This window comes from Cricetulus griseus (genome assembly GCF_003668045.3).
Source record: "Cricetulus griseus strain 17A/GY chromosome 1 unlocalized genomic scaffold, alternate assembly CriGri-PICRH-1.0 chr1_1, whole genome shotgun sequence".
In the NCBI taxonomy this organism is placed as follows: domain Eukaryota; kingdom Metazoa; phylum Chordata; class Mammalia; order Rodentia; family Cricetidae; genus Cricetulus; species Cricetulus griseus.
Window position 1 is genome coordinate 132,368,913 of NW_023276807.1, and position 123,230 is coordinate 132,492,142.

Below are 123,230 nucleotides of genomic sequence, written 5' to 3' on the forward strand. Positions count from 1 at the left end.
TGCATACCTCTCACCACAAATTATCAAAGGGAATTGCACCTAAACATAAGAACTACTGTACTATACCACAATTTATATATAGATGTTTAAAAAACACTCATTAAATAGAACTTTATTCTGGGGTTCTATTAGGCTTTTTTTTGTGCTAACAGCTGGAGGAATAAATTAAAATCAATACATAATTTTTAACATTTGCTTTATGTATATGTTGTTTTTGCCTGTATATATGAATGTGTACCACATACATGTCTGGTGCCCTTGAAGGTCAGAAGGCGGCTCTGAATTGCCCTCAGACTGGAGTTACAAATGGTTGTGAGCCGCCATATGGATGCCAAGAATCAAACCTAGGTCCGCTATAAGAGCAACAAGTTCTGAGTCTGGATCCCCAGCACCCACATAAAAAACTGGGTGTATGGTGTCATATACCTGTAATCCTAGCACTGGTGACACAGAGAAAGACAAGATCCCTGGGGTCTGCTGGCCAGCCAGCCAATTTAGGCAACTCCAAAAATAAGATGAGTCTATGGGAATGACTCAGTACAGGCATAAGGACCTGAGTTAGGACCCACAATGCCCCATAAAACTAGACAAGGCAGCCAGTCGTTGGTGGTGCATGCCTTTAGTCCAGCACTCAGGAGGCAGAAGCAGAGGCCTGCAAATCTCTGTGAATTTGAGGCCAGCCTGCTCTACAGAGCAAGTGCCAGGATAGGCTCCAAAGCTACACAGAGAAACCCTGTCTTGAAAAACAAAACAACAGCACTCGGGAGGCAGAGAGAAAGGCGGATCTCTGTGAGTTCAAGGCCAGCCTGGTCTCCAGAGCGAGTGCCAGGATAGGCTCCAAAACTACACAGAGAAACCCTATCTCCAAAAAAAAAAAAAAAAAAAAAAAAAAAAAAAAATCCTATGTAATTTTCTAGTATCTTTCCTGAAAAACAGATTATTGGCAATTGGCAATTGAAACAATTATATAATGTATACTACATTCCAAGCTCCAGAATCAAAGCTGTACACACACTGTTTGCCAGGAAATTTGTTGGGGGGGAGGGGACTTGTATGTCTGTATGTGTGTGGGGGGGTGTTTAACATGTGTATGAGGTTATATGTGGGTACATGTGCATATTGCAGGTAGAATCCAGAGGTTTCTTCACTAAGATATCTTCCTCAAATGTTCTCCTTTTTGGGGAGCAGTGGGTTCAAGACAGGGTTTCTCTGTGTAGCCTTGGCTCTCCTGGAACTCCCTAGGTAGACCAGGCTAGCCTCAAACTCACAGAGATCCACCTGCCTCTGCTTCCTGAGTGCTGGGATTAGCTCCCCTTAGTTTTTCAGGCAAGGTCTCTCATTGAACCTGCAGCAGATGATTTAGGGAATCTGGCTGACCATGAGCTCCAGGGATCCACCTAGCTCACTCCCTCAGTTTTGGGGTTAAAGATGCAGAAAACTGTATCTGCATTTTACCTGAGAGCTAGGGAACCAAACTCAAGTCCTCAAGCTTGTAGGGCAGACACTGTGCTAACTGAACCATCTCTCTGGCCCTTAACTTGTTTTAATTCTGCAAACAATCACTTAAAAGGGGCTTGTGAGATGGCTCAGCAGTTAACAGCACTTGCTGCTCTTGTAAAGGACCCAGGTTCAGTTCCTTAAAAGGGGCTTGTGAGATGGCTCAGCAGTTAACAGCACTTGCTGCTCTTGTAAAGGACCCAGGTTCAGTTCCTAGAACCCACATGGCAGCTCACAGAAACCTATAACTTCCATTTCAAGAAATTCAACACCCTCTTCTGGCCTCCTCTGACAACAGGCACACACATGGTGTGCATGCAAACATGCAGGCAAACACTTATACACATAAAATAATAATAAACATTTTTTAATTAATTTAAGAGGGTCAGGTTGTACAGCAGCTCATGAGCTGCCATGTGGTTACTGAGAACTGACTTGGGTCCTCTACAAGTATGCCATGACACATCCACACATATCCACAGAGAGTAAACTTTACAAACAATGTTAAATCACTCAAGACAGTCATTATGCACCCCATCCTTTCTGCAAGTAAGAGAATAGAAACCATCCAGATAGTGGTGGTGCACATCTTTAATTCCAGCACTCAGTAGGAAGATAGGCAGATCTCTGGGAGTTTAAGGCCATCCTGGTCTACACATCAAGTTCCAGGACAGCGAAGGCCACACAGAGAAATACTGTCTCAAAATTTGAAAGAAAAAAAAAAAGGAGGAGGAAAGAAAGAAAGAAAGAAAAAAAGAAAGAAGGAAGGAAGGAAGGAAGGAAGGAAGGAAGGAAGGAAGGAAGGAAGGAAAATAGAAACCAAGAAATTAATCTACTTGCTGGGTCCAGTGTTTCACACCAGTAATTCCAGCACTTGAAAGGCTGAGGCAAGAGTCACACAAGTTAATCTATTGTATAGGACCTGGTAACTACTAAGTATATTAACATACTAACTGTTATCTATTAAATCAAGACAAAAACCCCAAAATCTCATCAACTTTCCACAATACCAAGACACCTAAATTCCAAAATGCAACAATGATAATCATTTTAGGAGGCAGAATAATGTAGTGGTCAGAAATGTCTAGGTTCTAGTTCAAGCTCAGCTAGTATGACAATCTGTTTAAAAGGTATCTTCTGCAGGGCGTTGATGGCACTCACCTTTAATCCCAGCACTCAGGAGGCAGAGGCAGGCGGATCTCTGTGAGTTCAAGTCCAGCCTGGTCTACAAGAGCTAGTTCCAGGACAGCCTCCAAAGCCACTGGGAAACCCTGTCTCGAGAAAAAAAAAAAAAGTGTCTTCACTGTCTATAAAATTGAATTGTAGAGTACCTAGAAGCTGAGGCAGGATCTATATACTTATCATGTAAATAGATCAGACCAACTTGTTCTATATACACTGTAAGATCAAGGCCTGATATAAACCATTACCCAAAATCTTCCTTCAAAACAATAAACTTGGAGCTGAGCATGACATTAATCCCAGGACTCGGGAAGCAGAGTCAGGAGCATTTCTGTGAGTTCAAGGCCAGCCTGGTCTACATAATAAGCTCTGGAACATCCAGAACTATATAGAGAAAATCTGTCTCAAAAAACAAAAACAATAAACTTGAGAGGCTTGAGACATGATTCAGTGATTAACTTGCAACTCTTGCAGAGGACCTGGGTTCAGTTTCTAGCACCCACATGATGGTTCACAGTTATCTATGACTCCAGTTCCAACAGATCCAATTATCTCTTCTGATCCTTTTTTTTTTCTTTTTTGGGAGGGGGGTGGGGTTTGAGACAGGGTTTCTCTATGGCTTTGGAGACTCTCCTGCTCTTGTAGACCAGGCTGGTCTCGAACTCACAGAGATCTGCCAACCTCTGCCTCCCAAGTGCTGGGATTAAAGGCGTGTACCACCACGACTACTGGGTTCTTCTGATCTTGGGACCAGGGCTGCATGTGATGTACAGACACGCACACATAGCACTCATACACATAAAGTAAGTAATTTTCAAATGAACTGGAGGGCCGTGACTGGAGAGATGGCTCAGTAGTTAGAGTACTGGCTGCTCTTTCAGGAGACCTAAGTTTAATTCCTAACACCCACAACCACCTATAACTCCAGCTCCAGAGAATTAGACACCCTCTTCAGGCCTGGGACAGCACTAGGCATGCATGTTCACAGAAATCTATTTAGGCAAAACATACACATTACAAACTAAATAGAAAAATTAATGAACATGGAGCTTGGAGAGATGGCTCTGTGACCAAGAGGGTATACTGTTCTTGCAGAGGACCTGAATTCCATAACTAACACCCACAAGCAGCTCAAAACCAGCTGTAACTCCAGCTCCAGGGGACCCCACACCCTCTTCTGGATGTCATGGAACACGTGTGCATACACAAACACAGACACACATATATATAAATATACACTAAAATAGTCTTTTTTTTTTCAAAAAAGCACTTTAAATGAATTTTTAGAAGGTATTTAAAGCAAACAACTCACATATTAACCTGAAAAAAAGGCTTTGTGGCTTACTATCCTTTTTCCCATAAACAACAGAGAGCTGAAATTTTTCCCAATTTGGTGTAACACTTTTCCCCCTTGAATGCTGGCATTCTGAAGAATGCTCAATAACAAGCTGCTGAAGAATGCTGAAAAATAACAGAAAAATATACGTATATATGATTGTTAAATGTCTTCTAGATTAACTGAACATCTTCGGTTGTCCTTTAAAAGTTATTTCAAATATGCATCTGTCTCCTATGCCTGCTGCTATTTCACTTTCGAGCTGTTTGAATGTTCATTATACAGAATTATGTACTGAAGTTGGGACTGAGGGGGCTTTTTTTAAAAAACTTTTTTTAACAGGTGATAAGAAATGACAGCTGTCAAATACATAACATCCCTCTGTACCGGCTGTGTTTTTTTTTGTTTTTTTTTTTTTTTAATCCCTGGTAAACCAGATTATCTGTTCAGTTCCTATAAATTAGTCTAAACGAAGTTAAGGCAACTTCCTGTGTCATCAGCTCTCAAAACAGCTGAGACGCGCTTCAGGAGAAAGCTGATTAAAGCTGGAGGCCCGAGCAACTTCTCCCTAAGAAAGCAAAGTGTTACATTCTTCTCGCAAAGCTTGAAGTCGCGGCCTTAGGACACATTCCAACTGAGATTTGGGACAGTGCTGAACACGAAAGTAACTTTTAACACCGGGTCCAAATCGGCGTTCCTCTTCCTGCCTCCCTTCCCCCAAGAGTCGGGGTGGAGTGTGAAAGTGCCGCGTAGCAGCCACATCCCTTGCACGCTGCGTCCGCGGTGCGCCCCGCACCCTAAGCGGGCCCCTCGGAGCACCCTGCGCCGTCCTCCCCACCCCGCAACGCGGCGAAGCCCCCGTCCACACCCGGCCTGCAAAGCCTCTGGAGCTGCTCGGCCTCCCGGGCGGCTCACCATCGCAGCCCCAAGACCGAAGAGGAACAGGTGGGCAGGCCCGCGGCTGGGGGAATCCGTTATCAGGGCTCGGGATCCATTGGCGCCAACAACTTCTCCCGCGAAGTGGCAGAAGCGCAGGCGGCGGCGCGCGACGATGACGTCAGGAGGCGCGCGCTTCCCGCGGCCCCGCCCCGAGGCGGGAGTTGCGCGCTGGGTGCAGGACCGCCCCGGCGACAGGAGGATTGCTACCTCTCTAGGGTACAGTGTGCGCTTGCGATCGCGACCCGGACGCCCAATCTGGCTGGCTTCCTCTAAGGCAGGTTCCCAGGTGCCTTCCTTCCGTGTACACGTGCAGCAAGGGCAGTGCTCTGTAGGAATTTCCAAGTCTTACTCCCACCCTCAATAAAATGAAATGTATTCTACGCACTGCACACATCAACTGTTCCCATCAACCTTTACTCTGATCTGTTTTATTTTCCTTTTAATGTTTGACCTATTGATTTTGTGTCACACTAAGAGACCCATAGTTTAAAAACTCCCAGGATGAAGGACAAATATTTATTACTTTTTACACGTTTATTTATTGGCAGTGGAGTTCACCAGCGGCGGTCAAAGAAAAGCTTGCGAGAGCCTTTCCGCCACGAGAGTACATGTTTGTATTAAAGAGACTGTTCACATTAAAGGAATGCTTACATTAAGTTTTGTTGTTTTGAGGCTCTCGTGTGTCCCATCCAGGTCTCAAACTCCCTATGTAGTTGAATATGAGCTTGAACTAATGATTTTTCTGCGGCCTCCCAAGAACTGAGATTTCATATATATTCCAGGCTGGAGAAATGGCTCAGTGGTTAAGAGCACCGACTGCTCTTCCAGAGGTTCTGAGTTCAATTCCCAGCAACCACATGGTGGCTCACAACCATCCATTATAAGATCTGGTGCCCTCTTCTGGTGTACAGATGTACATGGAAGCAGAAAGTACATGGAAGCAGAATTATACATAATAAATAAAGTCCCTTAAAAAAAAGATTTCATATATATTCCAACATGCCTGGTTTATGCAGTGCAAGGGATCAAACTCAGAACTACTATGAAAGAATGTGAGCAACCCCCAGCCCCAACAGCTCTTTGACCTAAAACTACCATGCTACGAAAACTAGCCCCTTAATTCCTAAAGCTTCAATAAGTCGCTTAAAGAATAGTGAAGTAGGGCTGGAGAGATGAGGAGGCCTTTAAAGGCTAGGCTCACAACCAAAAATATAAGAATAGTGAAGTAGCCGGGCAGAGGTGGCACATGCCTTTAGTCCCAGCACGAGGCATTGGCAGGCAAATCTCTGAGTTTGAGGCCTGCCTGGTCTACAGTGTGAATTCCAGGACAGCTCACAAAGAGACGCTTTTTCTCAAAACAAAACAAAGAAAAGGAAAGAATAGTGAAGTCCACTGGGCAATAGTGAGGCATAACTTTGATCTGAGCACTGAGGAGGCAGAGGCAGGCAGATCTATGAGTTTGAGGCAGTTCCAGTCTACAAAGTGACTTCTAGGACAGCCAAAGCTTCATAGAGAAACTCTGTCAAGAAAAAAAAAAAAAAAAAAAGTGAAGTCTTTGAAGTGACACATACCAAGATATACACCCACAGAAAAACTAGAATCAAGAGAAATTTAGTATAAACAAGTCTCAGCAGGGAGTGAGGTAGTTTTCCTTTGTCACTTTGGGGAACTGGTTTTGGTAGGTGACTCAGGTGGGCCCAGAACTCATGATAATGCCTTTGCCTCCACAACCCCATTGCTGGATTACAGGAGTGATCCTGTAATCCACACCTGGCCAGCAGGTTTCCTATTAATAAATAAACAACTTGGTTGTGGGATAGAATGTAACATCTGCACACAATTTCAAGAGAAAACATGAGATTATCCAAGAGTTTAGTGAGGAGAGCAATACCAAACTTTGGCCTTAAACTTTCAAATCTTTTTCTAACCACTCCGGTTGAGTCTTGTGCTTTTATGACACCATATCTACCCAGAGAGGCCGTAAAGCCTTCAGGAATACAAGAGTTTGTATTTACTAGATATCGATTGCAATGCGATTTGGGTTTAGGTTTTTCTGGAACAGAACTCTCTCTGTAGCCCTGGCTAGCCTGGAACTCAGGGACTCATCTGCCTCTGCTTCTCCATTGTTGGGATTAAAAGTGATATTCACACCTTGCATCTTTTGTAATATGTACCCCACATGCAGTTTTGCACTGTTTTAGGTTAAAATTCACCACTAACAATAAAAATCCCCTATTTAGAAACAAATGAACTATTTCTCTTCACTGCCTGGATCCATCTGAAGCCAGTTGCTCTATTCCTGCTCCACTGTGTGACCATAGAGAAGTAATTGTGACTTGGTTTCCTCGTCTGTTAAAGATAGAACAGTTCCTGACATACATCAAGTAATGATAGTTTGGTGGTGGGTGGTAGTTATTTGACTTGGTTGGAGTTTAATTCAGACAGTCTCAGTATATAACCCAGGCTGGACTCAATCTTGAGATCCTCCTGCTTCAGCCTCTGAAGTGCTAGGATTACACACATACACCACTATACATGGATGATAAAATAGTGTTTTTAAGTCAACAATTATCATCATTATTATGGAGTTTTCACATGTGTGGCAGAAATGACCCAAGAGATCCTGCCTTTAAACAAGGTGGAAGCAAAGAACCAACTCTTGAAAATTGACCTTTGACCGCCACATACACACTCTGTGACATGAGTGTGCTCACACCCAGAAACACAAAATAAATAAATAAAAATAAATCTAAAAAATAAAATAGGGCTGGAGAGATGGCTCAGTGGTTAAAAGCACTGGCTGCTCTTCCAGAGGTACCAAGATTGATTCCCAGCACCCACATGGTGACTCACAACCATCTATTATGAGATCTGGCACCCTCTTCTGGCATGCAGGCACACACGCAGACAGAGCACTCATATACATTAAATAAATAAATCTTAAATATAAAATAAAATAGGAGAGCATTCCAAAATTAGACTTATCTATACTACAGTTTAGTTTAGGGAAATAATTGGTTTTGGAAGACTAGGTCTGTCTGATGCATTGAAAAATCAGAAAAAATCTGTGAGTCAAATCCATGGAAAGGTATATACAGCAGACATACAGCAGAACTTTGTTCACATAACCTAGAGGACCTAAACCAATGTGCAGTATTCATTGCATTATATATCAATGAGTAGGACACATAAAACTTTCACATTCCAACTGTGGTGGCACACACATTTAACCCCACCACTCAGGCTGAAGCAGGCAGCTCTCTGTGAGTATAGGGTAGCAAGCATAATGAGGCCCTGTCTCAAAAAAAAAAAAAAAACACCATGGGGGCTAGAGAGATGGCTTAGGAGTTAAGAGCACTTGCAGCTCTTACAGAGGACCCAAACTGGGTTCCATCACCCACATGGCAGCTCACAAATCCCTGTAACTCTAATTCCTAGAGATTTATTACTATCTTTCAGTTTTTTGGGGCACTGCATATATATGATACACATATCTACACACAAATACACATGTACACATAATTTAAAATGACTCTTTTTAAAAATAAAATAAATTCCTAACCATCAAGACAAAAAGAAAAATTAGCAGGTTCACACCTTTAACACCAGCATTTGAGAGACAGGGACAAGAGGATTTCTGTGAATTCCAGGCCAGACTGTTCTACACAGCAAGTCCAGGAAAAGCCAGGACTGCATAGAAAGAACTAATATCAAAAATGAAAGAAAAAGAAAACTTGTATTTTTTGTATTGTATTATTTTCAGCATTTTTCTCTTTTCCTTTTTGAGACAGGATATCATGTATCTTAGGTTGGCCTGAAACTTTCAACGAAGCTGAGGCTGATCTTGAACTTCTGATCCTCCAGCTTCTACTTCCCAAGTGCTGAATCAGATTATAGTCCTGCACCACCAACCCACTTTATGCTGTGCTGGAGATCAATGCTGGAGAGCCATTTGCAAGAGCAGCAGATGCTTTTAACTGCTGAGCCATCTCTCCAATCCCTTTGTTGTTGGTGGTTTGATTTTCTCTTAATGATTCAAGACCTAGCTTAGAAAAGACACTTTTGAATCCAAGTATCACATATTAGATCTGATTACACAATGCTCACTGGCTTTGTCTTAATCCTTAAAAGAAAGGCTGTGGGGAAAAAATTAACTTCATCAACAAAACCAATTTTGTGAAAGTCAAAGCTATTTTCCTTCTCACTTAAGAGCAGAACCCTGTGGGACTAGAGAGATGGCTAAGTGGTTAAGAGCACTGACTGTTCTTCCAGAGGATCCGGATTCAATTCCCAGCACCCACATGGCAGCTCACAACTGACTATAGCCCCTGTTCCAGGGGATCCAATACCTTCATGAAGGCAAAACACCAATCAATGTACATAAAATAAATAATTTTTTATAAAATTAAAAAAAAAGAGTAGAACCCTGATGGGAAAATTGTCTATATTCCATGAAAAATTCTTTGTCCCAAAAAGTTAGAATACTGACATTAGAATCTTTTTTTCTTTTGTTTTGTTTTTTGAGACAGGGTTTCACTGTATTGCTTTGGAGCCTGTCCTGGAACTCTCTCTGTAGACCAGGCTGGCCTCCAACTCACAAATATCCACCTGCTTTTGCCTCCTGAGTGCTGAAATTAATGGCATGTGCCACCACTGCCTAGCCTGGACCTAATAGTTCCTAATACATATACATGACCCTCATCCTCTAACACAGAGAGGTAAGGCAGTGCTCTGAAACATCTGAAAAGAGCATAGCAGCAAGCCATGTAAGCTGATTCTTGGCCCTCCTTTATATTCTAATTGCAGCCCTCTGTAAATTGCAAACAACTCAAGTGATTAAAATGGCTTCTGTTTCAATGCCTGTCCTCTGTTAACTTATCTAAGCCATAGGATGCACTCCTGACTCACTTTGGAAGCATCCTCAAGAGCACAATGGTCACATTGTCTTTCCCTAGACTTTGAAAACTCAACAGAAATCAATTGGGTTTTCACTGTGCTGCAACAAAATGACCTTCCACCCTCTGGATAAATATTAGCATATCCTACTTTGTCATGGTTTATTGGAACATTTTTCTTATAGACAACAATCTATCAGGCAGTGTCTCCGTGGCCACTGGAGGCCCACCCTGGCTGCGTTGACCTTAAAGCCATTTAGGAACACAACCATCAAAACCTGTCACCGTTAAAGTGCATATATTCTGATTTAGGAAATCAGGTATGAACTATGTCAATTATCTTAATTCTAAGGTGAAATCCAATTAACCTTAATATGTTAATGCTTGAGTGATCTAGATTTATGAAAACTTACCTGGTGGGTTTTTTTGTTTTTTATGGGGTTTTATTGTTTTGGTTTTTGGTTTGGTGTTTTTGTTTTTGTTTTTGTTTTTGTTTTTTTGAGACAGGATTTCTCTGTGGCTTTGGAGGCTGTCCTGGAACTGTAGACCAGGCTGGTCTCAAACTCACAGAGATCTGCCTGCCTCTGCCTCCCAAGTGCTGAGATTAAAGGTGTGCGCCACCACCGCCGGGCTACCTGGTGGTTTTATGTCCTATGAATGATAGGAAATTTCCACCAAACAAATCTGCATATTTACTTACTTGAAAAGGAACTTTTCCTTTTAAAATGATAAGATAGTAAAAAAAAAAAAAGCATATCATTTCACTGTTAACATACATATTCGATTATGTATATAACTCCAAACCATGATTTCCTAAAATATTCATTGGCCATTGTTTTTAATTTTGTTTCTTAAGTCCTGGGGATTGAACCCGTCAGGCTTCTCACATGCTAAGTATCGCTCCATCGCCGAACTATACTTCTGTCTCTTCTGTTTTATTTTGTGCTGGAAGGCCTTGAACTTGTCGAAGGCTTGTTTTGTTTTGTTGGTTTAGATGAGGGGTTGTTTATCTTCTAGCCCAGGTTAAGCTTGAATGTACTATGTAGGCAAGAATGACCTTGAACTTCTGATCCTGCAGGCTCTACCTTCCAAGTAGCTGGGATTATAGGCCAGCATCACCAGGCCCAGCTCTCATTGGCAAATTTAAGGGCATGTGTAAACAGAATAATAAATGTTCCAACAGTAGTTTGTAGTGATAGTAGCATTTGTGATTAGTGTGATCTTTTTCTCCATGTACTATAAGGTGATGCCGGGATTGCTGTTGATTCAGAGAAACAATGTGAGATTCAGCAAATGAAGGAAACTACTGCCACTTCCTTGCAAACTCCTGCTATAGGAAGACCAAGCACATGTGGGATAACAGGTCTCTTGAGCCTTCTTGGCTTTAGGCCTGTGTCTCTGTGTGTAGTACGCATGTCTATGTACATGAGTTTTGAAGTGTATGGGCATATGTGTGTGTGTAGGTTCACATACACATGTGCTCAGGATGTAGAGGCCCAAGACTGATATCAGTAGTTTCCAAGGATTGTTCAGTTGAACCCAGAGCTCAGTGATATAGCCAGTAGCCAGCCTGTTTGCTTCCGGGTCCCTCTGCCTCAGCCTTTGGAGAGATGAAATTACAGATGGGCCACCATGCCCGCTGGGCATACACATGGGTTTTGGGTATCTGAACTGTGGTCCTAATGATTGTGCAGCAAGCCCTTTACCTGCTGAGCCATTCTCCCAGACTGAAATTCTGTTGAGTATGGTGGCAAACACTCCCAATAACCAGAAGCAGAGATGAGAGAATCCCTTGAGTCCTAGAGTTGAAAGATACCTAACATAACAATAACATAACCGGCCCAGCGTTGGTGGCGCACACCTTTAATCCCAGCACTCTGGAGGCAGAGGCAGGAGGATCTCTGTGAGTTAAAGGCCAGCCTGGTCTCCAGAGCAAGTGCCAGGATAGGCTCCAAAAACTACACAGAGAAACCCTGTCTTGAAAAACCAAAAATAAAAAATAAAAAATAACATAACGTAATAATACTCCATTTCCAAAAGAAGGAGAGGAAGGAGAAAGAGGAAGAAGAGGAGGAGGAGGAGAGTAAGGAGTGGAACAATCAAAAATTCTTTGATAAAGCAAGCTCAGAATCCTCATTCATAGTTCAAAAGCTTTTCAATAAAAAGAATTTTGATTCCATAGACATCTCTCCAATCATCTTTCTTGACATGCAGTTGAAATAAAATTGAAAATATTACCAACTTTATTTATACAGAACAGTACTCTGTATACTTTTTTAAAGCAAAAAGGTCTTTCAGGGTCTGTCATGATGATAATCGGGCATGATGATGATGTGTGTAACAAGCATGATGATGTGTGTGTAAGAGGCATGATGATGTGTGTGTAAGAGGCATGATGATATGTGTGTATCAGGCATGATGATGTGTGCCTATCTCAGCCCTTAGTAGACTTGAGAGCTTGAGACTAGCCTAGGATACATAGCAAGATCCTGTCTCAAAAAGAAAATGTTACAAAAGAGCATAGGTCTGAATTTCTTAACTGATTAATCATCTGGACTGGATCTCACTGTGTAGCCCTGGTTGCCCTGGAACTCACAGAGCTAGAGTCCTGCCTCAGGAACTGCCTCCGCCTCCAGGGTTCTGGAATCAAAGGTGTATGCCACCATGCCCAGCCCTACAAGTCTGAATCTAAAAGCCTTAACAAAAGGAAGTCTAATAATGTCTTCCACAAAATAGGCATTAAAAATCTTGCCAGACATGGAGGCAGAGGCAGGTGGATCTTTATCAGTTGGAGGCCAGCCTGGTCTACATAGCAAGACCCTGCCTCAAAAGAAAATGTTGCAAATGAACACAGATCAGATCTGAATTAATTAATATATTACTTTTTACTTAAATATTTACGTATTTAGCAGGTTCCCGGACAGTCATGTAGGGACCAGGAAGATGACCAAACAGGTAAAGGTACTTGCTACCAAATGAGTTCCAGAACAGCCAGAGGTACATAGAGAGACCCTGCCTCTAAATAAATAAATAAACCTTTTTTTTTAAATGCCTTGCCCTCTAGATTGTAAAATATTACAGCTGATTTTATGCTTTCATATGAATCTCTCTTTTTTTATTTTTTTCCGAGATAGGGTTTCTCTGTAGCTTTGGAGCCTGTGCTGGAACTTGCTCTGTAGACCAGGCTGACCTCAAATTCACAAAGATCCACCTATCCCTGCCTCCAGAGTGTTGGGATTAAAGGCTTACACCACCACCACCACCACCACCACCACCACCTGGCTAATTTTTTTTTAATCTGTGTGTGTGTGTGTGTGTGTGTGTGTGTGTGTGTGTGTCTTTCACATGTTTGCTGGTGCCCTGGGATACCAGAAGAAGGCATTAGATTCCCTGGAACTGGAATTACAGACAGTTGTGAGCTGTCTGACAAGAGTGCTGGGAACTGAACTTGAATCTTCTGGAGAAGCAGCAAACCCTCTTAACTGCTGAGCCGTCTTGCCAGCCCCAAACAGTCCTAACGTTCATGAGTGGAGGAGTGGATAAATAAGATGTGTTGTACACCTACAATGTGACACTTAGTCATAAACAGGACAGGGAAATCAAGCACAGTTGTGCTCACCTGTAATCCCAGCCTTTGGGAGCTGAAGGCAAGCTGGTAAGAAATCAGAGGCCAGCTTGGACTGTATAGTGAGTTTGAAGCCAGCCTGGACAATATCATAACCTCATCTCCAAAACAAACTTAAACATGAAAGCTAAGCATAGTTTCCTGCCTTGATAGTCCCAGTTTCCCAGATACTCTTGGGAGTGCTGAGGCAGGAGGATTGCCTGAGTCTAGGAGTCTAGGAATTTGAGGCTTGTCTGGGCCTCAAAAACAGGAGCAGCAGTAACAAAAACAATAATCATGCATCAACCCTTTGGGACCATGCTAAATTAAATAAACTAGATACAAAGTGGAAGTGCCCCATTATCCTGCTAATATAAAGTTCATGGAGTGGTCAGATTTATACACAAAAACTAGAGTGATGGTTGCCACGGGCTGGAGTGGGGAGGGGCAGGGGTTACTCACTGGGTAAAGAGTGGAGCTGGGGATGATGAAGAGATTTGGGGGTAGATGTTGATATGGTTGGTTGGTTGATTTTTTGTTTGTTTTTGTTTTTTATATTTTTGGTTGTGAGCCTAGCCTTTAACGGCTGAGCTGTCCCTCCAGCCCATTTGTTTTTGTTTTTTGTTTTGCGAGACAGGGTTTCTCTGTAGCTTTGGAGGCTGTCCTGGAACTAGCTCTTGTAGACCAGGCTGGTCTTGAACTCACAGAGATCCGCCTGCCTCTGCCTCTGCCTCCCGAGTGCTGGGATTAAAGTCGTGCACCACCAACGCCCGGCTGGTTGGTTGGCTTTTAGAGACACAGTTTCTCTGTGTAGCTCTGGCTGTCCTGGAACTCACTCTGTGGACCAGACTGGCCTTGAACTCACAGAAATCCGCCTGCCTCTAGATGTTGGTGTTTTTTGGCAGGGTGTTTGCTGAGATTTTATTGAGTCTATAGATCAAATTCCATAGAAAATTAGCTATTTTATTTTGCTGCTATTTCATAATAAATGTTCTTTTTTATCTATGTAACTGGACTATCATTCCATTTATATAGATCTTATTGCTGGTGTTTTAGAAACAAGGTCTCACGTAGCTGACCGAGTGTCTGAGGGTGACCTTGAACTCCTGATCCTCCTGCGTTACCCGCCAATTTCTGGGTCTACAGGAATGCACCACCACATCTAGCTTGTAGCATCTTTAAAGTCTTTTCATTAGAGTTTTGTGGTCTCCCTTGTAGAGAAAGTACTTATCTTTCTCCACCTTAAAATTGAGTTAGGCCGGGAAGGTGGTGGTGCGTGCCTTTAATTCCAGCACTCGGGAGGCAGAGGCAGGCGGATCTCTGTGAGTTCAAGACCAGCCTGGTCTACAAGAGCTAGTTCCAGGACAGCCTCCAAAGCCACAGAGAAAGCCTGTCTCCAAAAACAAACAAACAACAACAACAAAAAAGAGTATAAATGTAGCTAGTCTCTTGATTAAATTCAAGCTCATCAATAGTGGTTCTCCCCAATCTCTACCTCCCATACACTGGAGTTTGGGGGGATGGGGCAGGGACTGCCATGCCCACCTGGCATTTATGTGAGTTCTAGGAATCCAAACTCTGGTCCTCATTCTTGCTGCCTACACAGCAAACACTCAGCTACTGAGCCACCTCCCTGGATTGATTTCTTTTTTTTTTTTTTTAAAGATTTTATTTATTTATTATGTATACAACATTCTGCTTCCATGTATATCTGCACACCACAAGAGGGCACCAGATCTCATAAGGGATGGTTGTGAGCCACCATGTGGTTGCTGGGGATTGAATTCAGGACCTCTGGAAGAGCAGTCAGTGCTCTTAACCTCTGAGCCATCTCTCCAGCCCTGGATTGGTTTCTTAAAGATTATTTTATTTAAGACAAAGCCTCATGTAACTAAATCTGGCCTCAAACACACTAGTAACAGAGAATGGCCTTGAACTTATTATTATTATTTTAAGATTTATTAATATAATTTATGTATGCTCTATCTGCATGTACACCTGAATGCCAGAAGAGGACATCAGATCCCATTATAGGTGGTTGTGAGCCACCATGTGGTTGTTGGGAACTGAACTCAGGTCCTTTGGAAGAGCAGCCAGTGTTCTTAACTGTTGAGCCATCTCTGCCTAGGATAGGCTTTTCAACTTTTTAAGTTTTATTGCTGGAGTACAAGAAAGCACTGGCCATAATGTCACATGGGCTACTTAGCAAAATCCTGTCTCAGAAAAAGAGAAAAACTGCTCTACTCATTAACTAACAGCAGTCATGGTTGCCTGCACAAGACCAGCACAAGAGCCAGGCATGGTGGTGTATGCCTTTAGTCCTAGCACTCAAGATGTAGGCATATCTCTGTGAGTTCCTAGCCAGTTTGATCTATGTCGTGAGTTCCGGGACATCCAGTGCTACATAGTGAGACCCTGTGTCAAAAATCAAGCACAGTGGTGCTGGAGAGATGGCTCTGCAATTAAGAGCACTGACTGCTCTTCCAGAAGATCCAGGTTCAATTGCCAACACTCACATGATAGCTCACAACTGTCTATAACTCCAGTTCTAGAGATCTGACACCTTCATGCAGACATACATGCACATAAAATACCAATGCACATAAAATAAAAACAAATAAATTATTTTTAAAAAAACAAGCAAAAAAGACCTACACAAGATCAATCCAGTCAATTTTCTAGCATGACAGGGGAGCTACTGACTGTTGGTGACTTCTGAGGTTGAATCAGTTTTCTTTAAGGCGTGGCCCTTCTAGGTTGACCACACTCCAGCGGATGGCCCAACACCCATACTCAAATTGGACTCAGTAGATACCTGGGAATTCAAAGTCAGCACCATCTATCTAATAAGTTCTGGGGTAGCCTGTCTCAAAAAGAAAAAAAAAAAAAGGCTCACAAAGTTGGAAAGGAGTGGGAAATTGGGTGATGGATCTGAGAGAAATTAGAGGGAGGGATGGGGGTGAATACATCAAAATACCTTTTATACATATGTGAAATTCTCAAAAAAAAGAGAAAAATAATTGAGTCATGGTTAACTTGAAGAATTATTGCACCCAGTGATGGTGGCACACACCTTTAATCCCAGCATTCGGAAAGCAGAGACAGGAGGATCTCTATGAGTTCAAGCCTAGCCTGGTCTACAGAGTTCCAGGACAGCCAGGGCTACACAGAGAAATCCTGTCTCCAAAAAACAAAACAAAACAAAAACCACAGACATGAGCTAGATAAAGGGAGAATCATAACCAATGGTGAGAGTGCACCTAGGAAAAACATGGAGGCTAAACTGGGTGTGGACAGCTAGCTCAGGTCAAGCCAAAGAGAAGTGTGCTTCAAGCAGTCTCAAATGATGGTAAGGGAAACCCAAACCAAGTCAGAGCAGATCTTTCAATACTGCCTCTGAGTATCACTTACTGGACTCATTCCCTTCCTCATAAAAATGTTTATTCCCTGGGGAGGCTGAGGCAGCACAAATAGATGACAAATGCTAGGTTAACATGGGCTACACAGCAAAACCCTGTCTGTAATCTCAGCACCTTGAGGCTGAGGCAGGAAGAGCTCCAGAGTCCTAGGTCAGCCTGGACTATAGAATAAGAACCTGTCTCAGGATAGTTTTTAATTTAAATTTATCGAGCATTTACTATGTGTCAATCTCTGGTCAAAGTGCCTTAGATGTGGTAGGTAACTCTACCCATGCTTCTTGGGCTTTTTGTTTTATTTGATTTTCTTGTTGTTTTCTAGTCAGGATCTCACTATGGAGACCAGGCTAGACTTGAACTCACTATGGAAACCACTTGCTTCTGCCTCTCAAGCACTTCGATTAAGGATGTGAACAACCACACCCAACTTATGCTACTTCTTACATAACAAGAAACTGTAGTTCAGAATTGAGTTCTAGAATAGCCAGGGCTATGTAGTGAGACCTTGTCTGAAAAAATGTTTTTTAATGAGGCAGCTTGCTAGGCCTGGTGATGTAGGCCTGAGGCAGGGGAATTGCCACAAGTTCAAGGAGGACACTACATATCAAGTTCTTAGGCAACATAATGAGCCCCTGCTGTAAAATAAAAGCAAAAAGAGGACTAGAGCTATAGCCCGGTGGTGGAGCATTTATTTAGCCTGCACACGTCCTGGGTTTGATCCCTAGTATTGCCAAAAGAAATTAAATCCAACAATCCTCAAACTCAAATTATCTCCCACTCTCAGTGTCATGTAGCCCTGGGCTGACTTCAAATTCCATTTGTAGCCAAGAAGGACCTTGAACTTCTGATCCTCTGGCCACCGCCTCCTCAGGGCTCCCTTCATACTGAACCTAGCTGCTTGGTTTTCAGTTCTTTGAGATGGAGTTTTGCTCTATAGCCAAAATGGCTTTGAATTATGTAGTCCTTAAACTCATAGCAATCCTCCTGCTCCAGCCTCCCAACTGCAGGAGATATAGGCATGAGCCACCATGTTCAACTAAATTTTCTTTTTTGTTTGTTTGTTTAGTTTTTGAGACAGGAATTCTTTGTGTAGCCCCGGCTGTCCTAGAACCAGCTCTGTAGACCAGGCAGGCCTCAAACTCACAGAGATCCACCTGCCTCTGCCTTCCAAGTGCTGGGATTAAAGGCGTGTACTACCAGTGCCTGGCTCAACTAAGTTTTCTTAAAATAGATGGCATTTACTAAGATTATTCTTAGGTGTGTATGTTTTGGGATAAAGTGTAACATCCTACCTTTAATTATTTATTTCTGGCTATTGATTTGTATGTAAAATTGCTTTTCCTAAAATTGGAGATAATAAAATTACCACTCCCAGACTCTAAAAATAGAAAAGAAGATTCTTTATTCAATAAAGTTCAAAACGTTCAGAAAAGATCTACGGCCATGTGAAAGGCTACACAGACAATGCCACTCTTGGGCATTGTTTCTGTATGTTTATTTAACACATTCAAATTAGTGTCAGATATGCATTTCCACCTATCTCATTTTCCTCATCCCAAGAAGATGACACGTGTTGTTGACTGCAACGAGGCCACCTCCCTCAAATTGCGTGGCTCTCATGACCCATCCTAAGTCTCCCAGTCCAGGCTAATCATTGACAGGGCTTTACAATCACAGGCTTTTTTGCTGGAGCGCTGATAAAGTCAGTCCAGCAGTTAGCAGCAAATGAAGGCAGGCAGGCAGTGCAGCCGGGTCTCCAGGGAATGAATGGATTTTCTTCAGCTCTGATGAAAGAAACACACGCTCTAAGAAAACAATGTCCAACAGGGCACTGCAAAGATCTGTCGTGCTGTCAGCGTTTGTTCTGCTGCGAGCTGTTACCGGATTGTCTGGAGACGGGAAAGCGATATGGGATAAAAAACAGTACGTGAGTCCGGTGAATGCAAGTCAGCTGTTTCTCTATGACACTTTCCCTAAAAACTTTTTCTGGGGTGTTGGAACTGGAGCATTTCAAGTGGAAGGGAATTGGCAGGCAGACGGAAGAGGACCCTCGATTTGGGATCGTTTCATCTACACACACCTGAGAGATGTCAGCATCACAGAGAAATCCGCCGACAGTTACATTTTTCTGGAAAAAGATTTGTTGGCTCTGGATTTTTTAGGAGTTTCTTTTTATCAGTTCTCAATCTCCTGGCCACGGTTGTTCCCCAATGGAACAGTAGCATCCGTGAATGCAAAAGGTCTCCAATACTACAACAAACTTCTGGACTCGCTGATACTTAGGAATATTGAGCCCGTTGTTACCTTATACCATTGGGATTTGCCTTTGGCGCTACAGGAAGACTATGGGGGTTGGAAAAATGCAACTATGATAGATCTCTTCAATGACTATGCCACATACTGCTTCCAGACCTTTGGAGACCGTGTCAAGTATTGGATTACAATTCACAACCCTTACCTGGTTGCTTGGCATGGGTTTGCCACAGGTATGCATGCGCCAGGAGAGACGGGAAATTTAACAGCTGTCTACATTGTGGGACACAACCTGATCAAGGTACTGTACAGCTGGCTTCTCACAAGAGCTTTAGAACACAGGAGTGGGGGTTAGAAGAAACACTCTGCTTAAGGAGTAGGGTAGTAAAAACCAACATCATTTTATGTTAACTCACAAATTCTGTCCTTGAATTTTGTTTAAAGTAGGATATGTTTCATCTTCCAAAGCTGGTATTAATATGTTAGTGTAGTCAGTTTCCTTCACAGCTGGAACTTAAGGCCATTTTTAAAAATCTATAGTTCTAGTATATAATGTAGCTCTAGTATATAGTATATTTATAGTATATAGTATAGCTAAAGTAATGTGAAAGTAAGAGCCTGGTTTTATCCTAGGGGAAAGCAGCTCTTTACACACTGAGAGATTGGGTTTCTTTTCTGACAATGCATCCTGATTCCAGAATAATGTTAATGCACAGTTATTCTCAATTCAGATGAGTTGCTTTTGTTCTTAGCAGTACTTATCAATAGTAAGGGGTAGCTAACCTGTGCATATTAAATACAGAAAATGAAATGATTTTCAGTCCACATTTGGCATGACTTGTGTCACATAACAAAACAGGTAGGAGCTAAATGAAACCAATAATACAGAAATTGGGAATACTAGGCCCTGCTGAGATATTTAAAACAATGTGTTTCAGAAGTCAAACTTTATGCTGGGAAATGTTCCTTGTATTAAAACAATAATGAAAGTGGAAGAAAAATAATAGCTCCTACTGGGTACCACAGGTATGGGAAGCACTTTTCGTGTAACACGTTTGACCCTCATAACAACCATGAAATGGGCCCTCATTTTTACTACTCCCATTTTAAAGATGGGGGAACTGAAACTCAATGAGATTCAATATCTTTGCCATTAAAAAAAAATCTTGCCATGTTTCAGAATAAAATTCAGCAGCCATGAACCTGAGCTGCATGATTGGCAACATAAATAAATGTTCTTTGCTTTAAATCATTTTATTAAGAGTAAGCTAGGGACGGCCTCATGGGAAGCTAACATCTGAAATCAGACACAACTTGTTGGATAAATAGTTCACTTGAGAAAAATAAATTACTCTAAATACTTGTTACATTTTTAAGATGAAAAAAATTATAAATAACATTTTATAATGTGCTCGGGGAAACATTTAACTTCTAAGGCATCAAAATTTCAAATATGTGAAAACAGAAAAAGTGCCCAGGAACATAAAACTTCTCCATCTAGCCCTTCTTTTCATTGGATTTTTTGAGTTCGTGTAAATATATATATCTTATATATTTAGTTCGATGGTTTTGGTCACACCTTCCCTTGGCAAGAAACAGATTGCATTATGCTTTCAAGGTCTTTTGTTGCATGCAAAATAGCTTTTTTAAAGTGATATTTGTGTGTTTTCCCTTTTCCTCTATTTCATCAACCAGACTTCTTGTTTTTTAAATTTTTTTCTATTGCATTTATGCCTGACTGAGTGTGTGTGTGTGTGCACGTGTGTGTGAAAATGTGTGCTCACACCAGTCCTGTGCACGTGCCCTAGTACACTTGTGGAGGTCAGAGGACAACTTACAGGAGTCAGTTCTCTCCTCCCACCATGTGGGTCCTGGGGAACAAACTCAGGTCATCAGGCTTGACTGTAAGTGCCCTGAGCCACTGAGCCACTGAGCCATCTCAGAAGGTTTTATTTTGAAATGATCATGTTTCCCCAAGTCTCTTCTCTGATGTCCTTATGATTTCTAAACCACTAGCCTAAATAAGGTCTAAGTAGTCCCCTGAAATCAATCAGACAGTGAAATTCGTGGCACAGCCCAATGACCTATTGCACCAAAGAGAAATCTGGCAAGGCTTTGGTAACCTGGAGTGAACTTATTCCCTGCGTCTCTCTCTGCCTTTTCTTTAACATAAAAGAGATTGTTTGACATTTTATGCTACAACAGAGCATTTTACCTTCTTTTTTCTCTTCTTGACCCAAAAGAAGCATTCTTTAGAGTTAGTTCAAAAACATATATTAAATTAAAGCTAACTTAAAACTCAAGTGTTATGTGATCTGAGGATGCTTTATTCTCTACTTCTCGGAGGTTTTGAAAAACCATGTAACTGCTAAGTCATTCTAGTTCTAGACTGATCTTGAAAAGTTTATCTTAATTTTAAATGTCCTGGTTTAGGGACTGCCCAGCTCACTACATACGAACCTGAAATTTGGGCTTTTGTTTGTTTGTTTGTTTTGTTTTTAAGATGAAGCCTCATACAGCCCAGTCTGGCCTTGAATTTGTTATATTTGCTATACATCTGGGGATGGCCTTGAAATTCTTACCCTTCTACCTCACCTCTGTGCCTTGGCTAGAGGCAGGAACTGCCATTCCTGGTTTATGTAGTTTTGGAGATCAAACCTAATATTTTGTGCATAACTAGAACTCCCAATTGAGTCACATCTCCAGCCATGATTTGGCTTAGACTCTGTTATTGAAGATAATTTACAGTTCCTTAAAGAAAGTTTATACCTCTGGCGTGAATTTCCCATAATCTCACCTACAAAGGATGTTCTGTTCTGAGTTGTTAATAGTGTTTGGAGCGGAATAAGGGTGAGTTTTGTGCTTATCCATTATTAAGCATCTAATTAGATTAAATCTTGAATGTAATTGTCACAACAGCTTTACAAGATAGCAATTATCATGCCCATTTGACAGAATAATATTTGAAATATGCATCATGTTGCTTTCCTGAATAAAATATATTGGTGACTTCCCAAAGCTTTTGGGCTAACATCTTAATTTGTCACCCAGCCCTTCAAACATAACCCCCGCCTTCACATCAGCCTACTTGCTGGCCACTCTCTCATCCTGCTATCATGTCACACAACATGATGTGTTGTTGGTAGTGGCCCAGGTTTACCTTGCTAGTCCTCTGCACCAAGCCCTCCTACCATGTTCTATCCAGATAAAATGCCTTCCAAAGCCCTGCTTTTCCCATCCAATGTTATGAAAAACTTCTTGCTTTAGACCGTTACCCAATCAGAGGTAACTGTCCCTTCTGCAGTCTCACAGCAGTCTTATCATCTGATCCTTTTTTTTTTTTTTATGTGCATTGGTGTTTTGTCTTCATGTGTCTCTGTGTGAGGGTGCTGAACTTACAGACAGTTGCAAGCTTCCATGGGTCAGGGAGGAGGGGGGACTGATCCCTGGTCCTCTGGAGGAGCAACCAGTGCTCTTAACCTATGACTGAGCCATCTCTCCAGCCCCTGATCAGTTAGACTAAGAGTTCCTACAGAGACTTTCTTTGTTGCTGCTGTTTTTGTTTGCTTGCTTCTTTTTTTTTTTTTTTTTTTTTTTTTTTTTTTTTTTTTTTTTTTTTTTTTTTCGAGACAGGGTTTTTCTGTGTAGCTTTTGGAGCCTATCCTGGCACTCACTCTGGAGACCAGGCTGGCCTTGAACTCACAGCGATCGGCCTGCCTCTGCCTCCCGAGTGCTGGGATTAAAGGCGTGCGCCACCAACGCCAGGCTGTTTGCTTGCTTCTTTAGTTTTGTGTTTTTAAATCGTGTTTATTTAGTTTGAGATGGAGAGGCATACTGAGGCACAGGTGTGTGGGTCTTAGGGATGGAACTCGGGTCCTCAGGCTTGGTGGGAAGTAGTTTTCCCTGATGAGCCATCTCACCTGCACTGTTTGCTTGCTTTTTGGTTTCATGTTTCCAGCACCTAACACAGAACGTTTGGCACGTGTTAGAGTATAGATGTCCATTGAGAGAATACTTCCGGGTTCTAACTTAATCTCTGTAATCAAAGAGCCAACTCCAAGCTCATTCTTCCTGCCTCATTGTGTTGTCACTTATTCTTGAAATATTGCCGATATTAATCTGGTGGTGTATTGGTGAGGATGTGTTGGCTGCAAGTAACAAATTGAATTTAAGTTGCCTTTAAGCAAAAAAGAGCAATTTCCTGGCTGACTAAGCAGGGATAATGGACCCAGCATCTAGGATGCCCTCAGAGGGTCCTTACCTCCCTCCCTCACCTCCGTTCCTTCTTATAGGTTGATGTTGGTTTCTCCTCTTTAGAAGAAGGATTTTTAGCTGGGCTTGAAGGCATGTACCTTTAATCCTAATGTTCAGGAAATCCATCTTTGTGAATTTGAGGTCTTCTCCTTCTACTCGAGTTCCAGGCCAACCAGGGCAACAGCAAAACCCTGTGGCAAAATTTAAAGTTCAGCAGTTCAATGGGCTTGGCAATACATGCCCAATGTACCAACCTCAGCACTCACAAACTGGAAGCAGGAAGATTTTGAGTTCTAGGCCAGCCTGCATTACATAGTAAGAACCTGTCTATAAATAAATAAATAAATAAATAAATAAATAGGACTAGTAGGATGGCTCAACTAATAAGGCACCTGCTGCCAAGCCTGGTGACCTGGTGGAAGGAGAGAAGCTCCCGTGAGGTCTGTGGCATGCACCCATCACCCCCAATACACACACATACATATGCCTACAAAATGAATAAGATAAAATTTTCAAAATAAGTAAGTTAAGTTTCATAGATAGTTGACCTGCTTAGGTGGTACCCTTCTTTCTTTGATCACCAGAGCTAAAAGAGTTCATATTAGTCAAGGCAATAATGGCATTCATTTTTCATTCTATTTTTTGTGGGGCAGGGTTAGGGACAGGGTTTCTCTGTGGCTTTGGAGGCTGTCCTGGAACTAGCTCTTGTAGACCCAGCTGGTCCCGAACCAAAGAGATATGCCTGCCTCTGCCTTCCGAGTGCTGGGATCAAAGGTGTGTGCCACCACTGCCAGGCAAAAATTATTTATTTTATGTGCATTGGTATTTTGCCTGCATGTGTATCTGTGTGAATGTATTGGATCCCCAGGGATTTGAGTTACAATTGTGAGCTGCGATATGGGTGCTCGGAATTGAACCCAGGTCCTCTGGAAGAGCAGCCAGTGCTCTTAACCTCTGAGCCATCTCTCTGGCTACTTTTAAATCCATAAATACGAATGATAATCTAAGTTTGTAAATTTGCCCCTGAAAGTGGAGCACCTGAGAGCCTCTGAGTAATAGTCCCAAGGGTTGGGAGTGTGAGTTTGCTTATGAAGCAGTCATCCATTCACTTCATTACTCCACAAAGCACTGAGGGCGTCCATGTTAGCTGTGACCATCGTGTGGCTTTGAAATGTTATCTTTCATAGACATACGCTGTTGACACAGTGTGAAGATTTCTCAACCTCAGAGCTGTTGACATTTGGGACTGGGCAACTTTCTGTTACAATAGACTATCCTGCATAGTCTACGATGTTCATCAACAGCCATGGATCTCCCTACTCAATCAAATTCCTCAGCTTGAACCCAGCCCTGCTTCTGGCTTGTGACAACCCAAGTGTCTTTAGACATTGCCAAATGTCCCACAGCAGTCAAGAGTCATTCCCTTTCCTCCAATTCTCAAAAGCCAGTGACTTCTATCTATACTGGACAAGTGGTCAGATGAAACATGGCTAAGTTGAAGGGTATAAAGACAACATTGCCTCCAGGAGATTTTCATTGGATCTCTAAGGTGCACGGATAACTTCAAAGTTAACTTGTATGCTAGGAAGACACAATACTTTAAGAGATATTTTTACGAGGGGACTGGAGAGGTGGGTTGGTGGTTGACAGCACATGTTGGTCTTGTAACGGACCTGAGTTCAATTCCTAGCACCCATGTTAGGTGATTCCCAATTGCCTGTAACTCCAACTCCAGGAGATCCAATGCCCTCTTCTGAACTGTGAGGGCACCTCCACTCATGCACTTAGACAAAAATACACATATACCAGAATTTAAAAAATAAATCTTAGAAAAAAGTTTATAGCCATGCAGTGGTGGTGCATGCCTTTAATCCCAGCACTTGGGAGGCAGAGGCAGGCAGATCTCTGTGAGTTCGAGACCAGCCTGGTCTATAAGAGCTAGTTCCAGGACAGCCTCCAAAGCCACAGAGAAACCCTGTCTCGAAAACAAAACAAAACAAAAAGTTTATAAAAGCTGCTATAAACCTGATGATGGTGACACACAACTTTTAACCCCAGAACTTAGCAGGCAGAGGCAGGAGGATCTCTGTGAGTTTGAGGCCAGCCTGGTCTACATAGTAGCCAAGACAGCCACGGCTACTTAGCAAGACCCAGGACATCTAGGACTACATAGAGAGGCCTTGTCTCAAAAAAAAAAAAGTATTATGTGTGTGTTTGAGATGGACTCACATGCTGGACTCAAGCGTAAAGGTCAGAGGTCTACTACTATGTGGGTCTCTAGCTCAAACTCATACCCTCAGTCTTCACAACAAGCCCCTTTGCCCACTGAGCCATCTGACCCTAAATTCATGTTAAATGAACTTTACACTACAGTCTTCAAAACATGGTTTTCTATAAAATGCAAGCAACCTATGTCAACACTTTTTTGTATGCCACACACAAATGCTGACACGCTTTCTGACATTCCTTAGGGATTCAAGAGATTGCCTCACGCTGTGAAAGAGGCACTTAGGGCACGATATGTTGGGAAACTCTACTCTAGGTCAAGCCTTTACTGTCTGGTTCCTGAGCTTGGGATAAGTCTGTTTTCCTCCTTGTTTTTCCACCTCTTTGAGGACTTAGCCGAACTATTTCTTTGCATCGCTAGTTAGAGAAGCTCACATAATGCTAGGCACATGTTCGGTGTATGACAGGGAAATAAATAGAATATTTTAATGAGTTTTTGTTTAAATTTTAGCACTTTTTATTTTATTTGCTTCTTTATTTTTATTTTACCTTAGTGAGGGAGAGGTTGAGACAGGGCTTTACTATGTAGCTCTGGCTATCCTGGAACTCAGTGCATAGACCAAGCTAGCCTTGAAATCCCAGAGACCACCTGTGTCTGCCTCCCCAGTGCTTGGATTAAAGGCAAGTACCACCATGCCTAGCTGTTAACTTTTTATTTTTGTGTGTGGTGGGATATGCCTGTAATGCCTCTGAAGTAGAGGCAGAAGAATCAAGAGTTCAGGGTTATCAACTGCATAGCTAGCCTGAGCTACATAAGACCCTGTCTCAAAAAGCCAAATAAATAAAAAACTAAAAAACAAAACAAACCGGGAGGTGGTGGCGCACACCTTTAATCCCAGCACTTGGGAGGCAGAGGCAGGCTGATCTCTGTGAGTTCGAGACCAGCGTGGTCTACAAGAGCTAGTTCCAGGACAGCCTCCAAAGCCACAGAGAAACCCTGTCTCGAAAAACCAAAAAACAAAACAAAACTCATCCTATGGAGAGCCTGAAGAGGTTGCTGAGTGGTTAAGAGCACTACAGCTCTTGCAGAGGACTGGGTTTAATAACTAACAACTCCCAGGAACTCCAACTGGATCCCATGGCTTCTTATGGCCTCCTCAGGCAGACTTATGGCATGTCCACATACACACAGACACATAAATACAAATAAGATAAACCTTAAAATGTTTAAGTGAACAAGGCTCTGGGTTTGATCCCCAGCATCCCCACACACACACACACACACACACACACACAAATTTTTTTAAACAGCCTGGGTTATAAAAGTTGAGTGGAGAGGGAGAGGGAGAGGGAGAGGGAAAGTACATGTGAAAATATTAATAATTTAATAAAAAAAAAGAAAAAAAATACATAACCAAAAAAAAAAAAAAAGTTGAGTGGAGTGTCAATGAGCATTCATCATGCTCTTTTTTGTTTTTTTTTTGTTGTTGTTTTTTTCAAGACAGGGTTTCTCTGTGTAGCTTTGTAGACCAGGCTGGCCTCAAATTCACAGAGACCCTTCTGTCTCTGCCTTGGAGTACTGTGGTTAAAGATTAGCCCTGGGACTAGAGAGATGGCTCAGAGGCTAAGAGCATTGGCCTGAGTTCAATTTCCATCAAACACATGGCAGCTCACAACCACCTATAATGAGATCTAATGCCCTCTTCTGGCAGGCAGATCAGGATGGAAGGTGAGAACAGAATCTGAAAGTTGTCCTCTGACCTCCTGCTTGTGCTGTGGCTTGTGGGCTCCCCTCCTTCAAATCATAACATCCAGAAAAGGAAGAGGAGGAGGGGAGGGAGGGAGGCAGGAAAGGAAGGAGGAAGAGAGGGAAAGGGAAGGGGGAGGGGAGGGGAGGGGAGGAGAGGGGAGGAGAGGGGAGGAATGAGTACAGTTTTTCCTTCCATCATATGGTTTCCAGGGATTGAACTCAGACATTCTCGCTACAAGCACTTTTACAAGTTTAGCCATCCCATCTCCCAACCTTTTTTATTTATTTTCTTTTGTTGCATTTATTGTTTCAAGCAGGGTTTCTCTATGAAGGTGAGGCTGGTTTCCAACCCCAAATCCTCCTGCCTCTGCCTCCCAAGTGCTGGAATCTCGGGTGTGTGTTTCCATGCCTGGCTTCATAGTTAGCATTACTCTGAGATGCTTTAAATCAAACTTAAATAACTGATAGAACTGCTTGTGGAAAATTGTCAAAGAAGGTTTCTACATCCACAATACCCTGTTATTTCTAAGAGTCACAGACTTGAAGGGTAAAAATGGCCCTCTAAAACCTTCAAGAGAATAATATTGACTTTTTCTAACCATTAGGTAGAAAAAGTTAAACTTCAGTGAATGATTAACAGGAGTTTCAATAAATGTAATTATAAATGATCATAGAATAACATTGCAGTCAGTTCTAAACAGCTTTGAACATGCATACGTGGAGAATACACTAGCCAGAAGTAAAAACTACTATAAGTAATGGAAATGGCAAAGAGTGGTTTGAAAACATGACTTGAGGGTAACGTTACTATGTTCCATGAAATCTTAGAGAAAAAAAAATCTACATTAGGCTAGGTGTAGTGCACACCTTTAATCCCAGCTCTAGGAAGGCAGAGACAGGAAGATCTCTGTGACTTAGAGGCCAGCCAGGACTTGGTAGTGATACCCTGTCTCAAAACAAACAGCAACAATAAAAAAGCCTATAGAACCTAAAGGTGATGATACACACCTTTAATCCCAGCACTCAGGAGGCAGAGACAGATAGCTGAGTTGGAGGCCAGCCTGGTCTATAGATCAAGTTCCCGGATGGCCAGAGAGAGCTGTTACACAGAAAAGCCCTGTCTCAAAAAGACAAACAAACAAATAAACAAACAAAATCCCCCCAAAATAGGGGCTTGCTAACCCAAGCTGGACTACAATGGGAGATTCTTCTGGGTCAGCCTGCTGGGATTACAGGTGTGTGCCACCAAACCTGCTTATCTGAGCTTTTGAACTATAAAAACAATGCATTTTATTGTTAAACCAAGCTGCACTGAAACACATTAAGTTAGAGGCAAAAGGTATCTTGTCTCTTTACCCCTTGATCCCATACACAAAACGTAGCAATGTGATCAATGTCCAAAAGTTTTTGCATGTAAACATAAATTTATCTACAGTATTCTGTTTTTTTACAAAAGCTAAATCATATTATTACATTTAATTTCAGTTATTTTTATTTGATTTTTTGAGACAAAGTCTCACACTATGTAGACCAGGCTGGCCTCAAACTCATGGAGACTCTGCTTCCAGAGTGCCACCACATTTTTTTTTCTTAATTTAAGACATGTCTCTGTTCCCCAGGCTATTGTCACTATGTAGCCAAGGCTGACCTTGAACTTCTAACTCCCTAACTCCTCAGTGCTGAGATTACACGTGGTTCTGTAGTACTAAGAGACCAACGCTAGAGCTGAGTAAGCTGGGCAAGCCGGGCAAGCCAGGCAAGCAATCTAACAACGGAGCAAATCCTCAACCCTAGGTTCTCTGTTTTGATTTGGTTCTTCAGATCATATTGGAAAGGTAGGAATATAGGCACATTCTTCTCTCATCTACTTATTTCTGTTAGCTACCAGAGCCCTCCAACCCCCAAAGGCTTATATGCTAGTCACTTTTTTCTAAATGTCTATCTACAATGGTGCCCTACATTTTAAAAATAAATATTTGTTGGCAGGCGTGATAGTACACTCCATTGGTCCCAGCACCAAGAAGCAGTAGATCTCTGTGAATTCATGGCCAGCCTGGTCTACATAGGGAATTCCAGGATAGTCTGGGCTACATAGTGAGACCCTGTCTCAAAGAAAAACATTTATATAAACTTACTTTTGCTGATGTATGTATAACTTTAAGGAAAAGCAAAACAGAAGGCAACCCTATGGGTTCTCCACATGATTGGGTCCTAAGGAGGTCCCCAGCTGGTAAAGCAGGATGAAGGTTCAGTCAAAGCTTTGATTCTTGGATGGATGGCTTTTGTGTTTCTTAGAGGCTCTCTTTGTGTGTCATTCCTCACGTTTATGCCATATCCATATGTTCCCCTTGCGTTTTCACAGCCTGTGCAATCACCTTCCTTTCTCAGAGACAAAAGTACATTTCAAAGACAATAAGTTTGCACGATACCCTGGTAATGACAGTGAACTAGAAACTGCAGGGCTTCTATCTGGCTCTAGCCTTATCACTGAGACTTGGTTAAGTTGTTTATCTTTTTTTTTCCAAGATACATAAAAAGGCTTTATTTGCAGGGGAACAGGAATTTAATCAAACAAGCCAAATCCCATGTCATCATCTGACTCTTTGGACTCTTCCTTCTTCTAGTCTTTCTTCTCCTTTGCTGCGGCGGGGGGAAGAACTAGCAGTAGGAGCTGCAGAGCCAGGGGCAGCAGAAACAGTCACAGAGCCACCAGCAGCAGGCACACTAGCAAGCTTGCCAACACCCTGGGTGATGACATCCTCAATGTTTTTTTCATTCAGCTCACTGATGACCTTGTTGAGCCGGTCATCATCCACCTCAATGCCCACGCTGTCTAGTATCTTCTTAATGTCTTTGGTGCTAGGAGAGGAGTTGCTCCCAAGAGCGTCAAGCAAGAAAGAGGCGATGTAGTGCATGTTGGCTGCTGCGGACAGGCCTCACGAGTGCGACAAGTTGTTTATCTGTTTTTGTTTGTTTGTTTGTTTTTCGAGACAGGGTTTCTCTGTGTAGCTTTGGAGCCTATCCTGGCACTGGCTCTGGAGACCAGGCTGGGCTCGAACTTACAGAGATCTGCCTGCCTCTGCCTCCTGAGTGCTGGGATTAAAGGCGTGTGCCACCAACGCCCGGCTGTTTATCTTTTTTTCTTTCAGCATCTTCATCGATAATGGGAAAAAATAATACTTACCAGGTATAGAACTGCATGCCTTTAGTCCAAGCTGATCTCTGTGAATTCCAGGCCAGCCTCATCTACATATCGAGTTCCAGCCAGCCAAAGCTATATAATGAAACCCTTTCTCAAAAAACAAAACAAAAATTTAATTAAGTAAAATATTTTCCAAATGTCAGGCAACAGCCAAGAGCTGAAGCAATATAACCTAGGCTCAATTCATTTGGTGAGTGAGACAGGGTATTTAGTTTCTCCACCCCCTTGGTTTCCCTGTCCTCTAAAATGGGGATGATTATGCCTGCTCCATAGGACTTAACTGAGTTTAAGTGAGAGAATAGGGGCAGGAAGATGGCGCAATGGTTAAAGCACTTGATAAACAGATGTCTCCATGGTTAACGCACTTGCCACAGAAGTAAAGACAGACACAGGGACTGTTAGAGCAAGCTGGCCAGCAAGACTGGCCGTATCGGTGAACGCTGAGACCTTGCCTACACACTCAGAAACTCACACAGTTGTGCTCTCACACATGTAAAATATGCACTCAAACGTACGCAAACACGCACGCACACACCTGCGCGCGCGCGCATGCACACACACACACACACACACACACAGAGAGAGAAAGAGATAGAGATTAGAGAGAGATAGATATATATAGAGAGATAGAGAGAGAGAGATAGAGAGAGAGCATAAATAAATGGGAAGCACAAGTAAAGCACCTGGAACATTTGGTGGTACAAATGTGTTCTTGCTATTTATATTATTATATTTCCCCTGTTCTTAATGTCACCACTATTCCATCTGATGATGAAAGTAGTCACCTCTAGGAAAGTGTATTTTTCTTGGTCCGAGGGTGGTGCTATCCTAAATGCTATGCAGGCACCGCATCCCTGTGCTTTGTATCTGACACTGATGTTGGCATAAAGACCACAGTCTTCTGGGAAAGGCAGTTAATGCAGGAGTGCCCTGAGGGATTCCCGTGGCCTCTGTCACCCCTAAGGAAAATGTCCAGTGCCACCATTACTGGTTCTAGGGAAGAGGCACAGGGATTTCCCCATCAGTATTACGTGCTATGCCAGGTGCTTGGCAAACACATGGCTTTCCAGTTCGGGGTGGGAGGATTTGCTGGCAGGTCCTCTATGAGTTTTCTAGAGAGTTCTGAATTCCAGAAACACATAGAGATGCAAAGCTGGAAAAGTGGTACCATCTTTCCAGGATGACGTAATAGCCAAGTATAGCCAAAGTGGCACACACCCGTAATTGCATCATTCAGAAGGATGCAGAGTTATTTGCAGTTTGTTCTTTCAGGGTTTGGGACTTCCTTGCTGTTGTTTTGAGACAGGGTCTCATTCAGCATTACTTGGCCTAGAACTCACAGTGTGATCAAGGTTGACCGTGAGCTTCAGATCTTCCTGAGTCTTGAGTGCTGTTGGGATTATAGATGTGCCACCACACCCAATGTATGCCTGCTGATGATTGAATTTAGTGTTTCTAGCATTCTAGGCAACCCTTGACAACTTTGGTGCAATCTACGGCCCTCTGTCTGCTTTGCAATAGTTCTGGGGGTGTTTAGTTTCAGCTCGTTATAGTGAGGGAAACAACTAAGGACTCTAAGGGTGAAATGATTTGTCAAGGTCATAAACCTCAGTCACAGGAGAACCAGAAACAGAGCCCAGATTTCTTGCGTTCAGAACCAGGGTCATTTCACCAGCAGGAGAATGTAAGTGAGAGACATGTTCATATCATGCTCAAGGATAATTTCCCTGCATACAGAGCTGTCAAAGTTTGGCAGCCAATGGTCAAAGAACATTCATAGCAATGTGCAAAATGTGTGGAAAGTGATAAGGGAATATTAGAAGCAATTCTTAAAGATAAGCTGTCCAGGGTTGGAGAGATGGCTTAGTGAGTAAAGGCATCTGCTACCAAGCCTGATGACCTGAGCTCAATCCCCAGGACCCACTTGGTTCAAAGAGAAAAAACCCATGTGTTTATGAGTACATACACTTAAGTGCCCCCCCACACACAAATACATAAATGTGTGGTTTGTCTGAATACATGTCTATATAACACTTGATTGTCTGGTGCCAGAAAAAGGCATCAGATTCCCTAGAACTAGAATTATAGATGGCTAAGAACCAACATGTAGGTACTGGGAATTAACCTGAGTCCTTTGGAAAAGCAGCCAGTGCTCATAAACTCTGAGCCATCTCTCTAGTTCCAATAAATTTAATATTTTTTAATTAAAAATAGTCAGCCCGCCTTTAATCCCAGCACTTGGGGAGGCAGAGGCAGGTGGATCTCTATGAGTTCGAGAATAGCCTGGTCTACAGAGCAAGTTCCAGGATAACCTCCAAAGCCACAGAGAAACCTTGTCTGGAAAAAAAAAAATAGTCAGCTAGGCATTGTCTTTAATCCCAGCACTCAGAAGGCAGAGGCTGGCAGGTCTCTGTGAGTTCAAGGCCAGCATGGTCTACGGAATGAGTTCCAGGACAGCCAGGGCTACACAGAGAAACCTTGTCTCAAAAAAACAACAACAAAGTCACTTTGTTCCTGTTACTGGACAAGAAAGAATTCAAATAAATTAAAAGCCAGTTAACTGCACACACAAAGCCAGTTACTGAAGCCTTGCTTATGACAAATAAAAGAGAAATACAAGCTGACTTCTATCAAAAGATAGGGCTGACCAAGGAAGGCACAAGTCAGGAATTGTCACAGTGTTTCCATAGTTATCGAGATTACAACACAGAAAATGTTTAAACTGATGTCAGCTGGGAAATACTTTCTAACAGGTGGAAGGAAACACAAAAATACGAAAACATTTTGTTATGTTATGTTATGACTTTATTTGCTTGCTTGCTTTCTAGTGTCTTGAGCTAGAGTCTCAATACACAGCCAGGCCAGTCCTGAACTCATTATGTATCCCAAACTGGCCTCAAGCTTATATTCATCCTCCTGCCTCAAGCCTCCAGAGTGCTGAGATTATAGGTGTGTGCCACTACACATAGTGACTTCGATATTTTAAAGTAAAATTTAAGTTTTTAATTTTGTTCTCTATTCAATAGCTTTAACAATCAGCAAATTCACAAACCACATGAAAATATTTTTTTAAAGATTTCTTTATTTATTATGAAAGACCCCTGGAGACTCAGGCCCCCAGGATCTCAGCCCAGGACCACGGCCACCCCAATCACCATGCAGAGGCAAAAGCTTGATGCAGACTGCACAAGGCTTTATTGTAGTTGTTTAACGAGCTAATCCCATGTTAGCTCAGGCCTTTCATCCATCCACCAAGGCAGGTGGCTGGGAAAAGACACTGTGAAGCGTCTGCACAGAGATCTTATAGGGCAGCATAAGGGGAGTGTCTAGGGGTATGCACAGGCTCAGGATTGGTGTGCTTCCAGGCTTGGAGGGTTTGCCCTGTGTTGATTGGTCAACTGGTTGTTATGGCCCATAGGCCCTCCCAGGGTGGTTGCTATGCTCTGCGTGTCATTGCTGTGTACTTGACTGTAAAGCACACCCAGAGCCGTAAAGCATAGCACCACCAGCTAACTTCTAATTGGTTCCATGACACGAGGCAGGTATCTGACCTCCTAGTGACCAAGACAAAGTCAGGGCAAGCATGTGTTCGGCTGTTATGGCTGCCAAAATGGGGAGCTGGTCCCTTCAATTATGTATACAGTATTCTGCCTCCATGTGTCCCTGCATGCCAGAAGAGGACACCTGACCTCATTACAGATGGTTGTGACCAACCACGTGGTTGCTGGGAATTAAACTCAAGACCCCTGGAAGAGCAGTCAGTGCTCTTAACCTCTGAGCCATTTCTCCAGCCCATCATGAAGATATTTCAACCAATATGTAACTGAAATCAGGCAGATTTGGAAAATTGACTTTCTATTTTTTCTTTTTTAAATGTATTATTATTATTATTATTATTATTATTATTATTATTATTGAGATAGGATCTCACTGTGTAGGCCTGACTCACCTGGAACTCTCTACACAGACCAGGCTGGCCTTGAACCCACAAAGATCCACCTGTCTCTGCCTCCCAAGTGATGTTATTAAAGGTATGCACAATCTCACACCTGTCCCTGGAAAATTGAGTATCTTTTGCTTATTCTTCATTTTCATGCATGTAAACAAAATATCTTGATATACCCATCCATCCCCCAATCTTCCCTTCCACTCTGCCCAGACACCCTAAACAGGAGGAAAATTAACTTTTCAAATGATCAGGGGTCCCTTAATGCCTTCCAATGATGGTCAGGTTCATCATCTGCCTTCAAGCCATTCTTCCCACCAGCATCCTCCACGTCATTCTGATCCTTAATTTCTTCATCTCTGTTTTATTATCGTAGTTGCTTCCTACCACCCATCAAATTTATTAGCCTGAACTTCTAAGGAATTAAAAAGGTCAGCCTGTTGGACACGGGAGGGACCTGAATAGGGATGAGATTTTGGGACCCCTACTGTCTCTCAAGGATATTGAGTCCCAAGATCTGACTCTAAAGGAAAAGGCAGCTAGCTAGGTTCCTGTCAAGCTACTGAGTCTAAAGAACAAAGGTTGACGCACCCTTCAATCAATCATTCCAAAGGTAGATGGCCTTGGACAAGTTAGAAGGTAACCTTGGGAAACCATAGGAGGTTGTGCAAGGGTCCTGGCTGCAGGCCCATTTGCATCATCCAACGGATCCTTCTGTGTATCCTCCATTCACACATCTGCAAGATTTGGGTCCATCTCAGAGCAAAACTTTTTCCCTGTTATTTGACAGAGTCAAATCATAGCCATAAGTGATGCTGGGAGAACCTCCCCCATGTTCTCCAATGAGACGTATCTTTGCCTTCAGTCAGAGCCACGATAACCTGAGATACCTTGATAGCTTATGCAAACAGCAGCAAGGGAGCAAGACCCAGGGTGGAGCACGAAGGTCACCTTGGGCTATGAAAACCCCTGAGTATCCAGAAATCCAGGTATTTAATGTGTTGCAAAGGTGAAAACCTACTGCCTCTATGCTGGCCTGCATCCTATGCTTTATGCTGATGTGACCAAGATTTTATCACACCTATTCAATAGAGGGCTTCTTTGAAGAAACTGGTCTCCCTGCTCTCCCATTAGGCTGGTTAATTCCTCTTAGTTTTTCTTTAAATTGTTCATGTGTTTATTTATTGGGGGAGGGGTTGTGTTTGTTACAACTGACACGTGAGATCAGAAAACACCTTTCAGGAGTTGGTTCTCCCCTTCATGTAGCCCAGGTGAACCTTGAACTCCTGATTCTCCTGTCTCTACCTCCCAAGTGCCCCCACGCTTGGCTCTGGCTAGTTCCTATTGGGATTTGTTCATGCATTGATCTTGATTGTGTCTGTCACACTGTCCCTATAGTGTTGGTGGCGGTTCTATGGTGAGGTGACTGACTAACAGCTCACGCTTGTGCAGTGTGCTCCTCTGTGCCAATTGCTGCGTTTTCTATTCTTTTTCGATTTTTGGGTTTTTTTTTTTTTTTTTTTTGGTGGGGGTTTCAAGACAGGGTTTCTCTGTGGCTTTAGAGGCTGTCCTGGAACTCGCTCTTGTAGACCAGGCTGGTGGCTAACTCACAGAGATCCTCTGCCTCCCGAGTGCTGGGATTAAAGGCGTGCGCCACCAATGCCCAGATTTACTTCTTTTTTTTTTTTTTTTTTTTGATTGCTGCATTATCTAATGATGAAAGTACTAGAACTGTGAAAAAACTAAGTGATGGCAATCAGGGTGGGATGCGATGTCCCCTTTTGAGTCTGTCATGCACAGCTGTAAACAAAACTATCCTCAAAACTTTCCACAGTGATCCTAGCCTCAGAATAACTGAGTAAGGTGAGGCTTCAGACCCTTCTTTCATTCTTTGATAATTTCACACAATACGTTTTAATATTCCTTCCCACCTCCCAACTCCTCCCAGATGCCTTCCCCATCCAACTTCATTCCAACTCTTTCTTTCTCTCAAAAAACAAAAACTAAAGGGAAATCCACTAAGAAACATGGAGTCTAATTTGTTTTGGCTAACTTCTGAGCTTGAGGCCTGCATGGGAGTGTGGCTGGTATACCCAGTGTTGCTCCATAGAAGAAAACGGATTTCCCTCCTCCTGGCATCTGTTATTTACAAATAGCTGCTTGACGAGGGTGGAACTTTGGTCCCCACTCCTCCTCCTCCATGATGAGACTTTGGTCTGGCTTGATCTTGTGTAGGTCCCCTGTCTCTGTGAGTCCATGATAACTACTAGCAAAGACCCACCACTGGACAAGCTAGAAAGTGACAGACTTTGGAGTGCTCAGCCCTAAAAGGGATGTCTTTAACATACACACACACACACACACACACACACACACACCCTCAAGGCTCATGGATCTATGCAGAAGAAGAACGAGGAAAGTTGGAAGAGCCAGGGGTGGCAGACCATTTTAAGGAAACAGCATTTTCCAGACACAAAAGACAGATAGATGCACATAGGAACTCACAGAGACTGCAGCCAGCTGAGACCATTTAAGGCAGGCCACCTTGGTCTTCCCTGGCTCCTTGAAGAAGCTGCAGCCTCAACCTGAAGGCAAGAGAGGAGGCTAGAGCGTAAGCCCTTTTCTTTTTCTTTTTCTTTTCTTTTTAATTTCTTTTTTTAAATTTAGAAACAATCATTTTACATATCAATTCCCCCTTCACTCTCATCCTCCCTTGCCCCCTACCAACTCGCCCATCCACCCCCCCACCTACTCCCCAAGGATAGTGAGGCCTTCTATGAGGGATCATCAAAGTCTGTCACATCATTTGGGGGAGGGCCTAGGCCCTCCTCCGTGTATCTGGGCTGCAATAGTATCCCTCCATAGGGAATGGGCTCCCAAAGTCCATTTGTGCACTAGGGATAAACACTGGCTCCACTGTTAGAGGTCGCATAGACTGCCCAGGCCTCCTAACTGGCACCCACTTTCAGAGGGTTTGGTTCAGTCCAATGCTGGTTCCCCAGCTTTACAACTGGGGTCCCTGTGCTCTCACTAGGTCAGGTCAACTGTTTCTGCCGGTTTCTCCAGCACAGTCTTGACCCCTTTGCTCATCCCTCCTCCCTCTCTACAACTGGTTTCTAGGAGTATGACTCAGTGCTTAGCTGTGGGTACCTGCTTCTGCTTCCATCAGCTACTGAGAGGAAAGCATCACGAAGATCCTTGTGCTTGTTAGCACGTCATTAATCCCAGCAGCGGCAGGCAGGCAGATCTCTGTGAATTTGAAGCCAGCATGATCTACATAGTGAGTTCTGGGACAGTCAAATCTACATAATGAGACTCTGTCTCAAAAATAAATAAAAAATAAATTAAGCCCTGGAGTTGCATATGGCAGTCCACACACCTCTAACCCCAATACTTGAGAGGTTGGAATATAAAGATTTTAGTTCAGAGGCTAGACTGGGGTACATTGTGAGTCCTAGTCTCAGAAGAAAGGAAATAGGATGACTTGGACATTTGAGTGCTAAGTTGATCCAGGATCCTGCAATGAAAGCACAGAGAGAAAAGGAGAGGGGTAATATCGCAAAATGTCTTCTTCTAGAAAATTTCTCCAGGAATGATTTAATTAGCTTTTTTTTTTTTGTATAAACTTGGTTGGCACTACTTTTGAAATCCTCACCATTTACATCAATGCTTGCTTACCCCACCCCAAGATTAATAAAACATACTTGGGTCTACAGGGTTTATCAATCGTGAATCCATTGTTCACAACTGGTTGTTTTTGAACTAGCAGAAGGCAGTCATAGATGGTTCATCCTGGTAGAAAACATATCCAATGAGTGGAATCAAGGCTAAAGAACAAAACTGGAAATAGGCCACAGATGAAAAATAATAATGGCATAGTGGGACACACCTTTTACCTAAGTGCTCAGGAGGCAGAGGCAAGTGAATCTCTGTGAGTTTGAGCCTGGCCTGTTCTATATAGTGAGTTCCAGGCCATCGAAAGTTCCACATAGTGAGATGCTTGCTGTCTCAACAAACAAACAATAACAAGCAATAGAGGGTTATATATTTGTTTTCTTAAAACACTCAAGCTGGAGAAACGGAGAGAAATGAAGAGAGGGATTGAACTCAGGGCTTCTTGAAGAACAGCCAAAGCTCTTAATCTTTGAGCCGTATCTCCAGCCCCACACACCTTTTCTTATCCTTCCTAGTAAAAACCTTCTCAAGAGCCTGATTCTAAGCCTGCTTCAGCCCTAGAATAAGTGCTCAGTAAATATCTATTAAGTAGATCTGAAACTACAAGAGAACACAACTGACAATGTGAAATAATAATAATAGGGGATGGAGAGATGGCTCAGTGGTTAAGAGTGCTGACTGCTCTTTCAGAGGTCCTGAGCTCAATTCCCAGCATTATGGTGGCTCACAACCATCCATAATGAGATCTGGCGTGGTGTACAGACATACATGCAGGCAGAACACTGTATACATAATAAATAAATAAGTGTTTAAAAAATAATAATAACAATAGGAGCAGCTAAGGCTGATACAAAGCTTAACCCCTGCCAGGTACTGTTCCAAATTCCTCCCCTTTGGTTTCTTGAGCAAGGGTGTCTCTGTGTAGCCCTGGCTGTCCTGGAACTCCCTCTGTAGACCAGGCTGGCCTCGAACTTATAGAGATCTGCTTGTCTCTGTTTCCTGAGTGCTGGGATTACAGGCACCCACTACCACGGCCCAGCTGTTCTAAAGTTATTTACAGTGTTAATCCAACCCTCACAACATCCCCTTCGTGGACTCTACTGTCATCCATTTACAGACTATGCAGCCTGCACTGTCCTGGACTTCTACATTAGGACCAAAGTCGGGGGCTGAGGAAATATCTCAGTTAGCAAACTGCTTCCCACACAAGCACGAGGACTTGAATTTAATTACCAGAACTCATGGAGAAAAGATGGGTGTTGGGGCCATCTAAATGACTCATCGGGTAAATGATGACTTGGATTTGTTTTCCAAGACCCACATCGTGGAAGGAGAAAACCAACTCCCCCAGGTTGTTCTCTGGCCTGGACATGTTTGTCTTGGCACGTGCATGAAAACACACACACACAAAAAAAAAAAAAAAAAAAAAAAAAAACACACATGCATAAATAAGTAAATGTAATAAAAACATTTTTTGAACGGTCCAGGATTTACTAACCTTGTTACAACCCCAGTGAGTAAGAATAGTAAAGAACATGCCTTTAATCCCAGCACTTGGGAGGCAGAGGCAGGCAGACCTCTGGCCAGCCTGGTCTACAAAGCTACACAGAGAAGCCCTGCCTCAAACAAACAAAAAATGAACATTAAAGACCAATGATATTTTCTTTCCCACCAGGCTCATTCGAAAGTGTGGCATAACTACGACAAAAACTTCCGCCCCCATCAGAAGGGTTTGCTGTCCATTACCTTGGGGTCCCACTGGATAGAACCAAACAAAACAGAAAACATGGCCGATACAATCAGCTGCCAGCACTCTATGGCTTTTGTGCTTGGGTGGTTTGCCAACCCCATCCATGCAGACGGCGACTACCCTGAGTTCATGAAAACATTGTCCACCATGCCAGTGTTCTCTGAGGCAGAGAAGGAGGAGGTGAGGGGCACAGCTGACTTCTTTGCCTTTTCCTTTGGGCCCAACAATTTCAGGCCCTCGAACACTGTAGTGAAAATGGGACAAAATGTATCACTCAACTTAAGACAGGTGCTGAACTGGATTAAATTAGAATATGACAACCCTCGAATCTTGATTTCGGAGAATGGCTGGTTCACAGATAGTGACATAAAGACAGAGGACACCACAGCCATCTACATGATGAAGCATTTCCTCAACCAGGTTCTTCAAGGTTGGTTGCACTTTGGCTAAATTTTTAATAAATGTATGTGCATATATGTTTGCTTGTGTGATTGTATGCCATGTGTGTAGAGGTGATCTTGGAGGTCAGAGGAGAGGGTCAGATGGCCTGGAGTTGGAGTTACAGGCAGCTATAGGCCACCTGACATTGGTGCTAGGGGCCAAACCCAAGTCCTCAGGAAGAGCTGCAGGCATTTGTAACTGCTGGGCTCAGGGTTTTTGTTTAAGATAGATAGTTACCTTGAATATGTGTTTATTGATGTTGGTTTTTCTATTCGTCAGTATTGACCAAGATTTGTTTGTTTGTGAGTGACAGGGTCCCGAATCACCCTTGAACTTCTGTTTCTAACTTCCTGAATGCTAGGATTACAGTCTGACTACCACCCACTGTTTTGTTCTTCATAAACAATATCTGGAGATAAGTTTAAATTTCCTATCAAGAGTGATTTACTGAAATCATAACCTTTGGGGGGGGCTGGTTTGTTGTTGTTTTTGTTTTTCAAGTCAAGGTTTCTCTGTGTACCCCTGGTTGTCCTGGAACTCGCTCTGTAGAACAGGCTGGCCTCAAACTCAGAGATCCACCTGCTTCTGCCTCCTGAGGTCTGGGATTAAAGGCATGGAATACTATACCTGGCCTGAAATCAGATCCTTTTATCTAACTTTATTTTATATGCATTGGTGTGAAAGTTTTGGATTCCTTAAAACCAGAGTTACAGAGAATTTTAAACTGTCATGTGGGTGCTGGGATTTGAACCCAGGTCCTCTGGAAGAGCAGTCAGTGCTCTTAACCACTGAGCAATCTGGCCAGATTGCTTTTATCTGCTTTTATCGGCAAGATCCTTTTAAGTTGACATATTTTAACAATGAAAGCTCTAAAAAACAAAGCTGGGTCATTTCTCCTCTCTTGGAGATTTTTTCCTACCTAAATGTCACCTCATTCACTACTCAGGCAGTGTCACCTTACAGGCCAATGGAAATGATGAGGCCAAAGAACTCAAGTTGTGTCCCCGTTCGGGCTCCATTCTACCAGAATATACTTCCTGTGGCTCTTTCTCCAGCTTCACAGCTCTCTTTTGAAGTCTTAAGTATCAGAGCTAGGGACAGCTAAGTGGGCAAAGTACCTGCTATGCAAACAGGAGGACCTGAATTTGAACCCCTGTACCCACATAAACATCTGGGTGCAGGACTGGTGAGGTGACTCAGTCAGCAAAGGGACTTGCCCACCAAGGTAGACCTGAGTTCAATACTGGGACTCATATGGTGTAAAGAGAGAAGTGACTTCAACAAGCTGTCCTCACACATGCACTAAAGCATGCATTCACCCACACACATGCACCACACTCGCACTTGACCACCCCTAATCCCCCACCCTACCCCCCCCCGCTTCCCCACCCCCACTCCTGTCTCCCACCACAAGACATAAATAAAGTATAGCTTAAAAAATAAGTCCTGGGGGCTGGAGAGATGGCTCAGAGGTTAAGAGCAGTGGCTGCTCTTCTAGAGGTCCTGAGTTCAATTCCCAGCAACCTACATGGTGGCTCACAACCATCCGTTATGAGACCTGGTGCCCTCTTCCGGTGTGCAGATATACATGGAAGCAGAATGTTGTGTACATAATAAATAAATAAAATCTTTAAAAAAAAAAAGTCCTGGCCAGGCATTGGTGGTGCATGCCTTTAATCCTAGCACTCGGAAGGCAGAGGCAGGTGGATCTCTGTGAGTTCGAGACCAGCCTGGTCTACAAGAGCTCGTTCCAGGACAGCCTCCACAGACACAGAGAAACCCTGTCTCAAAAAACAAAAGCAAAACAAAACAGAAGTCCTAAGTATGGAGAGAAATCCCAGCTCCTGCAGGAAAGAGGCTTCAGGAAGGGTTATCAGGAAGAGCAAGGCCTAGGGCTGGAGAGATGGCTGAATGGTTAAGAATACTGGCTGTTCTTCCAGAGGACCTGAGTTCAATTCCCAGCAACCACGGTGGCTCACAACCATCAATAGTGGGATCTGATGCCCTCTTCTGGCATAAAGGTGTACATGCAAATAGAACACTGATATATGTAAAATAAATAAACAAGTCTTTTTTAAAAAAAAAAAAAAAAAGAGGAGGAATAAAAAAGAGCAAGTTCCTCCTGGTCTCACTGCCCCACTGTGCAAGAAAGAACAGCATGGAACACAGCCACACCCAGCCCGGGGCCACATGAACATGGCGGGCTTCATAGGACACTACCTACAGGCACCCTGATTCAAGTGCCATGCACTTGGGCAGAAGGGGTGTCTATTCTACCCTCCCTCAATAACGCCACACCACCATGGGGCCAGAGCTGTGGCTTGTTGAAATACATTTGTCTTTTTGGAATCATTTGTCATGGTTTTCTATTTTCTTTCAAAAAGGGATTTCCTACCTTTTAGAAAAAAATAATGTCAACAATAAGGCCCCAGAATGCAGAAATGAGGCATTTCTGTGATAAATGAAAGGTTCATTTGGGGGGGTGGTTTTGTTTTGTTTTTAGAAAAAATGATTGAAGGGGGGTTGAGGAGATGGCTCAGAGGCTGCTCTTACAAAGGATCCTGGGTTCAATTCCCAGCACCCACATGGCAGCTCACAACTGTTTTAACTCTATTCCAGAGGATTCGGTGCCCTATTCTGGCATCCGTGGGATACACACACATAGGTAGCTAACAGATAGTTATGCAGGCAAAAACACTACTACAGGTGAAATATAGCAAAAATAATTTAAAAATTATAAAAATGATTCGGGGCTAATTTCAGTTTTTATTTATAGACCAGGCTGGCCTTGAACTCATAGAGATCCACCTGCCTGTGCCTCCTGCATGATGGAATTAAAGGCTCCTTATCTCATTTTTACCCATTCAGAGTTTTAAAGCTACAAAGGTCCTTATCTTTTCCACTATTTTCTGTTTGCAAATGAGGAAATTGCCGTTCCAAAACTTGCCCAATGGCTCCCTCCTGGCCACACAGCAGGACCTGGCTTTGGGCCTGCTGCCCTTCAGCTCAGCCACTTCTCACACTACTACTCTGCTTTCCAAGCCTCCTGTCTACATTCTCTTATGCTCTTCCTGAGAGCTGGTATTTCAGTTCCTGAAGGACAATTTCACAGAATGGACAGTTGTGCACAAGCAGGAACCGGCCCAAACTCGGAATGAGAAACTCTAGGTCACTAGTAAACATCCACATCCCCAAAGGCTCTGAAGCCACCATGCCCCAATGCCCCAGGACACAGATTTGCACACAAAATAACATACCCCCTTTTTGTAAAAATATGAGACAGGGGTCGGGTGTTGGTGGCACATGCCTTTAATCCCAGCACTTGGGAGGCAGAGGCAGGCAGATCTCTGTGAGTTCGAGACCAGCCTGGTCTACAAGAGCTAGTTCTAGGACAGCCTCCAAAGCCACAGAGAAACCCTGTCTTGAAAAAACCAAGAAAAAAAAATGAGACAGGGTCTTACTATGTAGCTGGGTGACCTGTAACTCAATATGTAGACCAAGTTAACCGTGGACTCACAGATCTGCCCACCTCTGCTTCTTGAGTGTTGAGATTAAAGGCATGTACCGTTATATCCTGCTAAACAACATGGTTAAAAATTTTAATTGTCAGGAATGTTTTTAATATGATTCTTTACCTGTCATTCACTTGTGTGGGAAGTGTTTATTTTGTGTGGGGAGGTGCAGGTGGAAATCAGAGAACAACCTTCAGGACTTACTTAGTTCTCTCCCCCCACCATGCAGGGCTTCGACTTAAGTTGTCAAGCTTTGTAGCAGGTACCTTTACTAACAGCCATTTTTCTGGCCCCAAACCAACAATTTTTTTGGTTTGATTTAAAAGGCCTGATATTTAGAGAAAATGCTCCTTTTGTAATGTGCCACGCCTTGGCATATTGTTAATGTAGCTGTAAACATGAACTATAATGTTTAGCCCTCTGAACATCCCTGCTACCTTTTCTTCATGCAGCAATACAGTTTGATGAAATACGAGTGTTTGGTTACACGGCCTGGTCTCTCCTGGATGGCTTTGAATGGCAGTATGCCTACACGTCTCGCCGAGGACTGTTTTATGTGGACTTTAATAGTGAACAGAAAGAAAGGAAACCCAAGACCTCGGCACATTACTACAAACAGATCATACAAGAAAATGGTTTCCCTTTGAAAGAGTCCACGCCAGACATGCAGGGTCAGTTTCCCTGTGACTTCTCCTGGGGGGTCACCGAGTCTGTTCTTAAGGTGAGTGACAACTTCTAAATAAACCACACGCTAGGGGAGAGGGTGTACAGTATGTTTCCACAAATGTTATGTGTTTGGATGTTTTGCTTGCATATATGTCTGTGTGCCTGGTACCCATAGAGGCCAGAAGAGGCACTGAATCTTCTAGGACTGGAGATGCAGATAATTATGAACATCCATGTAGATGCTCTGAAATACTAGAATACTAGTCAGTGTTCTCTCTCTCTCTCTCTCTCTCTTTCTCTCTCTCTCTCTCTCTCTCCAACCCTGAGCTGCGATTTTTAAAAACTTTATTACATATAATTGTATATGTAATATGGTGCATGTCTTACTTAAGGTTTTCATTGTTATGACACTATGACCACAGCAACTCTTATAAAGAAAACATTTAATTGAGGGGCTCACTTACAGTTTCAGAGGTTCAGTTCATTATCATCATGACAGGGAGCGTGGCAGCATGCAGGCAAACTTGGTGCTGGAGCTGAAAGTACTACAACTTGCAGGCAACAGGAAGGTCACATTGAGTGAAGCTTGAGAAAAAGACCTCAAGCTGGGCAGTGGTGGCACATGCCTTTAATCCCAGCACTTGGGAGGCAGAGGCAGGCAGATCTCTGTGAGTTCCAGACCAGCCTGGTCTATAAGAGCTAGTACTAGGACAGCCTCCAAAGCCACAGAGAAACCCTGTCTGGAAAAACCAAAAGAAAAAAAGAAAAGAAAGAAAAAGACCTCAAAGCCTGACCTCACAGTGACACACTTCCTCCAACAAGGCCACACTCTTAATAGGGCTACTCCTTTTGGGGATCATTTGCTTTCAAACCACCACAGTTCGTATTGTGGCGCCTGTGGAGGTTAGAGGACAAATTTGTGGAGTTACAGCTTTTCCTCTATCTTCATATGGGTACGAGGGCTTGAACTCAGGTTTCTAGGCTTCATCCACTGAGCCATCTTCCTAGCCTGAATCCCCTGGTTTTTATTGGCATATGTTAATTATATGAACTAATGTGTTTCAATATCACCTCTTCACATGTACACAAAATGCACTTTGGTCATGTTCGCCTCCACATTACATGTCCTACCCTCCTACTGGCACTCTTCTCCATGCATCATCTTTATGTGGTCTCTCAGCAGATAACCACATGCATTGTCTACAGCTAGCGTTTCCTGGGGGTCTGTAAAGTGCAATGCATTTTGTTTGATCTTGCCTTGTTTTGTGGCAAGATGACCTTTTATAAACATCTCTTTAACAATACTGGGATGTTCTGAACTTTTCAGAACATGGGAGCTGGCCTGGTCTGGGAAGACTGCTCAGGTAATTCATTATACACAGATTGAATGTCACTCTCACGTGACCAAAGCTCTCTCAGTTTAATGTTCTAGATAACTGGTTGGCAGATGGCAAGTGGGCAATCATATGGCTTTGTAATTAGACTATGAAGGATGACACATGAGAAAACAATTAGAAGGAAAATATTTGCCAAGGGTTAATTATCAATTTTCCTGGGTTATTTAAATTCAGCCACAGGGGGAAGGTAATTTAACACAAGAATTTTTCCTTGCTCTAATTAATCTTGAATTTGAAATTTTTTTCTTACATCTTTTGTTTTATTTTATTAGTTTTTTGAGCAGGGTTTCTTTGTGTAGCCCTGGTTGTCCTGGAACTAAACCCAAGTCACCTTATCTTTGTACGATGGTTTCCAGTTGAGACTCCTCCTTCCCAGGGCATCTATCTAGACCTCACAGTGCACCTGGGAAGTGGGTGACACAGGACCATCCCCATATGATTGTGCAGCCCAAGCTCAAAGAGGAAAATTCCGGGCTGAGGGTATAACTAAGTTGTCACAGTGCCTCTCTAGCATGAACAGGTCTCTGGGTTTGATCTGTAGCATCACATTGGCTAGCTGTGGTGGCATATGGCTGTATGCCCAGCACTTGGGAAGTGGAGAAAAGAGAAGTAGGAGCTCCAGGTCATCCTCAGGTACTTACTAGGTTTTTGGAGGCTGTTCTGGAACTAGCTCTTGTAGACCAGCTTGTCTCGAACTCACAGAGATCCACCTTCCTCTGCCTCTGCCTCTGCCTCTGCCTCTGCCTCTGCCTCCCGAGTGCTGGATTAAAGGCATGGAACACCACCACCTGGCTGGTACTTACTAGGTTTAAGGCTGGCCCTGGGCTGTATGAGCCACCCCTCCCCCAACACACACACACACACACACACCACACACACACACACACACACACACACACACACACACACAGGAAAAGTAAGACAGAAAAGTCCATGACTCATGACTCTCCAGGTGGAAAGGCAGGGAGATCTGAGGTTATTTCATTGTCTTCCCCCCTCATTACTGAAGTGCTTTGCATAGGGCAATGTTCCATACTCTGCTGTTGAGTGAGTGCTGTGTGAAAATGGGACATCCTTGTACCTTTCTTCCTTAAAAAAAAATTTAAGGGCTAGAAGGATAAGGCTCTTTCTCCCATATTATGAACAGAATATCCAGAACACAGAAACCATTATGAAAGACAAAGTTATTTATTTTATCTTGTAGTCTCTGCTATATAGGCTGGTCTCCAACTGGTAGTAATCCTCCTGCTTCAGCCACTTGAGAACTGGGATTATAGACATGACCACCACTGTGGGCTATCACCTGAACTTTTCAAACAAGAATTGCTGAGAGCTGTGGCCAGCACAAGCAAGAGCACATCTTTCAGGAATGGTCTGGCTTAACCAGCCTCCTCTGAATGCAAGTGCTGCTCTCAGCGACTCCTTTACAACTTCAATTTTACCTTTGACATCAACTTATGACAGGACTTAGAATCCATCTTTCATAACTGCCTTTGACTGAGGGCACCAAGCCAATTTCCTGATGCATTTGAACACCGTCACAGAAGATGCCATATAACCTGGATTTGTAGGTCAAATGAACTGGAAAATAGCCTCTTAGGCTTTTCTCAAACAGCTGTTCTTCCTCTCCCCTGTGTGCTTCCTTCCCTGTGTTTCCTGGTCTCCCTGGAGATTTCAAGGACTAGGATAAGGCCCTTTCTCCCATATTGCTAACAGAACAGCCAGAACACAGAGCCCATTATGAAGGACAAAGTTTTTTATCTTGTAGTGAGAGGCTTCGTGAGGCTCAATTCTTCTGATCTGAGGGGCTTGGATATGCTAGGAGCCACACTTGATTTACCTGAATGCTCTTGTTTCCCACAGCCGGAGTTTATGGTTTCCTCCCCACAGTTTACCGACCCTCACCTGTATGTGTGGAATGCCACTGGCAACAGATTGCTACAGCGAGTAGAAGGAGTAAGGCTAAAAACAAAACCATCCCACTGCACAGACTATGTTAGCATCAAAAAACGAGTTGAGATGTTGGCCAAAATGAAAGTCACCCACTACCAGTTTGCTCTGGACTGGGCCACCATCCTTCCCACTGGCAATCTGTCTGAAGTTAATAGACAAGTACTAAGGTACTATAGGTGTGTGGTGAGCGAAGGACTGAAGCTGGGCGTCTCTCCCATGGTGACGTTGTACCACCCCACCCACTCCCATCTAGGCCTCCCTGAGCCGCTTCTTAACAGTGGGGGATGGCTAAACACTTACACCGCCAAGGCCTTCCAGGACTACGCAGGACTGTGCTTCCAGGAACTAGGGGACTTGGTGAAGCTCTGGATCACCATCAATGAGCCTAATAGGCTGAGTGACATGTACAACCGCACGAGTAATGACACCTACCGTGCAGCCCATAACCTGATGATTGCCCATGCCCAGGTCTGGCGTCTCTACGACAGGCAGTATAGGCCAGTCCAGCATGGAGCTGTGTCGCTGTCCCTACATTCTGACTGGGTGGAACCTGCCAACCCCTATGTGGACTCACACTGGAAGGCAGCGGAGCGCTTCCTCCTGTTTGAGATCGCCTGGTTCGCTGATCCGCTCTTCAAGACTGGCGACTATCCACTGGCCATGAAGGAGTACATCGCCTCCAAGAACCAGCAAGGGCTGTCCCGCTCAGTCCTGCCGCGCTTCACCCCAGAGGAGAGCAGGCTGGTGAAGGGCACCATCGACTTCTACGCACTGAACCACTTCACTACTAGGTTCGTGATACACAAACAGCTCAACAGCAGCCGCTCTATGGCAGACAGGGACGTCCAGTTCCTGCAGGACATCACCCGCCTGAGCTCGCCCAGCCGCCTGGCTGTTATGCCCTGGGGAGCACGCAAGCTGCTTGGGTGGATCCAGAGGAACTATGGGGACATGGACATCTACATCACAGCCAATGGCATCGATGATCTGGCTCTGGAGAATGATGGGATCCGAAAGTACTACTTGGAGAAGTACATCCAGGAGGCTCTGAAAGGTGAGGTTTGGGGAGCTCACACAGTGAGGTGGGGGAGGTATATGGAACTGACAGCAATGAAAAGCTGGGCACGAAGATCACCGGCAACTCAGATCTGTGGCTCCTGACCGCCTCCTATCCGTTGGATCTCCTCCTTATGAAAACAAAAAACAAAAAAAAAAAACAAAAAAACTATGTTTTTTTGAGAGACAGAGTCTCTTTAGTCCTGAGTCTTTGAACCCACTATGTAGATCAGGCTGGCCTTGAACTCAAGAGATTCACCTGCTTCTACCTACTGAGTGCTCGAATTAAAGGCATGCGCCACTATCTCCCGGTATTCATTAATGTGTTTTTTGTTGTTTTTTTAGACAGGGTCTATCTAATCACCCAGGATGGCCTCCAACACTAGGCTGATCCCTATCTTTCTGCCTCAGCCTTCCAAGTGGTAGGATTACAAGCCTAAACCACCACATCTGAACTTTTATAAAGTGGCATAAACTCATTACAGAAAACTTGGAAAACATTTTTTCCTAAATAACACCTGAAATCTCACTTCCCAAGAAAAGCACAATTAGCTCTGAAAGATAAATTCTTTTTTTTTTTTTTTTGAAATAGTTTCTCTGTAGCTTTGGGGGCTATCCTGGAACTTGCTCTGTAGACCAGGCTGGCCTTGAATTCACAGAGATCCACCTGCCTCTGCTTCCAGAGTGCTGGGAATAAAGGCGTGTGACACTGCCTGGCAAAAACTAAATTCTTTTCAAAGATAGTTTCCTGTCCATTTGTGATCACCGATGTTCTTTTCTGTTTTTTTTTTCTTAGCATACCTCATTGACAAAGTCAAAATCAAAGGCTATTATGCATTCAAACTGACTGAAGAGAAATCTAAGCCTAGATTTGGATTTTTCACATCTGACTTCAAAGCTAAGTCATCTGTAGAGTTTTATAGCAAGTTGATCAGCAGAAGTGGCTTCCCCTCTGAGACTAGCAATCCCGCATGTGGTCAGCCTCCAGAAGACACAGACTGCACCATCTGCTCATTTTTCACTCAGAAGAAATCTCTGATCTTCTTTGGTTGTTGCTTCATCTCCACTCTGGCTGTACTGCTGTCAATCACCATTTTTCATCATCGAAAGAGAAGATTTCATAAATCAAAGAACTTAGAAAATATACCATTGAAGGAAGGCCACAGTAGAGTTCTTAGCTAAACTATCATTTATGTCATAGTTTAAAGGTTCACTCCAGTTCCATATACTGGTAACTTATAATGTGAGAGACATCTGCAACCAAGGCGATGACAATCAATGCCTTTGCAGTGGTTCAAATCATTCCCTTAGGTATTGACAATCAGTGAATTAATTCAGTTCTTAGAGCTGAAGGCTTCATCCTGTCAGTAATTCTGGGGACATGGCTTCAGGAAGTGTGAAGTGCTGTTTCACGTCATTTTACTCTAGCTCTCTTCTGTAAATAGCAATTCGTAGTAAAGGAATTCATCTTTAAAAGTGAAATTCTGTTGGTTTAGATTTCATAGTTTAAAACTATTTTGTTGTTATTTTTGAGACAGGGTCTATTATGTCACTCTGGCTGTCCTGGAACTCTAAGATCCCACCTGCTTCAGCCTTCTGAGTACTGGGATTAATGTGTACACCACCACACCCAGCTAAAACTATCCTTTAAACTGGACAGTAGTCACATATGCTGTCACTTCTAACAAGGTGCTCTTCTGTTTAGGTCAGGAGGTCATTAGGAATGTAAAATATATAACAAGACTTTAGATCATGCTTGTCCATAGGCAGTTAAAAACACAGGATCTAAAACACACTAATCCTAGCTTTTCTCAACAAAACACAAGGCGTTTCTTTTTTTTTTCTTTTTCTTTTTCTTTTTTTTTTTTTTTTTTTTGGTTTTTCAAGACAGGGTTTCTCTGTGTAGCTTTGGAGCCTAGCATGGCCTTAAACTCACAGAGATTCACCTACCTTTGCCTCCCAAGTGCTGGGATTAAAGGCGTGCGCCACCAACGCCTGGCTACAAGGCATTTCCTAAACATTCAATTTTGTGAGCTCTCTCTTACTGGACTTCTGATTGGTGGGGAAGGAGGAAGGTTCAAGACAGGGTATTTCTGTGTATTTCTCACAATCCTGGAACTCACTCTGTAGACAAGGATGCCCTTGAACTTTAGATCCATCTGCCTCTTGAGTGCTGGGACTAAAGGAGGGAAGTGCCCGCCACACCCAGCTTGGACTTCTGATTTTAAAAGTAGCTTTCATAACTCATGTCATGGAATGATCACAGGATGGACAACTAGACCCAAGTGTCTTGTCAAGATCAGGTCCATTAACCCTTACAGCACGGCGATTTCCATTTTAAAATAAACTGGCATCACATCTATTCCCCTGATTTCAAGGTGAGAAGATCTGTCACACTCAGGAAAGTTAAAAAGATGTAGATTTTACAATAGGTAAAGGTCAAAGACTTTACCATTATTCATAGATTCCTGCTTTGTTCCCTAGAGCTTCCTAACTGTCTCATGCACCATGATTCTGATGAATCCAGCATGTCAATTTGAATGACCTAATTTAATTTTGCTTTTTAAGGCTAGCACTAAGTAAATTTCAATTTGGATATTTTATATTTAAGAAACCATGCTTGATTTGATCACAAACACTAGGGATAACTTGAATGTGTACCCATTCACATCCATTCTTTCAAGTAAACATGTAAATAGCCACGTTACCCAGTAACTGCAAACCCTCTCCAGAATTTATGCTTGGGATTCAAAGAAAAGTAGCTCTTTCACAAAGAGCCTTAGTAATAAGCCATCCTAAAATGTACCATGATTTTTAATTGTACATCAGATCTACCTATTGTTATTTGTCCCTGACTGTCCTGGAACTCACTCTGTAGACCAGGCTGGCCTCAAACTCAAGAGACCCACCTGCCTCTGCCTCCTAAAAGTGCTGGGTTTAAAGGTGTGTGCCACTACCTCCCAAAGCAAAATTATGATTCTTTTTTTTTTATTTATTATGTAACATTGTGCTTCCATATATATCTGCACACCAGAAGAGGGCACCAGATCTCATAACGGATGGTTGTGAGCTACCATGTGGTTGCTGGGAATTGAACCTATAGAAGAGCAATCAGTGCTCTTAACCTCTGAGCCATCTCTCCAACCCCCAAAATTATGATTCTTATAATCACTAATTTTCAAAAATCATAGAGACAGCACGTGCAAAAGCCATGAGAAATAAAACTGCTATTGGACTAGTTAAATAACAGATTTCTGCTTTTCTGCTTCTGGTTCCCACAACCACCACCCTGCCTGTCTTAGGTTTCTTGTGTACGGATGTTTTGCCTGCATGCATGTATGCACCACTTGTTTGCCTGGTGTCCTTGGAAGCCAGAAGAGGCATCAGAGATGGATATGAACCAACATATGGGTGATGGAAGCCAAACCTGGGTCCTCTGTAAGAACAGCAAATGCTTATAAACAGAGTTGTCTATCAAAAATTTAGTTCTTAAGACCGGGTTTTTTTGAGACAGGGTCTCACTGCATAGCCCTGGCTGGCCTGGAGTTCACTATACAGACCAGTCTGACCTTGAACTTCCCCTGCCTGTCCACTTAGTAGTTTTTAAGTAGGTTTTGCAAAGAATCTCTTTGAGAACTATGCTTAATGACACCCATTGTAGTTGGCTGGACAATTGTATTGTTAGCCACATAGAAAAGCTATGTATCACTAAAAAAAAAAAAAAAAAGTAAAACACTTCTAGAATTGAGTATTTTGCCTGCATACATGTATGGATGTGCACCTGGTATCTTTGGAAATCAGAATACACTAGATCTCATACAACTGGAGTTAAAATGGTTATGAGCCCCATATATGTGCTGGGAATAACCCAACTCCTCTGTAAGAGCCACAGTGCTCTTAACTGAGATTTCTCTACAGCCCTACTTGGGTTTAAGTCACACAAGTTTGAATTCACTCCAGAAAAACTTTGGTAAGTTTTTTTTTTTTTTTTTTAACTTTTATCACCTCATTCCCTGCATCTAAAATTTGTAACAGCTGGACACTGGTGGCACACACTTTTAATCCCAGCACTCAGGAGGCAGAGGCAGTTGGATCACCATTTGAGGCCACCCTGGTCTACAAAGTAGTTTCCAGGACAGCTGGGGAGATTTCAGAGAAACCCTGTCTTATCTGTAACCTCAAAAAATATGCAAGCAATAGGAGAAACAAAGAACTTGGAATCAACCCTCAATTCAATAACACTTAAGGTTTTTTGTTTGACTGGGTTTCATTATATTTAAGTTGGCCTCAAACTGGCAGTGATCCTCCTGCCTCAGCATGGTTTCCAACTCCGTTAACATCACTACTGTTTTTTGACAGGTCTCATGCTGTCCAAGCTGACCTTAAACATTACCTCAGGATAACCTCCAAGAGTCTTCATCCTCCTGCCTCAACTCCACTGCACAAGTCACAGGGATGTACCACCACACACCCAAATAAAACATTTCCTTCCTTCCTCCTTCCCAAACTTGCCAAGTTCACCAAATGTATAGTTCGTAGCCTAATGCTGCCACACTTGAGGGTCATGGGATTATGTGTGCAGTCACCCATTTTAAATGATCATATAAAAATTAGGTCACGTTCTAGTGATACTAAATTTAAGTCTCCAAACACAGGTTAGGGATATGGCTCAGTGGGACTTTGTACTTGCCTAGCAACGCTAATACTGAGAACATTCTTAACCCAATGGAGTAGCTGCAAAAAACGATGTATCATTTTACAAATTCATTGTCTTAACTGGTGTTTGTCTGGGAAATGAGGAGAGTACCGTGCCTAAATGTTTTACCCTTCAGTGCTATACCAATGTGGTTGATGCCAATCATTTATATTCAACAATCTGGCTGGAGGTGAATAGTTAGTTCATAAGTAGCTGAAACTGGTTTTGAAGCTCTTAGCCTGTTTCCACCCCTGTAAGGTTAGGATCACAGACCGGCACACACCACATATATATATATATATGCAGGGGCTTCAATAGGGGGAAAACACTTAGCCAGCTGAGCTATAACCTGGCCTTTGTGATAGTTAGACATGATGCTGCACACCTTTAATCCCAACACTTGGGATTAAAGTGATCTCTGAGTTTGAGACAACCACAGCCAAGAGTTCCCTATCTCAAAACACTGACTAGGGCCTACAGAATAATGTAGCTCCAGGGGAACTGACACCTCTGGAAACATGAATGAATATATTCTCTCTCTCACACACAAGCATAGTTCAATTGGGCATTACCTGTACCCTAGCACTGGGGAAGACAAACACTACCTTAAACACAAAGTGAAAAGGTAATAGACAAAGACAGCAATTGCACGTACATGTGCACACATGAAGAATAAAAAACTAGCTGTGTTGGTACTTGCCTGCCATGCTAGCACCCAATAGGTGGAGGAATGAGGATTATGAGTTTGAAGCCGTAATAGAGCAAACTTGTCAAAGAAACTAAAGGTCTGGGGACAATCCTCAGTGTTTGCTGGGTTCACTCTTCACCACCAGGCGGATAGGGAATTCACACAAAATACAGATTACTATTAAGTCTAGAACATTATATTCAAAGCCTGCAACCCTACCACCCCCAGTGTTCCAAAGTAACCCCAAGTTCATTGTTTCATTCATAATCTACTGAGCCCCAACCTGATCCCCCCCACATCAACCTCTTCAGAGGTAGAACTACAACCATGATAATATTGAGAACAGAATGACCATGATTTTACATTTACATTTTTTAGTCCCCACTGAGACAATCTGCACACCAAATAGTCATTATGATGACTGTGCCAAAGTCACAACACCTCTAGGTTCATCCCAAAGTACCACGCCAATTGAACCCGCACGGGGACGATTGCCTGTCATTGGTACTACACTCCTGTTCTTGAAATCTCTTGTTATTCTTTTAAGTCACTTGTTTACAGGAAGGAAAAAAACCTGTTGTGCTCCTTGGAGTAGCAGTTGACCTATCTGCTAAGTAATCAATCAGAAAAGACACACCAAATCAATACAAGTCTTTATTGTCCCAAAAGACACACCAAATCGTACTTAATTCAGGATCTTGTTTCTGGAACTGGTTAACTGTAAAAACAAAATACATGTAAACTTTTATTAATATTCCTGCCCAGAAAGTTAAGTTCACCTATATTGTAATTATATAGAGTAAAACAAATTCACCTATGATACACTATACAGGCAAGTACTGATTTAATAATTTTTAGTATAACAAACGCCATCTAAAGTAGTCAACTGCAGATACACGAACCTACCTTAGGTCTTACTCATCAGCCTGCTGCACTGTTCCCTTTTCAGACACATAGATACCATCCAAAAACTTCCTGATATCTTTGTTTTTAACTGTTGTGGCTTGCTGAATCAGAGCCGCTATATAGGAAGAAGCAAATAAAGCCATTATTTCACTAGCCAAACACGTCCACAAGCTTAACTAACATCTGGAGCCCAATCCCTGGAGCCTACAGGATGTAAGGAGACCCCTTCACTGCCCTTAGTTCTCAACTGAGCACAGCTACATACATACCCTAATATAAACACAAAAACAGTTCCCAACAAAGCCAGCCACATGCTACCCATCACTTAGAACTGCATATACTCCAACGTGTATTCATGATACAAAGTATAGTATATACAGCACAAATTTGGAACAATGTTTGACCTCTCAGAATCAAGACATGCATACATACCTGAATTTGAAACAAGTTCAATATCATTTCCTTCAAGGATTAATTCATCCTTTTGGGCTTGAGAAACAGAACAAGCAACACCTGAAAAGGGTGTGTATTCAATAGCATTAACATGAGATCTGTACAAAAATACAATTTCATTTAAAACTCCACACAACCCATCAACTTTAGGGCTGGACTTCTGAACATACTGTATGTGATTACAGATCTGATAGATTCAATTCCCAGCACACACACAAAATGGCATCAATCTCAAGCTAGCGGAATTACCAAAACACAGTTCTGAAATAACCTTCACCATAAACACCAGTACTCTAAGACTCCAGGAAAATGAACTGTAGCAGCCAATCATTCCTGAAAGTAACACACATACCTGTTCTCATCCGAACCCTGCGGATGTATTTTTCACCCAAGAAATTTCGGATTTCAACCAAAGACCCGTTCTCCTGAATAACAACGTTGATGGGGAAGTGAGCATACACAGACCTCATCTTGTAGCGGAAGCCCTGCAGGAAATAAATATTGAACAATCTCAAAACATTTTCAGTTCAGGCTGGCCCACAATCTGAGACTCCTTCAGTGGACCCTAGGATAACAGTTGTTTGCCACCAGAGCCTGATCTCAGCACACCGTACCTGCCCCCCCCTCACCCCCGTGACCTGCAACAAGTCTCACACAGCTAATATTCACTTCAAAGAAACAACTGCCTTTTTAGGCAGTAACAACCCTGGAGGAAGCATTTGCTTGTTTTACTGTCTTAGCCTGGCTTGCTTCTTTCAGTGAGCCCAAGACCCTCATCCTTGGCACTAGATTTACTGAGCTACCAGGCACACCCGACCATAAACTTCTCATCACCAAGCAAAATAAAAAGAAACCATGGGAGCAACAGGAAGGGTGAGCCAAAAGTTACATAACTTTTTAATGCACAGGGTAAAAACCACTTCAGAATTAACTTATCAAAAAGGATGCCCAACTGATGACATCAGACATTTAGAGATCAGACCTTTTCTATCCATACCAATCAACAATCAAATTTATACTACAGCAGATTATATTTATTAAGAAAAAATATTCTCAAAGCATGGTTTGAGAGCAAATTCCTAGGCTCGATCCGTGGTATGTTCCTTTCCCACAAATAAAAAAAAAAACAACAAAACTGTCGGGTACTAGACGTTTGCACATACAAGATACACTCAAGAAACCGCTTCCAAAGGGCTAAAAAGCAGCCTGACTGGCTGTCTTACCAGTGTGACTCCCTTGATCATGTTCTGAACATGACTGCAGATGGTCCGGACAGTGGCCAGTTCTTTTCTGTTACCCCACCATTTGTCTACCCGGAGCTGTAATAGAATGAGACCCCAGAATTAACATAGTTTTTAGCTGGTTACCACCAGAGCATTCAAAGCCATCTACAAATGACCAAAACACTGTGTATCACAGGCACAGGGTTTCATAAAGGAATGAACCCACCACAATCGAGCAGAACACAAGGTTCACCCAAGAACAACTACTTAAGTCATAATATTTTCTTTGGGGGGGTAACACTAGATCAAAACTGGGCTTTGCAGTATTAGATTTGATTTTACACATCAGACCTGGAACTCACTAGGGTGGCCCCGAGTTTGCAGTGCACCACACCGGTCCCAAGGAACCAAACCTCATGCTGTTACAATGAACTACTACTTTTCGAACAAACATTTCGGAAGCCACAAAGAAATGGAGTCCTTACCCTCTTCTTCTTCTTCCCGAGGAGACTCAGCTCTACATTGATGTGATTGAAGTCCCTTCGGAGGATTCCTCTAGGGCCCTTCACAATGACTGTGCGCCCCTTCAGAGTGATGTCCACTAGAAGAGAAAACGAACCCGTGAGGCCACCGGCCAGGGCTATGAGCATGCAAGAAAGACGTCAAGACAAAGCACGAAGCCTCCTACCATTTTCTGGAATGTCGACGGTCTGATTGCTGAGAATGGTCTTCATTCTGAAACACAAACACCCAGGTAAGAGGGCTGGAGCAGAGAACGCCCCACACCAGATGCGGGAAAGAGTTCCACCTCAACCGGAAACCGCCGGGAAGAAAAACCGGGGAGAAAAACACAAATAGTTTCGTGACAAAGGGTGGCCCGGGGTCCCGCGGGCCGGAAGGATGTTAGCAAGCCCGGCCCGGTGCACCATGGCGGTAGGGCTGCGGCCGGGGTAGGCCTGTAAGCCCAGAACGCGACTTCCAGCTCGCGCCGCCAAACCCAAGGGACGCCTGTCGTGCTCGGGGACGGTTGAGACAAGTACTCGGGACAACGGGCCCATGCCACCGGTGTCCCCAAGAAAGGATGGCTTCAGATTCCCGGGGCTCATAGCCCGTAAGCTGCTCACCTCGCAGTAGATGGGGCAAAGAGAGAACGTCCTTCGTCATCACGTTCTTGTATTCCGTCAGGGGCCCTGCGTGTTGCGTCATGAGCGCGCGACGATAAGGCTAAACTAGTCCATCGCCAAACAGGTGGATTCGTGCCGGTTCAGCGGTGACTGTGTACGTCATCAGCAAAGCGACGGGTTCTCAGACGCGGCTTGTTCCGGCGTGCGGGTCCCTGGAGCCCTTGACCCCCTAAAGCCTAAAAGGGGATGTCTCTACGCTGCGGGGATGCGGCCCGCAGCCTGGGGGCCCGGGTGAGCCGCAGGAGCGCTGTTGCTTATCACAAGTCCAAAACTAGGCAAATCTTTCCAGATATCCTTTTTTAAAAACTCCCTGACTCGTCAGGAATAAAACATTCACAGCCGTGGTATATCTTAATTATTGCAGTTTAAAGTTGTTGACAATGTATTTTTAGTGCCTATTTTAGGAATAGAAGACTTGCGGGGCGGTGGTGGCGCATGCCTTTAATCCCATCCCTGGGGAGGCAGAGGCAGGAGGATCTCTGTGAGTTCAAGGCCAGCCTGGTCTACAGAGTGAATTCCTTGACAGCCAGGGCTACACAAAAGACATCCAGTCTCAAAAAAACAAACAAACGTGACACATTAAGTTAGTTGCTAAGGCTTTCTAATCTACATTTAGCAGTTAACCCTTACTCTCATACTCCCCCACCTCCCTTTCGTTGGGGTAGGGGATGTCTGTAGATGGCCTGAAATTAAATTCGTAGACCAGACAATTCTCCCTCTGCCCCCTGTGAGTGCTGGATTACAGGATTGAGCCAGCATAGTTAGAGGTTCTTTCACCTTGAATCTTTTTTACGATTCTAATCTAAGTAGTTTTCAACTCTTAAAATGCTTTCACATAACTTGTGAATCAGTTCTTTGATATTATAATGGGCTAAAACTAAATTACTCGAGAGCTTACTGAATAATTGTTGTAATGAACCTTTCCTGTAGGTATTTGGAAGATATTTATGCAGCCCAGTTAGAGCATTAAGTTTTTTGCCCGATAAAAAAAAGGAATTTTTACAGACTGGACCAGACCTTCAAGATTTTGTATCTGGTGATCTTGCGGATAAGAGTACCTGGGATGAATATAAAGGAAATTTAAAGCGTCAGAAAGGAGAAAGGTAATTGAATATCAGCGATCATTTCAGTATCCCACCCTTTGATTTTGTGCACTGTTTTTTTGTTTGTTTTGTTTTTTCGAGACAGGGTTTCTCTGTGGCTTTGGAGGCTGTCCTGGCACTAGCTCTGGAGACCAGGCTGGCCTCGAACTCACAGAGATCCGCCTGCCTCTGCCTCCCGAGTGCTGGGATTAAAGGCGTGCGCCACCACCGCCCACCTTGTGCACTGTTTTTAATCAAGCCCTATAGTAGATTTTAAATTTCAGACATGTTAAATTTATCCAAAGTTGAAGAGATTGACATGTGAAACAAGCTTATTCCTAATTTGAACTAATAAAAAATTTTTTTTAAATGTAATTGATAGAAACAATGTGCTCCATGGCTTCATCATAGCTCTCTGAAGTATATTGAAATAAACTGAATTTGGACCTGTGCGGGGGGAAAAAAAATTATCCAAAGTTACTAGAAGTGGCAACCAATCTAAATAGAGTAATTTAGCAAAGCTGTTAGAATCATTTTACTTTTTCTGTACCCTTTGGCCATTTTTCTTCATCCTTCCAGAAACAACCTGACCATTTTATACTTCGACCTCCCATTTTGTCAAAAAGCATTGAAAGTAAGATATACAGAAGGAAAGAAAGGTAAAAATCCCCAAGGCAAAACATAGATAAAGAGAAACAGATTAAAATAAGAGCTAAGATAAGGCCAGGCATTCATAACTAATAGTAAGTCTTCATGTCATGATTTGGGAGCTAGTTGGTGGCCCAGAAGACAAAGCCTGGTACAGTCGCATTCATACACAAGGACAGGCTCAAAGACATATCCGTCCTCTAGTTAGAATACTATAGCAATGCACCTTTAAGCATAGCACTCCCTTTGACTCTATCATCAGTATTTCCTAAAGCAGCTTGAGCAGGCCTGAGTTTAAGTCTTTGTTCTTATTGTGATGGAATTGAGTTAGTCCCGAAATATGAAGGCTGTACTGGGAAACTGCTAGAGCTAAGCTACCTGTCTTCCAAAGATTGGTAATGGTCGTTATTTTGGTCTGTCCCTAGGTTAAGACTGCCTCCATGGTTAAAGACAGAGATACCCATGGGTAAAAATTATAATAAACTGAAAACTACATTGCGGAATTTAAATCTCCACACAGTAAGTAGCCATTGTATTTCCTCTCCATGTACCCCAAGGCTATGATGTTTCTCCATATTTATAACAAAAAGATTTTGAGATACAGTTTATTTAGCATAGGCTGTTCAATATATAGGCCTGATTGGTCTCAAAGTTGTGATTTTCCTGCCTTAGCTTCCTAGGTGCTTGGATCATAAGATGTATGGTGCCAGACCAGCAAAAAGAAATGATTAATGAATATGTAAATATTAGCAAGGAAGGTGGGTAAAGATGAGAAGTGAAGTGTTAGCTATAGCAATAATAATGTGCATAGAGCCAGGCAGTGGTGTGGCATGCCTTTAATGTCAGCACTCAGGAGGCAGTGGCAGGTGGGTCTCTGTGAGTTCAAGGACAGCCTGGTTTTACAGAGCAAGTTCCAGGACAGCCAGAGCTACACAGAGGAACCCTGTCTCAAAAAAACAGAAAAAAAAAAATGTACATACACATTTAGGGACTGAGAGTATAACCCAGTGCAGTTTAGTCCTCAGCTCCCCTTTTCCTGCAAAAGAATAAGTGATTATATTTCTTCTGAAATACATTAGAAACAATGGGAAGTTTAAACTACCTAACACTGGACTGGAGAGATGGCTCTGGTTAAAAGCATAGACTCCTTACTCTTCCAGAGGACCCAGATTCAATTCCTAGCACCCACATGGCAGCTCACAACAACATCTAACTCCAGTTTCAGGGATCTGACTCTCTTCTGGACTCTTTTGACACCAGGCATGTGTGTGGTGCAGGAACATAACATGCTTGCAAAACTCATATACATACAAATTATAATAAGAATAATCTTAAAAAAACAAAATTGAAAATACCTAATACTTCATTGTTGGTAGGTAGGTCTTTTCAACCTGCTACATCCTTTCCCTTTCCCACAGGTCTGTGAGGAAGCCCGCTGTCCCAACATTGGGGAGTGCTGGGGAGGTGGAGAATATGCCACAGCCACAGCCACAATCATGGTAAGACCAGCTCAGTCTCAACAACTTTAGTTGAGGCATGAAACAAGTATTTTTATGTCCTCCTCCTAAAGATGTGTGCTGTGAACACCCAGTGAAATTTTTATTGCAAATGAACTTATGAAAATTACAAAGAAAGACAGTGACAAAAATCTTGTCACCTGTCCTGATTTTACCATTCTCTGAATTAATCTATTATTGGTTCTTCCATGTATCTGATAATTAACTATTTGGTTCCTTAGAATATGTGTTGCATTAATGTTTGAAAATAGTCTTCATAATTATTTAATTGTTGTATACTTTTTCCTGTCTCATTTATTTAACAAGAATGAGCTGTTCGTCCAATTTCAGACCTGTACATTTGTCTTCCCCCTGAATATATCTGTGGGCCCAGCAAGGTGGCTCAGTGGGCACAGTCACCTCCTGTCAAGCCTGGTGACCTGAGTTCAACCCACATAGTGGATAGAAAAAAACCAACTCCTACAAGTTGTTCTCTGACGTCGTTGTGTTTCCACACACACACATACCCATTCACACAAAATAAATTAAAAATGTTATTTAAAAAGAATGTGTTTTTAAATCATACTTGTTGATATTCAGTAGTGAGTAATTTTTAGAAGCTATGAGTAAGTTGTAAAGTATAAACAACAGCCAGGCGGTGGTGGTGCACGCCTTTAATCCCATCACTCAGGAGGCAGAGGCAGGTGGGGCTCTGTGAGTTTGAGGCCAGCCTGGTCTACACAGAGAAACCCTGTCTTGAGAAAAAAAAAAAAAAAAAAAAAAGAATAACCCTCCAAAGCCATAGAGAAACCCTGTCTCAAAAAAACAAAAACAAAAACAAAAAGATAATACAACAGACATCCTGGTACTCAGAGAGTATAACTTTAGCCTCTTCGCAGACTCTACATTAGGATCCCACTATTTTATTTTATTATTAATTTGTTTAATTGTTTCAGAACAGCAGGTGAAAGGAGAGAGGATAGAAGGGGAGAGAGAGAAGAACAGACAGAGAGAAAGAAAGAGAGGAGGATGGGAGGTGGGCAGGGCCCTTTTAAAAGGGAACATAGTGAATGTATACAGGTGGTGCTCTTAGTAACTGTAGCTGAGGCTGTATCCTGTCAGAACCCCAAGGCCAGGCCAGTACAGATGCCTGAATACTATCAATCATTATTTATACTCAGCTATTCTTAGTTGTGTGTGTGTCCGTGTGGGTATGTGTACATGAGTGCAGTTCGTGTAGAGGGCAGAGCCATTGGTTCTCTCAGTGTGGATGCTTCTGAAAGAACAACAGATCTTCTTAGCATTGAGCCATCTCCCATTTTAAATTCTGAAACTGAGTCTCACTGTGGAACCCAGGCTGATCTTGAACTCGTGATCTTCCTACCTCAACTTCTCAAGTGTAGTATTATAGGCATGTACCACCACACTTGGCTTTAATTTGAAATTGTATTTATTATTATTATGGTGATGGTGGTGAAGGTGGAGGTATAGAAGTCAAAGGACAACTTTGTGGAGTCTGTTCTCCCACCTTTACACGGGGTCTGGGATTTGAACTCAGGTCACCATGCTTGCTTGGCAAGTGAGCCATCTCGCTGGCCCTTTAAATTATAAAGTTTAAAATTAGTATACCGTACTCCCTCCAGTTCCTTTAACATCTACTGAGTGTATCATTTTCATTTTCTATGTAAATTTGTATTCCTTAACCATATATTATTTAATTCTGAATGTTTCAGATTCCTTATAAACAGAATCATTCTGTTTGTTGGTGATCATTGCCATTTGTTTTTGGCATTGTATTCCTGAGGGTCATCTGATTTAAATAGTAACGTCTCTATTCTAGTTGATGGGGGACACCTGTACAAGAGGTTGCAGATTTTGTTCTGTTAAGACCGCAAGAAATCCCCCTCCTTTGGATGCCAATGAGCCCTACAATACGGCCAAAGCAATTGCTGAGTGGGGCCTGGATTATGTTGTCCTGACTTCGGTGGATCGAGATGGTTAGTAGTGTGTCATTGTGACTGTAGCCAAATTGTGGAATGGATTGGACAGTAACTTCTTTTCTTTCTAGATGTGCCTGATGGGGGAGCTGAGCACATTGCCAAGACTGTGTCATGCTTGAAGGGAAGGTACTTGTTTTATATTTGTTATGTAATTTAAGGGCCTTTCAGACCCATGGGAATTTATTTTGAGGTCTTTTTTTTTTTTCTATTTCTTTTCTCTTTTTTATTTATCTTTTTTTGAGACAGAGTCTATGTAGTCCTGACTGTCCTGAAGACTAGGCTGGCTTTGAAGCCACAGAGAACCACCTGCCTCTGCCTCCCAAATGCTGGGATTAAAGGTGGGCCATCACAACCAGCCCAGTACTGAGGTTTTAATAGGTTACCATTTAAAAAGTGGGTAGTGGTTGAGGATACAGCTGTGTGGTAGAATACTTGCCTGGCATGCTCGAGGCCCTAGGTTTGATGCCCCCTCCCTCCCTTAAGAACATTTACTGCTCTTGCAGAAGACCCAAGCTCAGTTCCCAGCTCACATGGTGGCTGACAAGCATCCGGACTCCACAAGGGACCAGCAACCACATCTGACCCCTGTGGGCACTAGGCGTATATATACTCAGTGCACGTACATACAAACACATAGGCAAAACACACATTAAGTGAAAATAAAGAGATTTTTAAAAAGAAAAAACCAGCTGGGCGTTGGTGGTACATGCCTTTAGTCCCAGCACTCAGGAGGCAGAGGCAGAGGATCTCTGTAAGTTAAAGGCCACCCTGGTCTACAGAGAGAGTTCCACGATAGCCTCCAAAAATAATACAGAGAAACCCTGTATCGGAGAAGAAAAAAAAAAAAAGATAAAAAAACCTAAGTAAGATGAGTTAAGCACCTTGTAAAATACATCTCATACAGTTTTCATTCATAACAGTTCTGCCAATTTTTTCTCATAATCTACATTTTACAAAAAATATCTTAATCCCATGCATTCCAAAGGGGTTAAAAATGAGCAAAATTCACCAATTGGTGTTGCATGCCATTAATCCCAGTGTTCAAGAGCAGAGATGGGGAGATCTCTATGAATTTGAGGCCAGCCTGGTGTACATAATGAACTCCAGGCTAGCCAGGGCTTCATGGTGAGACTCTCTCTAAAAACAAAAGGAGCTAAATTATTTCTGGAATTCAGTGCTGGTGTAATGTCTGTCGTGCTACCAAATGTTTTTTCCACTGATTTCCCCAGTTTTTCTGTTTGTTAACAGTTCAAACAATATTGCAGCTCACAAAATTTCTTTCACAAGCCACTAATGGATCTCAGGTGCAATTTTTAAAAAGTCAGTTTCAGAGTTACACACTAACTAATATCTTTCAGCATCTTCTGTTCACAAGGGAACGAGTGCAGTCTTCCCTATCCCTTCTCAAGGAACATCTGTACGCTGCCTTAGGGTTTGCAAACAGCTCTGTGACCTAGTTCACATTACAGGGCTTCACTAGCTAGACACAGCCACGGTATAAACAGGAAGACTAGTGTTTGATTGGTACTTATTTAAAAACAAAAACTCATGACTCAGCAAACTTTGAAACAGCTTTTAACACTCATAGCTGATGAGATATTTGCCTAGAGGAGATGTGGGAGGGTAGTGTTTGATTAATTACAAAATCAAAGTTGAAGCAGATGACATTTGCATTCCCAGAAGAAATGCCTCACTTTGTTTTCCAAATAGTAAAATACTACTACTACTACTCATGTCTTATATTTTGGTTTCTTTAAATGATTTTAGTTTTTTAATCACCTATTCCATTAGGTTTAAGTTGGAGTCTACTGGTTGCTTCTGCAGGTAGTCATTCTGGTCATGGTGTACATAGTTTACTGTTCCTAGGGTTTTGGTTTTTGTTTTTTAAAAGAGCTGTGGTGGTTTTATAAGGAAGGCTTTTCTGGTTTACTACTTCTCACCAGTCTGTTCTGGTCACGCTTCTAATAATATCAGTCGCCTGGGGCAATGATAGCCAGTGTTCATACTCTGTAGTATTTTCCACATGCTGTGCCCAATTCAATGTTATTGCCACTGTAGTAATGGACACCAGTTTTAGCCAATATGGTATAGTATTCTATTTCAGATTTCCTCAAAGCCAGGCAGTTGTTGGCGAAGATAACCAACTTTGCTTTGCCCTGCCTGATCATCTTGAGCGTCTGTTAGTAGCCCAGCACGTACTTCCCACTTTTCATAACAAGCTAGAGCCTGGAGTTGATGAACTCCAGGGACTTTTTCATCGTCTTTGCGGCCACCATCTTCCTGCCTCAGGTGTGGCACAGCCCCCAACCAAGAGCAGCTGCCAAGATGGCTGGGCTGTTCCTCCGGTTTTCATACAGCTACTCACATAGGACTGTTCTGTTTCCCAGCCTTCCTTAGCAAGGTTTCCGGGGCTGATAAGCGCTCCCTGGGTCAGTGTGACTGGCTGTTGAGGCAACAGTCATGTCAGTTCTAAAGTTCAGTGCTGATCTTTTTTCCTTCTAGGAATCCAAAAATCCTTGTGGAATGCCTCACCCCTGACTTCCGAGGAGATCTGAGAGCAGTAGAAAAGGTTGCTCTATCAGGATTAGATGTGTACGCACATAACGTAGAAACGGTTCCGGAATTACAGAGGTGATTGCGAGTTCGTGGGTCACAGCGTGCTGAGGAGTCTCACTTGGCATGGGGGGGAGGAGAGGGCTAATGCCAAGGCAGCTCCTTCCTTTCCCCTTCCTTTCCTTTCTCTCTTGCTCTTTTCCTTCTGTCCTTTCTCCATGAGTTAATAGAAAAATCAGAAGAGTGACCAAAGGCTAGAAAGATGGCTCAGTGATGAAGAGCCCATATGCTCTTGCAGAGAACTACATTCAGTTCCTGACTCACACTGGTCACCCATCACTCCAGCTCCAGGGAGATCTGAGGCCTCTGGGCTCCAGTGACAACTGCACTCATGTGCATGCACCCACACACAGGCATACATATATACACATAATTAAAAAGAAAAGTCTTTTTAAAGAAATGTGCAAACATCACCCCTGATGTTTCTAGCCAGTGATGCTAGTTACTGTCTCTTTAGTATTGTATTTATACCTGTAAATATACATGCTAATGTGCAAGGAACTGATAATGTTGTCGAGAGTTTATGATTTTTGTTTGTTTTTGTTTTCTGAGACAGGGTTACTCTGTGTAGCCTTGACTGTTCTGGAACTCACTCTGTAGACCAGGCTGGCCTTGAACTCACTGAGATTCACCTGCCTCTGCCTCCCGAGTGCTTGGACTACAGGCGAGTGATACCCCTACCCCAGCTGTGTCGATGATATTTTAATGACACATAATGAAGATCTTTACTGTTTTCTAAAGACAGTATCATTGCAGATGCACTGAATTGTGGTTTTTTTCTAAAGATTGCTTCTCAAGTGAAAAGTGATGTAGCAAAAAAACAAAACCACTGTTTTAAATCTCTTAAAAAGTAGACAGATGGGGGCTGGAGAGGTTGGCACAGTGGTTAAGAGCACTGGCTATTATTCTAGAGGACCCAGATTCAATTCCCAGCACCCACATGGCAGTTTATAACTGTCTGTAACTCCAGTTCTAGGTGATCTAACACCTTTATACCAATGCACATAAAATAAAGTTAAACAAATTATTTTTTTTAAAAAAAGGAGACAAATGGATGTTGGTGATGACACTACCCTGTAATTCTAGTGCTTAGAAAGCTGAGGCAGAAGATCAAAAGTTTGAGAAGAAGCCTGAGCTATATACCCTTTCTTTAAAAAAAAAAAAAAAAAGCCCAGCACACAGAAGACAGAAGCAGGTGAATCTCTTTAAGTCTGAGGCTAGCTTATCCTACGTTTCAAGTTCTAGGCCAGCCAGGGCTACATAGTGAGTTCCTGTCTCAAACATAAAAAACCAAAACAAACACCCCACACACACAAGAAAGTAGACACTATGCATTATTCTTCTTACTAATTTTAGTAGTTAGGAATTATGAAGGACTGTTATTCCACTTTAACTAGCATATTCAGATTTGAGAAAAATAAGAAATATGTTACAGAGTGAGCATACATGAGTGAGAAAAACGAGCTAAGACAAGATTAATATTTTCATTTAATTTTATCAGGTATTTGGCTATGATTTTATTAGTCACTCTCCACTATTCTGTGTCACAGACCTACAAGGAGTTACAGTGAATGATACCAAGCACATTGCTCCTGGATTGTAATCATTGCAGAACATAACTTCAATCCAGTGGAGAAATACTTTGTAAAAAATAACTTGGGGCTGGCTAGATGGCTCAGTGGGTGAAGGTGCTTGTTGCTAAGCCTAATGACATGAGTTCAATCCCTGGAACCCACATAATGGAAGGAGAGAACTAACTCCCCAAGCACCCCCCACGAGTAAATAAATAATAAAAACAAAAGTTTAAAATCTACCTTGCTAAGTGTAGTGGCACACAGCTGTCATCCTAGCCAGCGTACAGGAGACTGAGGTAAGAGGGTTGCAAGTTTAAGACCAACATAGTTAGCATGATTGTCTCACAAAGTGTTAGCTTTCTATACTGTCAATTTTATGGAGGTTTTTTAAAATTGCTCTTTTAAAACTTACATTGTGGGCTGGGCAGTGGTGGCGCACATCTTTAATGGCAACACTTGGGAGGCAGATATAGGCAGATCTCTGTATATTTGAGGCCAACCTGGTCTATGGAGTTCCACAACAGCCAAGGCTACACAGAGAAACCCTGTTTTGAAAGCAACAAACCAACAAAACCCCCCAAACCCCAAAACCTTACATTGCACGCGTGTGTGTGTGTGTGTGTGTGTGTGTGTGTGTGTGTGTGTGTGTGTGTGTGTATGTGTGTGTGTGTGTGTATGTGTATGTGTGTGTGTGTACATGCACACACAAACACTCATATACAAGTCAGGATAACTTGTTTTTTGTTTTGTTTGTTTGTTTTTTCCCTTTTATATGGGGTATTGTCTGTGCACTGTATGTGTGCAGTGCCCTGGAAGGCCAGAGGCCAGAAGAGGGTGTCATTCCCCTGGAACTAGAGTTACACAGTTGTTAGCTTCTTGTGGGTACTGGAAATTAATCTTTGGTCCTCTGGAATAGCCACCAGCTCTCTTAACTGCTGAGCCATCTCTTCAACCACCTGCTTCTTGTTTAAATTAAAACGAAACAAAAATACAGAACACAGGCTGCATTAGAATTCAAGCTAAGTGCTGATCTTCCATTAGCCCTTTGCTTGCTTCTCATTTAAGCCATGGTGGTTTGGCCATTGTTGAAGGGTGGCCACCCAGCCCGTGGTGATATCGCCAGCAGTGGGTGCCAGTCTCTCTGGTTTCACTTCAGAAACATTATCCTTTCCAGTGAAAATTCCAGAATGCTTTTACTCTGAGCCTGCAGTGTTACAACCTGCCAGCAGAGGGCAGTCCAACCTGCAGGAAAGATGCGCAGAAAAGTTTCAACCCCAGAAATGTGTGTTCAGAGTGGGGTTTGTCTTCTGTCCAGTTTCTCTTCTCAATAGAAGTCATTATAATTTTGAGCTTCAGAATTCTAATTTTTTAATGTATAAACCAAGTGACTTCCAGCCTGGTTTTCTCTGTCCCAGAATTGAGAGGCCTGAAAAGTTGACAGATGTAGGAAGCCCCTGAGAGGCCTCATTTTCTTTCTTACTTAAGTACCCCTGTGCCCATGTGTACCATTGACACATATGCTCACTAACTGTGGGTCATATGTTCTAGATCAGTGGTTTCTCCTCCTTCCTAATGCTGTGACCCTTGAATACAGTTCCTCACATTGTGGACCCCCCCCAACTATAAAATTAATTTTATTGTTACTTCACGACCATTATTTTGACACTGTCATAAATTGTAAATATCTGTGTTTTCCAGTGTTCTCAGGTGACCCCTGAGAAAGGTTGAAAACATTATTCAAGAATGTGCTTTCTGGTTGAGCTTGTTTCTTCACTGAGAGCCACCCTGTTTTCCAGGAAAGTTCGTGATCCCCGGGCCAACTTTGACCAGTCTCTTTGTGTATTGAAACATGTCAAGAAAGTTCAGCCTGATATTATTACCAAAACATCAATAATGCTGGGCCTAGGTGAAACAGATGAGCAAGTCCACGCAACAATGAAAGGTAAAGAAGCTGAAAACCAGAAACCCCTTTCCATTTACCTTCAGAGCCTGTTAAATTTATGCTTCCTCCATAATTTTAAATGCAGATGATAGTGAGAACAAAGTACCTGGAGCTGCAAGTATAGGCCAGTGGGAAGTTCCAGCTTCCATGTCCAGAGCCAAAAGAATGGACATGTTGCAAATAGCGGCAACATGCGAAGGGAAGGATGCTTTCTTTGGTCGTCATGGAATGGTGTGTGAGATGCTGGAGACGGGTTTTTAGCCCTCCTTGTCCTCCCCATTCCAATGAGAAAGGGATTTCCGTCTGTCATTGGATGATTTTGAGAGTCAGTTAGGTACCAGGCTGCAGTGGATAAGATTCTGAAGGCTGTGGCTTTAGCTTAGTAGTAGAGTGCTTGCCTACCAAATACAACTGAAAAAGAAAGACTGATATGTCACAGGCCAAGTCACACTCTGAGGACACACCCTGCTCCCCAAGGAAAAGCCCAGGACAGCGTGTTTGGCTTGTATGAATGTATTTACCTTAGGATAGTTGTTCCTTCACCTTTTTTTCTTTCTTTCTTTTTTTTTTTTTTTTTTTTTTGGCAGAGTTGGAGTTTATTAAGAAAAGATTTTAGGGCTAGAGAAATGGCTCAGCCGTTAAAGGTCGTACTCACAACCAAAGAGATAAGAGTTCGGTTCCCAGCACCCATGGTTATCTCCTCAGCCACCAAAAGGAAAAAAAAAAAAAGATTTTAATGTAGACTTAAGCATGGAGATTAATAGAGACACACTGAGCCAGGCATTGGTGATGCACGCCTTTAATTCCAGCACTCAGGAGGCAGAGGCAGGCAGATCTCTATGAGTTCGAGGCCAGCCTGGTCTCCAGAGCAAGTGCCAGAATAGGCTCCAAAGCTACACAGAGAAACCCTGTCTCTAAAAACCTAAAAAAATAAAAAATAAAAATAGAGAGAGACACACTGATCCCTTCACCTTTTATGCCTAACAGGCTTCCTGCTCTAAAGCCCTCTCCTATTTTAGCCTTTATTTGATGCCATTAAGTGTATTTGACTTTCTGTTTTCGTGTGTGTGTGTGTGTGTGTGTGTGTGTGTGTGTGTGTGTGTGTGTGTGTGTGTGTGTGTGTGTGTGTGTGTGTAGCTCTAGCTGTCTTGAAACTTGCTCTGTAGACCAGGTTGGCATCCATCTTAGAGACCCATCTGCCTGTCTATGCCTCCCGAGTGCTGAGACTGAAGGCCTGCACCTCCACATCCAGCCTTGTATTTTTCTTTCTATCTCCCAGTTCACACTACTGTGGTAATTGTTTATTCCTGTATCCAGTTCTCATCAGAGTCTGTGGCTCATAATGTTTTTGAATGAATGAATGGGTTTTCTTGAGTCTCTGCTGCCTGTGATGACAGTTACAGCACACAGTATGGAAGTACTTCTCACAGGACCTGTACTTAGATCTATAATTGTCACCGAAACATCTGCTAATGGAATCCTTGCTTCTTTCCCTTGCAGCGCTCCGTGCAGCTGATGTGGACTGTTTAACTCTAGGACAATATATGCAGCCAACAAAACGCCACCTTAAGGTACAAGTATCTTGAGTTGCCAAGTATTTTCTTAGTAATTTGAGGTAAATCTTCATTGTCCACTAGTAAAATTAAGAAACAGTTAGCTTTTTAGTATAATGTCCCATGTGTACACATACATTTCTGTCTTCTTGCCCACATAAAGCAGTGACCCTGGTACTTACTGCTACCCAAGTGGTCAAGTTGAATGAACACACAGAAAAACTTAAAGGTTGGAAGATTGTATTACTGATACAATCTATATATACTGTATATACAATTGTATATACTGACACAAAGCTAAAGTAAGCAAAGGAAGGCAGATTTCTGTTTCTATGATGGAATGGTTTATTTTCTTGAGAAAATGTGCTGAGTAATATCATGTGGCTTGTTGCTTACTGGTAGAGCACTTGCCTAGCATGTGTGAGGTCCTAGGTTCTGCCAACCAAAACGACAGACAGACAAACAAAAACAAAACATGTGCCAGGTGCAGTGCTAAACATGAGATATAAGATGTATTAGTCTTGTCCCTCAGGCATCCCTCAAGTGGACTTGGAGTGACATTAAAGTGCTTGCATACTGAATTCAAGTCCCAGAACCCACCTTTTCTTAACCAGACATAGTGGAATGTGCTTATAATCCCAGAACAGGGGAGACAAAAACAGGTAGATTCCTGGGGCTCCATGGCCAGCCAGCCTGAGCTACTTAAGAGTTCCAGGTCACTGAGAGGTCCTGTAGCAAAAGAAGGTGGAAAATGCCTGAGAAATACTTCCAAGGTTGTCTCTGGACTGTACACATGAGTACCTACAAAATGTGCATGCACACACACAGAATTTTACAGGCATGACCAATTCTTGCTTCTACTGAAGCAATGAAAGGAAAACAAATACTCTCTACTCTCATTTTCTGTCCCCCTTGGAACAGCTAATGCAGTACAGAGTGATGTCCCTCCTCTAAGTCCTCTGTAGTTATGCCCTGATAGAGTCCAACAACATATAAATGATTGGGGCTGGATAGGGTGGGGGGCTGGATAAATGATGAGCCATTCTGAAAACATGAGTATAGACTTTATATAGAATCAGAATTACTTAGGATTCTGGAATCTGGTCTGAAGAGATTATTTACATCAAGGTTGAAGAATATGTTACTCCTGAGAAGTTCAAATACTGGGAAAAAGTAGGAAATGAGCTTGGATTTCATTATACTGCAAGTGGCCCTTTGGTGCGTTCTTCATATAAGGCAGGTAAGTTCAACTGTTGGGGGTGGGAGGTGGGGGTGTTCTTTTTAGGCCATTAATTTCCCACAGCTGTAACCTACCTCAAACCACCAAAGCTCTAAAGCAAATTACAATAGCTGTGGTTGTCATTTGTCAGAGGAATCAAAAGAGATTCTCTTTTCCTAGAATGTCTTTCTTTCACAGCTTTGCTCTATGCGTCATATAAAGCTGTTCTTGAGTCTCATTTGTTTTTGTGCACATTGCTTGCTGCTCTTGATACTGCAGCCATTTGACAAGACCAGAAATACTTTGCCTAGTCAGTTATTCTATGGGTTGCTTTTAGTAGCATATCTTCCAGAAACAAGAATGTGTAGAGCATGTGACGTGGTTTTCTGGAAAATGTATATTCGTTTGACAATGGTGCCAGCTGCATCTCCACACTGCCAATTCCAGATCAATGTAAGCAGTGGAACCCTATAGCATTGCTTCTTGCACAGCTATCTCTATGTATCCCCCCCTCATATAAAGGAGGAAAAAAAAACTGTAGAGTCATTTTTTCCCTAAACAAATTTTAGTGGTTTTACTAATTTAGTATAATTTTTCACTTTTAGTATTTAGCTCTTGCTTTGGTCCATTGACTGAACTGATTATGAAAATAAAAGCATTTTCCAAGGGATTAAAAAGTCATTTAGGGCTAGGAATGTAACTCAGTGGCAGAGCTCTTGCCCAGCCTGCTTGAGGTCCTAGGTTGAGCTCTCAGCAGCACAAGAAGAAAGAAGTCATTTGTGCCAGGCTTGGTGGTACACTCCTGCAATGCTAGAGTTTAGGAGGCTAAGAAAGGAGATGGAGGAGGAAGATGTTTCCCTGGTTGTTGAGGTCAGCAATTGGGATCGGTAAGCTAGGTGTTTTGGGATATGTATATAACATAGTGATACTATTAATGCTCATTTAAGTGATTGCTGTATATGCTGGATATAAATCCTGGATATATATATAAAATAAATCATGGATATATTTAAGTTAGACAGAATTCTGTTTGGGAAAATGAATATTTACATTTTATCGACCCTCAGAATTCCTATAATGGAATTCAAGTGAGCTGGGCACAGTGGTGCACGCTTGTAGTTACAGCACTTGGGAGGTGGGGTATCTGGTCACCCTCAGCTGTATGGTATTTTTGAGTTCAGCTTGGGCTCTATGAGACTCAGGTTTTAAAAAAACCAAAGGAAAAGAAAAGATATTTTCATGAACAGTTTATCCTACTTATAAAAGTCAAGAATTTGAACTCTAGGTTCTAATTTTTTAAAAAAGTAATAATAAGAGCAAGCCAGGAAGCAGCACCCTTTCATGGTCTCTGCATCAGGTTCTGCTCCAGGATCCTACCTTGTTTGAGCTCTTGTCTGTACTTCCTATGGCAATGAACACTGGAAATGGCACCAGACTTTAGCACAACTGACTCCATGATGGAAATACCCATCCAGTCCATACAACTCAGCATGTAGACAGTACCAACTGCCTAAATGAAAACAAAGACCTAATCCATCAAAACCCACAGTTCTGGGAAAGTCTTTAAATGTACTAACCTTGCTTTTTTGACTTCTGTAGTTCTGTTTCTGGCTAACTGTTCTTGTTAACTGGAATATGTCAACCAGAACATGGTTTTTATGCTTAAAAGCCCACCCTGAGAAAGGCTCGGTGCTACACTGGAATCTTGAACTCCTAGTGTAGTCTCCAGCTGGCTAATAAAGATACTTTCTATTGGCTTTTAATATTTTTTTAAAAAAGTAATAATAAAACAAAACATGAAGTTAGGGGGCATTGGGAGGAGTTAGGGAGCAAAGTGGAGGGGAATATGATCAAAATACATTGTATTCATGTATGAGATTCTCAAAGAATTGTTAAAAAGCCTAAGAATCTGGTTCAGCAGTGAAGGAAATATATATATATATATGTGAGAACTAAGCAGGACTAGTTGAAATATATTCAGAAGCTAGAACCAGTATTAGTTTTTAGAAGCGGGTACTTAGAGTAATATTTATTTTGCTTCTATCTTGTGTGTGTGTGTGTAGAGCATGTGGTTTTATTTATTTATTTATTTATTTATTTCGTTTTTCGAGACAGGGTTTCTCTGTGTAGCTTTGGAGTCTATCCTGGCACTCCCTTTGGAGACCAGGCTGGCCTCGAACTCACAGAGATCCACCTGCCTCTACCTCCCGAGTGCTGGGATTAAAGGCATGCGCCACCAACGCCCAGCATGATTTTATTTTTTATTATTTACTTTTTAATTTTTGAGACAGGGTCTCACTATATATTCCTTGCTGACCTGGAACTCACCATTAGGATCAGGCCTGCCTGTGCCTTCAAGTGCTGGGACTGAAGGTGTGAACAACCATGTCCAGCATTAAGTAATACTTAAAAGGAAATCTTCTAATATTTGTAAGAAAGTGAATTATGAATCTTTTAGTATTTTTAAAATCATTACTAAAAGATTGAACCCTGTGTGTTGAGCATTGGACTCCAGTCACAGATTTCAGTCTGGTGATGTTGGTTCTATGTCTACCAGATTAAGGTGAAGGACTGAGTAGTACAGACAAGAAGCTTGGGATCAGGTCGTTTGGTTTGGATGTGGGGGTTGTGTTCTGAGTGAACCTGTAAGATGACAGAGGAGCTGCTGACTCCTCATAAGCTCAAGTCTCTAGTGCTTCCCCACAGCAGGAAGCACTTAGCGACTAAATGGAGCCTAGTGGACTGAAAGGGAATGTGTAGCTCAGGCTCAACTCATCACAGGCCTGCTCTGGCTTTTCCGGAGGGGAACGAGTGAGTGAGAGATTCTGTCAGATGAGTGCTCAGCTGCATGAGATCTGCTTTATAAACATCCAGGCTAATGATGAACAGGCTGCTCTCTGAAGTGACTGGTGCCATCCATCGGAGGCACTTTGTAGCAGTGAGGAGTAGTCAGCGCTCACAGTGGGGTGAGCATGCAGAAGCAGGCCCAGGGGCTGTGATGCATGCCACTGGGGGTTAGAAGGAGTAATAGTTGAGAGCAATCCTTTTCAGTCCCTGAGTGGGCCTGTGCTGTCATGGAGAGAGGAAAGGGAAGGAGAGATGTGGTAAAGTATGATAATGTCAAAAGATATAATAAAATAATTAAAACAGGGGAAAATCAAAAGGTATGGAATATTTAGGTGGTAAAAATACTGCCTTTGAGATTTGAGAGCAGGGAAATGCCAGTGATAGAACCCTTTGTGTGTGTTTGTGGCGGGGAGGGATTCTGAAATACTGGTTTGTTTCCGCTTACTTCAGGGTGATAGTAATGTAGTCTTATTTTTTTCCAAATAGGTGAATTTTTCCTGAAAAATCTAGTGGCTAAAAGAAAAACAAAAACTTCAGAAACTTAGGCAAGACCTTCAGGATCACAGGAATATTAAGATTTTGCTTCCAGTTGGTGTCAGGTTGGTGCCAGCCTTTCATGTTCCTGTGCATGTGCAGCAGTACTGTTGAGTCTGAAATGTCTGATGTCTGATCCAGGAATAATAATAGCATATAGCTGAAATTCCACTCAGGCCATCCCACTACCTGAGTAAGACCCTGTCTCTACATAAAAATAAAAAAGAAGAGAAAAGAAACAAGTCTGTAAGCTATACATACTTAATTTAACTTCTTGCCACTTTCTTTGTCCTTGTCATTTTTTGTGATGATATAATCATAGAATATCTTTGAACAGTTTGCTATTACAATTGTAATTTAAAAGTATATTAACAACATTTGAGAGATTTTAAGACTTATTTTTACGTTTGTGTGTGTGTGTGTGTGTGTGTGTGTGTGTGTGTGTGTGTGTGTGTGTTACACATGCCTGTGGAGGAAGTCTTCTGAACTGCAGTTAGAGGAACATGAGCACCCACACACATATGGACTCAGTGACATATGATGGATAATACATCTTTTTAAGACCTGCACAAGCATGATCCAGCCTTACAGTGTAGAGCTGAGAAGGACTCACAGCCCCACTAATGCAGTAACTGAGGAGGTACTGACAGTTGATAGCTTTGGGTGGGGGAGGGGGATGCACATGTGTGCGCGCGCGCGCGCGCGCGCGCACACACACACACACACACACACACACACACACACACACACACACACACACAGACTTGACCAAGAGTCTGTTTTCTTTAGAGGTGTGGCCTCCATAGGTGGACCAATGCTCTAGAACAGTGATTCTCCCCTTTTCTTAATGCTGTGACCCTTTAATACAATTCCTCATGCTGTGGTGACCCCAAGCATAAATTTATTTCATTGTGACTCCATAACTAATTCTACTTTTATGAATCAGAATGTAAATATCTGATATGCAGGATATCTAATATGTGACTTCCAAAGGGGGATCAACCCACAGACTGAGAACCACTGCTTCAGGGAATATGGGAAGCCAAATTGGACTGTGTGATTTTGTGTGTGTGTGGTTTTTTGAAACAGGGTTTCTCTGTGTAGTCTTGGCTATCCTGGAACTCACACAGTAGTCCAGGCTGGCCTTGAACTCAGAGATCCACCTGCCTCTCCCTCCCAAATACTGGAATCAAAGGTGTGCACCACTACACTGGGCCTGCACTTGGTGACTATTAAAAGAAAAAAAATATGAAATTAGGAGGGATGGGTCCCTTGCTCTAGTTGTCTCCATTCAACTTCTTCATTTCCTACCCTGCCTGTTCTTTGAACCCTTGGCCTAAGAAGATGGCCTAGGAATAAATGCCTCCCATTCTGTGGAGTCTAGGAATGAAGAAGATTGGAGATTGTTCAAGCTAGACCTACAGCTCATCCCCTAGATAGTGCTCCCCCTGCCCCTTCCTTGGGGGAGAACCTCTGTGGTCCTGGTGGGCACTTCCTCTTCAGGGACATCAGCCAGCATTCCACACCCACACTCTTGGTGCTGTCCAGAAATCTCTTGACCACTCGTGGCTCCTCCCTACTCTGTTTTATTGAACAGAGTATGCTTCCCTTCCATACAGCCCTTGCTATCCCTAATTGTAACAGGTCCTTACCAGGGAAGAACATAAATGTGTGCACGGGACAAGACATGGTGGTGCATACCTGGAATCTTAGCACTTGGGTGGAAGATTGCTGAGAGCTGAGGCCGCCTGGGTGAAAGGCTGTCCCTCCAAACTGGATGTGCTAGCACATGATTTTGTTGTTTGTTGAAACAGGGTCTCATGTAGCCTCAAACCAGCTGTGTAGTAAACAATGGATGACCTCAAACCCCTCAACACCAGCTGGCCAGTAGTACACTCCTACACAGCACTTGAGTTTGAGGCCAGGCTAGATTATATCCTAAATCCTGCCCTCCCTCACAAAAACAAACAAACAAACAAACAACCAAAGAACCTCCTTACCTGCCCCAAGCAGTCTTCTATTCCTCCTCAACTTCAGACAAAAAAACAGCCTTTATTTTCCTGCCCTTTGTCTGTGTTTTGAGACAGGGTCTCACTATGTAGCAAAGGTTATCCTGGAACTCACTTACGTACTCTAGGCTGTCTGGAACTCCTGGCATCTGCCTGCTTTACCTTCAAGTGCTGGCTTTACCAGGAGTGAGCCACCATACTCAGCCTCATGCTTCTTTGTTGGTGCTAAATTTTTAATAAGATTTTAAAAAATTATTTGTACGTGGGTGTATCTGTGTGTGGTTATGTATGCATGTGTGTATCTGTGTGTGGGTATGTATGCGTGTGTGCAGGTCCCTGTAGAGGCCAGAGGCATTGGATCCAACCAAGCTGCATCCCTGGCTCTATAACCTTTATAATAACTATTGGTTTATTTAAAAATTTTACATAGAATTGATTGTCCACATTATGTGTTTTACTATATAGCCATTAAATTTCCTTTGTGAAACATGGAGTAAACAAAAAGACAGGATTCTGAGTCAAAAGATAAAGTTGAGCTTTATTATTTTGGAAAGGAATTTCTCAGGTTATTGCTGTCAGTATCCTTCTGTGATTCTGCCTCATCATGCCAGTGGTACCCACTCTTCCTAGTTACAGTCTGCTTCTACTTTTAGGGTGTTTTCAGCATCTCTTCAAACAGGTTCTATCAACCATTGGTGTTTATACCACCAAACAGGAAGAGGGTGTCAGAGATGATTTACTGGTTCAAGAAAGCTATTAAAAGCTAAGTGACCCCTGGGCAGTGGTCAGAGCCTCCTGACTCTGTCTCTCAAGCACTGGGACTAAAGGTGTGCACCACCACACCCCCGTTGAATGTCTTTTTTACTATGTCTATTATCTTCAGTGTTAAGTATTCCCACCAAATATAGTCTCTATAAATTTACCAGACTGGTTATTTTTTTAATTATTGTTTTATTTTGAGACAAGCTGGCCTTAAAAACAGAGATCAGCTAGGTGTGGTAGCATGTGCCTTTAATCAAAGAATTTGGAGGTAGAGGCAGGCTTTGAGTTCAAGGTCAGCCTGGTGTACATAGTGATCTGTACAGCCAGGGCTATTTCAGATCCCTCTGAAATAGCCTTCTGAGTGTTGGGATTAAAGGCATTCACCACCATGACTTGCCTTCAGCTGGTCTTGAACTCATTCTCAAGTGAGGCAGGCCTTGTACTTGGATCCTCTCATCTTGGACACCCAAAACTGACATTGTACCAGTAGGTCCAGCATTCATTGTTTAAGATTTATTTGTGATGTGTATATCTGTGTTCATGTATGTGTGTAGTGGGGTTCCTGTAGGCCAAAGAGTGTCATATCCCCTGGAGCTGGAGTTATGGGCATTTGTGAGCTGCCTGGTATGGGTGCTATGAACTAAACTTTGTCCTCTGGAAAAATAGCAAGTGCTCTTAACCACTGGAACATCTCTCCAGCCCCATTTGTTTGGTCTTTTGAAATAGGATTTCATGTAGCCCAGGCTTGTCTTAGATTCACTGTGTAGCCAAGGATATCTTTGAACTCCTGATCCTCCTGCTTCCATTCTCCAAGTCTGTCACTATGCTTAACTCTTAATACTAGTATTGTATGCCTATGATGTGTGTCTGGATAAACACAAGCCACAGAGTGCAAGTGGGGGTCAGAACACAGCTTCACTTCCACCTTTACATGGGTTCCAGGGATCAAACTCAGTCAGACTTGTGTAACAAGAACTAAACCATGTCCCTGGCCCTTAGCAGTTTTTCTTTTACATTTAAAGAAGTTTTTCTTTTGTGAGTGTCAAGTGTGTGTGCTTCTGTGCTGACATTGTGAGCGTGGAAGTCAGAAGACAACCTGAGGGAGCTGCTTTTCCCTCTACCACGTGGTTCCCAGAGATCAAACTCAAAGCAGACTTGGTGGCAAGTGTCTTTTACCCACTTGCCCATCCTACTGGCCTCATACTTTCTTTTTTAAAACTGTGGTCTTTAATTTGCACAGTAGAGGACACAGGGGTCTCAAATTGCTGTGCCCATTTATATGGTGAGTCACATATTTCTTCCCCATCACAAACAGAAAATTTCCAAGGCTCCCTGTCTTTGGCCTATTTTCTTCCACTTCCAGTTTTCCTACCTTTCAAACTATAACTGTATTCCACAAATAATTATTCACTTTTCCACTGTAGGCATAGAAGCTTCCTGCAATTAAAAAGGAGTGCCTAACTTTTTTTTTGTTTGTTTTGTTTGACAGGGTTTCTTTGTGTAGCCCCGATGTTCTGGAACTTGCTGTGAAGACCAGGATGGCCTCCAAATCAGAGATTTGCCTGCCTTGGCCTCCCGAGTACTGGGATTAAAGGTGTGCACCACCGCCCAGTGTAGGAGTACCTAATTTTAATTGCTTTAGCAAGACATCTTTGGATTTATAATCCTACTGACAAGCATATACAAAGCAAACTCTAGTCCATAAACTCATTCCCAGAAGTCTTACAAATATGGGTTAATCCTCAAGCCAACATGAGTTCAGATGTCTGCAACTTTTCTGAAAGGTCAAATAGCAGATAGTTTTTATGCTTCATAGTCCAAGAGGCAAGATTGAGGCTACTGTGTAGGAGATTCTATATGCATTTAAAATGTAACTATAGGGGCTGGAGAGGTGGCTCAGTGGTTGTAAGCACCCACACCATGGCTCACACAGCCGTCCATAACTGTAGTTCCAGGGGCTCTGACAGCCTCAACTTCCTTTTTGTACTCAATCACAGAAGTCCTAAAGGATGGGACATGTAACTGTTTAGCAAAGTTTGTACGTTCTGAGTGCACACAGCATAAAGTGGAAATATGACATCATCAATCCAAGTGAAAACAACCACTGCCATTAAAAGCACTGACTGCTCTTGGAGAGGACCTGAGTTCAGTTCCCAGCACACATATGATGATACTTTCTTTTGCCCTCCTTGGGCACCAGGCACACGCTACATATACACATATACAACCCATACACATAAAAATAAGTAAACATGCTGGGCGTAGGTGGCGCATGCCTTTAATCCCAGCACTCGGGAGGCAGAGGCAGGAGGATCTCTATGAGTTCGAGGCCAGCCTGGTCTCCAGAGCAAGTGCCAGGATAGGCTCCAAAGCTACACAGAGAAACCCTGTCTCGAAAAACCAAAAAAAAAAAAAAAAAAAAAAATAGGTAAACATATAAATTTTTAAATGTAAGCCAGACGTTGGTGGTGCATGCCTTTAATCCCAGCACACTCGGGAAGCAGTGGCAGGCGGATCTCTGAGTTCGAGGCCTGCCTGGTCTCCAGAGCAAGTGCCAGGATAGGCTCCAAAGAACACAGAGAAACCCTGTCTCAAAAAACGAATAAATAAATAAATAAATAAATAAATTTTAAAGTGTTAATGGGAAGGCACACAAAAAATTTTTAGATGCATGCTGGGCTAGCAAGATGGCTCATGGAGTGAAGGTGCCTACCAGTAAGCCTGATTATGTTCAACCCCCAGTCCCCACACTGTGGAAAAACAAAACAGGTATCTCAGAGTTTCTTCTGACCTACACACAGAGAGAGAACAAATAAAACAAATGTAGTAAGTATTTTTTAAAATTCTGAGATAGCTGAGGGGGTGAAAATACTTGCTGGTGAACCTGGCTACCCGAGTTCGAAGCCCGGTACCCCCATGGAAGGAGAGAACTGACCACTTTAAGTTAGTTGTCCTCTGACCTCTGCACACATGGTTTGCATGTATATAACTCATATCCCCTCCAAATAAATGCACACAAAAAGATATATCTATCTTTTAGTTTACACATGAGATTTTATTGGTTTTCTTGCTTAAAGGAAAAAATTAGAAGTGTAATAGAAATAATCAAAGGTAACACTTTTGACTCAGGCAGCAAAAGTAACAATCAGTGGTGAAAGCTACTAAATAACACAGACCACAATACTGATTTTCTCCTCAGGTTAAATTCTTTCAAAAAAGAAAGTACTATTCATGTTAAGCAGGGGAGGAAATGCAGAGTGATCTTTTTTTTTTTTTTTTTGGTTTTTCGAAACAGGGTTTCTCTATGTAGCTTTGGAGCCTATCCTGGCACTCCCTCTGGAGACCAGGCTGGCCTCGAACCCACAGAGATCCACCTGCCTCTGCCTCCCAGGTGCTGGGATTGAAGGCGTGCGCCACCAACACCCGGCCCAGAGTGATCTTTTGGGGAAAACAAAGCCACTAATGACGTATCACATTAAAATAAAAGTACAGAGAACTTTAACCAGCCCATACATAGTAGCACAGTGATTTCATGGCTTCAAAATTCCATTTATAAGCAAACAAGTCAACACCCAGGAAAACAAGACTGCCTTTCCCTTGTATTCTTATTAAAGTGCAGTCTGTGGACAGTTTGTAATGCTAAAAAGTGTTCAAAGTTTCATTTTTATTTTTACAAAAATTGACAACATTTAAATCAACATGATTGTTTTGCATCCATTCAATAACTCAGAGGACAATAATATAAAAATATGTAAAAATTATTCTAGATTCATAATTCCTAGATTCCTAATTCCTAAACCCATGTAGCTAGTATAAATTTGATGATTAAAAAAATATTTTTGTCTCCTTAAAAACATGTAGTTCATTTACTGTTTAATATCAGACAGACACTGGCTACTCTGAAGTACCAAAATAAACACAGATAAAATGGAAATATCTAGACTTTGGGTTTCTTGTTAGGTGGATCCTGAAGACTAAACTTTGGAATTTCACCAGGAGTGTATGGGATTCTCTTGGAAGACACCTTTTTGCCAATTGTTTCAATCTGAAGAGGAAGAAAAATAGAACTATTAATCACAGTGCACATGATTCATATGTAAGAGCTCTACAATGTAGGGAGACAAACACTTTTTCTAGTTGTCTGAGTTGCTGAAGAGATCTATGGCTCCTTTGTTTTTGTCTTTCTAGAATCAAGTGTCACACCACTTGGCTGGTTTGATTTTGTTTTGGTTTCTAAGTAGCTCTGGCCTCTAACTCACAGTCCTCCTGCTTCTGTCTCCCAGGTGCTGGAGTGTAGGACCAGCACACGTGCAGTAATCAAGTTAAAGACACAGAAGCTGCTTTTAACCACAGAGCCATCTCTCCAGACTTGAAGTTTGGGTTTTGGTTTTTTTTTTTTTTTTTTTTTTTTGGTTCTTTGCAACAGGCTTTCTCTGGCTGTCCTAGAACTCACTATGTACATAAGGCTGGCCTTGAACTCAGAGATCCACTTGTCTCTGCCTCCTGAGTGAAACCACAACTGCCTAAAAGAATTTTAAATATGAACCTTTCTACATGTCAGGTAACTCTTGCTGAAGCCAGTGTCTCACTCACAAATGACAGAGAAATAGCTGTCTAACAAGTGAGTGGGAGACTAAAGAAACCAGAGGCAGTGTTGTGGTGAGTAGATAAGTCCTTCTTAGTGCCAGTGCTGAGGACAGGCACAGCCCTCTGCTTAGTGGGCCACCTTTCGGTCAGCCCTCCTGCAGCAACTCGGTTTTAATCTTCCCTAAGTTACTCTGCCCAGAGCCTCTACTCCATCCATCCGGCTCCAGGAGGTAGAAAGTAACAGCTAGTTGGGACTTCACAGAACTCAGGCAGAGCTGAGAACACACAAAGACACTCCTGTGGGCAGGTTCTGACAGCTCCCAAGCTCCACAATCTGAACCTGAATGACAAGAGGGCTACTCTCATGAAGCCCATACTCTCCCTTCAGACCTCTCACCGAACAGGGACAGCACTGAGTGAAAGGTGTGGGTGCTTGCCATGACAGTGTTGCTGCCACAATGAAGCCACCCACAATTAAACCCCACCCATCATCCAGGTCTTCACTGGGGCATGAAGTTCAGCTGTGAAAAACTTGAAGCACACACTGTGTAAACTGCAGTGTCTTCTTAGGGTATGAGGTGAGCTGGGGCACGTGCTGTTTCTATATGACAGGCACCTGATGCCCTCTTAGCTGCTAAGGAGACCAACTTTATGTCACAAACAGGGAAGGAGTGAACGGGTCACCAAAAAAAATAGGAACTTCACCCAGAAAAGGCCTCTTGCCCCGTTATCTTTTTTTTTTTTTTTAATTCTTTTATTTATTTTTACCTTATGTGCATTGCCTGCATGTATGTCTGAGTGAGGGTGTCAGATCTTGGAGTTACAGAGAGTTGTAAGCTGCCATGTGGGTGCTGGGATTGAACCCAGGTCCTTTGGAAGAGCAGTCGGTGCTCTTAACCACTGACCCATCTCTCCAGCCCCTTACCCGGTTATCTTACTGCTAAATTAGAAAACATGACAATTCTAAATCCCACACAATGGGTTTATAACAGAGCAGCCCATTGAAATGGCTCAGAGGCTAAAGGTATTGCTGCACAAGCCAGAGAGATTGTCCTCTGACCTCAAACATGTCCTGACCCCAAATAGAGAGAAAGAGAGAACACACATGTGTTTGCACACCCACCACCCACCCACCTACCTACCCACACAAAGTAATAATGACAAGACCAAACAAAGAAACCAGACTACCTGGAAGCCAATGGTCTGCAGTTCATTGTGGAGGCCATCCAGGACGCGTCGTCCATCAAAGATAAAGGCTGGTTTCAGCATTTTTTTGTGAATCCGTTCATAATCCAGCTCCTGTGAAGACATACCAAATGAATAACTAGAACGCACATGTGGACACATACTCAACCTGCAGTGACACTGGAATGCCTCTAGAATTTTCTTGATGTCATTTTTGTGACTTCACCTTAAACATGTCCCATTCAGTGCAGATAACAAGGGCATGGGCGCCATCACACGCTTCATATGGATCCTTGGAAATGGTCACCAGTCTGGACACTATAAAAACAGCAACAATGACCGAAAGAGAATTGGGAACCAAGGAGTCTGTAGAAAGCATGTCTGGCAGAAGTGAACAATAGGGGAATGAATGGGAACAATGGGAAACCAGGAGCACCCCAAATTTTCTCCAGAATTATTTCCTGAGATTCCCTGGGGATCTGTGGAGTACCACTGAGATATATCATTGCCCCCTGCAAAATTAGCTAGATTAAAACACCAGTGGTGACTTCAAATCAAAGCTGAGAGCACTATAACTAAGAGTTTATTTATTTTTTGAGAAATGAGGCTGAATACAGGGCCAATCCTTGACAGTGACAAAAATTTCAACTACCAAAGGTTTCAAAGAAAAAAACAGTTGTGTGGGTTTGTATCTAGCATGGTTTATGGAACAGAGTCTTACCTTGGTCATCCACTGAAACACCTGGATGAGAAAGATCCACAACTATTTGTTCCCTGGGTACTTTGGGATCATATATATGGAGGTGTGCACCTTCATCCATCAGGTATTTGCTAATGTAGATACTGGAGGACTCTCTGAAGGATAAACAAATGAGTGTTGCTTTAAATGATATAGTTGTTTATTGTTTTGTTTTCCCAAACAGGGTTTCTCTGTGTATCCCTGGCTGTCTTGGAACTCCTTTTGTAGACCATCTGGCCTCAAAATTAGAGATCTACCTGCCTCTGCTTCCAGAGTGCTGGGATTAAAGGCATGTGCCACCACCACCACCTAGCTAAATGAAGTATTCGAATAGCAGGAAATTTAAGATATGGGTAAGTTCTAGTTAAACTTAATTGTTGAGGATACAGATGCTTTTTTTGTGTGTTTTTTTTGTTGTTGTTGTTTGGTTGTTTTGTTTTTAAGACAGTGCTTCTCTGTGTAGCTCTGGCTGTCCTGGATCTCACTTTGTAGACCAGCCTGGCCTTAAACTTGTAGAGATCCACCTACCTCTACCTCTCAAATGCTGAGACTAAACCACCACATTGTACGTGCACGCGCCATGCGCGTGTACACACACACACACACACACACACACACACACACACACACACACACACGGAAATACATAGGCCCTCCTCCACTTAGTGTGGCACCATGTTGACAGCCCACTTCTGGCATCTTTATATGATAGAATGAAACACTATACAAAACACACATACACACACTCATGTACTTCTATCCCTTTCTATCAATTGAAAAACCAGGATAAGATGAAAGGTTCCCATACTCTCTCAAAGGGTTCAAAGTACTAGTTTTGGTTTATTTTTATTTTTTTACATTTATTTACGAATGCCATGGTGTCCAGGTACAGGTCAGAGGACAACTTGTAGGGGTCAGTTCTCTCCTTCCACCATGTAACTGTGGCTGACCTGGTACTTGCTATATAGGCCAAGCTGGCCTCCAACTGACAGAGCTCTGCCTATCTCTACTTATGCCTCCTGAGATAATACCATGAGTCACTAAGCATGGGTAAAATTAAAAAAAAAAAACAAAAACATCTTTTTTTCATGTTTTAAAGAACTGATACCTGAGGTTGGAGAGATGGCTCGGCCATTAAGAGCACTGGATGCTCTTCCAGAAGAAATGGGGTTCAATTCCCAGCACCCACATGGCAACTCACAACTGTTGATAACTCCAGCTCCAGAGGATCTAACACCATCACACAGACATACATGCAGTCAAAATACCAATGCACTTAAAATAAACAAATCTTAAAAAAAAAAAAGAATACCTGGTATCACCAGTGTCCTTTTTGAATGCAAACCCCAAGATAGCTATCTTCTTATCAGTCACTGTATTAAACAAGCTATCTATGATCCTCGAAGCAAACCTCCTCCTCTGGTAGTCATTCATGTCTATGACCTGAAATTACATGTATAATATATGATGTTAGCTTACAAAACTGTAGTGTTGGGCATACACATGGTTTTATAGTAAATGCTACTGTACAAATACATGGCTTACACGTTAATGGCAAAACTTACTTAACACTGTTATTTATATTTAAATCTTAAAATTAAAAATCCACCAATTGCCAAATGTGGTGGCACATGCCTTTCCCAGCACTTGGGAAGTAGAGGCAAGAGGATCTCTTAAGTTCGAGGCCAGCCTGGTCTACATAGTGAGTTCCAGGACAGCCAGGACTGTACAGAGAAACCCTGTTTCCAGAACCCAAAAATGAATGAATGAATGAATGAATGAATGAATGAATGAATGAATAAAATCCACCAATTCCTCCATTGTCCATTTTCATTTGGCTCTATCTGCCATGAGTGGAGCTGGGGTGGATGAAAAGACAGGAGCACAGCTAGGCTTGAATACTGAAGGCATCTGAGATCCAGCCACAAAGCCAGTCTAAATAAGGCACCCCCGCCCCAGCTTCTTTAACTACCCAGAGGGAACAAGATGGTAAGAAATCAGCTTTTCAAGCACTCCCTCAAATGCTGTAACACACCATTCACCAAAAGCTCACCAACTCACCATTCACCAAAGATCACCAACTCACCATTCACCAAAGCTCACCAACTCACCATTCACCAAAGTTCACCATGAGAAGAAAATGGCTAGGAACAGATACCGCACAGAGGGGGAGTTGCTTCTGCACTAACTGTGACACCACAAGTACTGCACAAGCTTTTCAACCAGATGTCCTGAGTAAGAAAAAGCGTCTAAGAGCGTCTGACACATCTGCAAGTTAAGTTGCTGATGAAGTGAGCACAGGGGAAAGAAGGGCCTTTTTTGAAAGCTTTCAGGAACCACCTCAAGTCTTAGCAGCTTGAAAAGGAGCCCAAAGTGTTGGAAAATCAGGACTTCATCTGCATCTTGTGCATAACGAATGGCAAGATAAAGCCACCTGGGCTGGAGAGATGGCTCAGAGTTTAAGAGCACTGGCTGCTCTTCCAGAGGTCCTGAGTTCAATTCCCAGCAACCACATGGTGACTCACAACCATCCGTTATGAGATCTGGTGCCCTCTTCTGTAGTGCAGATATACATGGAAGCAGAATGTTGTACACATAATAAAAATAAATAAAATCTTTATAAAAAAAAAGATAAAGCTACCTCTTAGGTTGAGCAAACTACATAGAAAGTGAGACATCTCTATAGCTTTGCTCCTATACTCTCGCTGAAATCTGAAAGATTATGGACTCAGGAAACCATTTGGGAATGGTGTATATCCTGGTCAGTACCTTAAGCAAATTATGTCTCATAAGTATCTTCTCTCATCTAAAAATGGGGGATAATGTTAGTGATGAGAACTAAATGATGTTCTGCCTGCAAAATGCTCCCAAAGAATACCCAGAATATGTAAGTACTTGATAAGCTAGGAAGGGGTTCCCGTTTTAGCTCTGTGAAACTGAAAGGGGAAGAAAAGTAACCATAGATGCAAACCACTTGAAAATATCACGTGGGCACTTCCCAACAAGTTCCAGGCTGGCCTGAACTAACTACACAGTGAGACCCTGTCTCTTATGATGGTGCATGCCTGTAATTCTAACATTCAGGAGGAGGCAGAGGGAATAGGTGTTCAAGGTCATTTTCAGCTACATAACAAGTTCAAGACCAGTCTCTTCACATGAGACAGTCTTAAACACAGACCCCCAAACATAAAGGATATTATTACTTCCTGACTTATTCTGGGAGCAAATTTAGCTATAAAATGAGAAGTGTGGATGTATCAAAAATGCCCATCACAGATGACTAGGAAAAAAGACTAATTGAAAAGAGATACTCATTAACTAAACCTGAAAAAGTAAATTGAGTTCCTGGAACAAGTTCTGTCAAAACCATTTGGCCATGTTTAATGAGACTCTAATCAGAAGTCATTGACTTCAGACATACATACCTGCTGCCAGTAACGAGCTACTTCCGGAAGATTCAGAGCCTCACAGAGATACACTAAATTCAGAACATCTTTTTGGAAGCAGCTCCCACCAAAACCTGAAGGAAGAAAAAAAACTTACAATATTTTCAGGTAGCATCCACTAAATTCTGCAGGGCAGTGGTGGCGCACACCTTTAATCCCAGCACTTGGGAGGCAGAGACCGGCAGATCTCTATGAGTTTGAGACCAGCCTGATCTATAAGAGCTAGTTTCAGGGCAGCCTCCAAAGCCACAGAGAAACCCTACCTCAAAAAACCAAAAAGGAAAAAAAAAAAAAGAAAAAAAAATCCACTAAATTCTGTGGCAAAACTTACACAACATTGGTGGCTTTTATAAGATTCAGATAGCAGAGAATTTCTGCAGCTACATGGTGAGTTAAAGTCCAGCCTGGGCTATATGAGACCCAGTATCAAGCTGGAAAAAATAGGAAAAGCAAATTTATAAATCATGAGACATTTATCAGCTCTTCAAGTACTTACTAAATAGTACCTCAACACATGGATGTGCACTATCCTCAGAGATTAGAAGAGGGATGGTTTAGAGTGCTGGAAACTGAACACGGGTCATCCACAAGGACAAACGTTCTTAACTGTGAGCCATTTCTCCAGCCCCCATTTGACCTTTCCTTTATATTTATCTTCTATTTCTTCTGTACTCACCTGGTATGATTGCCTAGATCTCCTACTTTACTACAGAGTTAGTAAACTTTTTTTAAAGATTTTATTTATTTATTACGTATACAACATTCTGCTTCCATGTATATCTGCACACCAGAAAAGGGTACCAGATTTCATAACGGATGGTTGTGAGCTACCATGTGTTTGCTGGGAATTGAACTCAGGACCTCTGGAAGAGCAATCAGTGCTCTTAACCTCTGAGCCATCTTTGCAGCCCAGAGTGAGTTAGTAAACTTTCAAGGTACAGGGCCAGATGGTAAATATTTCAGTCTATGTGGGCCATAAAATCTCTGCCACAACAGTTAGCCTCTGCCACTACAGCTCCATAGTAGCCTAAGACAAGAGACAGGCTGTGGTGTGGTGTGACTATATTCCCATAACACTATTTACAACAAGCTGTGGGCTGGGTTTGGGCCAAGGAGTGCTAGCTCACCCTTGAACTAGCACAATTTAGGCTGCAGGAGGGAAGTAAGGACTTGAGTGTCATAAACGTCTGGCCTCAGCATTGCATGGTTCTGAGCAAGGTACAAAACTTTCCTTGAATCTGAATACTCCCTAAAAACAAAACCATAGCACCTTCTTATTAGGTCAGAAACAGTGAAAATGTCAAGTGTAGTTTCAAACATCTGTGATTCTGGCTCATGAGAGATATAGGCAGGAGTTTGAGGCCAAACTTGATTATATAGGAAGTTTAAAGCCATTCTGGGCTATAGGAAACTGTCTTCAAAGAAAAAAAAAATAATGGAGAAAAAGTACTGCTAGAGAACATGACATATAATAATATGCCTTATGTAAATAGTAGCTATTATTATTATAGTTAGAGAAAACATCAAAAAGGGCAGGGAAAATAATACTAGGAAGTGACAATTAGCTTCAGAAATACTAGCTTTGTGTGAGTGTGCACGTACATGTGCTATAATACTAAAAATAATGGAACTGACTATGCTGTGGCCTGGTCTGGTGGCACATGCCTGTAATCCCAATCATCTTGGAGACTAATGTAGGAACACAGATTCATATCCTGTTTGGGCTCGCAACAAGTTCAAAGGCAGCCTGGGCAACTTATGTAATAGAGGCTAGCCTCAAACTCCTGAGCCTCCTGCCTCTATTTCTTAAGGGCAAGAATGAGCATGCCCAACTTCACTTAATCTTTACAACATAATGGGAAGGTACTGTGTGGAAGTCAGCTCATATCTGGAGGTCAGAGGACAACTTGAGGGAGTCTATTCTCTCCTTTTACCATGTGAGTTCAAACCCAAGTCACCAGGCTTGGAGACAGGTGGACAGGTGCCCTTATTCACTGAGCCATCTCACAGGCCTGAGATACTTTTCTTTAAGATTTATATGTATAAATGTTTTGTCTGCATGCATGCATGTATACCATGCAAGTCATAAGAGAGCTTAGAGATTCTGGAACTCAAGGTACACATGGTTGAATCACCATGCGGGTGCTTGGAATTGAACTTTGGTCATCTGCAAGAGCAGTCAGTGTACTTAACTACTAAGCCATCTCTCCATCCCCTCTAAAATCTTTTTCTTTCTTTCTTTCTTCCTTCCTTCCTTTTTTTTTTAGGATATTAAATTAAAAATAAAAATCTTCTATACAGCCGGAAGCTTCAGTAACCTATTATACGTAGAGAAAAATTTGATTTACCGACACTGGCTTTTAGAAATTTATTTCCAATTCTTTGGTCCATCCCAATAGCTGTTGCCACCTCTTCCACATCAGCCCCTGTTGCTTCACACAGAGCACTGATGGAGTTAATGCTGCTGATCCTCTGGGCAAGAAAAGCATTTGCTGCCTTTACATAAAGAAAAGAGAAGACAGTGAGTACAAACGCCATTTTATATGTCAGTGTGTTTCACTGAGGGATGCAAGTTACTAAGCAGGCATAGAGATACTGGATTCATTTTGAAAAAAAAGTGTACGACAGTGTGTGTGTGTGTGTGTGTGTGTGTGTGTGTGTGTGTGTGTGTGTGTGTGTGTGTGTGGTGATCCCTACAGTCAGGAAGCTGAGGCAGGATTTGAGTTTCACAATGACCTGAGTAACATTTCATATGCTGCCTAAACACAGTCACAGATTTAACGAAGAGTTGCAAGCTCTGTACTAACCAGTTTGGAAAGCTCTGAGGACCAAGTGTTGGTGGTAAGGATCTTCTCCTTGGGAACCCAGTGCTCATACACAGCACAGAGCGCCCGCACAGCTTTCTGGCCCTCTGGGGTTTCATCCCCTCCAATCAGGACTCTGTCTGGGTTCTTTAGGTCCTTGATGGCTGTCCCCTCTGCCAAGAACTCAGGGTTGGACAGTACCTAGAAGAGTAATACAAAAGAAAGTTAGGCTAGAATGAATTGTGAATAAGTTTAAGGCATCGGTCTCTACCTAAGAAGACTCAGATGCTAGTGTTTTCTTTATGGATCTTCATACCTGCAAATTCAAGTTGGGCTTTGTGTTGGCATCAAATATACGGCGGATGCTCTCTGCTGCCCGCACAGGGACTGTGCTTTTCTCAGTCACGATTTTGTACCCATTTGAGTTTTGCACAATGCGTCGAGCACAAGCTTCAATATATTTCAGATCTGCTGCCCGGCCTTTCCCCATCCCATAGGTTTTTGTTGGTGTGTTTACCTAGTGAGAGCATTCGGGAAGAAGAACAAACATGGTGCCTGTGAAGACTAGTCAGGGCTTTCAAGACAGTGCCCAGACAGACTATCAGTTAACTAATCAACAGTGGGCATGGTCTTAACTCTACAGAACTCAACACCCTTCACAAATATAGCCACTGAAAGAAACAACTGGAAACATCTAGAGAACTCTTTGCCTTACATGGCCCAGATCCGAGGGCAGGCAGGCAGGTTCCAAGCTAAGGCCAGGAGATAAAATGAATGAATTCAGAGATCCTTAATCTAAAGGAGTGCCTGTCTGTCACATGCAATATAGTATCATGGTCTTTTTAAAAAAAATTATGTTACGTGTATTTTTTGTCTATGTGTATGTACATAAGCTGTGTAAATGCCTGGTGCCCATAGAGGTCAAAAGAGGGTGTTAGATCCTGAAACTGAATTACAAATATTGGTAAGCTGCCATGTGGGTGCTGGGAATTGAACTCAGATCCTTTGGGAGAGCAGCCAGTGCTCTTGACCACCGGGCCACCTCTCTAGTCCCTATTATAGTCTTTAAAAATAGATTATAGGTCTGGAGAGATGACTCAGCAGTTAAGAGTACTTGTGGCTTAATACCAAATCAAAGAAAGAAGCTTTCACAAGCAGGAATATAAATATATATATCAAATAAATCACATGGCAAAACAAACTACTTACAGAAATAAATACTAGGTCAGCTTCTCTGATGGCATCATCAATATTGGTAGAAAAAAACAGATTTTTCCCTCGACAGGATTCTACCACTTCCTTTAATCCAGGCTAGAGAAGGGGAAAAGGAAAAGGAGTTAACACACAGATAGTATTATCCAGTCCGGAGACGAACAGCAACAGAATCACTTTTGTTAAGGGGAAGGTTGTGCTACAATTTAAAGGTCTAGGTTTCCAAGTAACATCTTTTAGAATAGCTGAGGATTGCTGGGCATGGCAGTGCACACCTGTAGTCCTGATCCTTGGAAGGCTGAGGCAGGAGAGCTGAGGGTGGGGCAAGTCTGACCTACAGTGAATTTGAGGTCAAGTCAGGCTACACTGGGAGGTCCTGTGAAAACCAGAAAAAGGGGGGACCATACACAAAACACAGTAAGTAAGGGTGTCATCACCAAATGAAGCAAAGTTGAACTTTCACAATGAAAGATCAGCAGCTCTAACATGCTTTGTCATTGTTTACCATGGACCTGGGTGATACGTTAACCATTAACTCCCCGTATCAACTCAATTATCACATCCTTAAAGGCCCTGTGATTGCAAGCAAATGTTTCTGCATTGTCATTATGAATGCAGTTATGTCAGTCCAGTGTTCCGCTCCACCCCCACCCCCGCCCCATGATTCACACCATAGAGGTAGTTGCAAAAGCTAGTATTTACTTTTATTCAAAGAGACAATAGTATGTGTTTTTCTAAGTCCTACTTTAAGAAACACTGAAAATCTTTACTACTTTTTCCTGTGCAATTTTGCTGGGGATATATTTATGTTAAAAAAATCTTTAAAGGAACACTGCTACTTAGAAAGTATTTGTTTAACTTTTTTAAAACCTACATTTATTTTGGGTGTGGTTGTGGTGTAGCGGTGTGCATGCAATGGTATGCGTGTGGAGGTAAGAAGACAACCTTTGGGAGTTGGTCCTCCCTTCTGCTGTGTTGGTCTAGAGTCACACTCAGGTCACCAGGTTTGGTGGCCAGCACCTTTACCAAAGTCAACTTGTCAGTACAAAAGTATTCTTATAGAGAGAAAAACCTAAGCCTAAATCTGCCAGATCTGTTTCCTAGATCTAATTACCAATTTACAGGAAATAAAGGATGCAGGGAATGTTCTAAATACTCAAGGGAGCTCAGGAGTCAACCAGGAGAATCTACTCTGAAATCTCCACAAGAAACCAGTTTCTCTAACTAAAGAGCAGGGGAGAAACAAAAACTATAACAAAGCAAGAGAGTATGAGCAAGTTAGCAGGAAATTAAAAGATTGTGGACTTATAAAACATTGGGCAGGACAGTGTTGGTGCACGCCTGTAGTCCCAGCACTCAGGAAGCAGAGGCAGGCAAATTTCTGTGAGTTCAAGGCCAGCCTGGTCTACAGAGTGAGTTCCAGGACAGCCAGGGCCACACAGAGAAATCCTGTCTCAAAACAAACAAAAAATAGGAGCTGGAGAGATGGCTGCTCTTTCAGAGGACCTGAGTTCAATTCCCAGCGCCCACATAGCTACTCACAACCATCTGTAATTCCAGTTCCAGGGAATCTGACACCCATGGCAAAACACCAATGCACATAAGATAAACTAAAGATCAAAACAAAAAATAAACAAGCAAGAAAACAAAACAAGACACAGCTGAGTGTAGTGTGCACACCTGTGCTCTAGCACTCAGGAGGCTGACTGGAGGACTTCAAGTTTGTCCAGTGAGATTCTGTCTCAAAAGAAATAAACAAAATACTTACACTAAGTGATACCATTCTACTGCAAAATGGGAATCTTACTTGGTCCCTGACTTAAACTAACTGGAGATAAACATGTGTAAGTTTTTTGTTTGTTTGTTTTTTGGTGGTGGTGACTGATCCTAAGGCCTAGAATATGCTAAGTGTCTGTTCTCTCATTAGGCTAACACTCCCATTCCCAAGAGCTCTTCATAGTAAGATTTTTTATTTTTGGTAATGAATGGTGATGTGTTCATGCCTAAAAAGAAGAATTATTCTGAGAAGCACATAATGCAACTGTATCAGATGAAATTATAAATAATCAGGATGGTGGGAGATGGGAGGAAACAGGCCATGTCCACAGCTGTCAAACAGTGATGGACCCACAGGTTCATTTCCTATTATCTTTGCATTTGTTTATTTTTAGAGGGGCTGGAGACATGGCCCAGCAGTTTACAGCATAGGTTGCTCTTGCAGAGTACTGAGGTTTGAGTCTTAGCACCCACAATCATCCATAATGACAGTTCCAGGGTACCCAAGCCCCTCTTCTGACCACCAAGAGCACCAAGCATGCATGTGGTGCACATACAGACATGCACACAAAACATTCACACATGTCTTACTCTTCATTAATTTTAAATGACTTTTTTTTACATTCATTCATTCATTCATTTATATGTGTATATGTGTGTGTATATGCAGGTGTGCCATAGCATGTGCTTGCCATGGTGTGCATATGGAGGTCAGAGGACAACTATTGGGAATAATTCTTTCCTTTCATTAGGGGGGTCCCAGGATCAAACTCAGGGCATCAGGTTTGATAGCAAATGCCTTTCTCAGCTGAGCCATCATTTCCTTGGCCCTGAGACTTTTTAACATAAGCTACTGGAGGAGGTATAACTGTAAACTCATATTCCTGTTACCTATTAAAATATAAGCAGGACCAGCAACATACATAAACCACTAAAACAAGTGTGGTGTCACCAAGCATTGCACCAGGACAGACTCCTTTGGCTATTCTGACTGGGTTCTAGAAAATGACAGAGAAAGTTATAAAGGCAGGGTTTTGCAGGGAGCAGGTTGATCAGTCTTCTGTTACATGAAGTGAATCTGGCATAGAAAGACAAATACCTCGTGTCCTCAATGATGCGGATGCCAGAAGAGCTGATCACACAGAGAGAATAAAACAGTGGTGGGGAAGAGTGATAGTGATAGGATGGGAAATGGGTTCCTAAGTCCAGCTGGTTGGGAGAATGAATTCTAACATTCTAGAGACAGCAGGGTCACTGGATAATAGCTGTTAATCAGATTATTTCAAAATAGATTGTAGAAAATTCTTTCTCTCTCCTTTTAAGAATTTTATATTCACTGGTGTTTTACCTTCATGCATGTTTATGTGAGGGTGTCAGAAGCCCTGGAACTGGAGTTACAGAAAGGTGTGAGCTGAAAGTGGATGCTGGGAATTGAACCTGAGTATCCTGGAAGAGCAGTAAGTGCTCTCAACTGCTGAGCCATCACTCCAGTCCCGAAAATTCCCTTAATACAAATAAATAATAAATGTTCTGAGGTGACAGATAGGATTAATTATTCTGATAAGATCTTTAAGCACTGTTCATGAAATATCACACTGTACCCATGCGTATATACAAAAAAAATTGATAGTTCTATATATAAAATAAAGCATGCATCTATTTATTTGTTTGTTTATTTATTTATTTGTAGGCAGGGCCTCATGCAGCTGGCCTGGAACTCAGGGACCAGCCATCCTCTATCTCCCACGCACTAGGATTAAAGGCATGCATCACCACACCAGGCCTCTACTTACTATTTTTGTGTTTTGGGAGTTTTTCTCTTTATATAGCCCTGGCTGTCCTGGGACTTGCTATGTGGACCAAGCTGGCCTCAAATTCATAGAGCTCAGCTTGACTCTGTCTCCTGAGTGCCAGAGTTAAAGGTATGCTCCATCACATCCAGCAGTCCACTATTTTCTAAGACAGGGACTCATGTAGTCCAAACTGGCCTCAAACTCACTGTTGTGGGGCTTCTGTCCTTCTGACTCCAGCTCTTGAGTGTGCCACCATGGCCCTTCTGGGGAAAGCACAGGACTATGCACTGAACAAGCATTCCACTGGCTGAGCAATAGCCCAGCCCAGGCACACTTCTTTTTTGCTATCTCAGCATTTCCTGATGTAACTGTCACTTTATCATCCTTAATTTCTTCTTCTTTCCTTTGCAGAACTGGAGAGGAATTTCAGGGCCTGACACACGCTAACCATATGCTACACTTCCAGCTCAAAGGCCCATAGCATTTTCTTTCTTTCTTTTTTTCTTTTTGGTTTTTTCGAGACAGGATTTCTCTGTGGCTTTGGAGGCTGTCCTGGAACTAGCTCTTGTAGACCAGGATGGTCTCGAACTTACAGAGATCCACCTGCCTCTGCCTCCTGAGTGCTGGGATTTGTAGCATTTTCTTATCTGGAATTTTTGTTTCACACTTTTGGCTTTTTGCTCACTATCTAGTCCAGGCTAGCCTGGACCTCACTAGGTAGTTCAGTAATCCTCCTGCCTTAGCTTCTAAAGTACTGGAATTATAGGCATACACTACCACATTTAGTTTTCCTTTCTTTTTTTCTTATTATCTGGAACCCAAGGCCTTATGTCAGCTAGTTAAGCTAGGATAAGCTACATTCAAGTGCTATCCAGAATCTTTACTTTGTTTTGAGGCAGGGTCTCTCTGTGTTGTCCCGCTTGACCTTAAGCCAGCTATGTAGACCAGGCAGACTATGAACTTCCTTCAGTCCTCCTGAGAGCGGGGATCATGGGTCTTACCAACATGCCCAGCCAGACTTTTTTCATTAAATTGGTTGCAGCCATAGATACTACAATTATATATATATATATATATATATATATATGTATATATATATATATATAATAGTTAATCAACAAAATAAGAAAACAACAAGCATAAAAACAAAGCTGTTTAAGCTGGGCAGCAGCACTTGGGAGGTAGAGGTAGGTGGATCTCTATGAGTTCGAGACCAGCCTGGTCTACAAGAGCTACTTCCAGCCTCCAAAGCCACAGAGAAACCCTATCTCGGAACCCCCCCCAAAAAAAAAAAACCAAAACCAAAGCTGTTTAATATATAATTTACCTCATAAATAGGAAGGGTTGGAGAATTCCATGCATTGATTCTTGACTCATTGACATCAACAACTGTTACCCTGATTTCAGGGCACATATGAGCAATGACACTGCATGTGGGCCCACCAACATAGCCTGCACCAATGCAACAGATCTTCTTAATTTCAACCATGATTGAACTAGAAGGGAAACAATAAAAAAATGTTTTAGTATTGGAAACAGAAAATATGGACAAATCACTGGCATATTCATCACAAAACTGTCAGATATCTGGAATGATTTCCTATGTTTGCTCATAGGAATTATGAAAATTGTGAGTGAAAAATAACATTCCAATTAGATGACTTGGCCACTCCTCCACTGTGCTAGCATGAAAAAGAGGAAGAATTTATAACAATGGATATTACCACATATACCATAAAATTATAATGTTCTGATAGAAAGTTAAGAAGCAAAATCAAGCCTCTCCCCTGAACCAGGACAGCTTTGGGTGCAATGAGAAAGCCTTAGAGTAAACTTTTACATCGTGCATTCTCACTTATATGTGAGCATACAAAGGTGAGCTTTCCAACAGGTTCAGATGGTCACAGATGGTAAGTTTAGTGCCATGATTCAGACCTGGCCTCTAAGATTATGTTTCTGCTTGGCTTAAACATATCCCTCCGGAAGTGTGCAATAAACTTAATTCCCAAAGCAAAAGAGCTGGTAGGCAGGGCATAAGAGGAGGCCTTTAGGACATGAGAGCTCTACCCTCAGCATGGATTAATGCCTATTATAAAAGGATTTAAAGCTACAGGTTTGATCTCATATCTTTTGTTCTTCCGCCAGGGAATGACACAGCAAAACAGCCTGGTGCCAGATGTCAGCCCCTCCATCTTGGTTTTGCCAACCTCTAGTACCCTGAGTCAAGAAATTCCTGTTCAACCATCTCAGGCATTGTTCTAACAGCTGAAAATAGAACAAATTACCCCTCAAATACTTAACTTGGCATAAGCAGATTATTTTTAAGCATTAGACAATAATCTTGAAACTCCATTTCAACTTTAATTACAAAGTATGAAAACAATAAAGAAAAGTAATTTTCAAATGTGAACATATGTGCCTATGTGTGTGCTGGTATGCAACATCCGTATGTGGTCATGTACAGACCTGAGGCCCACATCATGCTACTCTACTGCTCTTTACCTATTCTTCTGAGGCAGGATCTCAGTGAACCTGGAGTTTGCTGTTGTCTAGCTGGGCTCCCTATCCAGCAATCCCTAACCATACCATCTCTGGCCCTCAGCCCTGGGATAACAGGTATATGCAGCCACAATAGCTTTTACTGGGTGCTGGGGATCAGAACTCAGGTTCTCAGGCTCACACAGCAAACCCTTTACTGTTCTGCAATCTCCCTAGCCAGGCAAAGTCACTTCTGCAGCTATCAATACTGTGGCACTGATCTTAGTATGTTTTCAACAGTCATTGGGTGAAATGATTGACACTAAAAATTTACAAGGGACTGGTTCATATATATGAACGCCTCATTATAACTACTGTCAAAATGACCAGTCATTCCAGTTTCTGCCAAGGTCTCAGACATCATTAATCCAACACATTCCTACAACCCAGGGAGAAGGAAAATAGTCAGACAGCTTAGCAGTTTGTTGTGGACTCCTGCATGGATCAGGGAAGGTGCTCTGGGTAAGACCAGTCAGTGTTTGGCAAGAATGTATCTGTGGTTCAGTGAAAGGCTGTTTGCCCAGCTTGTATAAGGTGAGCTATTGAGTCTGATTCTTAGTATTGAAAAAAACAAACAAACAAACAAACAAAAAAAACAAAACAGTTTTAGTTCCCCAAATAGGCAAGCCTTGAAATTTTATAGCTCAGGCATGGTGGCAAGAACCTTTACCAGTGGAGTCATCCTGTCAGTGCCAAGGTCAAATGTTACAAGAAAAAAATATCTCAAGAAGCCTCATTTCTCCCCCATCCCTACTGACTGCTTCTATGGCAGCTCCTTTGTTTCTTGTGTACACTCCCAGTGTTACTTTGCCCAACTGTATTCATTTATGTGTGCATGCCTTATGGTCTTTCTGAGACAGGGTTTCTCTATTATGCAGCTCTGGCTGTCCTGGAACATGCTATGTAGACCAGGCTGGCCTCAGATTCAGATACGTCTGAATCCCAAGTACTGAGATTAAAGGTATGTACCATCATGCCTGGCATAATCTTATTTTCAAACTGAAGAAATACCATACATAGACAGTCTCTACACTTGGCTTCTTTAAACTCACTGTATTCTAAAGTCACATCCATCCTTCCCCTACCTCACCTCTTTAACTGTTACGATGCATTCTTCTATACGGATTCACTTACAGGAAATATTAAAACTGATCCCTCAAGAGCCTAAGTAAGTGAGTTAAAAGTCTCTATTAGCACCTGTGAAGCTACAGAAATAAAACATTCTTCTTAAATTTTTAGGATTGCAAGACTTGCCTTGGTGAAAATACCAAGAGTACCTACCCAAGCTGACTTCTGGCAATCACCTATCTTTCCTTGCCTCACCCATCTTGCTTCCCCTACCCTAAGTGGATGGGAAAGATGATGTTGGGAACACTAAGTGACTAAGCTAGAAGGAATCTTCTGAAAATCTCACCTGTGGGAAGATATCTTTCCGACTGTCACTGCAGCTGTCCCACCTCTACAAAAGGGAAACTGGCGTCTGGTTGGCATCAACTGTTCCAGGGCCTAGTCCTTTCCCCATCACAAAAAAAGTAATGTTTCCAACAGTGAGAAATGGGAGAACTTGGTCATGGATAGATACAGGACCTGACACTGAAGTATTTAACAACTTATTTGGAGACTAATTTAACCAAAGACATTTATTAAACACCCTCTATGTAACAGCTACCATTGTTCAGTGTGCTCTGTATACAATAGTGAGACAGCTCAGTCCCTGCCTCCCACAGCTACAGTATAGTAAGGAGCACAGAAACAGAACCATGGCCTTCGTAAGTGCCCTACCATGGAGCACACAAATAGGATAGAGAGCAAGGAACCATCTGAGGCGTAAGGGACAGAGAAGGGATCTCTGAAAAGTATGACGGACTCATGATGACTTAAAGGAGGGAAAGAAAGGAATCACACCCAAGTAAAACAGCCACATGATAAAAAAGATAATCAGCTAGAAGGTAAAATGAGTGCCCAAGTCCAAGGAAGAATGAGATGGTTCAGAGGGTAAAGGGCTCGCCACACAAGCCCAATGGCCTGAGTTCAGTCCCTGGGACCCAGAAAAAGGTGGAAGGAGGAAATCGGCTCCCGTACCTCTGACCTCCAAGCACATACCCTCACCCCAATAAAAATAATAAATAAAAATTGGGTGGAAAGACAGGCAGTGGTGTCTCATGCCTTTAATCCTAGCACTTGTGAGGCAGAGGCAGAGGCAGGCAGATGTCTGTGAGTTCGAGGCGAGCCTGGTCTACAGAATGAGTTCCAAGACAGCCAAGACTGTTACACAGAGAAACCCTGTCTTGGGGGGGGGGGTGGAAAAAGAAAATAAAAGAATGAAGAGGCAGAGAAGGGACATAGATACAGAGATTGAGCCTGGCCTAAAGAATGGGTAGGATTTGGGGGCAGGGGGATGATGAGAAAACCTGAAAGAGCATTCTAAATGAATAAACACAGAGAAATGAGACTATATGCTCAGTGCTGTAAAGCAATAAGTACTCAGGAGTTGTGAGAAGCAATAATTGTCTCCTATAACTACATACAAGTGGCTCTTGAATGTCTCTCTCAGTAGAGCAAGGCAGCAACCTATAAGAACAACAGTCTACATGTGGAATAGAGCCATCGTATTAAGAGGCACTAACACAATTAAAACCCATTCTGTGTTCGGAGAGGAGGAAGTGTTTCCAAGCAGGGTAGGTTCCCTTTAAGTCTGGAGACTGAAAGAGGCAGGAACAATATGAGACAATACTTGATCCCCCCCCCCCACACACACACCCAGACAGGGTTTCTCTGTGTAGCTTTGGAGCCTATCCTGGCATTCTCTCTGGAGACCAGGCTGGCCTTGAACTCAGAGATTCACCTGCCTCTGCCTCCCAAGTGCTGGGATTAAAGGTGTGCACCACCACCACCTGTCCCAATACTTGATATTTACTGTCATACAAAAGGACAATGCCATGGTATCCAGAGATGAGACATTTTCTGGTTCCAGGGAAGTGAGGACAGGAATAGAATTTTCCAGGCTTGGACAATGTATTTCCTCAAAATTCTCTGTTCTGATGCTTTATAAATTTGGATCCCCAGAAACTGCCCTACTAGAAACAGATGGCCCTAGCAGGGCAGTGGTGGTGCACACCTTTAATCCCAGTACTCCAGAGGCAGAGACAGGCAGAACTCGGTGAATACAGGCCAGCCTGGTCTACAGAGTGCATTCCAGGATAGCTAGGACTACAGAGACACTATCCAAAAAAATGAATGAAAGAAAGAAAGAGAGAGGGAGGGAGGGAGGGAAAGAGGGAGGGAAAAGATGGCCCAAATTTCAGTTATAAGTACATCTTCTATCCCCAGGGAGTCTACACCCACAGAACCAGGCAACTGTGTGGGTGTGGCGTGGCGTGGTGTGGTATATGTGGGTGTAATGGCATACATATTTAATCCTAGAACTAGGGAAGCAGAAGCAAGCTTGAAGCCATTCTGATCTACATTGCCCAGATGTGGGCATTTTCGGTAGTCCTGGAGCCAATCTCCCAGAGATACCAAGAGACCACTGTCTTCCAGGCCTACAATAAAATCCTCTACTGTGATAGCAAAGTTCCATTGCAGTGTTATCTGCTCAATCTCTTTATAAGCCACATTTGTCATGAATCTACATAAAAAACCTAGCTAACTCTGGGCCTATAGGTTTATCTTTAAAGTTAATAAGACTGAACCGGAGGGGCTGGAGAGATGACTCAGAGGTTAAGAGCACTGGCTGCTCTTCCAGAGGTTCTGAGTTCAATTCCCAGCAACCACATGGTGGTTCACAACCATCCATTATGGGATCTGGTGTCCTCTTCTGGTGTGTAGATATACATGGAAGCAGAATTATGTATACATGATAAAATAAAATCTTAAAAAAAAAAAAGACTGAACTAGAACTACCACATAGAAGACATTTGGCCAGGGGCTAGAGAGATGGCTCAGTGGTTATCATCACTTGCTATTCTTCCAAAGGACCTAGTACCACTTTGCGGTTCACAACCATCCATAACTCCAGTTTCAGGAGATCTGATGCCTTCTTCTGACCACAGGTGCCAGGCATGTAGATGGTATAGACCAATGGTTCCCAACCTATGGATCATGACCCCTTTGGAAAACCTATCTCCAAAAGTATTTACATTTCAATTCATAACAGTAGCAAAATTACAGGTATGAAGTAGACATATTTCCATTAACATTCATGAAAAGAGCATAGATCCAATGTCTATGTAAGGAAAGCCCTGGGCTTTAAGAAGTTCACAGTTTAATAAGGTAACCGGAGGCTAATGGAGCTTTAGAAAAAAAATTTTAGATTTATTTATTTTATGTCTTGAAGTACACCACACGAATGCCTGAGAGTTAGATGGTTGTGAGCCACCACTGTGAGTGCTGGGAACCAAACCCTTGTCTTCTGCAAGAGGAACAAATGGTTTTTAACCACTTGCTGCAGCATCTCTCCAGCACCAAGGCTGCTGGTCCTTATCAGCTGTCGTCCACTGCTAAACCTTCAACACCTAGTATGGTAATCCCTTGTGTGTATGGAGTAACTGTCTCCCTGGGACTCTTGTATTGCAGACTTTGGATTTCATAGCTTCAGTTAAGATGGCTGACATTTTACAGCGAACATTCAGAGTGCTACCTTCTTTAGCTACCTAAAGAATGTCATCATATTTCCCCAGTTACCTCTAATATTACTTGGTTTTTGTTTTGTTTTGTTTTGATAGTGCTGGGGATTAAATCCAGGGTCTCAAGCATCTCAGGTAAACATTCCACTCCTGTGTTACACCCCCTAGTCCTCAAGTTACTTCTTATTTGCCTTTATTTCAAGACCATAATTCAGGTTTCTTTCCAAGTAGCAGTTACTGATGGCAAGTGCATCTGTACTGTAGATAGTGGATAAGATGTGTGTGTGTGTGTGTGTGTGTGTGTGTGTGTGTGTGTGTGTGTGTGTCCCTCCTCCTCACACACACCTATCTCTCTCTCAGTAAGGTTTCACTCTGCAGACTAGGCTGTCCTGGAACTAGTGGTGATCCTTCTGCCTCATCCTCCTGGGAACTGTAATTATAGGCATAAGCCAATACATTCAGCTACTTGATGAGCTGGTCCTCATTTTGGGTACCCTTGCCTTGCTATGAAATATGAAATACAGCTTATACATGACAATGGATGGAAAATACTGAAGATGGATACACAACCAATGCAAGTCAAACAAAGTCACTTGGAAGTGTCAATAAAACCCTCAATAAACTTTTATATGGAGCTTGATACAATGTTATCAATACAGTTTCTATCACACAGATGTTTTCTGATTCTGGTTTCATTTTTCATAATTTAGTGTTTTGTTTTGTGTGTATGTAGTATGCAAGTCATGGCACATGTGTGAAGGCAGAGGACAACTTTTGGGGGTCTAGTCTTCCCTCTCTGTGAGTTCTGGGGATCCAACTTAAGGTTGCCAGGCAAGTGTTTTCACCCGCAGGCTTATCTCAACCATTTTCTATTTCTACTTATATTCACCCTCTGGCCCTCATGGTGCTGACAGAAAAGTGGGCCTGTTTGCTTAATGAACAGGTCATTCTGAAATGAGTTCTCACCTCTGTGTTTTGGGAATCACAACCACACCAACCAGAAACTACTGTTCATGTAAAATCTCATAAATTCAGATACACATTTCAACCTACAAATGTCCTATGCTGCAATCTGAACAGAATATAATCTATCTGCCACTCCTCTTCACAGCTACTGAGGAGCTAAACAGCAGGCATGATAGGCAGCTGGATACACACCAACCTCACTCATCTCAGCCATTTCCTGGACACACACTTAAAAAATGCCTGATCCAAGAAAAAAGAAAAAAAAACTACTTCGAAAGACTTAAGTTTATGTCTAACAGGTATGATACAAAGCTGTGGAAGTATGGGGAAAGATGGAGCATGTCTCGTGATTAGAAATTTTATGACAGAGAAAGCAGTACAGAGATGAAAGGGGGAGAGGGGATGAGGTCTTTTCCAAACCAGGGTTGTGTAGCATTCATCTAAGACTAGAAGCCAAGTACGCAAAAGCACATCTCAGAACAGAAACACTCAGCTCTTTCAAGTCCAGAACCCCTCACAAGAAACAAACCAGACTACTGTTCTCCATTTCTTAGGGGATTTGAAAAAAAAATCAAACTGGCCTTTGAGGTGAGTGGATGAACAGTTAGTCCTCTGTGTATTCCACGTATGAGCTCTCTCCCAGCGAGCCCCTCCTTTCTCTATACCAGATTTCCCAACACTACTCACGTATCTTATCTTACACGTAGGACAGGAAGATGTTCAAGAGCTCACGAAAAACATGGTCTCTGAAGCCCCCAGGAAAGGCCTCCCCTGATAACCAAGTAGAATGTCCAGGCATATGACTCGGCCAACAATGGACTGCAGAAGTCCCTAAGATATTAGGATAAATGCCTTAGGGCTTCGTCCTCAGGGGGCATTGCTTTCTCCTCTTAGGGCAGAGGACCCCCAGGTGAGCAGACTCTAATCCCTAACAAAGCTTAAGACTGTGAGCCGCCCATTAGGCCCCTCGGAGAGGACCCCCCCTTCTTGGGGCAGAGGGGAGGGGTCCGAAGCGGCGGGAAAATCTCGTTTCAGAAATCAGAAAGTGGGAAGAATGAGAACGGGCTTGAAGACGCACGAGTTGCAAATCAAAAGCCCTGCTCGTTCGACCTCCGGCAAGCACCCGAAGGGATTCCCGCCGGGCCAGAAAAGGGGGGGACCAGGATGGTGCGGTGGGCAGCCCCGCGGCGAGCCCCGGACCGCGCGCGCACGCCCCTCCCGGGAGAAGGGGGCATCCCGCAGGGGACCGTGCTTACCCACTTCCAAGGCGGGAGCACGGCTGCCGCTCGGGTCCTGTTCGTTCGGACAGCGCCTTACTACCAAGCCGAAGGCTCCACACACCGCTCCCCGAATCCGGGGCCCGCGGCCGTATTTAAATGCTTCTGCCGGGGAAGGCGGAGGCTTCATTCCCCTGCAGCCAGGCCTCTCGGGACTCTGGACCCAGCCACCGCCCCGCACTGCCCCGCCTCCCTCCGCTCCAGGCCCCCGGGCAGGCCTCTATTTCCTTCAGGACCCAGGGCGGCAAAAAGGGCGGAGCCCGAAATGTACGATCACGCCCCCTGCTGAGACGGACGAATCGGCTCGAGCCAACTCACCGGCCCCGCCCCCGCCCCGCTGAGCGGCGCTGGGCGTGGCTGCATGTGTGGTGGGTTTCCCCTAGGCTGCCTGCTGTCGGCCTAGGCGTCGTGGTCCATGTTCCTTCCCTGTCCCGTGGTCTTGGAATCTGGGGTGAGAAAGGTTGGCGTGTGCCAAGTGAGCCGCCCGTGGACGTGGAGCACAGGGCGCATTGCGGGCCGAGCCCACAGGAAGATCCTCTGGTTTTCCGGCCTTCGGCTCATCCTGGAGCCTGAGCCTCGGTTCTCACCCCCCTGGCCTCTGCTGGTCTGCCGTCGCTGCCCTCCCACACCCTGCAGTCCCCTGGGCCGCCGCGCCCTCCAGACAGCTGCCCAGAGTTTAGTCACGTCCCACCCCGATGGCGCGGGGTCTGGAAAGGAAACGCCTCAAGTCGAAAGGACGCTGAATTCCAACATGACTGGACCAGTGTCTCCCCCCTGGTCCCTGGCTAGAGAACCCCGGCGCCCACGCCTAAGGGCGTATTTTCCAGGAAAACCTCCCAACCAAATTCTAGACGGGAGAGTGTCTACATGATCCATAGTAAGGCGTATGCAAAGTAGAAATGTTTAAGTGCATTGGCGTGTTTTGTTTGTGGTACTAGAGATTCAACTCAGACTTGTGCCTGGTAGATAAGCACCCTACGGCTGAACTTTGTCCCCAATCCTTACAAATGCATAAAATGAGTAAAACTGCCCCTTGGGGAGAAGGCTCAGGACCCACATCGGGTGACTCAAAGCTTCCTCGAACTTCCAGCACTATGGGACCACCTTAAGGCCTCCGCAAGCCCCAGACACATGTGGCATGCACACAGATATTTGTACTCCTACCAAAAAAAAAAAAAAAAAAAAAAAAAAAGTAAAACTTAAAACTACCTAGCCTGCCCCTGCAAGTCTTTTGAGAGAAAGTCTGGCTGTGTAGAGGTGGCTGATCTGGAACTCTCTGTATAGGTCAGACTGCCCTTGAACTTGCCCTAGCTTGGCCTTCCAGGAATCATGATTAGTGCCACCCGGACTTTTAATGTGAAGAGCTGTTTTGTTTCTTTTGCTACTTCAATATCATCTTCAGCCTGAAATCAAAAAAGGGGAAAAGCCAGGCACAATGACCTGTCTCTCTTTGGTGGTGATATGTTCTGAGAAATGTGTTAAGTTTGTTTTGCCACGTCATTGTATTACATGTATTAGTTACATGAAATACGATGGCAATGACATCAGTACCCAATATAATATGGGACCACCCTATATGAAGTCAGTCCTTGACCAAATGATGTTATGTAGTGCTTGACTGTACGTCATGGGAAAAGTAATTAGGAAAATTTGTAAGCACATTAAAATGTCACAGATGGCTCAGCCGGCTAAGTGCTTGCCATGCAAACATAAGAACCTAAGTTGAGGTCCCCAGTGTACAAGTGAAAAGCCAAGTGCAGGGACTAGAAAGGTATCTCTGTAGTTCAGAGTGAATACTGCTCTTTTTTTTTTTTTTTTTTTTTTTTTTTTTTTGGTTTTTCGAGACAGGGTTTCTCTGCGGCTTTGGAGGCTGTCCTGGAACTAGCTCTTATAGACCAGGCTGATCTCGAACAAATACTGCTCTTGTAGGGAATCCTAGTTCAGTTCCCAGCACCTGCTTCAGTGGTGCTTACAACTTACAACCACCTGCAAACCCAACCCCAAAGACAGGTACAAGTACCCATAGGGACACAGACACACAGGTAGAATTAAAAAATAAAACCTTAAAAAAAAAAAAAAAGCATCTGGGCCAGACTTATAAAATCAATCAAGAGGAACCCTGGGTCTTGCTGACCAGAGAGTCTCGCCAAATTGGTAAGCTCTATGTTCCATGAGAGACTCTGTCTCAAAAAAATAAAGTGATAGCCAGATCTGTAACAACAGTGCCCACTGTCTTGAACCAATCTGTGTCCTTCCTAGCTTGCTGCTTTGTTTCTGTGACTAAAAACTGACCAAAAGCAACTCATGAAGAAAGAGGTTAGTTTCACCTTGCAGGTTACAAGGTTAACAGTATTCGGGCAAAGGAAGTCAGGACAGAAACTCGAGTGTAGAAAGCAGGAGGCAAGAACTGATGCAGAACCAAGGAAGATGCTGCTTATTGGTTTGCTCTCCCCGGTTTGCTCAGTTTGATTTCTCTTACAATTCAGGACCACCTGTTCAAGAGTGGTGCCACCACCGTGGGCTGGGACCTCCCATATCATTAATCAAGAAGACCCTTATAGGTAATCTAGAGGTCAGTCAGATGGAGGCCATTCCTCAGCTGAGGTTCACTCTTCGGAAGATGACCCTAATTTATGTGAAACTGAAAAAACTAATCACTGGGCGGTGGTGGTGCACGCCTTTAGTGCCAGCAGTTGAGAGGCAGAGGCAGGCAGATCTCTGTGAGTTCGTGGCCAGCCTGGTCTACAAGAGCTAGTTCCAAAGACACAGAGAAACCCTGTCTCGAAAAACCAAAAAAAGAAAAAAGTGAAGGGACCAGCCCCCCATTTCGGCAGCCATGACAGTAACTCTGCTCCCTATGACCTTGCCTTGGTCACTAAGAGGTCAGATGCCTACCTTGTGGCAAGGAGCCAATCAGAAGTTAGCTGGTGGCGCTATGCTTTATGGCTCTGGGTGTACTTTACAGACAAGCGCACAGCAATGACTTGCAGGGCATAGCAACCACCCTGGGAGGGCCTATGGGCCATAACAACCAGTTGGCCAATCAACACAGGGCAAACCCACCAAGCCTGGAGGCACACCAATCCTGAGCCTGTGCGTACCCCTAGACACTCCCCTTATGATACCATACAAGATCTCTCGGCAGCCGGTTCAAGCTGTCTTTGCTAGCCATCCACCATGGCGGGTAGGTGAAAGAACCGAGCTAACGTGGGGTTAGCTCGTTAAAAAACAATAAAGCCTCATGCAGTTTGCATCAAGCTCTCGAATCTGCCTGGTGATTGGGGTGACTTCGGTCATGGGCTGAGACCCCTGAGGCCTGAGTTTTTCCGGGGGTCTAACAAAAGAAAAAAACTAACCAACACAGTCAACATACATTTCATTATACAGTGGGCTGGGGCAATCTCACTTCTCAATTGTCCTCAAGGAAAGACAAGATTTCTGTAGCCCACTAACATATTTTTTTTTTGCATTTTCAGGTGGTGTATGTTTAAAGATAAAATGTGAATTTGAATCTCAAAAAATAAAGTGATGGTTCCCATTATAACAGATAGGAATGACAGGTGAGTATGATTAAAATACATTATATCCTGAAGGGACCAGCTCCCCATTTCAGCAGCCATAACAGCCGAACATGCTTGTGTGACCTTGCCTTAGTCACTAGGAGGTCAACCAGTTGACCAATCAACACAGGGCAAACCCTCCCAGCCTGGAGGCACACCAATCCTGAGCCTGTGTGTACCCCTAGACACTCCCCTATAAGATCTCTATGCAAACGCTTCGAGCTGTCTTTTCTAGCCTTTCGCCATGGTGGATGGATGGAAGGCCCGAGCTAACATGGGGTTAGCTCATTAAACAACTATAATAAAGCCTCGTGCAGTTTGCATCAAGTTTTTGAATCTGCCTGGTGATTGGGGTGACCGAGGTCCTGGGCTGAGATCCTGGAGGCCTGAGCTTCCGGGGGTCTTACAAGTATGAAATTGCCTAAAAGTTATTTTTAAAAATAAAGTGAGAGCAAGAGGCAAGCATCAGCTGTTGACCTGGGTGCATGCACATGGACTCACATGTGCACACTCAAAAAAAAATTTTTGTTTTTGTTTTTGTTTTTCGAGACAGGGTTTCTCTGTAGCTTTGGAGGCTGTCCTGGAACTCACTCTGTAGACCAGGCTGGTCTTGAACTCACAGAGATCCGCCTACCTCTGCCCCACAAGTGCTGGGATTAAAGGCATGCACAACGAACGCCCACATCAAAAATATTTTTTTACAGTTATAATTTACACCTGGGAGGTGGAGGCACTTGCCTTTAGTCCCAGCACTCAGGAGTCAGGGGTAAGGGGATCTCTGAGTTCCAGGACAACCAGGGCTGCACAAAAAAATCTCAAAAAAACTGATAAATAAATGAAGTTATAATTTACTTTGATAGGCTCATGGTGGCAACTCTAAAAAAAATGGTGAATGCTGGTTAGTTTTTTGTCAACCTGACACAAACTAGCACCATATATGAAGAGGAACCCTCAACTGAAAATACCTCTCTCATATTGGCCTATAGGCAAGTGTGGGAGGGGGTCTCACTATGTTGCCCTAGTTTACCTGAAACTTGCATGTACACCAGGCTTTCCTGGAAAATCCACAGAGGTCCACCTGTCTCTACCTCCTGAGTGCTCATTTGCATTTTCTTCATTAATGATTGCTATGGAATGGTCCAGTCCACTGTGGAAGGGGGATGCTACACTTAGCCAGGTGGTCCTGATAAGTATTTAAAAGGTAGCTGAATGTGAACCAGGGGAGAAAGCCAGTAAATAGCATTCTTCCAGGAAGTACCATTCTTCCATGGCTATTTCAGTTCCTGCCTCCAGGTTTCAGGTTGAGTTCCTGACTTGCTTTCCCTCAGTGACAGACTGTGATGTGATGGGACATTTAAGTCAAATAAACTTTTCTTCCCCAGGTTGCTTTGGTCATAATCTTAATCACAATAGAAAGCAAAGTAGCATCGATGGGTGTTGGTGGCACACACCTTTAATTCCAGCACTTGGGAGGCAGAGGCAGGCGGATATCTGTGAGTTTGAGGCCAGCCTGGTCTCCAGAGCAAGTGCCAGGATAGGCTCCAAAGCTACACAGAGAAACCCTGTCTCAAAAGTAAGAAAGAAAGAAAGAAAGAAAGAAAGAAAGAAAGAAAGAAAGAAAGAAAGAAAGAAAAAGAAAGAAAGAAAGAAAGAAAGAGAGAAAGAAAGAGAAAGAAAAGTAGCTGAAGTTTGTAAGAAGTGTAACAGATCCTGTAGGGATTCGTATAGCCAATGAAGTTCATTCACCATGCAAGAATTTACAGTTTCTATTGTGTGTCAACACTGGTCCAGAGATGGAAGACAGAAAAGCTCACTGGCTAGTAGGGCAGGATAGAAAACAAGGAAAATTAAAAAAGCCCTTCACCTCATGCCTTAGGGTTTCTGTTGCTGTGATTGAAACATCATGGCCAAAAGCAACTTGGGGAGGAAAAGGTTTATTTGGCTTACATATCCATGGAGGAAGCCAAGGAACTCAAACTGAGCAGGAACATGGAGACAGGAGCTGATGCAGAGGCTGTGGAGGGTGCTGCTTTTTGGGTTGCTCCCCATGGCTTGCTCAGCCTGCTTTTTAATAGAACCCAAGGCCACCAGCCCAGGAGTGGCACCACCACAATGGATGGGCTCTCCCCCTCAAGAGTAAGAAAATGTCCTACGAACTTGCCGACAGTATGATCTTATGGAGGCATTTTCTCAATCTCGGATTCTTTCAGGTGACTGTAGCATGCATAAAACTAGCCAGCACACCTCAAAATCTAGTTTGTTTTCTGCCGGCTCAAGTGAAAACAAACAAACACTTCTGTTGGACCTGGTATGGTGGGACAAGCCTAAAATCCCAGTAGTCACAAGGCAGAGGTCAGAGAATTACCACATGTTGAGGCCAACCTGATCTACATAAAGTTTCAAGCCAGCCTGGGCTACAGGAGACCCTCTCTCAAAAACAAAACAAAACAAAAAACCCACAACTAAAAGAGCCAAAATTGCCAACTAAGATAATATTTGGGGAAGCAGTGCCACATAAAAGAAAAACCCTGGTGTTGGTTACTCAAGAATACGCTTGGGTTCTTTTTAAAAGAGCTCTGATCTCTTGAACAAATGTCATTCTCTCTATTGAACTAAACAACAAATATAGTATGGAAAATGAGGGAATTTTTAGTTTATTTATCAGGTTTTTGTTTTATTTTGTTTTGTTTTTTAGACCAGATTCTCTATGTAACTGCCCTGACTGTCCTGTCCTAGAACTTGTTTTGTAGCCCAGGCTGGCCATGAACTTACAGAGATCTGCCTATGCCTACCTCCTAAGTGCTTTTAAAATTAAAATATAACCATTTCCCCCTTCTTCCCCTCCCCCCAGCTCCTACCATGTACCTCCTGGCTCACTCTCGGTGTCATAGCCTCTCATTCATCATTATTCTTACACACTTTGCATGTGTGTGTAAACCTACTGAGTCTATTTAGTGTTACAGGTATATATGATTTCAGGGCTGACCACTTGGTATTGGTTAAAAAACTAGGAAGCTCTCAGCATTCCTTAGTTGTCTTTACGTCCCTTGTCTAGGGGTGGAGCCCCGTTAAGATTTTCCCTTCCATGTTAACACTGTTGTTATATTTGTTCAGGTCTTGTTTAGGCAGCTGTATTTGTTGAGGGAATGAGGTACTTTTGTCTTAGTCTGTAGACCAGGCTGGTCTTGAACTCAGAGATCTGCCTGCCTCTGCCTCCTGGGTGCTGGGATTAAAGGCATGCACCACCAATGCCGGGCTAGTCTTAGTCAATCTTTTACAGGAGTTTCGTAATAGGAAAGCTTTTCTCATTCTGTTGACTCAGAACATCACACAAAGCCACAATCAAATGTTACCCATCTATGCCCACATATTGTTTTCAACCTATTTTGTGGATGAGCATTGCTTTCAATGCCTGGAGAATAACAGTCACTACATCTTATTCACACACATTATTCTGAGTGAAGGGCATGTGTAAGTCACAGAGAAATGGGGAACATGGTAAAAGCAAATCTATGCTTCCAGGAGTCCAAAGCATAGTTAAGATTAATTACAGTTGTATTGTTTTTCAGACAGGGTTTCTTCCTGAAACAGTCCTGGCTGTTCTGCAACAATTTTTCTTAAAGGCCAATTAATTTATAACAGCATGTAAGCAGAGTGTGTCTGAAAGCACATTACCTCCTAACTTGGTTACAGGCTGAAACAAAGTTTAATTTGTAAATGCAAGTTATAAACAAGTACTTCTTTAAATTTAGAATAATCATTTCTGCTGGGTGATGGTGGTGGCACATGCTTTAATCATAGCATTTGGGAGGTAAAAACAGGTGGATCTGTGAGTTTGAAGTCAGCCTAGTCTACAGAGCAAGTTCCATGATAGCCTGGCCTATACAAAGAAATCCATCTGGGGGGTGGAGAAAAAGAAAAATTATTCCTACAAATATTCCCTTTTCTAAGAGATTCAAACAGAGTTTAAAAAACAAGTAGCCGTGCTTGACTGGAAACAAATGGCCTTTGCATTTAAGCTTGTCAACCATATCAGTGTTTTTTTTGTTTTTTGTTTTTTGTTTTTAAATTTGTGTGTATTGGTGTTTGGCCTGCATGTATGTCTGTGTGAGGGTATCAGATCCACTTTTGTACTTAAAAGCTCACCCTGAGAAAGGTCCAGGGCTGCACAATGTAACTTTACCCTGTTACACTGGTAAAGGTGCTTACTGCCAAGTGGTGACTTAGGCTTGATCCCTGAAGGCCACATGGTGGACAGAACTGACTCCCACAAGTTAGGTTGTCCTCTGATCAACATGAAAGTACACATACTCTAGCATGAGCGTGTACACATGTATTCTCTCTTTCTCTAAATAATTTTCTTTTCTTTTCTTTTCTTTCCTTTTTTTTTTTTTTTTTTTTTCCGAGACAAGGTTTCTCCGTGGCTTTGGAGGCTATCCTGGAACTAGCTCTTGTAGACCACGCTGATCTCGAACTCACAGAGATCCGTCTGCCTCTGTCTCCCGAATGCTGGGATTAAAGGCATGCGCCACCAATGCCCGGCTAATTTCTCTTTTCTAAATTACACCCAGTGTAATCAATAGCCGGCCAATAAAAGGCTTTCCATTAGGTTAAGCCCATTAAGTGCATTTCGAGCAGTCTTCTCTGGTGAATACCCCACAACAAGCTGAGCCATCTTGCCAGCCCATGAATCAGGCTGGGAGGTGTTGGCACACTCCCACACTTGGGAGGCAGAGGCAGGCAGATCTCTGTGAGTTCAAGACCAGCCTGATCTACAGAGCTAGTTCCAGGGCAACTAAGCCTGCTGTTATGCAGAACAAACCCTGTCTCAAAAAACCAAAAGAAGACTCATGAAGACAAAACATTTTCATAATGCCTTATTTAGTTTTGTACCTGTTCTTTCACAAGTGTATTCAAGACTTTGCCATAGGCTCTGCTGTGATTGTGTGGCTAGCAGATTGATTGCAGAGACAGACATAAGAATCTAGCTCCCTTTAAGTCCCTTCCACCTGCTTTATATGCAAATCTTCTTCTAAGGAATTAGGGGCTTACAAAGAAATAAAATGGGCCTGGCATGCTGGTGCACGCCTTCAATCTCAGCACTCAGGAGGCAGAAGCAGGCAGATCTCTGTGAGTTCCAGGCCAGAGTGGTCTACATAGCTCCTTCCAGTCCAGCCTGTACAGTATGATAAGACCTTGTCTCAAAGAGGTGGGTGTACTGAAGACAAGGCTCAGCAGTTAAAACATTTACTGCTCTTGCAGAGAGCCCAGGTTATAAATCGGGAAACTTTTCAAATACAGCTGAAGGCCAAGTGGAGAGATCTTGCCTAAAGACCTCAGAAACTACCTAATAACATCCCTAGCTTCTGAGTGGTCAGCTAAGTTGACACATTCCAAACCTTTTTTGTGCTGTTGCAGGATGTTAGGTCCAACATAGAGAAGGGCAAGGAATGGCTATTTAGGAGGCTAAAGATAGCTCAAGATAAACTGTAATTCAGCTCTTGACCTGCAACATTCCAACCTCTCCACACCGCTCAAGTTCTAGTCAGTCAGTTTTTGCAAACACAGCTTCTTTCCAGGAACTCTCCATCATGTCATCTTCATCTGCTTTATGTGGTTATGTGGTGATCTTCCACATGGTATCACAATTGTTTTCTTTGCTTGGGTTTACTTTTTCAAGACAGGGTTTCTTTGTGTAGCCCTGGCTGTCCTGGAACTGTTCCGTAGCTCTCTAGACCAGGCTGGCCTAGTGAGTGCTGAGATTAAAGGTGCATGCCACCACTGCCCAGCAAAAGATTTTTAAATTAATTATTTAATAAAATTTTTTTGGTTAATTTTTTTATAAGAGCACAAATCCACTTTTATTTATTTACTTTTCATTAGTTTAAATCCTGGAAGGGTACAGCATTACACGGATTCTATGTCCAATGGCCTTTGCAGCAAGATTGCTTTGGAATTGGGCACAAACCATGGCAAGGGTTTCCATGGGCCCGAGTTGAGTTACTTTTCCCCAGATCACTCTGGTTTTGTTTGGTTTGCCTCCGGGTATCACTGTGTTGTTTTTTGCTTTATACACATAAGCACATCTCTTGCCCAAGTAGAATTCTGTTTCATCTCGGGACATAAACACCTTCAATTTTAAGAAAAGCTGTGTGCTCTCTCTGGTTACAGAGACCTTACATATAGCCAGCAAAAATGGCCTTGCACCACAGTCTTCCAGAAGACTGTTTGCCTTTTAGAAGTCCTGTTCCACCAGGCGTTGGCGGCACATGCTTTTAATCCCAGCACTCGGGAGGCAGAGGCAGGCAGATCTCTGTGTGTTTGAGGCCAGCCTAGTCTACAGATTGAGTTCCAGGTCAGCCTCCAAAGCCACGAGAAACACTGTTTCAAAAAAAAAAAAAAAAAAAAATCCTGTTCCCAGCAGGCCTCCACAGGCACCAATAGCGGAAAGAACAGTTAAAATTTTTTTACATTGTTTTTTTTATACATTTAACAAGAGTTTTCCATCAAGTGTTTACTGAGTGACAGGACTGTCTGTCACTGGGACCCTCCTTGTGAGTAAAGAATGCCACATTCCTTGTCTTTGTAAATATTAATTTTGTTTTATTGGGAAATATCAAATAATCACACAAATAAATGCAAAATTACAACATATTTATTGAGACAGGGTCTTTCTGTGTAGACCAAGCTGATCTGTAGCTCACTATGTAGACCAGGCTGGTCTTGAACTCAGAAATCTGCCTTCCTCTGCTTCCTTCGTGCTAGAATTAAAGGTGTGCCACCAGGCACAGCTAAAGACATAGACTTTATGAAGACAGATAATAGATCTCCTAGCACTCAAGACATGGTGATGGGGGCAAGACGAGGCAAGAGGATCAGGGCCATCTTCAGCTATATAGCCAGCCTGAATAACAATACCCTGACTCAAAAAATAGAGAAAACTAAAAAGATGGATAGATACAGAGAGCATACTTAAGAGAGTAAGTAGTTCATGGCTGTCTCCTCAGGTTGAGATAGCTTAGCTCCTAAGGAAAACAGTCATTAACTAGAAGACATAGAGTGGTTAGAGGGATGAAAAGTGAACTTGGAAAGGTCACTTTAGTCATCCACAGCTGAAGGTAGCATGGCTAAGCCAACAGCCATTGAGATTCAGAAGAACAACAGTTTCTAGAGGTGTTTGAAAGTAAAGGTTAATACAGATCTTGGTAAACTCATCATCCTGTCCCATCCTGTGTCCCCATTCCCCCCTCCCTATACCACACCAAGGATGAAACGTGTGGTCCAAGGACATCCAGCATATTCTCCTCTCTCTCTCTCTCTCTCCTCTCTCTCTCTCTCTCTCTCTCTCTCTCTCTCTCTCTCTCTCCCTCCCTCCCTCCCTCCCTCCCTCCCCTGTGGGAGGCCAGAGGATATCCAGCATTCTGCTCTCTCTCTCTCTCTGTGTGTGTGTGTGTTGTGTGTGTGTGTGTGTGTGTGTGTGTGTGTGTGTGTGTGTGTGTGTGTGTGTGTGTGTGTGTGTGTGTGTGTGTGCGTGATGTACCCTGTGGGAAGTCAGAGGGCATCCAGCATTCTGCTCTATTACTCTTGGCTTTATTCCTTAGAGGTTGTGTCACTGAAGCTGGAGCTAGGCTGCTGGGCAGGAAACCACAGTGTTCCTTATCTCTCCACCTTCCACAGCATGAACAGGCCCGGCTTTTTATATGGGTGTTGAGATCTGAACTCTGGCCCTCATGCTTTCTCTGTGAGTGTTCTTACCCACTGAGCCATCTCTCTATCCTGAAACTTCTTACTTCTGACTGTAAAAGTTAGTTTTGCTTTGGACAAATGCATTTTAGGGAAGCCATTCCTAGCTTGTCGAATTCTACAAACACCCTTTCTAAAAGTGATTTGCCTGAGACTAGCCTGTTATAATAAGGAAGGCTTGCCTTTCAAACAAAGGAAACCTTCCTGGGACCCATAATCCAGGCATAAAGTTCCCGGTGCCAAGTAAATGGGTTCAGGCTTTGAGAACTCCCCTATAATTAACCAAGAGTCCTCAAACCTTTCTTTCTCACTTTTGACACATATTGTTAAGGTTCAAGAGTCAAAAACGTTGTTTTGGGGCTGGGGTCCAGTTCATCGATAAACTACGTTTAGCACTCACAAAGCCTTGGGTCCCATTAGCATCAATCTTTGTCAAAAAGGGAGGATAGGAGGGGTGATAACATAACATGGAGACAGAAATGAAGAGGGAACGACAGAACACATTTGGGAAGTTACTAATGCAGCAGAAGATGCCATACAAATTATCGATCTTGATTCTTTTAAAAAACAAAGCCAGGCAGAAGTGGCACACACCTTTAATCCCAGCACTCAGGAGACAGAGGTAAGAGGATCTCTGATTTCCAGGCCAGCCTGGTCTCCAGAGTGAGATCCAGAACAGGTAGGGCTACACAATACAGTGAAACCCTGTCTTAAAAAACAAACAAATAAATGCAGGGCTAACCTAAATCTTACTGTGAGGCAGGGGAACTCCTGGGCCTTATGTCTCCACCTTCTAGGTGGGATTACAGGTAGGTGTGTGTCATAGGTCCATTGAATTCGGAATTTTAGGGAGACAGAATTGTACAGCAGTAAAAATAGGACACTGGGACCATGCTTACTTCACCTTTCTAGTCTTTGGTTAGAGGAGATGTGAAAGAGCGCTTCCATTTCGAGCAATAGAAAGCCCTTAGGAAGTTCCAGGTTTCAGTGAATGGAGTATTCAAAGAGAAAGTTGAAGATACAGGACTCTTGCTGCTGATGTCCTTTGAGTTTTGGTTTGGGACATAAGGATTTGAGAATGCACCAGCTTAGATAAATAGGACCTTATAGAGAGGCAGAGTGTCAGCCTAGGATAGTGAAAAACAGGGCAGGATTAATCCTGATAGTTCCTAATGTCAGTTATCACAGTGAGGTCATCAGTGTGGATGGAGGGTGAGAACAGCGGTGAGGGAGATCTGAGAACAAGCCAGGTATAGTGGTGCACACCTGTACTGGGAGTACTGGAAAAGATCACAAGTTCAAAGTCATCCTTGACTAGAGAGTTTACATCTAGCCAGGACTATGTGAGACTGTGTCACAAACTAACCAACCAACCAACCAACCAGTAACAATGCAAGGCTCTTCCTTCTACCTTCCACAAAAACCCTGTTGAAGTAATTCCCTAAATTGTGTTCCCCTCACTGAAGAACTCCAAAAAGCTCCCTCACACTAACTGCTCAGCTCCCATCATTCCACCAGCATTTTTTCATTAAGTTCATCGATAAATGTGTTTAGCCAAAATATTCAAACTGTTTAAACTTATTTATTGCATGTGCACAGGCATGGATGTGCCACTGTGCACATGCAGAGGTCAGAGAACTTGAGGGATTTAGTCCTTTGCTTTCACCAAGTTGGGTTTCAAGGATGGGACTCAGGCCATCAGGCCTGGCAGCAAAGCAACTTTACTCACCGAGCCAATTTCACCAGTCCAAACATGCAACTCTTTGTCCCATGCTTGAATGACTCTGCACAATGTGACATGGTTGATCCTGCCTCTTAGGGGTTTGATTTATGCTGAGGTTCTGAGATTGTGCATGTCTGTGATTGTCCTTGTTTTCCATCTGCTTCCTCTCTTCTACTTTGTTGTTCCTCCTTCCCTCCTTTTCTTTCTCTCTCTCTCTTTCTTCCTTTCTTTTCTCTGTGTGGCCCTGGCTGTTCTGGAACTGACCCTGTAGACAAGACTGGCCTTAGACTCACAGATATCAAGTGCTGGGACTAAAGGTGTGCACCATCACTGCCCAGCTCCATTCTGCTCTTTTTCCAAGACAGGGCTTCTCTGTAGATTTGGAGCCTGTCCTAGAACTCACTCTGTAGACCAGGCTGGCCTGGAACTCATGGAGATCCACCTGGCTCTGCCTCTTATTATTATTATATTAACTTTTTAATATAATTTTTAAAAAGTGTATGGGTATTTTGCCTGCATGCATGATTGTGTATCACATGATATGATTCATCTTATTCTTTGAGAATTTCATACATGTATACAATATATTTTAAACATATCCATTCCCTCACCCAAACTCCCTGAGATACCCCCAAAATGCCCTCTTCCTAACTTCATGTCTTCCTTTAAAAATATGATTTCCATTTTATTCCCCCTGGAACATGGTTTTAAAGGCTCTGGGGGAGGTTGTGAGGCAGCACAGGCCAGTCTAAACTGCAGTGGGGGTGATCCGTCTTGAGCTCCATGAGATCAGTTCTCCTGACCTTGTTATGGATGGCACAGCTCATGCTGTTCCACAGCTTCTCACAGTGCTTGGGAAACAGCTAAGCATCTAAGACATGAGCTTTGGAAATGTCCCTGATGGCAGTGGCCTCGACTGTTTCCAATGATGAACTTAATGGCCTTGTCCTTGGTGAAGCTGCAGCTGGTTGATGCAACCATTGTTCCTTTTTCTGTTGTTTTTTTAATTACCCACTCAGTTTAAGTAGTGCTGTCCATATGCACACGTATATGGGGACACTCACTGGAGCGTGGGCCACACACCCAAAGAAAAATGACTCTCCCTAGCAGCTACCAATTGTCAATAGCGCTTCAGCTAGGTGTGGGACTTGTAACTTCCTCATCCATGTGGGAATTCTCATTTTTTTTTAAAGATTTACTTATTATGTATACAGTGTTCTGCATGCATGTATGCCTGCAGGCCAGAAGAGGGAGCTAGATCTCATTACAGATGGTTGTGAGCCACCACGTGGGTGCTGGGAATTGAACTCAGGACCTCTGGAAGAGCAGTCAGTGCTCTTAACCTCTGAGCTATCTCTCCAGCCCTCATGTTGGGGTTCTCAAACAAGAATTTTGATTATCAGGGGCTGGAGAGATAGCTCAGTGGTTAAGAGTACTGGCTGTTCTTCCAGAGGACCCAGGTTCAATTTCCAGCAACCAAATGGTGGTTCACAATCATCTATAGTGGGATCTGATGCCCTCTTATGGCTTAAAGTTGCACGTGCAGATGGAACGCTTGATATGAGACGATTCGTAGCTTGTTAGGTTAAGATATCTTTATTTGGATAAACACTAGCCAAACGCAAGCCAGAGCATGCCAGGGGCAGCAAGGCAGGGAGGCCAGAGAGAAGGGGCTCCCATGTGCCTGGCAGCCCCTTAAAACCCTATCATGTGTCATCCTGACCTCACCTTGACCACGCCCTGACAGGCATGGTCAGGCACACCTGTAGCCAGCTTTTAGCAAGCATGGCTTACACTGTCCCCTACAAACATTCATAAACTAAAAACTCTTTAAAAAAGAATTTTAATTATCTATTTTTGTGATTGTGATTGTGTAGGGGCACATGTGACACCTTGCATGTGTGTGTAGAGGTGAGGACAGCTTATGAGGGTCAGTTATCTTCTTCCATCATGTGGGTCCCAGGGACCCAACTCAGGTTCCTACTAGGCAGAAAGTATCCTGAACTCACTCTGTAGACCAGGCTGGCCTCGAACTCAGAGCTCCACCTGTCTCTGTCTCCTGAGTGCTGGGACTAAAGATGCGAGCCATCATCACCCTTCGATGTCCCCTGTCTTTCTGGGGAAGAAAAGACTTTAGCTTCCAGCAGCCTATTCCTGGCTCTGGGACAGCTTGCCTTGTTTTGAGCAAGCCCATCTTTCTTCGGGGCAAGGAACGTTTGGGGTCAGTTCCACCTCTTCTTCCCTTTTGCGCCTCCTCTCATAGACTGGATCTCTCAGGTAGCACCATGAGCATCCTTCTGCATCTCCTCCAGGTCTGCAGTTATGCAGTCCTTTATGTGATGAGACAACTATTGCTTTTCTTTTTCTTTTAATTATTCTTAAAAAATTTTTGAGACAGGGTTTCTCTGTGTAGCTCTTGGTTGTCCTGAAACTCACTCTGCACACCAGACTGGCTTCAAACTCAGAGATTACCTGCTTCCCAAGTGCTGGGATCAAAGGTGTGCACCACCACTACCCAACAGTCAATTCATATTTGACAAATACTATCATCCTGTATTTGAGTGTGTTGTACTTGTTTTTGTCCTGGATCACAAATCATTTCTGAGCATAAGTGTCACTTTTACCCTCTAGCTGTCTTCTAAAGCTTAACTTATTTCAGCTGGGTGGTGGCGGCACACGCCTTTAATCCCAGCACTCGGGAGGCAGAGGCAGCAGGTGGATCTCTGTGAGTTCGAGGCTAGCCTGGTCTACAAAGCTACAGTGAAATCCTGTCTTGAAAAATGAAACAAAAAAACAAAAACCAAAATCATGCCTCCACACAGACCTACAGACAGACCTGATGGTGCTAAATAGGGGAGAAAAGGCAACAACTTTTAAAACCTAACATTCTAACAGAATACAGACAAAGATGTACAATTCTGATACTTAAACACAGAGGTATGATAGTAGGAAAACAAATATTTAAAATCTTTGTTTTTCATGAACTGTTACATTTCTCTCGAAGCTGAAGACCTACCTGTGGTAAAGTCATTGCCATTCATAACATAATAGTTTTACGTGCAAGGTGCACTGTTGTGTGCAGAACCAAGAGAACAGCGAAGTCAAAAACACTCATTATGCTTGATTTTGCACATTCGAAAACCTTTTACTGTTGTCATATTCCCCAACTCCCACAATCAGCTAAAGCAATCCCCATATAGGGCCAATCATCCCCTGAGAAAGGCAATTGTACTTCAATTTCAGAAACTTGTCACTTGCTGCTACCATTCTTTCCCACACTATGGCATGGTTCAGGTCTCAGCGCCAATACCTGCTCTGAGAATTCTTTAAGTGATTACTGGTTCCTGACATGATCTCACACATGACTATGTGTATGCATTGCTGGGAATTGAACTCGGGGTTGCAAACGATGATTTTTCTCGACCACCACAACATTTAGTTATTCGAAATGAAAATTCACACTACTAACATTTTAAGGCTACTCTTTGCAAAATGTCATCCTTACTAGTTACTAAAACTAGGTTTTGATTTTCTTAGAGACACTGTCTTACTTTGGGGCACAAGCTAGCTTTAAACATGGTCTTTCGCCTCCACCTCCTGAGTACTGAAGCTGCAGGTAGGCACAACCGTGACCAGTTGATAGCATTTTTTATCTTCCTGGCCTTTCATATCAATGGGACAGACTCCAGCTGGAAGTCATTCATGAAGTCATTTGTCTTCATCACTCTCACAAGAGCAATTTCACATTATAGAATGTATAATTTCCTTATACTTCTAAGTATCAGGAAATACACAAGAATTGCTGTGTAAAAGGTAATTCTACTGCAATGGAATTAGGTCTCAGCTAATTCCCAGCCCATGAATATAAATACTAATGGGCAAAAGGGAATGATTTTAGCTTTGGTTTCTCAGTTCTAGAACAAAACATTTTTTAGCACTTTTCTCTCATTTATTCAATGACTTAATTGCATCAGTAGGGCTCATGGATATTTTACACTTTGGATTGCATTACCATGTACTACTTGGGTGTGGTTAGACACACCTGCGATTCTAATACTTAGAACATGGAGACAGGAGCATTAAGTGGTTTGGGTTTTTTTGGTTTAGGTTTGTTGGTTTTTCGAGACGGGTTTCTGTGTATAGCTTTGGAGCCTATCCTGGCACTTGTTCTGTAGACCAGGCTGGCCTCAAACTCACAGAGATCCGACTGCCTCTGCCTCCCGAGTGCTGAAATTAAAGGTGTGTGCCACCAATGCCAGGCCGAGGATTAAGTGTTTAATTTAGCTGAACAATAATAAAATCTACTTTAATCCGAGCACTTAAGAGGCAGAGGCAGACGGACCTCTGTGAGTTTAAGGTCAGCCTGTCTATAGAGTAAGTTCCAGGACAGCCAGGCTACACAGGGAAACCTTGTCTCAAGGGAAAATAAATAATAGATAAATGGTAAATAAAAAGATTTCCTTTTTCACCGAGTCAGCCCCAGATAGTGGAAAAAAAGTTAGAAAAATTTAAAGGTATAAGTAGGTCCCATTGCTGGGGGTAGCTTAAAGAGTGTTTAACAACAGAGAACCCTTTTCCATCATCTTCTGATTTATAGTTACCCAGCAAAATCTTGGTGCCTCACCCTCTGTCAGAAGAAACCAACCCTCCAGGACTGGCCCAACACCAAGTTCCTATAATTGTTCAACTAACCAGTTCAGCTACCTCCATCCAGACTAAAGAGTACTCAATGACCCTGGACACAAAAGGCATTATTTCCCCATACCTTATACTATATCATGCTCTTTTGTGTTTGGACACCTTCCAGGTCAGAGCAAAAGCAAAATTTTACTTCTATGTGATTTCAGTGCAGTTACAGGTCCAGTTCTGGGTACAAA

At 42.9% G+C, this 123,230-nt stretch overlaps 6 protein-coding genes and 2 pseudogenes across 14 annotated transcripts in view; 2 read left to right on the plus strand and 6 right to left on the minus strand.

Annotated features, from left to right (window-relative positions):
- Positions 1-5,174, minus strand: part of Rfc1 (replication factor C subunit 1) — a 64,854-nt gene extending 59,680 nt beyond the window's left edge. For 4 of the 5 annotated variants that reach the window (XM_035453422.1, XM_027390745.2, XM_027390746.2 and 1 more), the window contains exon 1: positions 4,931-5,065. Coding sequence is in view for 1 of the 5 variants with exons in the window: in XM_027390747.2 (XP_027246548.1) it covers positions 4,931-4,933 (3 nt within the window). In the remaining 4 variants the exon portion in view is untranslated. Of the gene's footprint in view, positions 1-4,930 lie in introns of all 5 variants that reach the window. The other variant, XM_027390747.2, reaches the window with a different exon arrangement.
- Positions 5,175-18,670: 13,496 nt separating this feature from the next.
- Positions 18,671-50,132, plus strand: Klb (klotho beta). The gene is made up of 5 exons (XM_027390748.2): positions 18,671-19,423; positions 39,851-40,355; positions 44,331-44,599; positions 47,805-48,948; positions 49,747-50,132. Exons 1-5 carry the CDS (start codon positions 18,686-18,688, stop codon positions 50,130-50,132), a joined length of 3,042 nt encoding a protein of 1,013 aa, XP_027246549.1. The 5' UTR covers positions 18,671-18,685.
- Positions 29,868-30,267, minus strand: LOC100752794 (60S acidic ribosomal protein P2-like). The gene is given in 2 exon segments (XM_035453382.1): positions 29,868-30,002; positions 30,004-30,267. Coding segments are annotated over 2 exon segments (351 nt in total). The 3' UTR covers positions 29,868-29,915.
- A 4,842-nt stretch (positions 50,133-54,974) lies between the features above and the next one.
- Positions 54,975-58,143, minus strand: Rpl9 (ribosomal protein L9). The gene is made up of 8 exons (XM_027390753.1): positions 58,041-58,143; positions 57,605-57,651; positions 57,402-57,517; positions 56,917-57,012; positions 56,046-56,178; positions 55,673-55,753; positions 55,241-55,355; positions 54,975-55,052 (listed from the first exon to the last, which is right to left on the minus strand). Exons 2-7 carry the CDS (start codon positions 57,648-57,650, stop codon positions 55,249-55,251), a joined length of 579 nt encoding a protein of 192 aa, XP_027246554.1. The 5' UTR covers position 57,651; positions 58,041-58,143; the 3' UTR covers positions 54,975-55,052; positions 55,241-55,248.
- Positions 58,144-58,175: 32 nt separating this feature from the next.
- On the plus strand, positions 58,176-75,987 carry Lias (lipoic acid synthetase). Of its 5 annotated transcripts, XM_035452098.1 has the most exons (12): positions 58,310-58,444; positions 59,031-59,203; positions 59,762-59,841; positions 60,256-60,349; positions 61,249-61,329; positions 63,167-63,323; positions 63,395-63,452; positions 65,829-65,957; positions 69,310-69,455; positions 70,956-71,026; positions 72,137-72,248; positions 75,561-75,987. In XM_035452098.1, the coding sequence occupies exons 4-12, from the start codon at positions 60,293-60,295 to the stop codon at positions 75,617-75,619; spliced, it is 870 nt and encodes a 289-aa protein (XP_035307989.1). In that variant the 5' UTR covers positions 58,310-58,444; positions 59,031-59,203; positions 59,762-59,841; positions 60,256-60,292; the 3' UTR covers positions 75,620-75,987. The 5 variants fall into 5 exon arrangements, with proteins under 5 accessions (XP_035307988.1, XP_027246553.1, XP_027246550.1 ...); XM_027390749.2 differs by lacking the exon at positions 59,762-59,841 and having other exon boundaries at positions 58,177-58,331; XM_027390750.2 differs by lacking the exon at positions 59,762-59,841.
- Positions 65,256-65,602, minus strand: LOC118238036 (annotated as a pseudogene).
- A 5,420-nt stretch (positions 75,988-81,407) lies between the features above and the next one.
- On the minus strand, positions 81,408-105,514 carry LOC100767827 (UDP-glucose 6-dehydrogenase). The gene is made up of 12 exons (XM_027390754.2): positions 105,307-105,514; positions 97,249-97,417; positions 92,350-92,451; positions 91,457-91,657; positions 91,144-91,341; positions 90,685-90,832; positions 88,316-88,410; positions 86,203-86,333; positions 84,873-85,006; positions 84,378-84,469; positions 84,155-84,265; positions 81,408-82,424 (listed from the first exon to the last, which is right to left on the minus strand). Exons 2-12 carry the CDS (start codon positions 97,408-97,410, stop codon positions 82,317-82,319), a joined length of 1,482 nt encoding a protein of 493 aa, XP_027246555.1. The 5' UTR covers positions 97,411-97,417; positions 105,307-105,514; the 3' UTR covers positions 81,408-82,316.
- Positions 105,515-114,736: 9,222 nt separating this feature from the next.
- LOC113832746 lies at positions 114,737-119,334 on the minus strand (annotated as a pseudogene).
- Between the last annotated feature and the right edge of the window lie 3,896 nt (positions 119,335-123,230).

Coding starts and splice junctions, on each gene's coding strand:
- Klb (XM_027390748.2), top strand. CDS start 18,686: ATGTCCAACAGGGCACTGCAAAGATCTGTCGTGCTGTCAGCGTTTGTT. Junction 40,356..44,330: donor CCTCAACCAGGTTCTTCAAG/GTTGGTTGCACT, acceptor TTCTTCATGCAG/CAATACAGTTTGATGAAATA. Junction 48,949..49,746: donor CATCCAGGAGGCTCTGAAAG/GTGAGGTTTGGG, acceptor TTTTTTTCTTAG/CATACCTCATTGACAAAGTC.
- Rpl9 (XM_027390753.1), bottom strand. CDS start 57,650: ATGAAGACCATTCTCAGCAATCAGACCGTCGACATTCCAGAAAATG. Junction 57,013..57,401: donor TCGGGAAGAAGAAGAAGAGG/GTAAGGACTCCA, acceptor ATTCTATTACAG/CTCCGGGTAGACAAATGGTG. Junction 56,179..56,916: donor TGATCAAGGGAGTCACACTG/GTAAGACAGCCA, acceptor TATTTCCTGCAG/GGCTTCCGCTACAAGATGAG.
- Lias (XM_027390749.2), top strand. CDS start 58,287: ATGTCTCTACGCTGCGGGGATGCGGCCCGCAGCCTGGGGGCCCGG. Junction 60,350..61,248: donor GGAATTTAAATCTCCACACA/GTAAGTAGCCAT, acceptor CCTTTCCCACAG/GTCTGTGAGGAAGCCCGCTG. Junction 72,249..75,560: donor GCGTTCTTCATATAAGGCAG/GTAAGTTCAACT, acceptor TTTTCCAAATAG/GTGAATTTTTCCTGAAAAAT.
- LOC100767827 (XM_027390754.2), bottom strand. CDS start 97,410: ATGGTTGAAATTAAGAAGATCTGTTGCATTGGTGCAGGCTATGTTGGT. Junction 92,452..97,248: donor CAACCCTTCCTATTTATGAG/GTAAATTATATA, acceptor CCCCTTCTCTAG/CCTGGATTAAAGGAAGTGGT. Junction 90,833..91,143: donor CCTCAGAGCTTTCCAAACTG/GTTAGTACAGAG, acceptor CTTTATGTAAAG/GCAGCAAATGCTTTTCTTGC.